The sequence below is a fragment of the Urtica dioica genome, chromosome 5, assembly GCF_054948205.1.
Source record: "Urtica dioica subsp. dioica isolate 48M chromosome 5, U.dioica_male_clone48M_v1_H2, whole genome shotgun sequence".
NCBI lineage: Eukaryota > Viridiplantae > Streptophyta > Magnoliopsida > Rosales > Urticaceae > Urtica > Urtica dioica.
The window spans coordinates 29,251,395-29,395,573 of NC_142760.1; the positions used below are offsets into that span (position 1 = coordinate 29,251,395).

At 42.8% G+C, this 144,179-nt stretch overlaps 3 protein-coding genes and 1 pseudogene across 7 annotated transcripts in view; 3 read left to right on the forward strand and 1 right to left on the reverse strand.

Annotated features, from left to right (window-relative positions):
* LOC149397774 (protein PHOX1-like) overlaps positions 1-566 on the forward strand; it is a 3,470-nt gene extending 2,904 nt beyond the window's left edge. The window contains exon 3 of the mRNA XM_089616026.1: positions 189-566. The gene's annotated coding sequence lies outside the window, so the exon portion shown is untranslated. The remainder of the gene's footprint in view (positions 1-188) is intronic.
* Positions 567-44,411: 43,845 nt separating this feature from the next.
* LOC149397775 (epoxide hydrolase 2-like) lies at positions 44,412-57,053 on the reverse strand. Its single transcript, XM_089616070.1, has 3 exons — positions 56,368-57,053; positions 55,526-55,764; positions 44,412-44,788 (listed from the first exon to the last, which is right to left on the reverse strand). Exons 1-3 carry the CDS (start codon positions 56,830-56,832, stop codon positions 44,542-44,544), a joined length of 951 nt encoding a protein of 316 aa, XP_089472196.1. The 5' UTR covers positions 56,833-57,053; the 3' UTR covers positions 44,412-44,541.
* A 17,168-nt stretch (positions 57,054-74,221) lies between these two features.
* On the forward strand, positions 74,222-77,266 carry LOC149397776 (aspartokinase 2, chloroplastic-like). Of its 5 annotated transcripts, none has more exons than XR_016297007.1 (5): positions 74,222-74,655; positions 74,737-74,819; positions 74,905-75,183; positions 76,361-76,458; positions 76,973-77,266. XR_016297007.1 is itself a non-coding variant. In XM_089614724.1 (5 exons), the coding sequence occupies exons 1-5, from the start codon at positions 74,521-74,523 to the stop codon at positions 76,990-76,992; spliced, it is 360 nt and encodes a 119-aa protein (XP_089470850.1). In that variant the 5' UTR covers positions 74,222-74,520; the 3' UTR covers positions 76,993-77,266. The 5 variants fall into 5 exon arrangements, 1 of the variants encoding a protein (XP_089470850.1); XR_016297006.1 differs by having other exon boundaries at positions 76,378-76,458; XM_089614724.1 differs by having other exon boundaries at positions 74,905-74,945; positions 76,378-76,458.
* Positions 77,267-78,032: 766 nt separating this feature from the next.
* LOC149397777 (putative glucose-6-phosphate 1-epimerase) lies at positions 78,033-107,384 on the forward strand (annotated as a pseudogene).
* Positions 107,385-144,179: the final 36,795 nt, after the last annotated feature.

The following is a 144,179-nucleotide window of genomic DNA, read 5'->3' on the forward strand; positions in this document are numbered from 1 at the left end:
TTTTCCTGGAATTAAATCAGTTAGTCTCGCACTAGTTCGTTTACGTTGAAATAGTTCTGAACAGAATGTTATTCACATGAACAGAAACAATCTTTGGCCGAGCATTTAAAGTTTCATTTGTAGATAGATTCTCGTTTTGATTTCTAAGCGCGGATCATATTCACAATCGTGTTTGGTCTGATGTGCAGGTTCACCGTTGCTGCTAAAATCTTTGTTGTGCCATATGTTTAACTAAACCACATTGTTAGAGTGAAGATAACGATAAATTGAATTCGATATTTATACACAACCAGGGATGAGACGAGTTCGCAGGTTATTTCTTTATTCTGCCTTCTCTCACATTTTTTTCCCTTTTTGTAATGTTTTTATTCTAGCATTATCTTTCCTGATATAGATGATTTTGTGTATCTTAAAATGTTGTTTATATTTATTGATTTTTAGTAAATTCTGCCAGTTTATTTGTAATTAGAATTTTCCTGGTTGTAACTTGTAAAACTTACAAATGATTTTGGTTTGTACTTTGTAGCGTGTGGTTTTTTTGTTTTTATTTATTTACTATTATTATACTTCGTAGCGTGTTTTATTACACAAGTATAGTAGTCTCTTATTATTTGGAGCCGTGTTGCCTTTGCATTAGATCAACATTTTCCAAAATTTCAGGCTTTGTTTGATATTAAGCTGGTAATTTGTTTCAGAAGGGTAAAATATAATTAACATTTTTCAACAACAATTATTCATGCAATCTCAAGGAACGTGCATTTACAATTACAATCCCTCTTAAGAATTGTTTCCAGTTCCAGAGTACAATTCGTACATTTTATTATCGTCTTACAAGAGAGGGCAATTCTGTGGCTCATACTCTCGCGCAATTTAGTTTGAAGGCTTATAACCCTGCTACTTGGATTCATTATCCTTCTGATTGTATTTCAAACATTATTTCGGCGGAGTCCGCTGCCCTCCTCCAGAGGATTTAATAAAGCTGGTGTTTTCCCTAAAAAAAAAAATAAAACACAGAATTTACACATTACAAGATACAAGATTTTCTTTACATTGCTGCCAGGTTCATTTCATGCACTATTTATTTACGTGTTACTGAAAACTGTGAAATCACAAGCTTTGACTTTGCAGTGTTCCAAGCTCAACGATAGCGTGACTAACACAATCAATCCTAGCGAGAGAAAGGAAAATTACGTAAACTAAAATATAAAAGTGCCGAATGAAAAATAGGACCCTGGCAGAGACTTAGACATGAATCCTGTTCTTTTTAATTGAATAATTGAACTATAATTTTAATTGAGGATAGTTATTGGACTATTTATACAATTGCATATATATATATATATATATATATATATATATATATATATATATATATTGCAATAACTGAATAATTCAAATCATAAAATAAAATGAAGTTTATAACATTGTATCATTGACTTACAATATCATGTTGAACAATTCTGAAGTATCGATTATACTTTTACAAAATAGTATCACATAAGCGTCGACATGGAAGGAGGAAACATCTAATGTAGCCAAGTGTACACTAGATGTTTTAAACATATAAGGTAAGAAATATTGATGTATAAATATATAGAGCTACTTAAACTTGAATATAATAACGAGCTAACTAAGCTTAAACCATTTCCTAAATTAAATTAAAAAAACGCTGATATTATTTACTTGCTAAGGCCATCTCCAACCGATCATTCTATTTCTCACTCTATTTTTCAGTAAGCGGTGATTTCTCTCCAACCGAACTCTATTCCCACTCAATTTTTCACTCTATTTTTATCCCCTATAATCTCTTATTTATACTTATACCCCTATTTTTTTTATTATTATTACTAATTAGATAACTTAGAAGAATTATGATAATGAGTAAAATATTAATCTATAAATTAATTATAATTATAAATATAAATACACATTAAATAAAATAAAATTTTATTTAATAAAAATCACAACACAAAAAATAAAATACAACACAACACAATTGAAATAATAAAAATTACAACACAACTCAATTAAAAGTAAAACAAACTATAACACAACAAATAAAAGTAACTTTAACACAAACAATTATGACTCGGAATTAGAATATTCTTTCCGCAAGTGCTCAATCAATGCATTCCGAAGTGCGATGTGTGCATCTTTATCTCTTATTTGTCTTTAACGAGTAACGAATTGCTCAAATCGTGTGTCATCATCCCCCACCATTTCTACAAACGCTGGTGGTGTTTCTCTCACAACTCATATTGGAGCACTAAGATCTCGTTCATCTTCAATTGTCATGTTATGCATGATTATGCATACAGTCATTATATCTTGTAAGACGTATTTTCTCCAAAATCGTGTCGGTCCCGCAACGATTTCAAATCGTTGTTGGAGAACCCCGAATGCACGTTCTACTTCTTTTCTGCACGCTTCTTGCTTCATTGCAAAATACTTTTTTTTCCACGCGGCTCTCGGATATTTTGCATGATGGTTGACCATTTTGGATATATATTATCAGCTAAATAGTAACTCATATTATACTCTATTCCTTGTATGACATAATGAGCAGGAGGAGCGATACCTTGACTAAGATTGGAAAATGAATGGGAATAATCTAGCACATCGATATCATTGTTGCTCCCTGGCATGCCATATCCAAAGATCATAATCTGCTACAGCTTCAAGTATAATAGTAGGCTTTCCACTGCGACCCATGTATTGTCCGGCCTATCCAGTGGGACAATTTTTCCACTTCCAATGCATACAATCTAAACTTCCTAACATTCTTGGAAAACCACATTGTTGACCAACATGCAGAAATCTAGCTATATCATTAGTTGTAGGTGATCTTAAATATTGCTCAGAAAATACCTCAACGATTGCCCGACAAAACTTCTTCATGCTTTCAATCGTCGTTGACTCTCCTATTTTGACGTACTCATCTGTGGCATCTGCCGGAACACCGTATGCCAACATCCGAAATACAGCTGTTATCTTTTGAAGGGGTGACAAACCAAGTTTGCCGCCGCGATCCACCCATTACTCGAAGTAGTTGTCATGACCTTGAACAACATCCTTTATGCAGAGAAATAATGAGCGAGACATCTGATATCTCCGACGGAACATGGCTTCATCATACATCGGGGTATCTGAAAAGTAATCATTGAATAGTCAACGGTCTGCACTCACTCGATCACGGTTGATGAAAACACATCCTGGAACTGAGCCTCCCGCTCCCACGTCTAATTGGTTGGAATGTTGACACATAAGCTATGTGATCAGGATATTGTTATTGATGATAGCACGAGTTATGGCCTCCTGATCTTCATCTAAACTAATAATGAAATCGTCATCCGAGCTTGAAGACGATGATGATGAATTAGTATTCATTTTGAGAGATAAAATGAGAGAATGTGTATTATATTCAGAATAGAATGAGTGTGTGTATTAAAACTCATGATAGAATTGGTATTCTATAGAGAAAAAGTTAATGATAGAGGGATTCTTGTAAGTGAATTGTCAAGTCACATCAGAACGGGTTGAAAAACGTGAGAATCTTGTAGGTGAATTGTCAAATTGCGTCAGAACGGGTCAAAAACATGAGAATCTTGTAAGTGAGTTGTCAAATCAAGTCAGAACAGGTTGAAAAACGTGAGAATCTTGTAAGTGAGTTGTCGAATCGCATCAGAACGGGTTGAAAAACATGAAAATCTTTTAAATAAGTTGTCAAATCGCGTCAAATGGGTTGAAAAACGTGAGAATCTTGCTATAAAAGAAGTCTTCACAAGTTGTAATTTCACCATATCACTCACCTTACTAAAAAGAACAAATGACACTCTTGCCCCTGGAGTTTGCCACGTTTTTCAAGTTGGTGTACGTAGTCTGAAAACGATTTTTTTTTTTCATGTTTAAACTTTGTTTTTTAACGAGTTCAATCCATCCGTCAACAATGCCGTCTAAAAGTCTGTTAGAGTCGCACATTTTCACCAGGTGTGGTCGAAATTGGGTGAAATTATGCAAATGGCCTTATAAAAAGTTTTTTCTTGTATTTAATGTTGTTTGGGTTTATGTGAATGATTGAATCGAATTTCTTATTCTCGAAACCCATCTCACAGACCTAACTCGTGTTTACCCATGGCGAGTGAGAGCTCCGCAACGTCGAATCGGAAGAAATCCAGATTCACAAATCCTGGTCACGACGAGCGAAGATGAGAGTCCTGTCGAGGGACGCCGACGTGCACTTGCGGATTGAGCGGTGTCGAACGAACGTCCTGGACCCCCGATAACCCAGGTAGAAGATTTTTTGGCTGTCCAGAATACAAGGTTAGTTTCTATTTTAGAATTTTTTGTAATGTGTGAAGGTTTGGGTTAACTGGAAATTGTGATATTGTTTCTAAAAAACATTTCCAAAGGTTGTGGCTTTTGGAATGGATCGACCCACTTATGTGTAAGAGATCCGTGCAAATAATTCCCGGGTTGCTTAATAAGATCAATATGTTTGAGGAGGATGTGGTTGGATTGGATGAAGACGAAAAAAATGAAGAAAAGAATGAACTTGGTGGTGATGGGATCGACGCAGTTGATATGCGGTTTCTGATATCTAGTGAATTAAGAAAAATTAAGTTGTTTCTATTTGTTATCATAGTTGTATTATGCCTTTTGTTGTTGAAGTAACAATGTAACGGTTGTGATGTCTATGACACTCTATTTGTGGCTGTTGAACTTGTTATGATTGTGAATGAAAATGTGATGAGAAAGACATGGTTGTTAGAAATCTGTTTATTGATATTGTAATTGTGGTGAATGCTATTTACTTGGTATGTGCAAGTGTGACCAAAATATAACATATAAAAACTTCATATAATCATAGCCGAACTAGTTTCAAAAGAAAGAGTAAATACTCCATGATAAAATTCACTAAAATCAGTAGCCATAATAGTTTCAAAAGAAGGATTACAACTCTTAAAATGTCTATCCTGGAAATTGTTTCTAAAGAAGGAGTACACCTCCTAAAATCAGTAGACATAATAGTTTCTAAAGGAGTACAACTCCTAACATTCACATAATAATAGACAATTGTTCCAAAATAAGGAGTACATACTCCATAACACACGTATGTAATACATAAAAGTTAGCTTCAAAATACATGTAACTTGCTTATCCAAGTGAGTTGTAAATATTTCAAATCACTAGCTTGTAATTACTCATTGAATAAACCTCTGAGGCACATCGCGGGTTCACGCCTGGTGTTGTGGGTCCTAAACCTGGGGCTTCTCTGCATATCCAAGTGGTCATTAACGTTAAATGAAGTTTAATACTGCAAGTTGGATGCAGACACTACGGCACGCAAGTTGCTTACCCTGAGCATGGTTGATTGACTGGGTTGTGCACTTGCCTGTATTGGTTGTGAAGATGTTTGACCTTGTGTTGGCTGTGAAGATGGTTGAGCTTGAGTAGTTTGAGGTCCTTGCGTTGTTTGGCCTCTTCTTGCACGTTGTTGTCTCTATAAAAGTGCACAAGTATACGCAAGTTTAATATACGTAACAAAAGTGCACAAATACTTGACTATAAAACAAAAGAGTAACCTTTTCTTCTTGTTGTCTCTGGAAACAAGTCTTTGCATTGTGCCCAACTTTTCCACACTTTGAGCATTTAATAGACACATATTTCTGTGTCATGTGCGTACCCTTTCGTGGAACAACTTTGTCGTGTTCAAGACGCCTAAGTTTCTTAGGCCTACCAGGCTTAGCTCTATCCGGTGGCATCTCCATGGGAGTGAGTCGTGTTCTTGGCCATTGATTAGTTGGGTTAATCGGGTTTATCATGTTCATGTACGTGTTTGTATAACATTCTTTCTTGTACCACAGAGAAACGTACTTGAGTGGATCATCATGCTTGTGCCAAATACAACTTATTGCGTGAGCGCACGGTATTCCTGCCAAATATAGAGGTTGAAGTTCATTAGTTATTTCAATAAGTTACAGGTAAGTATCACACAATTCTGAAAATATTCAATTTAAATTTAGAACATCCACGTACCCGACAAATCCCATCTTTGGCATGAACAAGTAGAACGTGCGAGATTAACGGCATACATGGAACCATACATATTTGAGACCTGATAATTTGATTCTCCACACCAATATGCAATGTTATCTGCACTGAGAACCTTATTTGTTTCCAGAATTTTGTATATCCTTGGTCCAATTTCGCCTTTCCACTTCTGACCCGCCACCCTTTGTTTACTGAACCTTTGCAGAATGTACATTCTTATTCGTTCCAACAGAGAAAGGATTGGCTTCTGCCTCGCCATGAGTACAACTCTTGTCCCATTGAAGCTCTCGCACAGGTTATTGAGCAAAATTTCGCACTTGGGGCCAGTCCGGAAGTTACATCGTGCCAAGTGTTGCGGTTCTTTTGCAATCAGCCATTCGTAAGCGTTTGGCTCTTCTGCTTTGATCAACTCCATCTGAGCTTCAAAACGTGGTGTGGAGTACGCCATAGCAGCTCCCATCATCGTGGCTTTGAGATATTGTCCTTTAAATACATGTCAATCAATGTGTATACTCAAATATATTTATTACTGCATACCATGTACGTACAATATATTATATACATAATACTGTAATTATTCCATAAAGACTGTGATTATTGTTACCTTGGTGAAGTTACCCCGAAGATGGCGTGCACAGTGACGGTGTTCAGCTTGAACTGAGCCATCCTCCCACATATCACTCAATGCTTCTGCCAATCCTTTTTGCTTGTCAGAGATAAAGGTCCAATGATGACCATTGTTGATGCTCAAATCCTCTTTCAAGAAATTCAAGAACCATGTCCATGACGACTTCCCTTCGGACTCGACAACAGCATATGCAATAGGGAACATTGAGTTGTTGGCATCAATTCCAATGGCCGATAGAAGTTGATTGGTGTGGTGACCCTTAATATGACACCCATCAACGCCAATAACTGGCCTACAATGAGTGAACCCTGCTTTGCATCCGTGAAAGCATATATAAATCCGCTTGAAAATAGGGTGACCATCAGATCCCGCCTCAGTTTCTATTTCAACAATTGATCCAGGATTAGATCTTTTGAGTTCAGCAGTGTAATCCCATAGAGCGGCATACTGTTCTTTGAAAGAGCCTTCAATTGCACGATTAGCAATCTTCTTAGCTCTATACGCCTTTATCCGGTTACATCAAGAACATAATCCTGCTGAACCCGATTCATGAAGTCAGCTGCGGACCACGATTCACTGTCTTTGAAATGTTGTAGATAGGTCTTTGCCAACCACTTGGAGGTAGCAAACCTATTCTTGTTAACTCTTGGACAAGTATGCTCAGCCTTGTATGTCTTTCTGATAAACATACCTGTGTCGGCCATGAGTGACGCATAACACGTCCACGTGCAGTTAGGGTCCTTGCACTCCGCTCGAACTCGGTTTGAGTCGTTCTTCTTGAAGTGTATGTCTTTCCTCGCTCAGATTACGTACTCGCGAATTGCGTCTTTGAATACCTTTGAAGTAGGGAAAACTAAACCTAACTTCAACGTCGGATTTTTCAAGTCCGTGTCTTCTCTGAAAGTCTGAAACCTTGGAAGCTTTTTCTGCACATTCCGACGATCCGTGAATTTATCTGGAATTGAAGCGCTAGCACCCGTGTCAGCTTCAACCTCGTCTTCGCTTGTCGAGTACGCAATACCTCCCATCTCAGCATCTATGTCGTAGTCAGAACCGTTATCTAAGCTGTCGTGGTCGGTAACTACCTTTTTTCCTTTTCTATTCAACCCGCCCAAGCCAATGTCGACAGTGTCACCATCAACCTGTACATCATCTTCACTTACCGCAAAACCAAATTCCTGTTGAATTTCCTCAGTTTCATGGACTGGTTGTGTCTCATTGTCAACACGATTGACTTGTGGTTGTGTCTCATTGTCAATAGGATCATAGACTGGTTGTGTCTCATTGTCAACAGGATCATGGACTGGTTGTGGCTCATTACCGTGTTGTTGCTCCTCATCCACACGTTCAGCAGCTACATTAGATCAAGCCTCTTCAAATAGATCTGCCATGTCTAGATGTATTTGATCCTCTTGCTGTTGTTTTTGTTGTTGCGCCAACTCATCTTGGTATTCTTCTATCATTTCATCCCAAGCTTGCTCAAACATCGCATTGATGTCTACACCCTCTTGATCATGATCACCCTGTTGCCTGTCTTGATCATGCTCACCATGATGCATTTCTTCATCAGGTTGACCACAATCTTGTTGTACTTGTTCTGGCTCTTCTACAGCAGGTTGTGTGTCGTCTTCACCTTGCAGGAATACATTGTGATCTTCCACATCAATTACGTCTTGAGTTGCAACAACCAAGTCTTGGTCAGTCTCATCTACAAGACACGTATTTGGTGATTGTACTGGGTGATCACAAAACATGTTAACCTCCCAAGATGTCTTAAGAACATCATAAATAACTTCTAACAAAATCTCGTCATCGTACACATATTCCAGCTTTCTTTGCCTTTGAGGCTTAATGAAGTACAAAGCACCCGCGCAGTAACCAAGCTGATTCATCAGTATTCCATCCAACAATATAATTGACATCCGGTCTACGTCTGCGTTCTCAAATACTGTTATAGACCCACCAGCGTAAGATGCTGTGCCATTGCCGAATGCTATGGAACCCCCGTGATAAAGATTCAGTTTAAACTTGTTCAACAACTCCTCTGAAAACAATATCGAAAATATTTAAGGTTAAACAATTCAATAGTTACTTCTCAACAACACACAAAACACAATAAATATGAAACCCTAACCGCATGTCCCACAAAAACAAAGACTCAGTGGTCCCCAAATAAAGTAAAAAGGATTCAAAGGAAAAAGACAAAGAATATTTACTCCTTTATAAATTGGTCCCCCCACATAGAACAACATCTTTTCGGCAAAAGAGAAAAACAGTCGAGATTTTGTCGTTTATTACTTACCATAACACCCAGTTTGAAGTGGGGTCCGATTTGATGCACGTGGGGTCCGATTTGATGCACGTGTGGTCCGATTTGCTGCACATTGCGGCGTCGATGATGAATAACTTTCTTCTCTCCCACTTCTTGACTGAGGACTGACCTTCAAAGGCGATTGTTCTTTCTTTTTCCCCCGCGCCGGAGATTTTGACTTCGACGGACTGGTCTTGTCCTTCATCGGCGATTGTTCTTTCTTTTTCCCCCGCGCCGGAGATTTTGACTTCGACGGACTGGTCTTGTCCTTCATCGGCGATTTTCCTTTCTTTTTCCCCCGCGCCGGAGATTTTGACTTCGACGGACTGGTCTTGTCCTTCATCGGCGATTTTCCTTTCTTTTTCCCCCGCGCCGGAGATTTTGACTTCGACGGACTGGTCTTGTGCTTCATCGGCGATTTTTTTTTTCACCATCACGATTTAGGGTTTCTGTCGAATGGGTAACAAATAATTCTTCATATATCCAAAACGTTTGCTATTCTTTTTTTTAATTAATTGTTCTTTTAATTAATTGTTATTTTAAGAAAACGTTTTATTAAACAATTTCCTTAAAACAATTCGAATTCATATGCATCATTACTATATTGCCCCTTGTTTCATTGTCACGTGATTAAAATATGCCTATTTGACTGACAGAGTTATGCAAATATTGACGAAAGGACTAAATCGGTCCAAAAACAAAGTTCAAATATAAATAAGATCGTTTTCAGAATTCGGGGACTAACTTGAAATATCTGCCATAATATATGGGGCAAATATGTCATTTATTCTACTAAAAAAATGTCTAGAGCTTGTAATTACTCTCGAGATGAAGACAAATTGTTGGTGATTAGTTCACCTTAATAACTGTGCGGAAAAAATAATTACGCTACTCGAAAGCTAATTAAGGTGGTTATTAAACAAGAATCTAGATTTACTTGTGTGTACTATAAAAGTATGAGAGCGAGCAAGCAACCAATAAAAAATTAGATTAAGTTCTAGTGACACTTACTCGTTGGGCTCACGAACTGAATCTTCAAGCTTTGACAAATCCGTCTTCAGTCTTTATAAGACTAATCCTTCGTGTTGTTTCTGAAATTTCGGGATCAGCTTCAAGCCATCGTTGATGACACTGCAGTCTTCCGAAACGTAATCTCCGAGACAAATAGGAAATATGAGTGGGTACAATCTTTATCTCACTATGACCTCGAACAATGAATTCAGGTCGCACCTTGTTTATGAGATTGGAATCACGGAGTTCCGAGGGCAAGGGAGAGAGAGAGAGAAATTTTCGTCCACCATGGAGAGGGAATGAACGAAAATTCTAGAGCAATTAGGTACTTCATTTTCTCTCCCTTGAACCCCTATTTATAGTAGTCGAATGGAGATGTTTTAGGAAACCATAGTCTCCAATTAAAGATCAACCGTTAGATCTTTATTTAAATTCATACTTTCTCTCTTAACCCTTAGATCATAATCTAGGATATATTATTCCATAATATCTTCCTTTAAATAAGGAATCTATTTAAAAAGGCAATATCTTATTCCCTTTTAAATAGTGAGATAATATCAAATCTAATATTATCTCCTAGATTTTAGGAATTTAAATATATAGAGAATAAAGACAAATATCTTATTTCCTTTTAAATATTATTCTCTCTTTATTTAAATCATGAAAGAGAAAAGTTGGGCGTTTTCCCAATATACCCAGTATGGGTATTTCGAATTTCATATGCCCATGAGCAAATGATTTCGTTTTTGGGCGTTTTCTCAATATACCCACTGTGGGTATGGACAAATTAATTGCTTCTCCATGGGCCAAAGAATTTCAAATTTTGCAATGTGCATAAGGTCCAATTCAAAATTCAATTAATTATTTACTTGATCCAACAACAAATAATTAATTCCACTATAAATAGTTAATTCGACAAATAAATAATTTTCCAAATGTATGCTGCTAATCATATTACAACATGTGAGATTATAATAAAAACATTATTATTAGAAAGTTCATATTCGTCTTTATCGAAGCTGAATCGGGGACTATGGACCCAGTAGTTGATGCTTAACGAATCCGATAAAAAAGACGAAATAGTCCTTTCTCTTTTTCGATCGATTCGTCTAATCATAGTCAATACACCACCGTGTAAGCTAAGACTGAACTCTCCTTTAATACTGAAATTATATTTACTCATCGTGACGAGTGTCCACTGATATAGTCAGTACGTGATCAAGATCCTCCAGGTTCAACCCGTATAGAGAAGAGGTCAATTATTCCGTTATACATTTCTCATACATATGAGCCCTAAGCATTGTTGCTTCCCCAGCGAAAGATTCTCTTGAACGTTACTTACTTGGAGAGTGCGCGCAATCTATCGGTTCTGGAATCAACCCTTAGGTGAGAGAACGTTTACCTTCTTTCAGGAAGGTTGGATTCCGTATCTGTGAAACACTTCCCTTCTCCGATCAAGTCCCGAGTTCCCAAAACATATGTTTATGCAACCTCAATTGACCTTTGAAGTGATGAATCAGAGAACTAAGTAACAAGATATAGAAGTCCATGAACACTTCAGAATTTAGATCAAGCCTCACTCTGACCATCATAGTGACCCTGGTTGTTTCGTCGTAACGGTCCATAACCAAAGTCTGTCCAGATCGTACACTTACCACAAGTGTAGAATGCTCCCACTAAATGATCAACCTTCACTTGTGTTCCACATATGTGACTTCGGATACAGCTACCCAAACTTGTATCAGTCACCGACCTTGTTTTAGTTCACCGCCCGAACTCAGATGCCCATCACGTCACTCAGTTTAATACGGAGACTAAGGATTGATGAACGTTTGTTGTAACTATTTGAAATAGTGGATAACGCTTTCAATTCAAATAGATTATAAATGTTGAAACTTTATTTTATTAGTATTTCAGCGAAAATTACAAATAAATTTTCTCGTGGGCAAGAATTCCTAACACAAACTCATTTGTCGGGTTTACATGGAGATTTCGCAAGACCCAATAATTGGTATATACCAATCATCTGATCAATTTTGGACTCGTGTTGCGGAAGCTTACAACAACGGAAGATCAATCCATTGTCGTATTCAAGTGATTGATAAATCAACAAGGAAGATGCATGCATAAATTCGACAAATTGAGAATAGACACCCAAGCGGTGCTTCAACTGAAGATATTGTGAGTATTATAGTTTATTGTTTTCTCACGATTAAATTTTTACTTAACCATTGTTTTATCAACTTTCGGATGGATCAACCTAAAGTATTGCTTTCACAAGATGAAAAATTCAAGAAAGGTTGGAAGTTTGATCATGTGTGCATCATTATTAAGAATTTTGAAAAATTCTAAGATTGAGCCTTAAGTGCAAGACAAACATCTCGAGGTTCATCTTGCCCATAAGAATCAGAAAATTCAACTCCTGAATCTGCTAGACATCCATCTCCTCCTGAGCGGCTGATTGGGGTGAAGAAATCCAAATAAAAAAAAATTTGGATGATGGAATAATGTCTAGAATTAGTGGTATTAAGGAAGGAAATAAAGAACTTCTTGAGCAATTGAAGAAGACAAGTGCAATCAGGGAACGCCACTTGGAATTGAAAGAAATCAATGAAGAAAATAAAATATTGTTCCGGTATTTAAGTTCAATATCAGATCCACAGTTTCGTGCATATGTTCAAGCCGAACAAGCGAAAATTATGCAAAAGAGGCTTGAACAACAACAATCACATGCACCGCCTCCGACTTCTGATTCATATTCTCAATATTTTACCGTTCTCGGGGGATCCCACACCAATCTTCCAGAATATTAGTTTCTCTATTGTAATTTTATTTTGTTGTATTGTGTTTTTAATGTCTTTTGAGTTTTCTTGTTCATTTTCTTCCAAATTGCTAATGTAATTGTGTTTGGTATTAGTTTATTATGACCATTTTAATATTATAATTTTCTTGCAATGTTCAAATATCATTGTTGTATTTTAAAATATTGTTGTCTTTTAAATTAGGATAAATTACACTCATGCCCCCTGAACTCAAGGGTCGGTAACGAACTGCCCCCTAAACTCGAAAAAGTCACAAAAAATCACCTGAACTCTCGTTCTGTTAAAGTATTGCCCCTTCTGTCAAAAATATTCCGTTAAAATGAGCACATGACTCTCACGTGATTATTATTTGAAGGGAAAATTAATAATATTGCTTAAATAATTAAATAAACCATTTATTTAAATAAAACCCGAAATTATTAAAAAAAATCTTCATCACAAAGAAAACCGAAAATCCCCATTAAAAAAAAATTGAAAAGCAATGGGCTTCGCTAATGGAAGCTCTTGCTTTGTGCAGCCATATTTCTCTAAACCTCTATTCTCATTCCACAACTATCCTTCTTCTTCTTCTTCTTCTTCTTCTTCTTCTTCTTCTTCTTCTTCTTCTTCTTCAACAAGGAATTCAGAGGCCAAGCAGCGAAGACCTCGCACTCTTACAATGGCGTCTTCGAGTAGAGAAGAGTCGGAGACTCACAGCCGAAGAGCCATCCTCTTTGTGGCTATTTCAGTTCTTCCATTTTTCCAGCAGAAAGCCGGAGCGATTGTTGATCCGCCATTGATGGTTATAAGAAAAAGGGCTAGAGCTTTCGAAGCCATTAGTGAGTGATTCATCACGTTGAAGAGTGAAAAGTTTCGAATTTTATTAATTTGTATGCCTTAGTTTCTTCGACTTCCAATTTTATCTTTATTTTTATTGATGATTTATTTTATTTTATTTTTATAAATCCAATGAGAATTAATTTTTGTCTCTGCTTTGAACTACTAGCGAGTTTTAGGTTTGAAGTGCGAACATTTGTATGTTAATTTGATTTGAGATAAGTGAATTCGTTTACAAGAATGGTTTGAGTGAAGCTATGAAGTTTATTCTATGTACAATGCAGTTGTTTTTATCTTTATTTTTTTTCTTAATTTGTTAAGGAGAAAGAGATGCTGAACCAAAAGCATTACAAGAGAAGCCAAAAGCTGAGGTATCTTCCTTCAATAACTGTATTTTTTTAATGGGGATTTTCGATTTTCCCTGATCGTCGGCGGCGATTCCCAGTCCGGCCAAGGCTTTGGAATCTCCGGCGCGGTGTTTACCTCATGATGTCGATCATCGGAGCGGGAATCATGGCGGCGACGATGAAGGTTCTAAGGTTAGGTTTGGGGTTTTATTAAAATAAATGGTTTATTTAATTATTTAAGCAATTATTAATTTTCCCTTCAAATAATAATCACGTGAGAGTCATGTGCTCATTTTAACGGAATATTTTTGACAGAAGGGGCAATACTTTTAAAGAACGAGAGTTCAGGTGATTTTTTGTGACTTTTTCGAGTTTAGGGGGCAGTTCGTTACCGACCCTTGAATTCAGGGGGTATTCTTGTAATTTATCCTTTAAATTATGGACAACAATAAATTTTAGGGGTAAATATTAAGTAATTATATAAAATTTGGGCATTTGGGCAAATTTTAAAACATTAGAGTCCGAAGACGTGTCTGGTAGAGCCGAGGAGGATGGTCGCTTCAGAGAAGCGCGAGGGACGTTCTCCGGTGGATGACCAATGTCGGGTTTCTCCCGACCGCTTCGCGCGGCAATCCGACAACGGACCGCCGCTAACGACTTCGGATCCCGAGAAGCCTTCGCTAAACGCGCTCGAGCCCTCGCCCTAGCCGAAGAGACTGCAAAAGCGACAAAGTCAAAAACCTAGAGGCATATCATGGCCGTATATAATCCGGAAAGACTCAAAAGTCTGATCCTCAATCGTCAAGCTCGCAAATGCACTAATTGAGCCTAGCATGATAGGGAGGAATTCAGCCATAATGGTTACACTCCTATTCGTCACCCTTTAATAGCTCTAGACTATGAGTCATAAACTGTGATTGACATGGCGATGATGGAAATAACCAAAAGAATTCAATGGTCTGTGATAATATTGGCCCCCATATGGTGTAAAATCTGGTCTTCGAGCTAATGAATATCTCCTAAAAGTTCCCGATCTTGATATTCTTCTTTTTATGTCTGACTTTGATTCCAACTGCTAGCCACTTTTCCATGGCATCAACATCATCTACGAAAGGCGGTTCCTTTGGATTTGAGAGTGAGCACAGTGAGGGTCCTTTATTCCGAAAGCTTTTGAAAAAAAACATATGGTAACGACTGTTGTCAATGGTACCCACAAGAAGAGTAGTAGTCTTTATTTATGTACATTTGATGTAATAAAATCTCACGAAGACTCTTGCTTGTAACTGCTGAATCATTAATAAAAGTTGAAACGTTCATTCATTCTTCCTTGTTTGTTTGAAGCTTTATGATAATCTATAGTCTTTAGTCCTTAAACAAACCTAACAACATATGAAGAGACAAATGTAGATTTGCATGAACAAACACTTCATGGTTTGCTTAAAAAATATATTTGCAATCTAAGGATCAAAGGACTATTGATCTCAGCACGATTGTTAGGAGAATTTATGATGTCTAGTTATGGGGCATAGAGAGTTGGAGACTCTATAGTTTTTCTAGGTATCTTCTAAAGGTACTGAATTGACCAGTGCACTTCTAGAGACAGAATAAGAACAAACCATTTGGCCTTTTATGTCTCGAAGTCACTACGTATGAATTGCATCATGCTTACCTCAATACTGAAATGAGACATGTCATTTCATAGCTTACGTATTCTCATTTCAGAAAGTCAGAGTTCCGACTTACTATGTGATTCTGAACATGACCTATTGGTTAAGTACTAAGTTATGCAGATGTCATGAGTAACTTTGTGAAGATCTCATAGATATGGAATTCATGTACAAGATTGCTGAAATGTAATGTATATCACCTCATGCTTTGTTCCTTGGAATGTGAATAAATGAACTTGCCAGTGTCCAAATTGAGTCATGACTCTTTTAGATGAATCAATCTAACTTGTTAGCTCCTCGTCAATACATTGTTTCTAACTTATTCACAAGCAACAAAGGAGTTGAGGAAATAACAGCTAGAAGGGTAAAATGGTAATTTTGTAAATTCCATCTAGCTGATGATATTCATGAAGGGTAAACATAGATAATATTCTGTGGATCCACTCATCACAATTAAGTTGAATTATTGAGTAGAATATAAATTCATTTGAACCGAGAGATTCTCAGTGTCAACTCTCTACTGGAGTCAGTTGACATTACGCTAAACTTGGAAAAGGTTTGTGAACTTTTGATTCCAAGTACGTTAGCTCAAGCTTTGTTCATTTGGATCCATGAGGTCACTGTCACAAGTCTTTTCGAGTAGGATTAGTTAAAGTAGAAGCTAAGTTAAAACAAAAATTAGATAAGTTTTACGAAAATTGTCTAAAGGGTATTTTTATCTTTTTGGACATAGCATGAAATGAATGTCAATAAATATATTTTTTTGACATTGTCATATGATGACAATGAATTGATCCACACGGCCAACTTTAAGAATTTGGGCCTTGAGGATTAATTTCATTTCATGGAATTTTACTTGAAAATTCTTAATGGGTTTTTCTTATGTTGTAATGAACAAATGAAGAAACATCTAGAAGCTCCTTCTAGAAGCCCTTACAAGTCCAAATAAGAGAGAAATGAGAGTTTACTTTGTGCATTAATGTGTGAAGATACTTTCCAAAAGAAAAAGTGGAAACAAATTTCCTCTATGAGGAAAGGCAATGGGCGGCCAACCAAGAGAGAGCAAGCAAAATAGGAAACAAACTTGCTTCTAGAAGCATGAGGTTGCACGTCCAAAGCTAGAGAAAGAAAGGCAATATTTGCTCATGAATATGTGATATTCTATGGAAAAGAGGAAACTACCTTTTGAAGGTAATCCTTCTCCTATGAATAGAGCCATCATTCTCATTGTTTCTCATCCCAAAATTTTAGAGATTGAAAGCTTCTCTCTCTAAGTTTGGCTGCCCACTTCTCTCTCTCTCTTCCCTTTTCGTTTTTGTTTTGGCACCTTGGTCCACATTTGACCTAGCGTTTTTGTTTTAGCTCTTCGACTCTAAGACTTGTTCTTGAGTCGTTGTGTTTAAAAGTGCCCACACACTAATTTCTTCTTACCTCGAGTGATTTATGTGATAAAAACTTTCGTGGTTACTCGAATTCCCGAAGAAAGTAGAAAGACGAGCTGCGTGGGGAGATGAGCGATTCAACCTCCACAAGCTTCTCAACGATCAAGCTACATAAAGGTTAGTAAACGTGTAATTTCTCCTAGATAGTTTTAATTTAAAAATAACATGTGCTTGCTCTTTGTCTAGGTTAGTAAAAATCGTTTTTACTTGTTTAAAGAAATTTTTTATTTTCCGCCGCTTGCTAGAAGCGTTAAATTTTTTCTTAATCCTAGATCAATTCCAACAACAACTTTGTTGTGGGAGTATATGTTACCGGAGGCCTCCTCGTCCGAGGTTTTTCCGGTGAATCCGAATTGTTTACTCGTTTCGTTTTATGTTTGTTGTTATTTACTTTTATACTATGTTATTACCATGTTATTAAAACACATATAAAAGCTTTAACAACTGTCTAAAACATTTCGTTACACTCGATTCTTTTGCACTCAAATCCGGACTTTAATTATTTACAGTTTTCTTCGAGCTCGAGAAAAACCTACGGTAAAAGTGGCATAACTCTCTGCTCAGAATTCGAAATTTAATGATTCTTGAATCAAATTAAAGGTCTGTTTGTCTTGTTTCCAATACAGTTTGTTTTAGGTCAAAAGGATGTCGGATATGGCGATTTTACTCTGAGGTGCGCGATTTTATTCTTGAATTCCGGATTTCGGACCCCACTCCATGAGTTATAGAACTCTAATGAAAAAATTTCCTTGAGAAAAAATTGGTTTTCATAAGATAATAAACGTAATGTGAAAGATTAAAATGTTTTGATTTTTGAAAAATTTACTTGAATTGAATTTCTTTAAAAACTAGTTTGATTGTTGAAAATCGTTTTGACTTTCAAAACTTAAAAATGTTTTGTCATCCAAATCATATATGTTTTTCAAAATGTTTTCAAAACTATATCTATATCACATATGTTCAAAATCTATATGCTCTTGAAAATTTTGAGTGGGAGGTCTCCTCGAAGACAAGCCGAAAAAATAAAGATGTGTAATCTCAAACTTTCAAGTGTTCGAGTGAGTTGAAGTTCACACTTCCCTCATACACTTTCTCAAATAGAAAATAGGAAAATGTCCGAGTATGTACCTTGTGCTTTTATGCACTAACACTGCTCTTCCTTGAACATGAAGATCTAAGATTCCTTTATAGAAGTTCACTCTATCTCTCTAAGCACTAGGAAAGCATGTTTTCGAAATGTATTAGAGACGATGTGCCAACTCTAAAAACTAAGTGGGAGGGTTATACTTGTTGTTTACAACCCACGATCTCCAACACTAACGAAAAGTGTAATTGTCGCCAGACTAAGAGTCACCCTTGTGGCCCTCTCTTAAATGAGAGTACTCAACGACGCTTTGCTATGATCATTGCTCAATGAGCTACGTCCGAGAGTGAGACAATGAGACAAGGCCTCCCCTCGGTGGATTGTTTTTCAAAGTCGATCTTTTGGACTAAGTGGTTGGTTACACACTTAGACTCCATCCCTAGTAATCCTCCCTTGAGGCCCTACGAAAGGATGTGAGTGATCAAACTTTTTTATAAGGTGGCTAGTAATATATGATGTATTGACATCTTGGCTATGCATTAATGATGAGTCATTTACTTAGGAAAGGAGACTCGTTGCGGCCTTCCCTCGAAGGACTAAAGTGTCATTTCGTTCATAACACCTTTGGATTATTCCTGTCTTGTTCATCCTAAAAACTTAAACAAACTTAAATCCTAAACCAAAAGACTAATCATAAATTTGTTTCAACCTTTTCAGCATAATGTCTCTCAACCATCCTTTCCTCAATAAACTCAAAGGCAAGAATTACGTCGACTGGAAACGTAACCTCGACATAGTCCTTACCGTGGACAAGCAATAATGGGTACTCACCACTCTTTGTACTCAAACGTGTGATGATTCGACACAAGAGGAGAAAGACGCCTTGGCGGCCTGGCTCCGATCCGATGTGATTGCGAGATTCTATATCTTAGCATCAATGAACAATGTGTTGCAACAACAACATCGTGACATTGAGACAGCAAGCAGTCAGACAGTTTATGAACTGTCGCATGAAGGCTGGGACTCCTATTAGAGACCATATGATGCTGATCATTAGTTACCCGAATGAGATGGAAATCCAGGATCTGAGATTGACGAGAAGACCAAAATAGATATGATCTTGGAAACTCTCCCCGAATCCTTCGATACCTTCAAGCGGAACTACTCCATGAACAAGCTAGAGTGCACTGTTACCGAGCTTATGAACGAGCTTCACACTACTGAAGGTCTCACTAAGAAAAAGAGGATTCTAAGGAGATGTACATGCTACTGAGCATAGAGCCTCCACCTCTGGATCTAAGAAGAGACCTCACAAGGCCGAGAAGAAGAACTGTCCTGCCTACCTCAAAGCAAAGGAAAATATTAATGTACTTATTATCGAAGCATGCTTAGTAGCTGATAATGCACTACTACAAATTAACATATTGGGTGCGGAAGGGTATTAGGTGCGACATGTCGCACCTAATAGTCGCACCTAAGCCCATATTAGGTCCGACATGTCGCACCGGATACTCGTCCGGATGATTAAAAATTTCGCTAATGTTTAGTGTTATTCGGTGCGACAATGTCTCACCTAATATGAAATTGTCGCACCTAAAACCTTTAGGTGCGACAAAAGTCGCACCTAATACCTTTAGGTGCGACAAATGTTACACCTAATACCTTTAGGTGCGACAAATGTCGCACCCAATGAGTTTTAAAATTAAATTTGTCAGCGAATCCCGCTGAATTGTTTTTGGATCTGGGATTTCATATTAGGTGCGACATTGTCGCACCCAATATGATTATTAGGGTTTTAAACCCGACTTTTCTCATTTTTTCACACATTCACTCACACTCTCTCTCTCACCGTCTCACAAGGTCTCTCTTTCAGCCAGCCCCCGCCGCCGTCCTTCCCCGCTCCGCCGCTGCCGGCCCATCCTGGTACGTCCCCATCTCTCTCTCTATATCTCACCGGCCATCTCTCACCGTCTCACTCTGTCTCTCTCTCTCAGCCAGTCCCCGCCGCCGTCCCTCTCCGCTCCACCGCTGCCGGCCCTCCCTGGTACGTCCCCCTCTATTTCTCTCTCTCTCTGTCTCACCGGCCATCTCTCACTCTGTCTCTCTCTCCCAGCCTGCCCCGCCGCCACCTGGACCAGCCCCGCCCCGCCGCCTGGACCAGCCCCCTTCCCGCCCGCCCCATCGCCACCTTGATCAGCCCCCCACCCCGCCCCACCGCCGCCTGGACCAGCCCCCTGCCCGCCCGCCCCACCGCCGCCTGGACCAGCCCCCCGCCCCGCCGCCTGGATCGATCAGCATCCCCCTTCTATTTCTGATTTTGTAATTTTTTTTAATTTAAAAAACATATTAGGTGCGACATTGTCGCACCTGATATGTCGCACCTAGAGGTATGCCTATTAGGTGCGACATGTCGCACCTAATGCCTTTTGCTACGGGTTATCCGGTGCGACGCCGTCGCACCTAATAAACTTTTAGGTGCGACATTTGAAGTATTCGGTGCGACATTCATCGCACCGGATAACGTTTTTTGTCCTAGTGATGTATCAACGTGGATTCTTGACTCCGCTGCTACTAACCATATTTGTTGTTCCTTGGCTGGTATCAAGAAAACCAAAATCTTAGAGGAAGGTGATATCTCCTTCAAGTGGGGTGATGGGAGCTTAGTGTCTGCGAAGGCTGTGGGATCCATGACGCTGTCTTTTGAAGACCGCACTTTAAATTTGAATAATGTTTATTATGTTCCTTCCTTTGGGAAAAACTTAATATTTGTTGCTCGACTTTTTGAGCAAGATTATTTTTTAAAGTTTATTAAGAATGGAATTCGTATTTCTTTTTCAATTCTTTTGTCACTGATGCATGTATGAAGAATGCTCTTTTCTACATTTATCCCACACAACCTTCTCTTTTAGACACTGAAATAGATAATGATCTAATTAGGGAGCCAAAGAGGATCAAACTTTCTGATTCCTCCGATCTAATAAAATCAACATATCTCTGGCACTTAAGACTTGGTCATATAAGTCTAGATAGTATTAAGAGACTTGTGACGGACGGTCCACTCCAAGCCTCTGCAATAGGTTCACTACCTACTTGTGAATCTTGTATAGAAGGAAAAATGACTTAACTACCTTTCTCAGCTAAGGGTCGAAGAGCCACTGAGTTGCTCGAACTTGTGCATTCTGATGTATGTGGTCCGCTCAGTACATAAGCGAGGGGAGGATACAAATACCTCGTTACCTTCACCAATGATTACTCAAGATACGGTTTTGTCTATTTGCTCAAACACAAATCCGAGACCTTTAATGTATTTAAGGTCTTTCGGGCTTTAGTGGAAAAGCAAACTGGCAAATAGATCAAAACCCTTCGATCTGATCGAGGTGGTGAGTGTAGGTTTTGAGAGTTTGATGACTTTCTTAGAGAAGAAGGTATCGCTTCTCAGCTTATAGCACCTGGCACACCTCACCAAAACAGAGTGTCAGAGAGAAGGAACCGAACTCTAATGGAGATGGTTAGATCAATGATGAGTTACTAATCACTCCCTCTTTTATTTTGAGGATATGCTCTCGAAACAGCAGCCAACATTCTGAACCTAGTTCCATCTAAAATGGATCCTGGTACTCCTTATGAACGATGGACTGACCTAAAGTAAATCTAGGCGATATCCGATTTTGGGGTTGCCCTGCACATGTGCTGAGGCAAAAGACTAGCAAGTTGGCTAGTAGGTCAGAATAGTGTCTGTTCATTGGATATCAAAAGGAAACCAAAGGTTTCACAGTCTACAGTCCCGAGGACGACAAGACTTTCGTTAGCATGAACGCTCGTTTCCTTGAGGATGACTTCATGAAAGATGTAAAACCTAGAAGCAAAATTGTGCTTGAAGAAAAGTTGGGTGAGGATGCTTCTACCTCATCTGTAAGAACTGTTCTTACCCTAACTGAAACACAACCTAACTCATCAGAACCTTGTAAAGTAGTACTTCGACATAGTGTGAGGGTTTCTCAAGAGCCTGACAGGTACATGTCTTACGGAGATAATCTCGTAGCCATCTCTGATATGGATGACCCTGCTCCCTACAGCCATGCTATGGCTGGTTCTCAATCAAACCTTTGGCTTGACGCCATGAAAATTGAAATGCACTCGATGTATGTCAACAAAGTCTGGATAGTTGTAGACCTTCCCGAAGGGATTAAACTCGTAGGGTGTAAGTGGATATACAAGAAGAAAATGGGTCCGGATGGGATGTCGAGACGTTCAAAGCACGACTAGTGGCAAAGGGTTACACCCAAAAAGAAGGGATTGACTATGAAGAAACCTTCATGCCAGTCGCAATGCTTAAATCCATCTGCATACTTCTATCCATAGATGCAGCTCTCGATTATGACATCTGGCAAATGGATGTCAAGATTGCCTTCCTGAATGGCAATCTTGACGAGCGCACTTATATGGCTCAACCAGACGGTTTCATGGAAAAAGGTCAAGAGACCAAGGTTTATGAGTTGCTTAAGTCCATTTATGGATTAAAGCAAGCGCCTAGGTCATGGAATATTAGATTCAACAAAACTGTGAAGAGCTTCGGTTTTGAGCAGTCAATAGATGAGCCATGTGTTTACAAGTTAATACACGAAGGCAAAGTTATCTGAGGTGAAGATCTGGCTAGCAAAGCAATTCGATATGAAGGATCTAGGAGAAGCCGAGTACATTCCGGGGATCCAAATCTTTCAAGATTGGAAGAACCGGACTTTGTCGCTCTCTCAAGCATCTTATATTGATAAGGTGATGGAGAGCTTCTCGATGCAAGACTCCAAGAAGGGCCAAATACCCTAGGCATGGAGTCTTACTCTCTAAGGACCAGTCTGCCAAGACTCCACAAGAGATTGAGGACATGAGAAAAATTCCATATGCCTCAGCCGTGGGAAGTATGATGTATGTTATGCTTTGTACTAGACCAGATATCTGCTTTGCAGTTGGCGTAGTAAAAGGTCAACTCTTTAGTGGAGTTAGTTGACATTAAGCTAAACTTGTAAAAGGTTTGTGAACTTTTCAGTCCAAGTATGTTAACTCAAGCTTTGTTCATTTGGATCCATGAGGTCACTGTCACAAGTCATTTCGAGTAGGATTAGTTAAACTAGAAGCTAAGTCAAAACAAGAATTAGATAAGTTTTAGGAAAATTGTCTAAATGGTATTTTTATCTTTTCAGACATAGGATGGAATGAATGTCAATAAATATGTTTTTTGAAATTTTCATATGATGACAATGAATTGATCCACACGGCCAACTTAAAGAATTGGGCCTTGAGGATTAATTTCATTTCATGGAATTTTACTTGAAAATTCGTAATGGGCTTTTCTTATGTTTTCATGAACAAATGAAGAAACATCTAGAAGCTCATTCTAGAAGCCCTTACACGTCCAAATAAGAGAGAAAAGAGTGGTTATTTTGTGCATTAATGTATGAAGATACTTGCCAAAAGAAAAAGAGGAAACAAATTTCCTCTATGAGGAAAGGCAATGGACGGCCAACAAAGAGAGAGCAAGCAAAAGATGAAACAAACTTGCTTCTAGAAGCATGAGGTTGCACGTCCAAAGCTAGAGAAAGAAAGGCAATAGTTGCTCATGAATATGTGATATTCTATTTTAAAGAGGAAACTACCTTTTGAAGGTAATCATTCTCCCATAAATAGATCCCTAATTTCGTTGTTTCTCAACCCAAAATTTTAGAGATTGAGAGCTTCTCTCGTTGTTTGGCTGCCCACTTCTCTCTCTCTCTTCCCTTTTCGTTTTTGTTTTGGCGCCTAGGTCCACATTTGACCTAGCGTTTTTGTTTTAGCTCTTCGAATTTAAGACTTGTTCGTGAGTAGTTGTGTTTAAAAGTGCCCAGTCACTAATTCCTTCTTACCTCAAGTGATTTATGTGACGAGCTGCGTGGGAAGATGAGCGATTCAACCTCCACAAGCTTCTCAACGATCAAGCTACATAAAGGTTAGTAAACGTGTAATTGCTCTTAGATAGTTTTAATTTAAAAATAACATGTGCTTGCACTTTGTCTAGGTTAGTAAAAATCGTTTTTACTTGTTTAAAGAAAATTTTTATTTTCCGCCGCTTGATAGAAGCGTTAAATTTTTTCTTAATCCTAGATCAATTCCAACAACGACTTTGTTGTGGGAGTATACACTAGTACAAAATATAGCATCAGGTGCGACTTTTGTCGCACCTGAAAGTGCAAAAGTACCACCTGAAAGTGTCATCAGGTGCGACTTTAGATGCGACAAAGTCGCATCTGAAAGTCCGCACCTGATGATATTAGGTGTGACTTGGCGCACCTGAAAGTCATCACTATCAAGTGCGATACTTTAGGTGCGACTTCTCGCACCAAACGTCGCACCTAAATAGCCTCCAAAATAAGATATTAAAGCGCGAATTAGAATATCCGATGCGACTAGTCGCATCGGATACTTTCGCGGGAAAAGTATCAGATGCGACTAGTCGCATCTGATACTAATTCTCCGCCTAATATTTTTGTAGGTTACAGTACAATCAGATGCGACTAGTCGCATCTGATACGTTTTCCGCGAAAGTATCAGATGTGACTAGTCGCATCTGATTATCTTTAGTTTTTTTTAGAATGTTGATTCTAATAGAATCAGCATATACATATTATTCTATAAGAATCAATATGTTTTTGTTAAATTAATTAAATTATTTTAATAATAAGAATTATATAATATTAATTAGAATAATTATTATATATATGTTGATTCATATAATAATAATATAAATAATTTAATAGAAATTCTAATATTAAATTCATAAAATTTGATAATATACGTTTAGTAAAGTAAAAAAATTACAACCTATTCTTTTTGTTTCCCTTTTTCACTCAGAGGGTTCCAATTCTTGAATGCATGACCTCCTCTTCCGCCAGATCTTCCTCGTGCGCCGTGGCGTCCTGGTGCGTCGCTGGTCGAACAATGTCGCTGAAATTCTACTGAATCTGGCATCTGAGCATTCGGCATTGAAGCGGATGGAGGCGTCTGAACATTCGGCATTGAAGCGAATGGCGGCGTCTGAACATTCGGCATTGAAGCTGATGGCGGCGTCGTCCCAGGGTGCATCATCGCGGGGGATGTCTGCATGGGAGACGGATGCTGCTGTGTGTAGGCAAAGAACTTTCGCTGAAACGCCTCCATCTGAGCTCGTTGCTCACGCCTCATCTCTTCCATTGCGACCTGTTGTGCGGCCAACGCTGATTGTAGCTCGCTAACCACTGGATCTGGAACGCGCCTCGATGAAGAACCTGATGACGAGCTGTCGTCCTGAGCCTGAGCCAAGAGATACGAGGATCTCGGGATCGAGGGACCTATCTCGACGTTGCCCGAGAACAGTATCCATCGCGTACTGCTCCGCCTGGTCTATGTCAAACGTTTGGCCTGACTCCGTTGCTCGTCACTGAATATCCTCGACTTGAGTCATAATTCGCGCATTCAAACATATGTTAAAAAAATTATTAAGATTATCGAATATTGATTATTAAGTAATTAACACAAGTAACTTACAAATGCTTGTTGCGCCCAATGTGTCGTCCAGTTGCCTTGATCATCTTGATGTTTTTTCTCCCACGTGTTTAACGACGAGGCCAAAGTCCCATCTTCCATACTCTGCAGTTCTTATGAAAATATGAGTAATGTATTTATTGCAAAAAAAATATTACAAAGTTACAATAAACTTACGTTCAAATGTCGATGAGCCAAGAAAGAAATCGACCCTTGTGTGGACTTCGTTTTCTTGTTCTTTGAATTGTCCCTATTGCGATTAGACTTGTTCTGCACATATTAAATTGCGTTATAATTTGATTTCATAGAAGATAACATAATTTTTTTGAATTATACATTACCTTCCAATCGTCAGTTGCGAACTCCTCTATCACCTTCTCCCAATCGTCTTTTTGATATCCTTTTGGGATTACTTTCTTGGCGACATTTATTTGCCCGCAATATTTGCCTAAGAAAGTCCCTGATAATCTAGACTTTTGGTTGCGCCTCATTCGCTTTGCATCGCGAATGATAGTCTGGTCAATCTGATGATGAAAGCAATCCGCCGGAAGCAGCTCCTCGGTCTCATCATCCTTGTACACGAAAGTGTACTCGGAATGAAGTGCGCTCAGAATATTACCCAACATCTGGGGCGTCACTTCGTTCCAATCACGAACTGTGACCGGGATATGGACTTTCACCAAAGCGCCGACACGGTTGTTGAATACTCCTACTTTTTTATTATTTTCCTTACATCCCGGTAGAAGGTTTGATTGATTGGGTCATACCTAACAACTTTCGCATCGGGTACCACAAGCGCTGCTTTTGCCGAAGTAGAGCCGGTTGTTGGTCCCCTTGTTTTCTTAGGACCTTGGGAACCCGGTGTCTCTAGCGGAGACTCATCTCCACCTGCTCCTGAACGGTGCAGCGGAGACTCATCTCCACCTACATCTGACATCCTGTAAGATGTGAACAATATTAGTAAATAAATATTAGTTTTCTGTTTAAAAAAAACGTGGACGGCACCACGGATTTTATTATTAACAAACCTCACATATGGCGGAGGAAAACCGTGGTTACATACTATAGTAAATAAACATACAAAAAGATATTACTTATTCATCGTCATCTATGCCACTGCATCAGAAGCGACGTGTGTCGAGACGCGTACAACCGCTTCAATCGATCTTTCAGGGGAAAATATCGCAAAATCTTTTGCGGTATCATTTTCCCAGTTAGCTTCCATCTGCTCTCGTTGCATACTGGGCACACGTCGACTTCCGCGAGATCTTTTCGAAATAGGACACAGTCGTTAATACACGCTGTTGTCAATGGTGCCCACAAGAAGAGTAGTAGTGTCTATTTATGTACATTTGATGTCATATAGTCTTACGAAGACTCTTGCTTGTAATTGCCTATCTATTCATTAATAAAGTTGAAACGTTCATTCATTCTTTCTTTGTTTGAAGCTTTATGATAAAACCTTAGTCTTTTAGTCCATAAACAAACTTAACAACTTACGAAGAGACAAATGTAGATTTGCATGAACAAACTCTTCGTAGTTTGCTTAAAACGATATATTCGCAATCTTAGGGTCAAAGGACTATTGACCTCAGTATGATTGTTAGAAGAATCTATGATGTCTGGTTATGAGGCATTGAGAGTTTGGGACTCTATAGTTCTTCTAGGTATCTTCCGAAGGTACTGAATTGACCAGTGCACTTCTAGAGACAATATAAGAACAAACCATTTAACCTCTTATGTCTCGAAGTCACTATGTATGAATTGCATCATGCTTACCTTAATCCTGAAATGAGACATGCCATTTCACACCTTAGTATTCTCATTTGAGAAAGTCAAAGTTCGGACTCACTATGTGATTCCGAACAAGGCCTATTGGTGAAGTACTAAGTTGTGAGTCTGTCATGAGTAACTTTGTGAAGTTCTCATAGATATGGAATTCATGTACAAGATTGCTGAAATGCAATGTATGTCACCTCATGCTTTGTTCCTTGGAGTGTGAATAAATGAACTGGCCAGTGTCCAAATTGAGTCCTGACTCTTTTGGATGAAACAATGTGACTTGTTAGCTCCTCGTCAATACATTGTTTCTAACTTATTCACAAGCGACAAAGGAGTTGAGGAAATAACAGCTAGAAGGGTAAACTGGTAATTTAGTAAATCCCGACTAGCTGATGACATTCATGAAGGATAAACATAGATAATATTCAGTGGATCCGCTCATCATAATTAGGTCGAATTCTTGAGTAGAAAATAAATTCATTTGAACCGAGAGATTTTCAGTGTCAGCTCTTTAGTGGAGTCAGTTGGCATTAAGCTAAACTTGGAAAAGGTTTGTGAACTTTTGAGTCCAAGTGTTTAGCTCAAGCTTTTTTCATTTGGGTCCATGAGGTCACTGTCACGAATCACATCGATAGGAATAGCTAAACTGGAAGCTAAGTCAAAACAAGAACGAAAATTGTCAAAAGGGTAATTTTGTCTTTTGAGACATATGATGAAATGAATGTCAATAAATTTTTTTTGACAAGTTCATTTGATGACTTAATGTCACTCGGCCATAACTTGATTACTGGGCCTCGTGAATTAATTTCATTTCATAAGAATTTTATTGAAAATTCTTAATGGGTCTTTTTCATGTTGTCATGAACAAGTGGAAAAGCTTCTAGAAGGCCTTTCTAGATAAGTTATAGGCGCCAAAATACCCTAGAAACAAGAGAGAATATTTTGTGCATAAATGTATGAAGATACTTGCCAAAAGAAAAAGAGGAAACAAATTTCCTCTAAGGGAAATAAGAGGTAGGCGCCCAACACAAGTAAGATGCAAGGCAAGGAACAAAAAAGGAAACAAATCCAAGGTTTAATGAAGCCCACCTTGGCCGAGTGCATCATAGAGGAAAAGAGGAAATTGGCTCATGAATATGTGATATTCTATCGAAGAGGAAACTACCTTATTGAAGGTAAGACCTCTCCTATAAATAGGAGCCTCATTCTTCTCATTTTTCTCATTCCACATAAGTTAGAGATTGAGAGCTTCTCTCTCTAGAATATGTGGTTGCCGCCCCTCTTCTCTCTCTCTCTCTAGTTTATTTTCGATTTTTCTTGTCTTGGCACCTAGGTCCTCACTCGACCTAGTGTTTAGCTCTGCGACTTCGAGACTCGTTCTTAAGTCGTAGTGTTTAAAAGTGCCCACTCACTGATTCCTTCTTTTCGAGTGATTTAGTGATAGAAACTTTCGTGGTTGCTCGAGGTGCCGAGGAAAGAAAGAGAGACGTGCTGCGAGGGGAGACGAGCGTTGCAAACTTTCCACAAGCTTCTTCAAAGTTCAAGCTTCAAGAAAGGTTAGTAAACTTCTAGCTCATATTGGTTTTTAATTACATGTACTTGCACTTGTCTAGGTTAGTAAAAACTGTTTTACTTGTAAAAGAAAATTTTTAAAATTCCGCCGCTTATCGAAGCGTTAATTATTTTCTCAAACCCTAGATCGATTCCAACACACGCATCGATCATCTCGTATCCCATGCCAAAACGTTTCAGCTTCGCCTTTGCCTCGTAATGCTTCTCCGGAATTCGATTACCAGCTGGATGAGACTTCTTCAAGAGCTTCAAGGGTTCTGTGAACGACTTGTTCATCCAATGGTTCGTGACTTTGAGGTGCATCAACGAAACCAAGAACGACAAAGAAGAAAATTCTTTACATCCAGGGTACAATTCTGCTTCCAACTCGGCGAAGAGGTCTTCCACTTGCTCCTCTGCACGCACCTCGCTCTGGGTCGGCTCCGTAGCATTGTCGAAATCCTCGTGATCCCTGATATCCTCCACAGCACCGTGCAATCCTCCTATTCCTCTCTGATCTGTTCCTCCGATGGAATCTTCTTCATGAGGAAGGACGACAGGCTCGAGCTCGCCGTGATGATACCATTTTGTGTAGCCTAGGGTAAACCCCTTGTTCAGCAAATGATTCCTGACAACCCCGATGTCGTGCCATCTCACGTTGTTGCAAGGTTTGCAAGGACACCGATATTTGCCATTTTCATTAGGGAATCTTCTTGCAGCGCGAATAAACTCGTTAACACCGGTTTTGTACTGCAATGTCACCCGATTATTCTCCGTAATCCAATCTCTACTTGGATTGGACATTTCGCTGAATGAGAGCGAGAAATGAAAGTTTTGAAGAGTTATTGATAAAGGACGACGGAGAACAAAATGAAAGAGAGATTATGAATTGTATGTATTTTGAGCTCGGATTGAATAAGTTCGCTGTTTTTAGACTAATTGATTTGAAACTCTACCGAAATTTCGGCAGAGTTTCCCCTATTATACTGACAAACCAAAAACCTGCAAAATTATTTAAAAACATATACAAACCATCCAGAACTATCCTACAAATTAGCTCAGCCCTAAACCGAACCTCCGTGGTTCGGTCACAACATTTTATAAATGAAAAAGCCAAATAAACAAAATATCACAAACTATCAAAACACTTCACAAACTATTTTTCTTATTTAAACTTACAATTTCATTTCATGTTAAATCAAATGAAACTAATCACAAATTCATTAACTTCATTTTAACTTAAACTTCATTTTATACTAAACATGTCACAGTACATCAAAACATGTCACAAAACACAAATAAAACTTAGTTTAACCTAAACTAATCAAATTATTAAACATGTGACATTATCAATTACAATTACTAATCAATTTCAAAGTAGCATGTTACAATTACAATTTTAATTTCATTAAATAATTTTAAACTAAACAACCTATTCGTGTAATTACTAGACTAATTACAATTCCTAATTGATAAATTATAATAAATCAAAACTAATTAAAACAAAACAAATTTAAACTAAACACTAACCTAAACACATTACTAAACATTAATATGGTATTGTAATTAATTACAATTTCCTTACAATTACAATTAACATAAACTAATCAAAATTAAATTAAAGAACCTAAACATATTACTAACTATCTAATTAACATTTACAATTATTAACTACAATTATATTAACTAACATTTACATTTACATACTAACACTTAACATTCTAAACAATTAATTACTAACATATCTATTTAATTAACTAACATTTACTTACTAATTAACTAACTAACATTTTATATCAACTAGCCTAATTAACTAAACTAACTAAACTAACAGCCAGCTTATATAACAAACGATAATTTTTTTTTTAAAAAGCTAGACTTACTTGGAATAGAGACTCGGTGCAGCGGAAGAGCGGCTCGGTGAAACGGCGGAGGAGGGATCGAGGCAGCGACGGTTCGGTGCAGCGGGGAGAGAGACTCGTCGAGGACAGGGACTCATCGAAACAGCAGGGACGAGGCAGCTCGGGACAGCAACTTGACGAGGCTAAGCACGGGACAGCGCAGCAGTTCAGTCAAAGGGAAAATAAGAGAGAGAGAGAGAGAGAGAGAGAGAGAGAGAGAGAGAGAGAGAGAGGCAGTGAGAGATAGCTTACCGGGATTGCAGCGACGCCGAGGCTGAGCACGCGTCGAGGCAGCGGGACAGCAGCTTGACGAGGCTGAGCACGAGACAGTGCAGCAGTTTAGTCAAAGGGAAAATAAGAGAGAGAGAGAGAGAGAGAGAGAGAGAGAGAGAGAGGCAGTGAGAGATAGCTTACCGGGATTGCAGCGACGCCGAGGTTGAACATGCGTCGAGGTAGCGGGGCTGTCGGGGCAGAGATGCCGAGGTTGTCGAGGCTGAGCACGTTTGAGAGAATGAGACACTGTGAGTGAGTGAGAGAGAGAGAGAGGCAGTGAGAGATAGCTTACCGGAATCGTAGCGACGCCGAGACTGAGCACACGTCGAGGCAGCGGGGCTGTCGGGGCAGAGACGCCGAGGCTGTTGAGGCTGAGCACGTTTGAGAGAATGAGACAGTGTGAGTGAGTGAGAGAGAGAGAGAGAGAGAGAGAGAGAGAGAGATAGAGAGTGAGGAAGAGATCAGTGATGAGGAGAGTGAGATCGGAGAACTCCACCGCGGCGGTCGGAAGCTCGGCCGGAAGAGTGACCTGATGGAGAGAGTGAGAGTGAGGCAGAGAGAGAGAGAGAGCCGGAGAGTGAGAGTGAGCCGGAGAGTGAGAGGTCGGAGAGAGTGAGCGGCCGGCCGTAGAGAGTGAGAGGTCGGAGAGAATGAGCGGCCGGCCGAAGAGAGTGTGAGGCGGAGATTTTGAGGTGGTTGTGGTGGCTGTAGAGGAGTTGGTGGTTGTGGAGGTGGTTGTGATGGTTTGTGATGGTGGAGAGGTCGGAGCAGAGTAAAAATGAGCGGGATAAGTTTTTTTTTTGGAGAAAATCGGTGCTGGTTATGAAGAATACGAAGTGCAGGCGATTTGGTTTTATATAAAAACCTAGACAACAGGTGCGACATAGTCGCACTTGATGACTCTTTTCGATGCGACATGTCGCACCCAATAAAGCATTGGGTGCGACTAGTCGCACCTGATGATATTTGAAAATAAATTAAATCAGAATGCCATGTCATATAACTGGACGAAAAAATGAGGGGGAGATTTAAATTTCGGAAAAAAATTGAACTATCCAGTGCGACTACGTCGCACCAGATAGTCAAAATCAAACTCAATTTCAGCGAATTTTTTTTGTTTCTCGGCCGACAATCAGGTGCGACTAGTCGCATCTAAAAGTCATTTAGATGTGACTTTTGGATGCGACTTGTCGCACCCGATAGTCATGCGCATCCGAAAACCAAATTTGTAGTAGTGATATGTTACCGGAGGCCTCCTCATCCTAGGTTTTTCGGGTTAATCCGAATTGATAATTGCTGGCTCTTTGACCCGTTCTACAATATCTTGAGTTACAGAAGGTTTGTCATCGTACGTTCTCGCCTCTTCTTCAAGTGCTATATCTCTTAATTTTTGTGATGTATGATTTAAAAATTATTATTCTCCATAAACGACTACCTAGGATTATTATCGAGACTAGTAATCCCCAAAAATAAGAACAATGTCAAGAAATGAAATCGAAACATATGAACAATATAGCCAAAACCATAAATTTTATATGTAGCCTAAGTTTTAAATTGTTAACCTAATACATGCGTGTCACAACCCATAATATAATCCCATTTACACAAATTACCAAACTTTTTTTGTTTCAGTTAGCATGACACAATTTACACACACAGTTACCCATAAATGATTAACCTAGTACACAAATTACTAATCTTTTTTTTTCGAAAGAAGACTTTTTACGAATCTTCTTAACCTCTTGCTTCTAAGTGAAAAAATCATCAATCGAATCAGTTTCAGATTTTCCAAACTCAGTTATGGTCTCTATCTTCACTTGCTTCACTGCAGACTTCGGAGATTTCATTACTTTCGCATTCCTCTCACTCTTCACAGTGGTCAGGTTTGAACCATCAGCGTTGGTATTCAAGACCCGAGGACTTCTACGTACTTGGGATGATTTTTTAGTCGCTGAACCTTTTTTAGGTGGGATTACATTTTTTTTCCTAGCGAGGGTTTGGTTTTATTGGCAACATATTTAACTTTAGGGTTCTATTGGCAACATATTTCTTTGTCATTTTCAGTGGAGAATAACACAAATAAATCAGAAATCATTATGAAGGTCAGAAATTGCGGTGTAGAAGAAGTGAAATCATCGAACCGTGGTGGAGACAAAGTGGAATGCACGAATAAGAAGAAGAGTCACATGTTCAGGGTATCCCGAAAAGAAAAATGATCGAGAGAGTGAAGAGAAACAAAACAAAATAAAATAAATGGGACCGTGTGTGTAAAACATATATTTTTTTTATTATTATCCTGGTATACTAAAATAAAAGAGAAACAAAATATCAAGGATACAAATGCCTAACTTATAGAGTCATACATTTGGATTAATTTGGATATTTTGGATTTTGGTCGAAAATCATCTAAGAAGTCATAGTATTGGTATAACCCCAAAAAATAAATATCTTTCTCCTCTTCTACACACTTTGGCATACACATGGAGACACAAGAGGAAAGTCTTCCTTTTTCTTCTCTCTCCTCCCAAATACACTCAACCTCATCCAGGATAGAACGAGAGAAGAGAAAAATGACTTCTCTCTTTCTCATGGAGAGACACGAGCACAAAAGAAATAACACATTAAGAAAAATAGAGAGGTTTTCGTCTTCTAGCTCCAATGTGGATGCGAGATTCTTGGTTGTGAACATCTGTAGCTAGTTCGATTATGATGAACACCATTGGCCGCTCAACGACGAAGAACGGTCCACGATGGGACCAGTCTCTTAAAGATGTCATCCTTCTTTGCCAGATGATGAGCTTCGGTGAGTTACCGTGACCTGTGCCAAAGACATAGAGACCACCGTTGAGTATCCCAGTGTCAGTAACTAGAAGGATGGCAACCCCCTCTTCGTCGCCGGCTCCTTCAGTGCCGAAGACCCGGAGGCTGGAGACTGCCTCACCACTGTCAACTACCCCGGTGTCGATGACTCAAAGGCTGAAGTCTAAGAGTAATTACACGTTTACTAACCTTTATGTAGCTTGATCGTTGATAAGCTTGTGGAGGTTAAATTGCTCGTCTCCCCACGCAGCTCGTCTTTCTTCGTTCTTCGGGAACTCGAGTAACCACGAAAGTTTCTATCACATAAATCACTCGAGGTAAGAAGGAATAAATGTGTGGGCACTTTTAAACACGACGACTAAAGAACAAGTTTTAGAGTCGAAGAGCTAAAACAAACGCTAGGTGAAATGTGGACCTAGGTGCCAAAACAAAAACGAAAGGAGTTAGAGAGAGAGAGAGGGGGGCGGCCAAGTATTCTAGAGAGAGAAGCTCACAATCTCTAAAAATTTTGGATGAGAAACAATGAGAATGAGGTGGGGTATTTATAGGAGGAGGATTACCTTCAAAAGGTAGTTTCCTCTTTTATATAGAATATCACATATTCATGAGAAAATATTTGCTCTCCTTCCTCATTTCACACGTCCAAGGCCTACCATGTAAGTCTTTGGATTTGTTTCCTTATTTGTCTTGCTTCTCTCTTGCCTTGTGTTGCCGCCAATCTAGTTTCCTTCTAGAGGAAATTTGTTTCCTATTTTTCTTTTGGCAAGTATCTTCATACATCAATGCACAAAATAATCTCTCATTCTCTTGCTATGTTGGACGGCCAAGGGCTTCTAGAAGGACCTTCTAGATGTTTCTTCATTTGTTCATGACAACATAAGAAGAGTCCATTAAGAATTTTCAAGTAAAATTCCATGAAATGAAATTAATGCTCAAGGCCCAATTGACTCATTATGGCTGAGAGAATCAAATTCATTGTCATCATATGACAATGTCAAAAAACCTATTTATTGACATTCATACCATCCCATGTCCAAAAGACAAAATTACCCTCACTACTACAAAACTGAGATCCTACAACGCTTAAAAACAGTTGTAGAATGATTCTACAACGCTTAATAAGCGTTGTAGAATCCAGCGTTGTAGAAGCTTCTACAACGCTTAGACATCCGTTATAGAAGCTTCACGGCTTCTACAACGCTTAAAATCCGTTGTAGAAGCTTGGATTCTACAACGGATATCTAAGCGTTGTAGAAGCTTCTACAACAGTACAATTCCATTGTCGAATTCCCAAAAAGACCAAAATTTCTTGTCGCGGCGACGCATATTTTTCGCCGCGGCGAGACATTCTACAACGGATCAGATATCCGTTGTAGAAAGATCTCGCCGCGGCAAAAAATATATGTCGCCGCGGCGAGAGTTTAGACGTCACTTTTTAATAGAGCGACTTTAAATTGGATTTTTTTTTTACAAATTTAGTTTTCTTTATTTTTAGTCCATTGTTTCCAGAAAAAGTATAGCAATTAACAGAATAAATTTCATTCAAATAAAAAATTAAATCGTACAGATTCATTATAGTAAAAAAAGAAAAATATACTTGTTTATACAATCTATCTACCAACAACACAATCTATCTACCACCAATAGATATTTATCAGATGCTCTAGTTCTCGGAACTGGCCTACTGAGCGCTCGTGGACCTGCTCGAGTGGGCGCTATAATTAGCAAAATCCAAATTGCTGAAGGTCATGTAAAGTCATTTATATAAACAAAGCATTCGTGTCAAAACAAAACAAAATGCTTATCACATCAAAGGTCTATTCTTTGTCTAGATATTATGGAAGTACTCTTAGCTAAGCAATGACAATGTGAGCAAGTCAAATCACACACTAACCCGAGTGCTCTATTAGCTAAAATCTTGGTCGACCAGGTTGGCCTTCTGAAATCTTGGCCGATTTCAGAAGGCGAAGATATGTTCTGCTAAATGCTAAGAGAGTGAAACCCACGAAGCCTTCAATGGTTCATCACACACGCAGTGATAAGCCTAACTTAGACGTTATTCATGCTGTTCAAGATTTGCCTTTGTATCACTAGGTGTTCTGCAAAGAAATCCTCATCTAATCCTATGCTAGATGATCAATGCCTGAAGTTTTCATCTTCAGATGAAGTAGAAGTAGCCGAGGCGGTATATAAATCAAGAGAAAGCAATGTTACGGACCAGAATATATGTTGCTCTTCCGAGGCGGAGCCGGAATTACTACTACTTGAAGAAGAAGATCAACTTAGCTTGTTCTCGTCCTGTTTCGAAAGAGACTCTGAAGCATCCAGGGATAGTAGTTATCTTGATCATGGAAACAGTGTTAGTCCTGGGAAACGATCATCTGTGAATTCAGGTCTCGATTTATGGGAACATAAAGAACCACACATAAAATACACGAAGACATTTACATAATCAACCCATCGGTTGTTCGGTGAAGGTCCGGACCCAGAAATCAAAACCATTTTTAAGAACTCGTGAAAAAAAATTCGTTCAGGAAATTTATCAAACAGTTAGGGGACACAAAACAAAGCTTTTACCATTCAAGCAAATTAAATATGATAAATGAGATTCAGTATTTCTTTGTTCATAACCGAGATTCAAAACTCAAACTAGATTGAAACATACAGATGGATTCAAAATTATCAACCTTCACATAGAACAATCTATGTTATTACCTCGTGGCAGTGCTCCGAGTTCGAGCGTTTTCTCCTCACGACGATTACTTCTTGTCCCACAAAATTAATGGGCTGAAACAAAAGGGCTTCTAGAACCAGAGCCAAAACGAGCCTAGCTTTCTCTAATTTTCGTACGACAAAACATTAGGAACCCTAATTTCAAAACAGAATTGATCGAATACTCTAAAAACGAGCCCTAATTCTGAAAAAAATACAAGAATGAGTGAGAAGTACAAGATAAACCTCTCGGCTCGGAAATTGCGCTTCTCTTTCTCGGAGAGCTGTACGGAGATCCGGAATCGCTCGGCTCTGTGCATCTTCTTCTCCACTTCGGAGGCGACGACGACAAAGGTCCTTTAATCGTCGGAGGAAGGCTCGTCGGCAATCGGGTTTTGGAGGATTGGGATCAGATCGACGATCGGTGTGTGTGTTTCGGTCGCCATTTTCGTAGGAAGGGGGAGAGAGAGAGAGAGAGAGAGAGAGAGAGAGAGAGAGAGAGAGAGAGAGAGAGAGAGAGAGAGAGAGCGATGGAGAATCGATCGAGCAATAATACTGTGTTTCATTTTTTCTTATTATTCCTAAATCCCCTATGTATTATTGCGCGTGTATAGGGAAAACCTAAAAAATCTCGCCGCGGCGAGAATATGTCTTCGCCGCGGCGAGAAGGTCCTACAACGGATTTTATAACCGTTGTAGGATCATCTCGCCGCGGCAGGATTTATTCATCGCTGCGGCGAGGAAGTTTCATAAAAAATTGCTTGGCCACGGTATCCTTCTCGCTGCGGCGGCGAATATTTGTAGCCGCAGCGAGATAATGTCGCCGCGGCGAGAGATGACATTCGTCGCGGAGAATTGATTCTACAACGCTTTTAAGAAGCGTTGTAGAAAGAGTCGCCATGGCGAGGTTGAAATCGTGCCGCGGCGAGGTTCATCCTTCTACAACGCTTTTACCTTGCGTTGTAGAAAGGTTTCGCCGCAGCATAAATCGCGTGGTGCCGCGGCGATGATTCTACAACGGATAGTGTAAACGTTGTGGGAAATTTGAAATTTATGTACTTCTACAATGCTTTACACAAGCGTTGTAGAATCACTAAGTTTCTACAACGCTTAGCTATAAGCGTTGTAGAATCCATCATATTCTACAACGCTTATCCAAAAGCGTTGTAGAAACACCTAGATTCTACAACGCTTAGCCATAGCTCAAGGCGTTGGCAGTCGAGCACTTCGCCTCATCGTCGTTGGACCCTTCCCGGAAAGGAGGCATCGCTGCGTCGAGCTCTCCGCCAATGTGCTCTTAGGTAATCTCTCTATCTCTCTCTCTCTGGTTATATATATATATATATATATATATATATATATATATATATATATATATATATATATATGCTGCTTAAAGATGTATATGGCAGGTGGAGTGTCTCTTTGGTATATAGTTAATGATCTGTTTCAGCCATGAGATATGAGGGCTTTTGTAAAACCAATTGTATGCGATTTAAAAAACTTGTAACGATATTTGAGTGTCTCTTTCAGTTTGCACTTACTGAGATTGTCCACGAGGCCACGAGATCGCTGATTCTCTAAGACCATCGACACTCCTTCCCACGAGTCCATGGAGACCACTGAGCCACGCTCGGAGACCTGCCCAAAAATCCACCTCGTTGCTGTGCTCTGAGACCTGCCCGGTGAACCGCCTCATCGCTACCTAGCTCGCTGTTCCAACAGGTTAGTTAATATTTTTTTTGTTATATTTATTATTTAAGTTTAGGTAATTATAATGATTGTAAATATAATATGATAATTCAATGTTTAATGCTTAATTAGGTGAGTGTAATTGTAAAAGTAAATGGAATGCTTTAGTTTAAGTTGTTTGATTTTGATTAGTTTAGGTTAATTGTAATTGTAAATTTGTTTTGTGTAAATGTTAATATTGTGTAAATATGTTAATATGATTTAATTTGTTAGTATAAAATTAATTATTATGATTTTCTTAGTTTGCTAGTTTTGTTAGTACAAATTGTAAATAGTATATGCATTGGTTAGTAAATTGTAAATGATTTAATTTTGTTAGTTTGTTAGTTTTGTTGGTAAATTCTAAATTGTAATTAAATTGTATATGATTTTGAAATTAAAATTGGAATGAAATATTTATATGATTTAAATAGTTTAGGTTAATAAACTTGTTTAGTTATAGTTAATATATTTGTTTAACTGTAAATTGAGTTGTTATGTTACATGATTGGATTGAAATTCATTAATTGTTTTGTTAGATAAGTTGTTTTGTTAGATAATTGAATTAAATTGTTCTGATCGAGCCATAGAGTCTCGGTTTAGGGTTTAGTTGATTAATAAGATAGTTTTGGATGGTATCTATATGTTTTTAAATGAAAATGCAGGTTTTTGGTTTGTCAATATTCTAGAGAAAACTCTAGCGAAATTTCTGTAGATTTTTTCAAATTATAAAATACTCGTATCTAATCAAAATTGGCACAATCAGACTTCAAAACAAATTCTGTTCTCTCTCTCACTCTCTCTTCAAATTCTCTCATGGTATTTTATTAACAACTCTCTTTGCAAGTTAATTAATATCTTAACTGCCCCTCTCGTTCAGTGAAATGCCAAATCCAAGTAGAGATTGGATTATCGAGAACAATCGGTTGAGCTTACAGTATAAAACAGGGGTTAACGAGTTTATCCGCCTTGCAAGCAGACGAGCGAACGAAAATGACCAATATCATTGTTCTTGCAAGTCTTGCAACAACCTGAGATGGCACGATATCGGGGTTCTAAAGAATCACCTCCTGAACAAGGTGTTTACTCTGGGCTACACTGAATGGTATCACCACGGAGATTGTCTCGTTCTTACTCGTGAAGAAGATGTCATCGAAACTGATCAGAGAGGAGTCGGAGGATTGCACGATGCTCTGCATGATATCATGGATCATGAGGATTTCGACGACTATGCAGATCTAACCCTGATCGAGGTGCGTGCAGAGGAGCAAGTGGAAGACCTATTCGCTGAGTTGGAAGTGGAATTGTACCGAGGGTGCAAAGAGTTTTCATCTTTGTCGTTTTTGGTGTCGTTGATGCACATCAAACTCACAAACCGTTTGACGAACAAGTCGTTCACAGAACTCTTGCTGCTTTTGAGGAAGTCTTATCCAATTGGTAACCGAATTTTGAAAAAGCACTACGAGGCAAAGACAAAGCTGAAGCGTTTCAGCATGGGGTACGAGATGATCGATGCGTGCACCAACGACTGTGTCCTATTTCGAAAAGATCTTGAGAAAGCTGAAGTGTGCCCAGTTTGCAATGAGAGCAGATGGAAGCCAACCATAAAGAAGATACCGCAAAAGATATTGCGATACTTTCCCCTAAAAGTTTGATTGAAGCGATTGTACGCTTCTCGACACACGTCGCTTCAAAAGTTCAATTGTACGCATCAAGGAAGAAGGCGTTTTGCGACATCCTACGGATGGTACGACGTTGAAGAATCTAGACGAGAGATACCCAGATTTTGCAGCAGAGCCTTGGAACGTACGGCTTAGACTAGCTTCTAATGGGTTCAACCCGTTTGGGGAAATGAGTCCAGCGTACAACATGTGGCCCGTGGTACTAACTGCATACAACTTGTCGCCTTGAATGTGCATGAAAAAAGAGTGCCTGATGCTAACGTTTCTGATACCCGGGCCGAGCTCACCTGAAAATGACATGGATGTGTTCTTGTAGTCAGTTGTCGAAGAGCTGAAAGAATTGTGGGATACTGGGTTCCAAGTTCGAGATGGGGCCAACGATGAAGTGTTTCCGTTGTGTGTCGCGCTTCTATGGACAATAAAAGACTTTCTGGCTCGATCGTATTTATCGGAATTGAGTGGCCAAGGGTATCTTGCGTGTCTCACGTGCAACCTCGAGATGCCATCTCCGAAAGTCAAAAACAGGATCGTCTATATGACCATCGTCGATTCTTGCCTACGCCTCACCAATTGAGGAAAAACACTGATCACTACACAAATTGCCACGAGAAATGCCGTAAACCTGTCAAGTTGACTCCGCAAGACATACTCGATCAGTTGGCTAGTGTTTCTTGCATGACAACTGGCAAACACTTCGGAAAACGAAAACGAGCTGAGTGTGAATTGAATTGGGAAAAAAAGAGCATCTTCTACGAGTTGTCGTACTGGTCAAAGTTGTAGTTGAAGCACAACATGGACGTCATGCACATAGAGAAGAACGTGTGCAAGAATCTTCTCGGGACCATGCTCAGCTTGGAAAAGAAGAACTATGATACAGAGAAGGCGAGGTTTGACTTGATGTACTTGAAAATCAAGATCTCTCCACACTTGAGAGAACAAGGGAATGAATGGTACAAAATGCTAGCAACGTACACCTTGACCCTTGAGCAGAGGCAGCGGTTTACCCAGTTCCTCAAATCTGTCAAATTCCCAGACGGCCTCACTGGAAATTTGAAGAAAAACGTGACTGCGGACGGGAAGCTTACATGTTTGAAGTCGCACGATTGTCACGTGATCTTGCAGAGACTGTTGGCTGATGGTATTCTCCCTTTTGTGCCAAAACCTATCAGGAGATGATCTTCGAGCTTTGCAACTTTTCCAAGTTGATAAGTTCTAGAACCCTGAGAGTGGAAGATCTTGAAAAAGCGCAAGATTCCATCATTGAGATCTTGCGTAAGCTTGAAATGATATTCCCGCCTGCTTTATTCACGATCATTGTTCACGTGGCAATTCATCTACCAGATGAAGCGTTGTGTGGTGGTCCGGTGCATATGCGATGGATGTACCCAGTTGAGAGATACCTTGGGACATTAAAACATTTTTTCAAAAACAGAGCTAGGCCAGAAGGCTCTGTTGCGGAAGATTACATTGTAGAAGAAGCTCTGACGTTCGTTGCAAGGTATCTCGAAGACAAGAAAACTGTCGATGAAGTTCAAGTGTGAGAGCTTTACGTTTTTCAGTACGAGAAGTGTGTGCCGTATGGGATGATGAAACCGATAGTTTTAGATGATGACCAAAAAGAGAAGGCAGAGTGGTACATTTATACCAATTGTCCTGAAGTGGATCTGTATTTGATGTAAGTATTCAATTCATTTAAATCTCTAAGTTACATCTAACTGAGTAATGTTAACAGTGAGCATTTAGAACTCATACAAAGGAACTCTCCAGTGGCACTGAAGATGCTAATATCGAAACAATGCATAGAAAAGAATTCAAAATTTGGTGGGCGAAAAAGGTAAAAGCTAATTTCATTTATTCAAACCATACTAAAAATGCTAATGACATTTCATTTACTTTGTTTCGTATCTAGATTTATGGTATGAAAGTTAGTGGTTCCGACGTGTCCGAAGAGCTTTACGCATTGACTGTCGGTTCTTTGCAAATCGCTCATTAGTATCCAAGTTGCTTTGTTAATAGCGTGAAGTTCATCACTCGTCGTCGTGATAATCAACGAATCACTCAAAACAACGGTGTTTGTGTGCCCGTGAATGAGTATAATTTCTACAGTCGAATGAAAGACATCATCGTGCTGAACTATAGACATAATTATCGTGTCGTACTATTCACTTGCATATGTAATGATTTGGTTATGATTACCGTAAGGTCTCATTGATAATCTGCACAGGATAGTGGCGGGATTTTTGTTGAGGGGGGGGGGGGGGGGGGTGAGAAATATACGAATGATCAACTAGGAAAAATGGTCGGAATTGTGCAAAAATAAGGAAAATGGGAGTATGGGTTTTCGAAACATAGAAACCTTCAACAAAGCTCTACTTTGTGAAGAATGTTTGGTTTGCTATTCAGTTTCCCGAGTCGCTGGTCAATCGTGTCCTCCGGTAGTGCTATTTCTCAAACGGAAAAATTCTAAACACCCAGTGCGAATCACATGTGTCGGCGGTATGGAAGGGATTTGTTTGGGGAAAGGAAATGATTACAATGTGTTCGAGGTGGAGTATTGGCAGTGAGGAGTCGGTGGACATTGTGCAAGATGGATGAGTTTTCTGACCAAGACAACTTTCTCTTATCGATCCTCCGCATCTCCTGGAAGACATCAAGATGTGTGATCTCAAACTTGCTTCTAGAGAATGGGATATATAATTGATTGATGTGATGTTCATAAAAGAGGATGCAAAAGCCATATTATATATGTATCCCTTGTTCAGTGAGGGACATGTCAGACATACTTACATGGAACCTCTGGACTGATGGCGAATACTCGGTACCCAGCGGGTACCAGGTGATCATGGATTTTGTAGATCAACCTTCGTCGCCAAGTGCGAATGTATCTAGTGGGCAATGGACAAAATTGTGAAAGTTACATGTGCCGCAAAAGAGTGAAAATGTTCGCTTGTAGAGTATGGTAAGGAATGGATTCCAGCCTGCATGACCCTTGCTATAAGAGTTATGAACCTCCTTACGACCTGTCTCTTAAATCTAACCATTCGGAGAGTCCCTTCCCCGCTATTTGGAGCTGCCCTCGTGCCCGGAGAGCGTGGAAGCTGGCAGTAAATCGTCACCTTGTAATGAGATGATCCCTATGAATTCTGATATGTGCAGGGGAGGCTGAATTCATTGCCACCTTGATTTGGCATGTGTGGAATAATCGGAATGGAGTGCTTTCCGGAAATTAGCCGAGTGGGTGGGAAGTACATGGTTGAGATCACGTTAGCCAACGCCCACATGCTACTAAACCAATATCAAGATCGGCGCTGGCCACCGCCACCCCCGAGATATATTGTTGTGAATGTCGACGTTGCTCTGGACTTGAAAGGTGATCAGATAGGTACAATTGATGTGGCAAGAGATCACACGAGGAAGGTGATATGATCCCAGGCCACAGGTATGCATCGAAGATTCTCGCCCCTACTTTGCTAAAGCCAGTTCTGCACGGAGTCTAGAATGCCACGGATCGAGGCTGAAGAATAATTTGAGTTTAGTCGGATTGCTTGGGAGTTGTCAATGCTCTCAAAGGTAGCACTTCGACCCACTCATACATCAGAACTATAATTGCTAATATTGTTTTTCTTGTTGGTTGTTTTGATGATATTGACTTGACTCGCTAAATCTGACATCGCACAAGGCACTTCCGATGCCTGGATGGGGTCTTTCCCGTTAGGACTTGAGGGGGCTGTTGTTTTGGATTGTACTGATATCAGTTCTTAATTTCAAATAAAAATTAGGAAAAAATAATTAATTTCCTAAGAAGTAGGGTCTGCTAATTAATTAAATCTATCTATTTTTTCATTCAAATCAGTACCGAAAAACAACGTCGGAATCTCGTAAATCAATAGTGATTTTTCAGCAAAAAGGGTATCTTGGGAGGAAATCCCGAGCTTGTGATGATTTTAGCCAAATTACGCTGTTCGAATTTACAAGATGAGCATGAAATGCAAAAACACTTATAAAAATTGAACATGAATCGCAAAATCTCAAAATTAAAAAAAAAAAAGAAACATTACGTCAATATAAATAATCTTACTTCGAACGAGAAAGTATTAATATGAAAATATCGATGTAAATATAATTTTGCTACGATGAACATAATGCCCAAGCACAGAAGATCAAATTGAAAACAAAGTAGAATGCAATTGTTTTATAGAAAGTTCCGAAAACGAACTTCTTGAAAACAAACACCTCTTTTTATGATCACGGTACAACTAGGAGTACAAGCCACACTTATTCGAATTGGTTCCATAATTATTACACACATGCTTGTCAAAGTCACAAGCTTATAAAATATCCAAAGAAGAACAAATTAACTTAGAACTTTTTGATAAAGTCATAAATTTGAGCACTAATCTCGTCCGGCTTCACTTGGTTGATGAAATGAGCGGCACCCTTAATTACAACCACTTCTTCTAGCAACGGCACATCTTTCTTGAAGTCACCACCGTCAATGTAGTCCTTGACTCCGGGAAAATGGTAGACACTTTCCTCATCCCCGGTCACAAACTTTGTCGGAACTTTGATTACGGCTCCGGTCCATGGCGCCATCAGTTCCCATGGCCTATAAGTCACAAGGGTAAATGACAATAGACTATTACATTTTGTTGACTCCAATTTTTGCTGCGATTGCACAAGTCTGTTTTCTTATTTCAACTACTTTTCTATACAAAACTTATGCATTTATTATGCACTTTTAAGTTTAAATTGCCTATAGTGTCCTCAAAATACTTGACCAAAAGCATTAACTAGTAAAATAATCGGGAGTATTATGTGGCAATATTTGCAGTATTTGACATAATTACACATTTGGCTAATATTTTCCTACTAAATTTATGCACAAAAATCAACTACACAATTATTTTCCCATTACTTTTCTTTTAGGTTACTTTAGGAATCCGAGTTTAGGATGAAAATTAAATTAAGAAAGAAAATCTGAGAAAAATAAAATTTTCGACCATGTCTAAAAGTTAAGGAAACTTTTAATGAGAGAGAATGAAATCGGTTCCAAACATACCCTTATTATTGCATTTCTGAGTTCTTGAGAGATGCGAAGAACAAACAGGAAGAAGGAAAAAAAATCTAACAGAATTGATTTGATTGAATTGATACGATAACAAGAAAAAACCAGGAATCAATAGTCTAATCAGCTGATAACAACCACGTAGCCAATCAGCTGATAAAAGCCTAAGTCGTTTTATAACAAAAATGACAATAACAGAAAAGACGCAAGAAAGCTGTCGTACAAGTAAACTAATTTAAACAAAGATAAAGCTGTATAAAACTCTCTATCTACTCTCTATCTCAATACTCCCCCTCAAGATGGAGCATAGACATTACGGAGAGCGATCTTGCCCAAGAGAGATTGAAGACTGGGAGAAGCGAGAGGCTTTGTGAAAATATCAGTAACTTGTAAAGCGGATCTCACAGACATAAGCTTTAAGACACCATTTTTTAGCTGATCCCTGATGAAATGACAATCAATTTCGATATGCTTCGTTCTTTCATGGAACGTTGGGTTGGACGCAATGTGAACTGCCACTTAATTGTCACAGAACAAGAGAGTAGTCTGCGTCTGAGAGAAACTGAGATCACGCAAGAGCTGTTGGAGCCATAGGAGTTCACTGGTGGCTGCTCCCATTGCATGATACTTGGACTCTGCAGAAGAACGAGCCACTGTGGCCTGTTTCTTGGACTTCCACGACACCAAGGAATCATCAACAAAGACACAATAGCCAGTGATTGATCGTCTAGTGTCAAGACAATTTCCCCAATCTGCGTCGGAGAAAGCACGTAGCTGCAATGATGAAGCCGTGGAGTAGAAGAGACCAAGAGCAGGTTGACTCTTCAAATAGCGTATGAGATGGTGACAAGCTTGTTGATGTGGCACACATGGCGCAGAAATGAACTGGCTCAGCTGATGCATGGCAAAAGTGATGTCAGGCCGAGAAAGCACGTAGCTGCAATGATGAAACCGCGGAGTAGAAGAGACCAAGAGCAAGTTGACTCTTCAAATAGCGTAGGAGATGGTGAAAAGCTTGTTGATGTGGCACACGTGGCACAGAAATTAACTGGCTCAGCTGATGCATGGAAAAAGTGATGTCAGGCCGTGTGATGGTCAAGTAGAGCAGCCGTCCCACCAATCGTCTGTAATTGGTGGAATCCTCTAATAAATCCCCATCTGAACTGCTAAGAGTAGTTCTAGGATCCATGGGAGTCTTGGCTAGCTTGCAATGTAAGAAATCCTCATCATTGAGTAGGTTGAGGGCATACTGCCTTTGAGTGACTAGGATTCCTTGCTTTGATCTGGCAATTTCCAATCCTAGGAAGTACCTGAGCACCCCTAGGTCTTTGACCTTGAAATTTTCCTTGAGATGTTCCTTGACTTCATGAATGACCTTGTGACTAGGCCCTGCAATAACTATGTCATCAACATAGAGGACAATGGCCACAAAATCTGCACTAGTTCCACGCGTGAAGAGTGAGTAGTCAGCTTTGGATTGAGTGAAACCAAAAGTGACCAATATTTCTGTGAACTTCAGGTTCCATTGTCTTGAAGCCTGCTTGAGGCCGTAGATGGACTTGTGTAGATGACAGACCAGCTTGCTGGACTCCCTCTGAGTGATGAGGCCAGGTGGCAAGGCCATGTACACTTCTTCCTCCAAATCTTCATTTAAGAACGCATTGTTCACGTCTATTTGTGCCAAGTGCCAGTTTTGTGAGGCAACAACAGCCAAGAGAGTCTTGACTATGACTAGCTTAGAAACTGGAGAGAAGGTCTCGGTATAGTCTAGACCCTCGCATTGAGAGTATCCCTTGGCCACCAAATGTGCCTTCCTCCGAGCTAGACTGCCATCTGAGTGAAACTTGTTCTTCTATAACCATCTGCATCCAATAGCCTTCTTGTCCTTAGGTAATGGTAGCAATGACCAAGTGTTTTTTGCAAGCATGGAATCCAGTTCCTCATCCATGGCAGCTCTCCAATCCTTGTGCTTGACAGCTTGATGGTAAAATTCTGGTTCAAAATGAGAAGAAACAGATAAAAGAAAAGATCTAAAGGAAAGGCTTAAGTTGTCATATGACAAAACATGACTGAGGTGATGAGGGGAAGTGAGTTTAGAAGGAGAAGAGCACTGAGTCATTGTGTCAACAAGACCAAAATGATAGTCCTGGAGGTAGGATGGCATTTTGGACTGTCGAGTAGATCGTCTAAGGTCCATGTCTTTGTTGTCTAACTCATCAGTAGTGATGTCAAAAATGTCAAACTTTTGTGATTGAACTTCTGCATCGTCTAACTCCTCTGTGTGTACCTCTAAATCCAGTGAGTCAGTTATGTTAGCTTCCAAAGGATTGTCAGTTCTGATAGGCATGACATCATCTGATGAAGTGTCAGTAGAGGAACTGAGATTGGGAGAGATAACAGTGTTTAAGAAATCGAGGTTAGAGTTAGTATGGTTGGTATTGCAGTTGTGAAAAGGAAAAACAGCCTCATGAAAAATAAACATCTCTGGAAACAAAAACTTCATGATCATGAAGATCTAGGAGTTTGTAACCTTTAACCCCATTGGGGTAACCAATAAAGGCACACTTTCGAGCTCTAGGCTCAAACTTTTACCTGTGTCCTTTAAGGGTGGAGGCAAAAGCCAAACACCCAAAAACCTTGAAATGACTGTAATCAACCTGCTGATCAAATAAGACAGAATATGGTGCCTTGTTGTTCAAGTTATCAACATGTGTTCTATTGATCAAGTAAGCAACAATGAGAATGCATTCAAACCAATATTCAATGGAGTTTCAACACAAGAGAACTGGTGTATAATGCCTTTAGTGGCAAAGAAGTCAACAAACAACAACTCTCTAGCATTATCAGACCTAAAACATTTAACATGAGTCCTAAATTGTGTTTCAACCATAGTAATGAAATTTGGAATAATCCTGGTAACATCAGATTTAGCTTTCAATAGATAAACCCAAGTAAATCTACTAAGATCATCAACAATAGTAAGAAAGAACCTATGACCATTATGAGAAGTGGTGTGAAAAGGTCCCCATACATCAACATGAATCAAATCGAGAATATTATCACTTTTGTGTTCAGAAATAGGAAAAGGCAATCTATGATGTTTTGCCAAACGACAAATATTACAAGGATTTGATATAAAAGGAAGAGATTTGAATCGGAGAACATCCTTGAGAGAGATGATTTTCTTGAATGATGGATGCCCTAGACGACTGTGCCAGACTTCAGGTGTGACTGCATTGGTGTGTGTAGTGACATTTTGTTGCTCCTTGGTTAGCACGTAAAGGTCCCTCATCTTCTCACCCCCGCCAACCATGGCCATCATGTTGGACTGATCCGCGTGATGAGAATTCAATCCAATGTCACGGTGGTTTTCTTCTTGAGAGATCAGAGAGAAGACCTTATTCATTGGTGGAATCGGATTTGTTGTCGCTCATTTTCGGACAGCTATTTAGGAGCCCAAAGTGGTTAGACCTAAGGCCAGACCAAGTGGTCTTACTCCGGCTCGAGCGTGTCGGACTTGGTATCCCAAGTCGTCCCTTAGCTGTAGATGAAGCTCACCTCGTCTCGATACCTGAAAACCAATAGAGAGTACGTGAACTACAAAGGGGAAATAGAGGGGTTGCCTCTGTTTACCTCTCTGACGCTCAACATTAGTAGGGTTGAGGTAGAATGTAGAGGGTTTAGGTGTTTAGAGGCCGAGACTTGAGAGAAACGAGCGAGGTACGAGTTCGACAGCGTTTCAGTACTCAAATTCGGATTACCTGGGTCAAGGGAGGGACCCTTGTATTTATAGGCGGCCAAGGGGTGTTTGGGGAACCCCTTGGCCGAGTGAACATTTTGGGTCGGCCATTGGCCGGCTGAAAGCTTGGGCCGGCCAATGGCCGGCTGAACTTATGGAGCTGACTCGGCCAATGGCCGAGTGAACAGCCTGGCCGGCTGAAGGTTTCACTCGGCCATTGGCCGATTGAACAGCCTGGCCGGCTGAAGATTTCACTCGGCCATTGGCCGAGTGAACAGCCTGGCCGGCTGAGAGTTTCACTCGCCCATTGGCCGAGTGAACAGCCTGGCCGGCTGAAGATTTCACTCGGCCATTGGCCGAGTGAACAGCTTGGCCGGCTGAAGATTTCACTCGGCCATTAGCCGAGTGAACAGCCTGGCCGGCTGAGAGTTTCACTCGGCCATTGGCCGAGTGAACCTGCCTGGCCGGCTGAAGGTTCACTCGGCCATTGGCCGAGTGAAGGTGCCGAACCTTCGACCGGCCATTGGCCGGTTGACCCTTGGGTCGGCCATGGCCGGCTGAGCCTGACCCTTGGGCCGGCCATTGTCCGGCTGAGCCTTGGGCCGGCTGAGCCTTGGGCCGACCATGGGCTGGTTGAGCCTTGGGCCGGCCATTGGTTTGGGCCGGCCAATGGCCGAGGCAAGGTTTCGCCGTCCGAGGACTCGCGCCAGTCGTGCGGGTCGAAGTGACTCCTTTGTCCTCGTCGGTCCGAGACGGGCCGATAACATTAGCCCCCCGAGTTTTCAGTCGAGCGTAGGTCGAGTGGAAACTCAGTACTTACGCTGACGTGCGGACGTGGGATGAACGCTCTCGGGTTTGTGAGTGTGCCGTAAAAGGGCTTTTAATGCATTGCGAGGGACGACCTTTGTGCGTCGTGAGGGACGGCTTTTGTGCGTCACGAGGGACGGCTTTGGCGCGTCACGAGGGACGGCTTTGGCGCGTCACGAGGGACGGCTCTCGTGCGTCACGAGGGACGGCTTTCGATGTCTTTCGTTTTGCGTGTCTTATGTTCTCGACATACTATCGTAGTCAACTCGCATGGTTTTGTCGGTGAGCGTCTTATTTTCTCGATTTGCCAACGAGGGCGTAATCTATTTGCGCGGTTTGGCAATGCGTGGTTTATTTTCTCGACTTACCAACAAAGGCGTAACCGATTTGCACGGCTTGGGAGTGCGCGGCTTATTTTCTCAACCTACCAATGAAGGCGTGATTGATTTGCACGGCTTGGGCCTCGTGGGGCCTTGGTGCCACATTCGTGCGACCAGGTTTTCCGAGGACGCTGGCTAGACCAGTTTCGTCCGGCGGGCGCAGGCCTTTGAAACCCATTTGTGACTCGATGCCCATTGGCGCACGAGTTGGGCGGCGAGCGTGGTGCCACATTTGTGTGACCAGGTTTTCCGTGGACGCTGGCTAGACTAGTTTCGTCCGGCGAGCGCATGCCTTTGAAACCCATTTGTGACTCGTTGCCCATCGGCGCACGAGTTGGGCGGCGAGCGTGGCGCCACATTTGTGTGACCAGGTTTTCCGTGGACGCTGGCTAGACCAGTTTCGTCCGGCGGACGCAGGCCTTTGAAACCCATTTCTGACTCGTTGCCCATTGGCGCACGAGTTGGGCGGCGAGCGTGGTGTCACATTTGTGTGACCAGGTTTTCCGTGGACGCTGGCTAGACCAGTTTCGTCCGGCGGGCGCATGCCTTTGAAACCCATTTATGGCTCGTTGCCCATTGGCGCACGAGTTGGGCGGCGAGCGTGACCATACCACCTCATGAGCGTGGCACTCTTGGGTGTGCGTGTCATGTGATAGGCGGGGTTAGGTGTAGACTTGATCCCCCGGCGAATGTGGCACCTTAGTGCACTAGTCGCGTTTTCGGGTTGAGTCTCTTGGGTCGAGTTTTGTGCCCTTGTGAACGCGACGCCATGGCGTGCGCGTCACGTTTGGGGACTCAATTGGCCCATTCTTTCTCTCACGAGAGCGTCGTGGAGCGAACTTTGGTTTGCCATTAGGGGCGACTTGAGCACGTCGTTAGGGATGGTTTTTGTGTTGCTTGTATGAGAGCACGCAGATTTGTCATCGAGGCTTGTGAGTCTATCGGTTATTGGTTAGTCCGGAGGTCGTGTATGTTTGACACGAGGGCTTTCAAGTCGACTCGCGGGCTTGTGCTCGACTCGATGAATGAGTTCTACTCGAGGAGGCGTGTGCAGAGTCGCCACGAGGAGTAGTTAGTCGACTCGTGGACCCGGGACTCGACTCGAGGAGCCACCTCAACTCGAGGAGACGTGTATAGATTGTTTCTCTTCGGGACCTCCGGTCTGACCATCGGCTCCTTGAGACTCTGCTATTACTTTTGTTTTTTGTTTCGGGAGTGAGTTTCAGTTTCATTGAGAGTATTGTTCTCCATTAGCCCCCCGAGTTTCTTGCGTACTCGTAGAGGAGACTAGAAATTATAATGCAACAGGATAAAGGTTTTGATGCGAAATGTAATCTGATTACCACGTCAAAATAGTCAAGAATTACATTCCCAGGCCATTGACCTTATTTGAAATTTGAAATTGTCTTAAAATCGGAAATAAAACGACAACAATCAGGCATAAAGAAAACAGGAGCGGGCTTCTATTGGTAGTACCATCTTCCGCATCTTGACCTCGTCTTCGAGCTGGAGGATGGTGCTCACAATCTTTCCCTTTCCTTGTCCGTCCACCCCTTGGATGTAGCACATCCTTGCCATAGACTGGTCTCCCAACATTATGGCAATCCCCTTCTCGATCGGGAATTTCATCATTAGGTGGTAGGTGGACGTTATGGCCTTCAACCGATTGAGAGTCGGGCGGCCGATGATGATGTTGTACGCCGAGGGTTGGTCCACGACTAGGAATGATACGATGCGAGTGACCTCGATCCCCCCCGGTGTCCCGAAGGTGACGGGGAGGTCGATAGTGCCCTCCGTCATGACCCTCTCCGCGGAGAAGCCGAAGAGTGGGGTCGAGATTGGGGTTGGTCTCAGCCCGGTCAGCTTCATCCTGTCCAACGCTGATTTGAAGATGATGTCGGCAGAGCTGCCGTTATCGATCAAGATTCTTCGGACGAGATTGTTGCCGACCGGGGCCGAGACGACTATCGCGTCGTTGTGTGGGTGGACAACTCGCGCCGCCTCTTGGCCGGTGAAGAACATAGACTCGAATGGGGCCGGAGGAGGAGCCTCGTACGTGTGGTTGATGTAGTGCGCTATCTTCCCTTGGGAGACTTCTCGCGCGTACTTCTTCCTTTGCATGCTCGAGTCTCCGAACTCCGGGCCGTCCATGATCGAGCCCACGGCGTGCAGCTGTGAGCTCTCCGGTTCTTCGATCGCTGCTCGGTCCGTAACGGTTACCGTCGTCGGACCTTTTCTTTCTTGCCGCGGGCGTCCTCCGTGTGCCGCGGCCGTCCCGATTGTTCTAAGGACGTACTCTTTCAACTTGCCATCTTGAATGAGGGCTTCGATCTGGCGCTTGAGCTGGTAACACTCGGACGTCAGGTGCCCATGGTCTTGGTGGTATTCGCAGAACTTGCTTCGGTCCCGCTTCGCGGGATCCTTTGTGAGTGGAGCGGGGCCTCCTAGCTCGTCACGATGCAAAGCTAGGATCCGCTCTCGCGAAGTGTTCAGATGGTTAAATGCCGAAAACTTTCAGAAGCTATCGACGTGCGGGGGTCTAGGCCCAGGGAGGGAGTGACCGTTAGGGGTCTGGCCTCCCTTGTTCCTCCTCTTTCAAGGGTCGGGACGATCTTCGTCTTGATCGTCACGGCGGCGACCGCTTTGCCCCCCCGACTTTTGGCCGTCTCGGTCGTCGAAGTAGTCCTCGATTCCCATGTAGGTGAGGGCTCTCGACATTAGCTCCGCCATGTCCCGCGGGACCTTTCCAACAATAGATTTGAGGAAGTCGCTCGTGCGAGCTCCCTCGGTAATCGCCGTGATGGCGTCCTTATCGTCGAATCCTTCGACCTTGTGAGACTCCTCGGTGAAGCAAGCGAGGTATTGTCTCAAGGTCTCGTCTCTCCCATGTCGGATTGACAGGAGGTAGGTCTTCGACTTCTTTTGCGCCACGAGAGTGGCGAAGTGGACAAGGAAGGCCTCTCGCAAGCCCCGGAAGGATTAGACGCTTCCCGGCCTAAGACTTCGAAACCACTCAAATCCCGACCATGTGAGGGTCAGGCTGAAGGATTGACACAGGGTGGCGTCTGACTGTCACTGCATCGTCATCCACGTCTCATAGTGATGGATGTGGAAATTCGGGTCCATCCGTCCGTCATAGGGAGGAATGGACGACAGTTTGAAGTTCCCCACGCAAGGCTGCGCGAGGACTTGAGCGGCGAAGGGATAGTATGATTCCTCGATCCCTCCGTACGGCCTTTGCCTCCCCGATTCCCTCATTTCGATGATTTGGTTTTGGAGGCTTTGAATCATCGTGACCATGTCAAGCCCGTTAGTTGGGCTGACCGCCGGGACCGCGGGAGTCGCCTGTTTGCGCTCGTTGGACGCTTGGTCCCCGGTGTTGGCCTGAGGTCGGCCGAGAGTCATGGCGGGGAGTGTGTCCCTCCGAGATTTGAGCCTTTGGCGGAGATCCTCCCCTCGGGAGTTTCTCTGCGCCGTTAGGCATTCTCTAGGTCCACGCTCGGCGCTTGGCGGGTCAAAGCCGCTCTTTACCGGACTGTTCGGCGGGCGCTCCGGCTATCTGCCCCATCGTCTCCCAAGGTCGCTCTCTCCCCGGCGAGGGGCCGTGTCCGGCCGCCTCTTGAAACCGAGGGGGCGAGTCCTCGGGAGTGTGACCGCGCCTGTTGCCGCGCCGGGTGCGACGGTCCGGCCAAGTCGCCGTTCGTCCTCTCGGACCGTGACGGGGCGAGGATTGGCGTTGCCTCGTCGGTTCTTGACTCCCCCACATAGTCGGGGTCGGAGTCGTCTCGGGCGGACCTATCCTCGACGTCGTAGCCGAGTAGATTGGCAATGAGCGAGCCGTCGACGCCGGGACGGTCTAGGAGCTCCGCGAGCCGCCGAGACGTGTCCTCTCGGAGCGCGGCCTCAGGGTCATTCACCGGGTCTTGGGGCTGGCTCTCGTTATCACGAGGTTGACCTTCAAGACGGTGCGCGAGGTTTCGGAGACCGTACCTCATCTTTCGCTCGAGTACCAACGGAGGTAGTGGGAATGTGACTCATCTTTCGAGAGTCGTAGATGTTGTAAGTGAGAGGAATGGAAGGGAGAGCGTTGCTCGGGAGATCCCCTCCTTCTAGCGCCAAAATGTTGTCGCTCGTTTTCGGACAACTATTTAGGAGCCCAAAGTGGTTAGACCCAAGGCCAGACCAAGTGGTCTCACTCCGGCTCGAGCGTGTCGGACTTGGTATCCCAAGTCGTCCCTTAGCTGTAGATGAAGTTCACCTCGTCTCGATACCTGAAAAGCAATAGTGAGTACGTGAACTACAAAGGGGAAACAAAGGGGTTGCCTTTGTTTACCTCTCCGACGCTCAACATTCGTAGGGTTGAGGTAGAATGTAGAGGGTTTAGGTGTTTAGAGGCCGAGACTTGAGAGAAACGAGCGAGGTACGAGTTCGACAGCGTTTCAGTACTCAAATTCGGATTACCTGGGTCAAGGGAGGGACCCTTGTATTTATAGCCTTGATTCGAGTTTAATGCGATGTCACGAATCTTGAATCTTGTGCGATATTTACCAATTCGTGAAGATTCTTGAAGATCTCGAAGCACTCCCGAAGCGATCTCTTTGGATACAGAGTTGAGGATCCATGAAACCACGATATTGTTGCACCTGTTCCATGAGTTGAACGTCGCATTTTCTAGCGGTGGTTTCTGATGCGTTCCGTCGATGACGCCGAGCTTGTTTTTGACGCTTAGAGCTATCAGCATTGATCTGCTCTAGCCAGGGTAGTTATCGCCGGCGAGAAGTTGAGGAACGAGGATAGCACCTGGATTGTCGCCATGGTGGAGATAAAAAGGATTTTCCACCGGAACGGCGATTGGTTCTGTCCTCGCGACAATCCTTGAAGATTCTTGATTTGACGTCATGGCCGATGTTGATGATGACTCAGATCAAAAAAGAAAAGGATGAGAGTGCGATCAATTTGCGGAAGAGATTCGCTCTGATATCATATCGTATTCCTAAGTTCTTGAGAGATGCGAAGAACAAACATGAAGAAGGAAAAAAAATCTAACAAAATTGATTTGATTGAATTGATACGATAACAAGAAAAAACAAGGAATCAATAGTCTAATCAGCTGATAACAATCATGTAGGCAATCGGCTGATAAAAGCCTAAGTCGTTTTATAACAAAAACGACAATAACATAAAAGATGCAAGAAAGCTTGTCGTACAAGTAAACTAATTTAAACGAAGCTAAAGCTGTATAAAACTCTCTATCTACTCTCTATCTCAATACTTACGGATTTAAACTATTATGATTAGTTATGTCCCACAGCCTTCTATTTCTCAAAATAATTTATGTTGAAATTTGCTTACAGGTTCATGGCTCGATAGTAATTTAATCCTCCAGTGAAGCCAGTTTGGTTGAATTTGGCGACGCAATAGTCGAGGTAATCATTAGAGAGCCATGAGGGCATCGTCTCCGGAACTTCTAGACCTTTCAACGTAACATCTTTCGGTACGAGAAGAGGTGTTAAACCAAATGATGTGTAGAATTTTTTAAGTGCTCTTTCAGTTCCCGCCTCAACAATCTCTTCTTCCATCTTTCCTGGTTCCTACAAAATTAATCCTCATACACAAAATATATTATGAAAAATTTGTTACAACTAGTCAATCGTCAGATTTATTTTAAAATCCTAACCAAAGTTTTATTTTATTAAAAAAAATAGCTTACTAGATCCGTAATAAATTAATTAATTTACTCTCTAATTAATTATTTTACAGCAAAACTAGTGATTATTTTGTTAATAAAATGAAACTTTAACATTTTTAAAAAAAAAATGTGAGTTATTGAGTTATTGATCTAATTGTCATATATTATTCACTAGTGATGTTTAATAATCATTAAATATTACCCATAGAAACAATAATATTATATATATATAAAAAAAAACAGGAATATAAAAATCTATACATAGAAATTTATTTTAATAAAACAAATAACGAACATTAATATGAAACTACGTTTAAACAAAACAAAAAAAAAAAAAAAAAAAAAAAAAAAAAACTTATGTTGGGGATTGGAATGTAGTTTATTGTTGCATTGCATTATTGCATGCAGAATTTCTGACTAGAAAACGTTTTTTTTTTTATATTACATATTTCTTTATATATATATATATATATATATATATATGTAATAAGCTTCGTTGACTTACCTGGAATCTGATCATATAGAAATCATCGCCGAAGAAAGCCCTAAGCCCATCAATAAGACTCATCTGAGCGTTCCTGGAAAAATAGGCAATTCCGAGGCTGACCAAGGCGTTGACTCTGTCAGGCCTGAAGAGGCTGAAGTACCAGGCCATCATAGCCCCCCAATCGTGGCCCACCACGAAGGCCTTGTCGATCCCGAGCCAATCCAGAACTCCGATGAGATCTCCGACAATGTGCATCGGAGTATAGGCCTCTTTCTGCGGCGGCGCGTCGGAGTCGCCGTAGCCGCGGAGGTCCGGTGCGATGCAGCGGTAGCCGAGGGCCGAGAGGGATGCCATCTGGTGGCGCCACGATAACCACACCTCCGGGAAGCCGTGAAGGAACAGAATCGCCGGACCTGAACCACATGACGCCACGTGGATTCTCACGCCGTTTGCTATCACCGTTGAGTGCTCAAACTTGTCCATGATTTATTTGCTCTGCTCCGTGATCGGTGATTAGATAGTCTTTCACACACTCCCAAGAAATATATATATATATATATATATATATATATATATATATATATTATAATTATGGATCTGGTTTTTTATTTTAATATATATATATTTTTTTAAATGGATCTGGTTCTATTTCTAACGAGAGTAAACTACAAAATAAATACTCACTTTTTTTTTTTTTTTTGACATCGATATAAATCAGTGATCAGCGGCTGTACAGGTGAGACCCACCATCTATTTCACATAAGCGGCTGTTGATGTCTTGATGAAAATCATTATCCCTTTTTTTTTCTTTTTTTTTTTTATATTCAAAATAATACTTTTACTTTTGATTTTGCTAAACACACCCCAAATACTTACTTTTATATATATATATATATATATATATATATATATATATATATATATATATATATCTATATAATATAATAAGGCAGAAAGCTTACTTAGTATCCATAGACTATTTCTTTTTGTTTAACCAATCTTAACTCGACACGTCACTAATTATTTTTAAAATTAGAGAAGAGAAAATTAGAGAAGAGAAAGTCTTCGAGTCTTCAATCGTGACAAGAGAAAGCCAAACCTGTTCGATTTCCTCTTTTTCGGTTTTATAGGGTTTCCTTGTTTGTCTAGAGAGATGGTTGGTTGGCTCTGAGAGTCCGGGTAATTCTTCATCAACGAAGCCGGCGGCTGAGACACATGGGATCACAAAGCCGATCTTCTCTCTCTAGTTGAATGGATAATAAGAGGAAAGTTGAGCGAGAACGTTTTGTTACTGTCCATCTCTGCCCGGTAGAGCGGCGACGGCCGCGATAGCGACCGTCCTAGGACTCCCCCGACGCACAGCCGACTCAGAGCCGGCGCCCCGCCACAGCCGTCTCAGGGCCGGCGCCCCGCCACGGCCGACTCAGAGCTGGCGCCCGGCCACGGCCGACCCAGGGCCGGTCTTCGCCTCCATGGCCGACCCAGGGCCGGTCTTCGCCTCCACAGCCGACCCAGGGCCGGCCTTCGCCTCCACGGCCGACCCAGGGCCGGCCTTCGCCTCCATGGACGACCCAGGGCCGGCCTTCGCCCGGCCATGGCCGACCCAGAGCCGGCCTTCGCCCGGCCATGGCCGACCCAGAGCCGGCCTTCGCCTCCACGACCGACCCAGAGCCGGCCTTCGCCTCCATGGCCGACCCAGAGCCTGCCTTCGCCCGGCCATGGCCGACCCAGAGCCGACCTTCGCCTCCACGGCCGACCCAGAGCCGGCCTTCGCCTCCACGGCCGACCCAGAGCCGGCCTTCGCCTCCACGGCCGACCCAGAGCCGGCCCTCGGCCAAGGGGATGCCCAAAACGCCCCTTGGTCGCCTATAAATATCGGGGTCCCTCCTCTGGTCCAGGTAATCCGAATTTGAGTACATAAACGCTGTCGAACTCGTACCCCGCTCGTTTCTCTCAAGTCTCGGCCTCTAAACATCTAAACTCTCTACAATCTATCTCAACCCTACTAATGTTGAGCGTCGGAGAGGTAAACAGAGGCAACCCCTCTGTTTCCCCTTTGTAGTTCACGCACTCTCTGCTGCTTTTCAGGTACCGAGACGAGGTGAGCTTCATCTACAGCTATGGGACGACTTGGGATACCAAGTCCGACACGCTCGAGCCGAAGTGAGACCACTTGGTCTGGCCTTGGGTCTAACCACTTTGGGCTCCTAAATAGTTGTTCGAAAAACAGCGACAACATTTTGGCGCTAGAAGGAGGGCTCGAACCTCTGTCCTTAGCACGCTCTCCCTTCCATTCCTCACCTTCACTACATCTACGACTCTCGAAAAATGAGTCACATTCCCACGACCTCCGTTGGCACCCGAGCGACGAGCTCGAGGTACGGTCTCCGAAGCCTCGCTCACCGTCTTGAAGGGCAACCTCATGATAACGAGAGCCAGCCCCAAGACCCGGCGAACGACCCCGAGGCCGCGCTCCGAGAGGACACGGCCCGGCGGCTCGCGGAGCTTCTAGACCGTCCTAGCGTCGACGGCTCGCTCATCGCCAATCTCCTCGGCTACGACGTCGAGGATAGGTCCGCCCGAGATGACTCCGACCTCGACTATGTGGGGGAGTCAAGGACCGATGAGGCAACGCCAAGCCTCGCCCCGTCGCGATCCGAAAGGGCGAGCGGCGACTTGGCCGGACCGGCGCGGCAACAGGCACGCTCATATTCCCGGGGACTCGCCTCTTCGGTTCCAAGAGGCGGCCGGACACGGCCCCTCCCCGAGGAGAGAGCGACTCTGGTGGACGATGGGGCCGATAGCCGAAGCGCCCGCCGAACGGTCCGACCAAGGGCAACCTCGCCCCGCCACGCGCCGAGCTTGGACCTTAGAGAGCGCCTGACGGCGCAGAGAAACTCCCGAGGGGAGGATCTCCGCCAAAGGCTTAATTCTCGGAGGGACGCTCTCCCCGCCGTGACTCTCGGCCGACCTCAGGCCAACGCCGGAGACCAAGCGTCCAACGAGCGACAACAGGCGACTCACGCGATCCCGGCGGCCAGCCCAACTAGCGGGCTTGACATGGTCACGATGATTCAAAGCCTCCAAAACCAAATCATCGAGATGAGGGAATCAGGGAGGCAAAGGCCTTACGGAGGGATCGAGGAGTCATACTCTCCCTTCGCCGCTCAAATCCTCGTGCAGCCTTGCGTGGGGAACTTCAAACTACCGTCCATCCCTCCCTACGACGGACGGACAGACCCAAACTTCCACATCCAACACTACGAGACGTGGATGACGATGCAAGGACAGACAGACGCCACCCTCTGTCAAGCCTTCAGCCTAACCCTTACGGGGTCAGGCTTTGAGTGGTTCCGAAGTCTGAGACCGGGAAGTATCTCGTCCTTCCGGGCCTTGCGGGAGGCTTTCCTTGCGCGATTCGCCACTCTCGTGGCACAAAAGAAATCAAAGACCCATCTCCTCTCCATCCGACAAGGGAGAGACGAGACGTTGAGACAATACCTCGCTCGCTTCACCGAGGAATCTCACAATGTCGAAGGTTTCGACGATAAGGATGCCATCACGGCAATCACCGAGGGAGTTCGCACGAGCGACTTCCTCAAGTCTATTGTCAGAAAAGTCCCGCGAGACATGGCGGAGCTAATGTCAAGGGCCCGCACGTATATGGGAATCGAGGACTATCTCGATGGTCGAGACGGCCGGAAGTCAGGGGGACAGAGTAGTCGCCGCCGCGACGACCAGGATGGAGATTGTCCTGACCCTCGAAAGAAGAGGAACAAGGGAGGCCAGGCCCCTAACGGTCGCTCCCTCCCCGGGCCGAGACCACCGCATGTTGATAGCTTCCGAAAGTTCTCGACATTCACCCCCCTGAATACCCCGCAAGAGCGGATCCTGGCTCTGCACCGTGACAAGCTAGGAAGTCCAACTCCTCTCACGAAGGATCCCGCAAAGAGGGATCGAAGCAAGTTCTGTGAATACCACCAAGATCACGGGCATCTGAGGTCCGAGTGTTACCAACTCAAGCGTCAGATCGAGGCCCTGATGCAAGATGGGAAATTGAAAGAAAGGAAGAAGTATGTGCGTGAAGTTTTCCAAGGGAAAATAGCGCACTACATCAACCACACGTACGAGGCTCCTCCTCCGACCCCATTCAAGTCCATGTTCTTCACTGGCCAAGAGGCGGCGCGAGTCCTCCACCCACACAACGACGCGATAGTCGTCTCGGCCACGGTCGCCAACAACCTAGTCCGGAGAATCCTAATCGACAATGGAAGCTCTGCCGATATAATCTTCAAGTCGGTGCTGGACAGGATGAAGCTATCCGGAATGAGACCGACCCCGATCTCGACTCCACTCTTCGGCTTCTCCGGGGAAAGGGTCATGACGGAGGGTGTTGTCAATGGTGCCCACAAGAAGAGTTGTAGTCTTTATTTTGTACACTTGATGTAATAAAGTCTCATGAAGACTCTTGCTTGTAATTGCCTATCTATTCATTAATAAAGTTGAAACGTTCATTCATTCTTTCTTTGTTTGAAGCTTTATGATAAAACCTTAGTCTTTTAGTCCATAAACAAACTTAACAACTTACGAAGAGACAAATGTAGATTTGCATGAACAAACTCTTCGTAGTTTGCTTAACACGATATATTCACAATCTTAGGGTCAAAGGACTATTGACCTCAGTATGATTGTTAGAAGAATCTATGATGTCTGGTTATGAGACATTGAGAGTTGGGGACTCTATAGTTCTTCTAGGTATCTTCCGAAGGTACTGAATTGACCAGTGCACTTTTAGAGACAATATAAGAACAAACCATTTAACCTCTTATGTCTCGAAGTCACTATGTATGAATTGCATCATGCTTACCTTAATCCTGAAATGAGACATGCCATTTCACACCTTAGTATTCTCATTTGAGAAAGTCAAAGTTCGGACTCACTATGTGATTCCGAACAAGGCCTATTGGTGAAGTACTAAGTTGTGAGTCTGTCATGAGTAACTTTGTGAAGTTCTCATAGATATGGAATTCATGTACAAGATTGCTGAAATGCAATGTATGTCACCTCATGCTTTGTTCCTTGGAGTGTGAATAAATGAACTGGCCAGTGTCCAAATTGAGTCCTGACTCTTTTGGATGAAACAATGTGACTTGTTAGCTCCTCGTCAATACATTGTTTCTAACTTATTCACAAGCGACAAAGGAGTTGAGGAAATAACAGCTAGAAGGGTAAAATGGTAATTTAGTAAATCCCGACTAGCTGATGACATTCATGAAGGGTAAACATAGATAATATTCAGTGGATCCGCTCATTATAATTAGGTCGAATTCTTGAGTAGAAAACAAATTCATTTGAACCGAGAGATTTTCAGTGTCAGCTCTTTAGTGGAATCAGTTGGCATTAAGCTAAACTTGGAAAAGGTTTGTGAACTTTTGAGTCCAAGTGTTTAGCTCAATCTTTGTTCATTTGGGTCCATGAGGTCACTGTCACGAATCACATCGATAGGAATAGTTAAACTGGAAGCTAAGCCAAAACAAGAACGAAAATAGTAAAATGAATGTCAAGACAGCCTTTCTGAATGGCAATCTTGACGAGCGCATACTCCTATCCATAGCTGCAGCTCTCGACTATGAGATCTGGCAAATGAATGTCAAGACAGCCTTTCTGAATGGCAATCTTGACGAGCGCATTTACATGGCTCAACCAGACGGTTTCGTGGATAAAGGTCAAGAGACCAAGGTTTGTGAGTTGCTTAAATCCATTTATGGACTAAAGCAAGCATCTAGGTCATGGAATATTAGATTCGATGAAACTGTAAAGAGCTTTGGCTTTGAACAGTCAATAGATGAGCCTTGTGTTTACAAGTTAATACACGAAGGTAAAGTTGTGTTTCTGGTACTATATGTCGATGATATACTACTCATTGGTAATGACGTGGGTAAGTTATCTGAGGTTAAGGTCTGGCTAGCAAAGCAATTCGATATGAAGGATCTAGGAGAAGCCGCGTACATTCTGGGGATCCAAATCTTTCGAGATAGGAAAAACCGGACCATGTCGCTCTCTCAAGCATCTTATATTGATAAGGTGATGGATCGCTTCTCGATGCAAGACTGCAAGAGGGGTCAAACACCCTTTAGGCATGGAGTTTCACTCTCTAAGGACCAGTCTCCCAAGACTGCACAAGAGATTGAAGACATGAGGAAGATTCCTTACGCCTCTGCCGTAGGAAGCCTCATGTATGCTATGCTTTGCACTAGACCTGATATATGTTTCGCCGTTGGCGTAGTTAGCCGTTTCCAATCCAACCCTGGACCCGAGCACTGGATTGCTGTTAAGCATGTTCTTAAGTATCTTCGAAGAACTAGGAACTTGATGCTTACATACTCAGGTACTGACCTGACTATGACGGGATATACCGACTCTGATTTTCAAGCGGATAAGGATTCCAGGAAATCCACTTCGGGATATGTGTTCATCCTTAATGGTGGAGCTGTTGTGTGGAGAAGTATTAAGCAATCTTGCATTGCTGACTCCACAATGGAAGCAGAATATGTGGCTGCTTGTGAAGCATCCAAAGAGGCTGTATGGCTTAGAAAATTCCTTAAGTATTTGGAAATTGTTCCAAACGTCGACGAGCCCATGACCCTTTATTGTGATAATAGTGGGGCTGTCGCTAACTCAAAGGAACCTAGAAGCCATAAGCACTCTAAGCATATTGAGAGGAAATACCATTTGATTCGAGAGATCGTGCAGCGCGGAGACGTGGAAGTGAAGAAGATCTCAACGGTGGACAACCTCGCAGAACCATTCACCAAGGCCCTAGCGAACAAGGTCTTCGACCAACATCGTGAGGGATTAGGCATGAAGGACTACACACACCTTCTTTGAGTCAAGTGGGAGTTTGTTGTCAATGGTGCCCACAAGAAGAGTTGTAGTCTTTATTTTGTACACTTGATGTAATAAAGTCTCATGAAGACTCTTGCTTGTAATTGCCTATCTATTCATTAATAAAGTTGAAACGTTCATTCATTCTTTCTTTGTTTGAAGCTTTATGATAAAACCTTAGTCTTTTAGTCCATAAACAAACTTAACAACTTACGAAGAGACAAATGTAGATTTGCATGAACAAACTCTTCGTAGTTTGCTTAAAACGATATATTCGCAATCTTAGGGTCAAAGGACTATTGACCTCAGTATGATTGTTAGAAGAATCTATGATGTCTGGTTATGAGGCATTGAGAGTTGGGGACTCTATAGTTCTTCTAGGTATCTTCCGAAGGTACTGAATTGACCAGTGCACTTCTAGAGACAATATAAGAACAAACCATTTAACCTCTTATGTCTCGAAGTCACTATGTATGAATTGCATCATGCTTACCTTAATCCTGAAATGAGACATGCCATTTCACACCTTAGTATTCTCATTTGAGAAAGTCAAAGTTCGGACTCACTATGTGATTCCGAACAAGGCCTATTGGTGAAGTACTAAGTTGTGAGTCTGTCATGAGTAACTTTGTGAAGTTCTCATAGATATGGAATTCATGTACAAGATTGCTGAAATGCAATGTATGTCACCTCATGCTTTGTTCCTTGGAGTGTGAATAAATGAACTGGCCAGTGTCCAAATTGAGTCCTGACTCTTTTGGATGAAACAATGTGACTTGTTAGCTCCTCGTCAATACATTGTTTCTAACTTATTCACAAGCGACAAAGGAGTTGAGGAAATAACAGCTAGAAGGGTAAAATGGTAATTTAGTAAATCCCGACTAGCTGATGACATTCATGAAGGGTAAACATAGATAATATTCAGTGGATCCGCTAATTATAATTAGGTCGAATTCTTGAGTAGAAAACAAATTCATTTGAACCGAGAGATTTTCAGTGTCAGCTCTTTAGTGGAGTCAGTTGGCATTAAGCTAAACTTGGAAAAGGTTTGTGAACTTTTGAGTCCAAGTGTTTAGCTCAAGCTTTGTTCATTTGGGTCCATGAGGTCACTGTCACGAATCACATCGATAGGAATAGTTAAACTGGAAGCTAAGCCAAAACAAGAACGAAAATAGTAAAAAGGGTATTTTTGTCTTTTGAGACATAGGATGAAATGAATGTCAATAAATTTATGGTCATTTGATGACAAGTTTCACTCGGCCAAAATAAGATTTATTGGGCCTTATGGATTAATTTCATTTCATAAGAATTTTATTGAAAATTCTTAATGGGCCTTTTTCATGTTGTCATGAACAAGTGGAAAAGCTTCTAGAAGGCCTTTCTAGCATTAGAATAGGCGCCCACCACCCAAGAGGAAAGAGAGATTATTTTGTGCATAAATGTATCAAGATACTTGCCAAAAGAAAAAGAGGAAACAAATTTGCATATGAGATGCATAGGGGAATCGGCCAAGTGAGGAAAAGGCAAGCCAAGGAACAAAAAAGGAAACAAATCCAAGCCTCAAGGAGGCTGCCTTGGGCGCCCAACATGGAATGGGAAATAAGAGATTTTTGCTCATGAATACGTGATATTCTATAGAAGAGGAAACTACCTTATTGAAGGTAAAACATCTCCTATAAATAGGAGCCCCATTCCTTACTTTTCATTCATCCAAGTTAGAGATTGAGAGACTCTCTCTCTAGACATTGTGGCCGAAATCCTCTCTCTCTCTCTTTCTAGTTTATTTTCGATTTTTCTTGTTTTGGCACCTAGGTCCTCACTCGACCTAGTGTTTAGCTCTGCGACTTCGAGACTCGTTCTTAAGTCGTAGCGTTTAAAAGTGCCCACTCACTGATTCCTTCTTTTCGAGTGATTTAGTGATAGAAACTTTCGTGGTTGCTCGAGGTGCCGAGGAAAGGAAGAGAGACGTGCTGCGAGGGGAGACGAGCGTTGCAAACTTTCCAAAAGCTTCTTCAAAGTTCAAGCTTCAAGAAAGGTTAGTAGACTCTTAGCTCATATTGGTTTTTAATTACATGTACTTGCTTCTTTGTCTAGGTTAGTAAAAACTGTTTTTACTTGAAAATAAATTTTTTAAAATTCCGCCGCTTCCCGAAGCGTTTAATCTTTTTCTTAAACCCTAGATCAATTCCAACAGAGGGAACCATCGACCTCCCGGTAACCTTCGGGACACCGGGAGGGGCTCGAGGTCACCCACATCGTGTCGTTCCTGGTCGTGGACCAGCCCTCAGCTTACAACATCATAATCGGCCGCCCGACCCTCAACCGATTGAAGGCCATTACGTCCACTTACCACCTGATGATGAAATTCCCGACTGACAAGGGAATAGCCATGATGTTGGGAGACCAATCGATGGCAAGAATGTGCTAAATTCAAGGCATGGACGAGAAAGAAAAGGGAAAGATGGTAAGCACCGTCTTCCAGCTCGGGGACAAGCTCCCATGCAAGATAGAGGAAGGAGGCACCTTCGGAGAACTGGACCAAAGGGACGATGTCAACGTCGAAAGGTGGAGACACCGGACGACCTCGTTCCCGTCGTGTTGGACGACGCCAAGCCTGACCAAGTAGTCAAGGTAGGCGCCCGACTCCCGTCCGAGGTCCGAACCCGGCTCGACGCCTTCCTCCGCGAGTTCAAAGATGTCTTTACGTGGACACACGCCGACATGCCGGGGATCGACCCCGAGATAATGGTTCATCGTCTCAATGACGACAAGAGAGTGGCTGAGCACGTTCAACCGCGATGGGCGTTCAGCGGAGAGAGGTACCAAGCCATTGGTGAAGAGGTTGACAAACTTCTCGCCGCCGACTTCATCAGGGAGGCGGAGCACCCCAAGTGGGTGTCCAACGTGGTAATGGTCAAGAAGCCAAACGAGAAGTGGCGGATCTGTATCGACTACAAAGATCTCAACAAAGGCTGCCCGAAAGATAGCTTCCCTCTCCCTAGGATCGAGCAACTTGTGGACGCTACGGCAGGCCACGAGTTGTTGAGCTTCATGGACGCCTACTCAGGCTACAATCAGATCCGCATGCACGAGCCGGATAAGATCACGACCACCTTTGTTACGAACCGCGGACTCTACTGGTACAAGGTCATGCCCTTTGGCCTCAAAAATGCGGGAGCAACGTATCAAAGGTTGGTGAACCGAATGTTCGCCAATCAAATTGGCAAAACTATGGAGGTCTACGTGGACGATATGCTTGTCAAAAGCCTCAAGGCCCACGACCACGTTCGAGACCTTAGAGAGATGTTCACGATCCTGCGACGCTATAAGATGAAGCTCAACCCTAACAAGTGCGCCTTTGGGGTTGAGTCCGGAAAATTCTTGGGCTACATGGTTAGCCGCCGCGGGATCGAGGCTAACCCTGAGAAGATTAGGGCGATCTTAGAGATGAGGTCGCCGCAAAAAGTGAAAGAAGTTCAGAGTTTGACGGGGAGAATCGCCGCCCTGACGCGATTCGTCTCCAAAGCAACCGATAAGTGCCAACCGTTTTTCAAGGCACTGAAGAAGAACGACGGATTTGTGTGGACCGAGGAGTGCGAGGAGGCGTTCCGCGAAATGAAGGCCTACTTCAGCTCCCCCCGTTCCTCGCAAAACCGAAGGACGGCGAGACCTTGTATGTCTACCTCGCGGTTTCCGATAGGGCCGTGAGCGCAGTTCTCATACGCGAAGAAGACAGGGTGCAATGGCCGGTCTATTACGCTAGCAAGGCGCTCCTCGACGCCGAGACCCGATACCCGGAAATCGAGAGATTGTCCCTCGCCCTTGTCATGAGCGCGAGGAAACTTCGGCCCTACTTCCAAGCGCACCCCATCGTGGTACGCACGGGACATCTTATCGAGAAGGCCCTGCAAAAAGGGACCTCCTCTCGAATGGCCATATGGTCCCAGGAGTTGGGCGAGTACGGGGTCGAGTTCCAACCGAGAACCGCCATCAAGGGCCAAGCCCTCGCCGACTTGATAGCCGAATTCACAAGAGCACCCTCAACTGACGAGGGAGACAGAGGTAACGAGAACAAGGAAGACAAGGAGAACGACCACAACGAGTCGTCAAAGAAGAGGACCAACAGCCCGATAGGGCCGGTCTGGGACTTGCACGTAGATGGCGTGTCAAACGCCCGGGGGGCTGGCGCCGGCGTTGTGCTCACAAATCCCGATAGGGAAAAACTGAGATACGCCCTGCGGTTCGAGTTCAAGGCTTCCAACAACGAGGCAGAGTACGAGGCTCTGATCGTTGGCTTGGAGCTGGCGAACAAGCTAGGCGTCCAAAACCTGCGCATCCATTGCGACTCGCAGTTGATCGTGAACCAAGTTAAGGGCGACTACGCCGCTAAAGAGCCGAACATGATCGCGTACCTGTCAAAGACCCAAAAGAATCTAGAGGCCCTGGCACGAGATCGTCCAAGTTCCCCGAGAGGCGAACATCGACGTTGACGCCCTGGCACGCCTTGCGTCCGGAATAGACAAGGAGGGAGAGGGCAGCGTCCCGATAGAAGTGTTGACCCGACCCTACGTCTCGAGAAGCGACGTAGGGGTAGTTGACGGGACTCCGCCCCCCTCGTGGATGACGCCGCTCGTGGAATTCCTTAAGCGAGGAGTCATCCCCGAAGACAAAGAAGAGGCCAGAAAGCTGGAAAGCTTGGCGCCGAAATACATGATGAGGGAAGACAACTTGTTCAAGAGAGGCTACTCCATGCCCCTCCTCCGTTGCTTGACCGAAGTCGAGGCGAAGAAAGCGCTCCGCGAATTGCACGAAGGGGTGTGCGGAAACCACGCCGCTGGACAATTGTTGGCATTGAAGCTCCTAAGGCTCGGATATTTTTGGCCTACCTTGAAAAAGGACTCCCAAGAGTGGGCCAAAAAGTGCGACAAATGTCAAAGGTTCGCCCACATCCCGCGCCAAGCGCCGGCCCCGTTATGCCCGATCGTCGTGCCGTGACCCTTCGCGAAGTGGGGAATCGACCTCATCGGTGAGCTACACATGGCCCCGAGGCAATACAAGCATGCAATCGTGGCGATCGACTATTTCACGAAATGCGACCGGCGAAACTCCTTTCGCTCTCGCGTTCGGCGTCGAGGCCGTGGTACCTGTCGAGGCCAAGCTGCCAACCTTGCGCATCGAGGAGTACGAAGAAGCCGCCAACGACGACGCAATCAGGCTCGAGCTAGACCTTATAGACGAGAAGAGGGCGGACGCACTCACCCTCCTTGCTGCACAAAAGAGGAAGGTCGAGAAGTACTACAACTCCAAGGTCAAGCTACGGAAGTTCGCTGACGGAAGCCTCGTCCTTAGAAGGGTGTTCCAAAACACCAAAGTGCAAGGGGCGGGAGTCTTGGGCCCCACCTGGGAAGGTCCGTACCGCGTGCGCCGAGCCATCCACAACGGCACGTACGAGCTCGAGAACTTGGAGGGAGACTCGTGTTCACACATCCGTGGAACGCGGAGCACCTGCGACAATACTACCAATAGAGGCACCGCTTCCCCGACGTTCAATTATTTTCGTCTTGTTTTCAATTTTAGCAACAAACAATTTTCAGTTTCAAGTAAAGCCAATGGCTTGAGAATGTAATTTTGAAATATTCGACGTGATAATTGAATTGCATTTTCATCTTAAAGCCTTTGTCCTACAATGTTATAATTTCCAGTCTCCTCTACGAGTACACAAGAAACTCGGGGGGCTAATAAGGATAACAGATACACGTTTCTCGTGCAACGCACTCGCGCGATCCCGCGTTTAACGCACCGAGAGGTAGCGAAATGTCGGCAAGTCGGATCTGCGCACCGGACCTCCGATCCCACACATCCCTCGTGCGACGCCCTCGCACCGCTCCACAATTCGCGCACCAAGAAGTAGCGAAAGGTCGACAAGTCGGATCCGCGCACCGGACCTCCGACCCTGCATGCACGAACCGACGTTTCACGCACCAAGAGGTAGCGAAATGTCGACAAGTCGGATCCGCGCTCTGCATGTATCCCGCGCAGCGCTCCCGCGCGATTCCACGTCTTTCACACCGGCAATTGGGCGCGATAGTCGTTCAGCTCGCACACGCCAAGAGGCAGCGAGTCACAGATGAACGGCGAAGACTCGCATCCGCGGAAAACCTCGCTGCCAGGTGTGGCAGTAAGCCGTGCAAACCGGTTACACTAGATATAGTAAGCCGGGTTCGTAAGACACGCACTAAACGGATTGCGCAAATCGATTACGCTAAGCATAGCAAGTCGAGAAAATGAGGCGCATAATAGATAAGAAAAGCTTTAACAAAAGCAAACAATGTTGTACGAACAACCCACCGAGGAAAGCACGAGAGTACGACAAATGTCAGACAAAAGGAAAACATAACAAATATCCAAAAGAAAACATAAAGCGAGCGCTAAACAAGTGCGCGGAAGACAAAATAAAATTGGCTATTCCGAGCCGAAGTCAATCTGCTCCTCATCATCCTCGAGGCGGGGGGCGCCGGACCCGCCGATAGCTTCTCCGTCAAACTGTCGGTTCGTCGACTGGGCGGCCTCTGCTGGGACTTGAGGACGCGGGTCGTCCTCCGGCGGCTCGTCATCCAAAGGAGGGAACATGGCGTCGAAGAAGGAAAAGGTGGTTCCGCGAGACGCGTTCTCCTTCGCGGTCGCGTCTCGGACCCGTATGGGCGCCTCGTAACGAGCCACCTCCAACGCGAGGTCCCAGTCGTCCTCCAAGTCCGTCTTGGATCGCACGGCGTCGTCCTTCTCCTCGACGAGGGTCTGCACCTCCGCCCGCAAAGTGTCCCTCTCCCTCTCGGCCTGGACCCGGGAGATCTCGCTCGCCGACAGTCGAGCGTGGACGATGCTCAACTCCTCGTCCCGGCTCGAAAGCGCCGCCTGGAGCTTCTTCGTCTCCCCTAAGAAGGTGTCGGCCGCATGCTCCGCCCTCTCCCGGGACGCCTGCTCTGCCATGCGAAGCGATTTCTCGGCCGCCGACTCCTCGCGAGCTCGCTTCAGCTCCTCCTCGAGTGCTTGAAACTCTCGGGCGGTGCGGACCCCCGCTAGAGCGGCAGCATGGGCGGCCGCCGTGCTCTCCTTGTCCTTCTCCATGATCTGCATGCGCCGCAACAGGTCCCGGAGAATGCGGTCACTTCGCTCTTGGCGTGCGAGCATCTGTGGAAACAAGTGATATACGCATAATCGGAATAAACATAATGATTACACATAAGACGAGCAAACGAATCGTACCTTTCGGGCGTCGCCGATCCCATTTTGGAAATGCTCAAGATCGTTTGACGTCAGCAGACCCTTGAAATCCCGCAGAGAGGTTTCAAAGATCCCTCGGGAGCACTGATCCCTCAGCTCCGCCGCCTCCGCTAGGAGCATCGAATCCATGCTATCCGGCACCGCCGATGTGTGGGCACGCTTGTGGCCGGAGGGTGATCCGAAGGAGGTCGGCGACAAAGGTCGCTTGTTGGAAGAGATCGCCTCGTTCCTCGCCCGCGATGGTGACCCCTCGCGGCGAGCCTCAGCTCGGGGACGAGCCGCGGTCGTAGCTTGGGCGGTAGGTGCCACTCTCGGCTCTCGTGCGCGCGATCGATGTCGGGTCATGGTATCTGCAAAAGAGAAAGGACGTCAGTCAATTAGAACACAACAATAAGCATAATACAGCGAAACGTGAGATAACGGAAAGCATATGCATGACTAGTACCCCCCGCATCGGGGGGAGGGGCGGACGAACCCCCCGCCTCTGATTCTGGATCCTCCGCAACCTCCGCGCCGAGACCAGAGCATGGAGGAGCCTCGTCGCCGGGCACGAACCACCCAGTCCTCGCCATTAGGTCCGGAGACTCGAAAAGTGATCCCTGCCGTCTCGACTCCGGGACCGCCCTGATCACCGAGTCGAGCTCGGAGTCCTCGACGTCGCCTACTGTTGGAAAATCGGCCGCGGGACCAAAGGTGAGGGGCGCGACCCCGAAGGCTGACTCAGACACCCACACCCAGGGATATCGGTGCTTCGATTTGACTCTGGTGATGATAGCGATGCGCTTCCGATGTGATACTAGGTAGGAGCCCGGCCTCCCGGGGACCCCTCGCACCGTTATGAGGTCCTGAATGTCGTCCGCGGTGACGGCCCTCTTCTTTGCTCAATAGAGCATCATGTGGCACGCCGCAACCACTCGATTAAAGAACGGGGACATCTGCGAAGCGTGTACCCACAATCGAACCAACAACTCCTGGATAACCTGTTGGAAGGGCAACCTCAGTCCTCCGCGGAGACTCGCCTCGTGGACCGTGGCGTACCCCTTTCGCGGGCGAGTCGGAAGATCATCGGGCAATGGTCTTAGGATCGACACGAACTCCGGGATGCTGTAGCGTTTCCTCAAGCTCATGAAGCTGATAATCGAAAGCGAACTCGGGACGTCAACACCTGAGCAGTCAAGGTCGCCCCGTATGGCCGATTCTCCAATCAGGAAGGTTAAGGCCCGCGTTTCTTCCCGCGCGGTTGAGGAAAGTGTCGCCGCAGGTGTGACGTGACGACTCGACGAATCACTCGAGTGCTCGGCGTCTGGAGCGTTGCTCGGGCAGGGGGTGACCCCCTCACGGCCGCCCACTCGAGCCGGGCGGCTCCCCTCGACCCCGGCATGGTTGCCCGAACGCGCGACCGGCTGCTGGCCGGTCGAGCCGCCGTCGTCAGGCCGGCCCAGCCCGTGGCCGGCAGTGCTCCCTCCTGTGCGCGCGTCCAGTCCAAGGACCCAGCCCATCTCCTGGCTGGGTGGCTCCTCCACACGCAGGCCCGACCCAGGCGGCCCCCGGCCTTCAGCGCACGCGTCCGGCCCATCAGGTCGGCCCAGCTCTCGGCCAGATGGGTCTCCGGCCCGTGAGCCCTGCCCGGGCGTCCTAGCACTCACCCCAAGCGCGTCCGGCCCAACGGCCCGGCCCTGCTCCCGGCCGGCTGGGCCCTCTTCATGCGCGCCCAGCCCAGCGGCCCCATCCGGCCCCTGGCCGGTTAGGCCCTCCTCGCGCGCGCCTGAACCAGCAGCCCAGCCCGGTTCCTAGCCGGCTGGGTCCTCACCGCACAGGCCCGGCCCAAGTGGGCCTAGGGTTTGCCCAGGGGCTCGGCAGGCCGCCGCCCCCTGGCCGGCGCCACCTGGCCGAGCCGCCTCCTGCCCGACGTCGGCCTCTCCCTGGGCGGTGTCGCTCGGCGTCGGCGGTCCTCCAGCGGTGCGCGTCATCGCCGGCGCGGCCAGGCTCGAAGCGCTCCCCTCCTGGGCGCGATCTGCAGGCCACCCGGCGGCCTCACCTGGCCGAGCGAAGGTCTCCCTCGCGACGGGACCGGTCCAGAAGCCATCGACGCCGGTCGGCGGGCCCCTCCCGGCGCCGGCCTCGCCGGGCGCGGCAGCCCCGGGCTCGCTCGCTCCGCCCGGGCGTTCCTCCTCACCGGCGCGCCTGGTGGCCATCCAGACGGGCCTACCCAGTCGAGTGGGGGTTCCCTCGACGCCGGGGTCGACCCAGATCGCGCCGCCCCTGGACAAGGCGTCCTCCCCGGCGTCGTCCCCCTCCGGTGCGTCTCCTCCAGCACCGGCCGCTCCCGGCGCGGCCTCCCCCGACACACGCGCACCGCCCAGGCCACCTGTGGGTGGTTGGGCGTCGTTCCCCGGCCTGGGTGGGTCTTCCCCGACGCCTCCTGCACCGCCGGCGCCGCCCTGGGCCAAGGCGCCTCCTCCGGCGCGTGGGCCGTCCCTAGCGTCCACCTGCCGGCGCTGGCCGTCTCCGGCACGCGCGCCCTCTCCCTCACCGGCCAGCCACGCCTCCACCAAAGAGAGATCTTCCCCGGTCATCTCAATTGCGTTGGTTGAATTCGACGAATGCCGTATGTCGGAGATCGTTGAAGGGGGCGAAAATTGGGCCCAAAAATTATCCAAGTGTACGTGGTTGTCCCCGAACAAGTGAAGCAAGTCATCTTCAATGGTCCCACACACCGAAAGGCGGTCAATGGGGTCCATGGGCGCGAATAACAAGACAAAAGTGATCGACAAAAAAAATAATAATATTAAAAGACGTCGGAACATACCTCTTGGCGACGGGCTACTCCGATGGGCCGACGTCAGACTCTGAGTTTACCACGCGACTTACATTCGGTGATAAACTCGGGGGGCTAATGTTACCGGTCCATCTCGGCCCGGTAGAGCGGCGACGGCCGCGATAGCGGCCGTCCTAGGACTCCCCCGACGCACGGCCGACTCAGAGCCGGCGCTCGGCCACGGCCGACCCAGGGCCGGTCTTCGCCTCCACGGCCGACCCAGGGCCGGCCTTCGCCTCCACGGCCGACCCAGGGCCGGCCTTCGCCTCCACGGCCGACCCAGAGCCGGCCTTCGCCCGGCCATGGCCGACCCAGAGCTGGCCTTCGCCTCCACGGTCGACCCAGAGCTGGCCTTCGCCTCCATGGCCGACCCAGAGCCGGCCTTCGCCTCCACGGCCGACCCAGAGCCGGCCCTCGGCCAAGGGGATGCCCAAAACGCCCCTTGGTCGCCTATAAATACCGGGGTTCCTCTCATGGTCCAGGTAATCCGAATTTGAGTACTGAAACGCTGTCGAACTCGTACCTCGCTCGTTTCTCTCAAGTCTCGGCCTCTAAACGCCTAAACTCTCTACAATTTACCTCAACCCTACTAATGTTGAGCGTCGGAGAGGTAAACAGAGGCAATCCATCTGTTTCCCTTTTGTAGTTCACGCACTCTCTGCTGCTTTTCAGGTACCGAGACGAGGTGAGCTTCATCTACAGCTAAAGGACGACTTGGGATACCAAGTCCGACACGCTCGAGCCGAAGTGAGACCACTTGGTCTGGCCTTTGGTCTGACCACTCCGGGCTCCTAAATAATCGTTCGAAAAACAGCCACAGCACGTTTTATTTCCTCTTTTTAGTATCGTTGGATTTCCTCTTTTTTCTATCGTTGTATTCCAATCGAGCCTCGTTATCTGCACAGAACGACTATCAATTTGTCAAAAATCCAGATCCATTGATGGAGATTGCATTGCGATTCTGCGGTGGGGCCAAAACCCCCTCCCATGTGCCCTCGCGATTCCACGGCCTCCGTTTCGCGAATTCGGTGTCGTGTAGCGCCGCCGCGTTCCGGTGCGCCGGAGAGAGAGTGTCGTTTTGCAGGCGGAGTAGAGTTTCGAGCGTTAGCTGCGAGGCGCTAGTAGTTGAGGTCGTGCAGTCGGAGAATCCGAGCCTCGCCGACAAGGACAGATAGTTCTCGTGCGTTATGAACTTCGGCGGGTCCTCCGTCGCGTCGGCGGAGAGGATGAGAGAGGTGGCGGAGCACATCCTCAGTTTTCCGGACGAGTGTCCGATTGTGGTTCTCTCTGCCATGGGCAAGACCACAAACAAGCTTCTAAATGTACATTTCCATTACCTTTCTCTTTGCTGTATTCTATTCCAAACTATGTAATTTTGTTTTTATTTGGGTTTCATTTTCCAGGCCGGAGAAAAAGCTGTGAGTTGTGGCGTCACTATCACCTCAAGCATTGACGAGCTGAGTTTCAGCAAAGAACTCCATCTTAGGCAAGCAAAAAAAAAAAAAAAAAGTCAAATTTGAATCTTAGAAATGTTTAGCTGGCTCATTTGTTTACTCTGTGTATCGGTGCAGGACCGTGGACGAGCTTGATATAGACAAATCTATCATCACACGTGAGTTTGCTTTGCATTTCCACTCTGTAATTTTTTCTCTCCAACTCATTGTCGTGAATTTTATGCGGAGCCATGCTCGGCGGCATTCCTCAATGAACTAGAGCAACTCCTGAAAGGGATTGCGATGATGAAAGAGCTCACTCTGCGCACCAAAGATTATCTGGTCTCGTTTGGCGAGTGCATGTCCACCAGAATCTTCGCAGCTTATCTGAGTAGGATTGGCGTTAAAGCTCGCCAAGTACGTTCTCACTCAACTTTCCTCTATTATCCATTCACATTACAATCAGAAGTAATTCTTCCATTTTCTCTAATTCTGTCGATCTTCTCTCTCTCTCTCTCTCTCTCTCTCTCTCTCTCTCTCTCCATAATTCAATCTCCACTCCATTTTTTATTTCCTCTTTTTGCTTCAAAACTCTTCAGCGTTAACCTAGCTACGGTGTCCGAGCAATCACGTAAGAATGTGGATCTTAGCTTCTCTTGCACTGATGTTTTCATTTTTATTTCTGGGTTCTTAAATCGTTGGATTTCAGTGGCAAAAATTGTGCGATCAGTGGTTTTTCTCTGATCCTGTTTCTATAATTTCGTTTCTATTCTCGCTGTTATATCTAAACTATTTCCAAAATTGAGCGATCAGTGATTTCATGGGTTCTTCGTTTCATGGATTTCACTTCGACACTCGTGACTAATATTGTGTGTTTTTTCTGGAATATATTGGTGAAAAAAACATTAGTTTTAGCCGGATTTATGTAACACAATTTGGCATTAGAAGATAAAATCACATCAATAATTGAATATGGAGGACGTAATTTATTTTATTTTTATTTTTTTCATCAATTGTCCTTCCATTCCTTCTCTACCAATTATGTGTCCCCATTAATTTTTTTGTGCTCTGTGTTTTAGACAAAGTATCTGTACTTTTATATGGCTGTTGTGACTGTTTAAGAATATCTCTGTAATTTAGTCCAAGCTTCTCTTGCACTGATGTTTTCCCTTTTATGCGAATTCTTTTGAAGTTCGATTCGAGTACTTTGCAGTATAGGATCTTAGTTTTTTGTTCAAGCGTTTTTAAGGTTTGTATAGTGTAATGTATCTTGACACAATTCTGGAGCATGTATATCAAAATAGTTTTTAATTTTATTTTTTACTTGGGGTCTGGATAAACATGTTAAGAATAGAGAAAGTAAGATAGATTGACACATTAACGTTTGGGTTCAAATGTCTTGGAAGTTTTAGGGTGATAAATTGGAACATGAAGGATTGGTACATGTATATATGTAACTCTTCTTGTTTTTTTTCCCGGCTTTTCTTTCTCAGATTCAAAAATGGTGTGATTGGCCCACCAAGTGCTCGATAATAATTCCCTGAAAAAAATGATGCTGATTGGCGGATATGTATGCTTACTCACTCTGGTTTAGATTTGCATCTTTTGTAGCTTCAAACAAGAAAAATATGTGGATGCTGATGCGGACACGGATGGTAGAATCAACACAGATGAGTGGGAGGATTTTGCTAGGTAATATTTGTCTCGTCTCAATATGAATTTTTCTTTCAAATATAAGTTTTCTTATCAAACAAACGACGAGATTTTACTAGGTAATCTTTGTCTTGTCTTAGTTTAGCAGGATGTCCGAGAAACCACTTTGTATCTATTTTCTAGCTTTGAAGGTAAACATGGATAAACATCCTGCTAAACTATCTAGCAAACATTTTGGAGTGAGTGCTAGATATTATACTCATGAGTATTTTGCTAGGCAGTGAGAGAGCCTGGTGTTTAATATTTTGCTAGCAAACACCAGGCAGTGCTAGGCAAATAATGAAAGCCTGGTGTTTGCTAGCAAAGTATTTTGTGTGCTAGGCAGTGAGAGAGAGAGATATTAAACGCAAATAATGTTTTAGGTTCTATGATGCTTCTTACTTTTGTATCTTTTGCCATTGTGTTTATTATATTCAATAAGATATCTGTGGTTTAGTTCTTTAATCCCCTTCGTGTCACACAAGCCCTGCTAGAAAAACTGATGTGCATGCAGATTGTCAAAAGATTGGGTAAAGCTGCTTACTCGGCAAAGAGGCTACACAGATCAGATGGTTGAAGATGCTAATGCAGCCATATTAACATTTGGGTCCTATAGACTAGGGGTAACTAACTTGTGAGATTCTATTTGAAGATTTAAGAGGAAGCAATTTCCTTTTGAGTTGTTTTATCTTTTCTCTTGTTATGTTACATGGTATGGTAGCAAATTGTGAATTACTTCCATGATGAATGCTATTAACAAAATGGAATGCTATTAAACGTCAAAATGGAAAGCTGACATTTATAAGTATTAATTTTCCATAAATCTCATTTATTGTACGGTTTTTTTTTTTAATTTTTTTATTTTTAAAAGCCGTCATTCATATAACTCAAAAGCGCATACGAACTATAACCCTAAAGTTGTCATTGATTAAGCTATCATTAAATAGTACCTATTACGGTTTTTTTTTCAAATCTGCGCATGTTTTGGCCGTTCAGGATGGCAAGCGTTATAGATACTATCAGTTATAATTTTCTCTTCATTCATGTCGTGTTTATTGAATTGAATTAAAAACCCAAAAAACGTAAATCCAAACCCATCTGACTCTCTTTCTCCCTCTCTCTCTCTCTCTGTGCGGTAGCTCCAATCGATCTCGGTTTTCCCCTCTCTCTCATTGCCTCCGTCTTTCTCCGCGGGAGAGCTTTCCTCTGCCGAGAACCGACGCCGTAGTTCTAAATTCTCTCTCTCTCTCTCTCACTGCCTTCATCTTTCTCCGTCGGAGAGCTTTCCTCTGCCGTGAACCGACGTTGTAGTTCTAAATTCTCCCTTGAGAAAAGTGCGAGTTAATTCCTGTTTGCAGGTACTAAGTTTTTTTACACCACCACCGAATGGTTCATGTCTCTTTTTCCAAATTTCAAATTATTTAATATAAAAATGTTTATTTGCTTCGTCCCAAACTCCTGTCATATAGAGTATAGGCTGATTTCTGTGTTCATGGATTAAATTTTCATAACAATTTCTCACATATTAACCATATGCACACATGTTGAGTACTTTGAATAATGATTGATTTTATATGAAACTGAATCAACATGCAATTTGAAAACCCCCAAAAGCCATCATAGGAGGAATTCCTGTTTGCTTTCCACTGGTAATTTGACAGACACTGACACGTTAAAATGAATTCAATTTTTATTTGTTATAATAGCTGGTCAGATATTTTGCAGTTTGGGAATATCTGTTCTCTGGAACAACACGACTTCGCGAGGAACAGGCTTTGGTGGATCGACGACGACCCGCTGTCTCTTCCTCCGGGCCACGTCCAGACATCGGTTTACTCGAGAATCAAGTCAACCGACGAGGATTTCAAGACCTAGCCTCGCGGGTAAGGTATTCGATCATTTGTCCCAATGTGAGCACTGTTTTTTAATTCATTAACCGTCATTTTCTTTTTTGTTTTATGTAGCTTCAAGTTGAGGCTCCGAGTATGTGTCAGGCCCGGGAAGGTCACACTGATACCCAGAGTGAGGAACACAGACAACAAAGCGTTCACTTTCACTTTCGCTCTCCGAAACTACTTGCCCGTATCAGATATCAGGTTCGATACAAACTTTTTTTTATAATTATCTTATTTTACTCTAACGGTCTTTCGTTTTCTGAATCACTTGATTATAGTGAAGTGAGTGTCGAGGGCTTGGACACGCTTGATTACTTTGAAAACCTGGTTCGAAGAGAGAGGTTCACTTAGCAAGCCGATACGATCACTTTCGACGGCCAGGTAAACAAATGTCTGTATTCCAAGTTTCCTTTATATCTGACACCGGATCATAATCATGATCATGATCGCCGTCTGGGTTATAGAACGATAGAGGTTATCTGAGCACGCCGACGAAGATCGCGAAAAGACAATCGATTGATTCTATCAATTGATTATGACAACATAAGAATTCTTTAAGTAAAATTCAATGAAATGAAATTAATCCTCAAGGCCCAAATTCTTTAAGTTGGCCGTGTGGTTTAAATTGTTTGTCATCGTATGACAATGTCAAAAAACTTATTTATTGACATTCATTTCATCCCATGTCCAAAAAGACAAAAATACATTTTAGACAATTTTCGTAAAACTTGTCTAGTTCTTGTTTTAACTTAGCTTCTAGTTTAACTATTCCTACTCGATATGACTTGTGACAGTGATCTCATAGATCTAATTGAACAAAGCTTGAGCTAACATACTTGGACTCAAAAGTTCACAAACATTTTCCAAGTTTAGCTTAATGCCAACTGACTCCACTAAAGAGTTGACTCTGAGAATCTCTCGGTTCAAATGAATTTATTTTCTACTCAAGAATTCAACTTAATTGTGATGAGTGCATCCACTGAATATTATCTATGTTTACAATTCATGAAGATCATCAGCTAGTCGAGATTTACAAAATTACCATTTCACCATTCTAGATGTTATTTCCTCAACTCCTTTGTCGCTTGTGAATAAGTTAGAAACAATGTATTGACGAGGAGATAACAAGTCACTTTGATTCATCTAAAAGAGTCGTGATTCAATTTGGACACTGGCCAGTTCATTTATTCACATTCTAAGGAACAAAGCATGAAGTGATATATATATTGCATTTTAGCAATCTTGTACATAAGAATTCTTTAAGTAAAATTATATGAAATGAAATTAATCCTCAAGGCTCAAATTCTTTAAGTTGGCCGTGTGGTTTAAATTTTTTGTCATCGTATGACAATGTCAAAAAACTTATTTATTGACATTCATTTCATCCCATGTCCAAAAAGACAAAAATACCTTTTAGACAATTTTCGTAAAACTTGTCTAGTTCTTGTTTTGACTTAGCTTCTAGTTTAACTATTCATACTCGATATGACTTGTGACAGTGATCTCATGGATCTAATTGAACAAAGCTTGAGCTAACATACTTGGACTCAAAAGTTCTCAAACCTTTTCCAAGTTTAGCTTAATGCCAACTGACTCCACTAAAGAGTTGACATTGAGAATCTCTCGGTTCAAATGAATTTATTTTATACTCAAGAATTCAACTTAATTGTGATTAGTGCATCCACTGAATATTATCTATGTTTACAATTCATGAAGATCATCAGCTAGTCGAGATTTACAAAATTACCATTTTACCATTCTAGATGTTATATCCTCAACTCCTTTGTCGCTTGTGAATAAGGTAGAAACAATGTATTGACGAGGATCTAACAAGTCACTTTGATTCATTCAAAAAAGTCATGAATCAATTTCGACACTGGCCAGTTCATTTATTCACATTCCAAGGAACAAAGCATGAAGTGATATATATATATTGCATTTCGGCAATCTTGTACGTAAGAATTCTTTAAGTAAAATTATATGAAATGAAACTAATCCTCAAGGCTCAAATTCTTTAAGTTGGCCGTGTGTTTTAAATTGTTTGTCATCGTATGAAAATGTCAAAAAACTTATTTATTGACATTCATTTCATCCCATGTCCAAAAAGACAAAAATACCTTTTAGACAATTTTCGTAAAACTTGTCTAGTTCTTGTTTTGACTTAGCTTCTAGTTTAACTATTCCTACTCGATATGACTTGTGACAGTGATCTCATGGATCTAATTGAACAAAGCTTGAGCTAACATACTTGGACTCAAAAGTTCTCAAACCTTTCCCAAGTTTAGCTTAATGCCAACTGACTCCACTAAAGAGTTGACATTGAGAATCTCTCGGTTCAAATGAATTTATTTTCAACTCAAGAATTCAACTTAATTGTGATGAGTGCATCCACTGAATATTATCTATGTTTACAATTCATGAAGATCATCAGCTAGTCGAGATTTACAAAATTACCATCTTACCATTCTAGATGTTATATCCTCAACTCCTTTGTGGCTTGTGAATAAGGTAGAAACAATGTATTGACGAGGATCTAACAAGTCACTTTGATTCATTCAAAAAAGTCATGAATCAATTTTGACACTGGCCAGTTCATTTATTCACATTCCAAGGAACAAAGCATGAAGTGATATATATATATATATATATATATATATATATTGCATTTCGGCAATCTTGTACGTAAGAATTCTTTAAGTAAAATTATATGAAATGAAATTAATCCTCAAGGCTCAAATTCTTTGAGTTGGCCGTGTGGTTTAAATTGTTTGTCATCGTATGACAATGTCAAAAAACTTATTTATTGACATTCATTTAATCCCATGTCCAAAAACACAAAAATACCTTTTAGACAATTTTCGTAAAACTTGTCTAGTTTTTGTTTTGACTTAGCTTCTAGTTTAACTATTCCTACTCGATATGACTTGTGACAGAGATCTTATGGATCTAATTGAACAAAGCTTGAGCTAACATACTTGGACTCAAAAGTTCTCAAACCTTTCCCAAGTTTAGCTTAATGCCAACTGACTCCACTAAAGAGTTGACATTGAGAATCTCTCGGTTCAAATGAATTTATTTTATACTCAAGAATTCAACTTAATTGTGATTAGTGCATCCACTGAATATTATCTATGTTTACAATTCATGAAGATCATCAGCTAGTCGAGATTTACAAAATTATCATTTTACCATTCTAGATGTTATATCCTCAACTCCTTTGTGGCTTGTGAATAAGGTAGAAACAATGTATTGACGAGGATCTAACAAGTCACTTTGATTCATTCAAAAAAGTCATGAATCAATTTCGACACTGGCCAGTTCATTTATTCACATTCCAAGGAACAAAGCATGAAGTGATATATATATATATTGCATTTCGGCAATCTTGTACGTAAGAATTCTTTAAGTAAAATTATATGAAATGAAATTAATCCTCAAGGCTCAAATTCATTAAGTTGGCCGTGTGTTTTAAATTGTTTGTCATCGTATGACAATGTCAAAAAACTTATTTATTGACATTCATTTAATCCCATGTCCAAAAACACAAAAATACCTTTTAGACAATTTTCGTAAAACTTGTCTAGTTCTTGTTTTGACTTAGCTTCTAGTTTAACTATTCCTACTCGATATGACTTGTGACAGAGATCTTTTGGATCTAATTGAACAAAGCTTGAGCTAACATACTTGGACTCAAAAGTTCTCAAACCTTTCCCAAGTTTAGCTTAATGCCAACTGACTCCACTAAAGAGTTGACATTGAGAATCTCTCGGTTCAAATGAATTTATTTTCAACTCAAGAATTCAACTTAATTGTGATTAGTGCATCCACTGAATATTATCTATGTTTACAATTCATGAAGATCATCAGCTAGTCGAGATTTACAAAATTATCATTTTACCATTCTAGATGTTATATCCTCAACTCCTTTGTGGCTTGTGAATAAGGTAGAAACAATGTATTGACGAGGATCTAACAAGTCACTTTGATTCATTCAAAAAAGTCATGAATCAATTTCGACACTGGCCAGTTCATTTATTCACATTCCTGTTGGAATCGATCTAGGGTTTGAGAAAAAGTTTAACGCTTCGTTAAGCGGCGGAATTTTAAAAATTTTCTTTTAAAGTAAAACTAGTTTTTACTAACCTAGACAAGAGCATGTGCATGTAAATAAAAACTAATATGAGCTATAAAAGTTACTAACCTTTTTGATGCTTGAACGTTGATGAGCCTTTGGAAGGTTGGCAACGTTCGTCTCCCCTCGCAGCACGTCTCTCTTTTCTTTCCTCGGGAACTCGAGCAACCACGATAGTTTCTATCACTAAATCACTCGAAAAGAAGGAATCAGTGAGTGGGCACTTTTAAACACTACGACTTGAGAACGAGTCTCGAAGTCGCAGAGCTAAACACTAGGTCGAGTGAGGACCTAGGTGCCAAGACAAGAAAAAAATCGAAAATAAACTAGAGAGAGAGAGAGGAAGGGGCGGCCAAGTCTAGAGAGAGAAGCTCTCAATCTCTAAAACTTTGCCTGAATGAAAAGTGAGGAATGAGGCTCCTATTTATAGGAGAGGTCTCACCTTCAATAAGGTAGTTTCCTCTTCTATAGAATATCACATATTCATGAGCCAATTTCCCTTTTCCTTCAAAGAGTCACACGGCCAAGACTAAGCAAGTAAGTCCTTGGATTTGTTTCCTCTTTTATTTGCTTCTCTCTTGATCCTTTTGGGCGCCTACCATGCTTTCCCCTTAGGGGAAATTTGTTTCCTCTTTTTCTTTTGGCAAGTATCTTAATACATTTATGCACAAAATAAACTCTCTTTCCTCTTGGGTAATATGGGCGCCTACACCATCTAGAAAGGGCTTCTAGAAGCTTTTCCATTTTGTTCATGACAACATGAAAAAGGCCCATTAAGAATTTTCAATAAAATTCTTATGAAATGAAATTAATTCACAAGGCCCAATTAATCATATTATGGCCGAGTGACATTAAGTCATCAAATGAACTTGTCAAAATTTATTGACATCCATTTCATCCTTATGTCTCAAAAGACAAAAATACCCTTTTAACTATTTTCGTTCTTGTTTTGACTTAGCTTCCAGTTTAACTATTCCTATCGATGTGATTCGTGACAGTGACCTCATGGACCCAAATGAACAAAGCTTTAGCTAAACACTTGGACTCAAAAGTTCACAAACCTTTTCCAAGTTTAGCTTAATGCCAACTGACTCCACTAAAGAGCTGACACTGAAAATCTCTCGGTTCAAATGAATTTGTTTTCTACTCAAGAATTCGACCTAATTATAATGAGCGGATCCACTGAATATTATCTATGCTACCCTTCATGAATGTCATCAGCTAGTCGGGATTTACTAAATTACCATTTTACCCTTCTAGCTGTTATTTCCTCAACTCCTTTGTCGCTTGTGAATAAGTTAGAAACAATGTATTGACGAGGAGCTAACAAGTCACATTGTTTCATCCAAAAGAGTCAGGACTCAATTTGGACACTGGCCAGTTCATTTATTCACACTCCAAGGAACAAAGCATGAGGTGACATACATTGCATTTCAGCAATCTTGTACATGAATTCCATATCTATGAGAACTTCACAAAGTTACTCATGACATACTCACAACTTAGTATTTCACCAATAGGCCCTGTTCGGAATGACATAGTGAGTCCGAACTCTGACTTTCTCAAATGAGAATACTAAGGTGTGAAATGGCATGTCTCATTTCAGGATTAAGGTAAGCATGATGCAATTCATACATAGTGACTTCGAGACATAAGAGGTTAAATGGTTTGTTCTTATATTGTCTCTAGAAGTGCACTGGTCAATTCAGTACCTTCGGAAGATACCTAGAAGAACTATAGAGTTCCTAACTCTCAATGCCTCATAACCAGACATCATATATTCTTCTAACAATCATACTGAGGTCAATAGTCCTTTGACCCTAAGATTGCGAATATATCGTTTTAAGCAAACTACGAAGAGTTTGTTCATGCAAATCTACATTTGTCTCTTCGTAAGTTGTTAAGTTTGTTTATGGACTAAAAGACTATGGTTTTATCATAAAGCTTCAGACAAGGAAGATTGAATGAACGTTTCAACTTTTTATTAATGAATAAGCAATTACAAGCAAGAGTCTTCGTAAGACTATATTACATCAAATGTACACAAATAGACACTACTACTCTTCTTGTGGGCACCATTGACAACAAACTCCCACTTGACTCAAAGAAGATGTGAGTAGTCCTACATGCCTAATCCCTCTCGAAGTTGGTCGAAGACCATGTTCGCTAGGGCCTTGGTGAATGGATCTTCCAGAGATCTACTTCACCTCCACGTCTCCGCGTTGCGCGATCTCTCGAATCAAATGGTATTTCCTCTCAATATGTTTAGAGTGCTTATGGCTTCTAGGTTCCTTTGAGTTAGCGACAGCCCCACTATTATCATAATAAAGGGTCATGGGCTCGTCGACGTTTGGAACAACTTCCAAATACTTAAGGAACTTTCTAAGCCATACAGCCTCTTTGGATGCTTCACAAGCAGCCACATATTCTGCTTCCATTGTGGAGTCAGCAATGCAAGATTGCTTAATACTTCTCCACACAACAGCTCCACCATTAAGGATGAACACAGATCCCGAAGTGGATTTCCTGGAATCCTTATCCGCTTGAAAATCGGAGTCGGTATATCCCGTCATAGTCAGGTCAGTACCTGAGTATGTAAGCATCAAGTTCCTAGTTCTTCGAAGATACTTAAGAACATGCTTAACAGCAATCCAATGCTCGGGTCCAGGGTTGGATTGGAAACGACTAACTACGCCAACAGCGAAACATATATCAGGTCGGGTGCAAAGCATAGCATACATGAGGCTTCCTACGGCAGAGGCGTAAGGAAGTTTCCTCATGTCTTCAATCTCTTGTGCAGTCTTGGGAGACTGGTCCTTAGAGAGTGAAACTCCATGCCTAAAGGGTGTTTGACCCCTCTTGCAGTCTTGCATCGAGAAGCGATCCATCACCTTATCAATATAAGATGCTTGAGAGAGCGACAGGGTCTGGTTTTTCCTATCTCGAAAGATTTGGATCCCCAGAATGTACGCGGCTTCTCCTAGATCCTTCATATCGAATTGCTTTGCTAGCCAGACCTTAACCTCAGATAACTTACCCACGTCATTACCAATGAGTAGTATATCATCGACATATAGTACCAGAAACACAACTTTGCCTTCGTGTATTAACTTGTAAACACAAGGCTCATCTATTGACTGTTCAAAGCCGAAGCTCTTTACAGTTTCATCGAATCTAATATTCCATGACCTAGATGCTTGCTTCAGTCCATAAATGGATTTAAGCAACTCACAAACCTTGGTCTCTTGACCTTTATCCACGAAACCGTCTGGTTGAGCCATGTAAATGCGCTCGTCAAGATTGCCATTCAGAAAGGCTGTCTTGACATCCATTTGCCAGATCTCATAGTCGAGAGCTGCAGCTATGGATAGGAGTATGCGGATGGATTTAAGCATCGCGACTGGCGAGAAGGTTTCTTCATAGTCAATCCCTTCTTGTTGGGTATAACCCTTCGCCACAAGTCGTGCTTTGAACGTCTCGACGTTCCCATCAGGACCCCTTTTCTTCTTGTATATCCACTTATACCCTACGGGTTTAATCCCTTCAGGAAGGTCTACAAGTTTCCAGACTTTGTTGACATACATCGAGTGCATTTCAACTTTCATGGCGTCAAGCCAAAGGTTTGATTCAGAACAAGCCATCGCTTGGCTATAGGAAACAGGGTCATCCATGTTGGAGACGGCTACAAGAGAGTCTCCATAAGACATGTACCTGTCAGGCTTTTGAGTAGCCCTCCCACTACGTCTAAGTACTACTTGACGAGATTCTGATGAGTTAGGTTGTGTTTCAGTTGGGGTAAGAATAGTTCTTACAGATGAGGTAGAAGCTTCCTCACCCAACTTTTCTTCAAGCACAATTTTGCTTCTAGGTTTCGCATCCTTCATAAAGTCCTCCTCAAGGAAACGAGCATTCGTGCTAACGAAAGTCTTATCGTCCTCGGGACTATAGAAAGTAAAACCTTTGGTTTCCTTCGGATATCCTACAAACAGGCACAATTCTGACCTACTAGCCAACTTGCTAGTCTTTTGCCTCAGCACGTGTGCAGGGCAACCCCAAATTCGGATGCGGCCAAGATTCACTTTACGGCCAGTCCATCGTTCATAAGGAGTACCAGGAACCGTTTTGGACGGAACTTGGTTCAGAATATAGGCGGCTGTTTCAAGGGCATATCCCTAAAAGGAAAGCGGGAGTGATGAGTAACTCATCATTGATCTAACCATCTCCATAAGAGTTCGGTTTCTTCTCTCTGACACTCCATTTTGTTGAGGTGTGCCAGGTGCGGTAAGCTGAGAAGCGATACCTTCTTCTTTAAGAAAGTCATCGAACTCTCCAGACATATACTCACCACCTCGATCAGATCGAAGGGTTTTGATCACTTTGCCAGTTTGCTTTTCCACTAAAGCCCTAAAGACCTTAAATACGTTAAAGGTCTCGGATTTGTGTTTAAGCAAATAGACAAACCCATATCTTGAGTAATCATCAGTGAAGGTAACGAAGTATTCGTATCCTCCACGTGCCTGTTGGTTGAGCGGACCACATACATCAGAATGTATTAGTTCCAGCAACTCAGTGGCTCTTCGACCCTTATCGGAGAAAGGTCGCTTAGTCATTTTTCCTTCTATGCAGGATTCACAAGTAGGTAGTGAACCTATTGCAGAGGCTTGGAGTGGACCATCCCTCACAAGTCTCTTAATCCTATCTAGACTGATATGACCAAGTCTTAAGTGCCAGAGGTATGTTGATTTTGTTAGATCGGAGGATTCAGAAAGTTTGATCCTCTTTGGCTCCCTAATTAGATCATTATCTATTTCGGTGTCTAAAAGAGAAGGTTTAGTGGGATAGATGTAGAAAAGAGCATTCTTCATACATGCATCAGTGACAAAAGAATTATCAGGAAACGAAATACGAATTCCATTCTTAATGAACTTTAAACAATAATCTTGCTCACGAAGACGAGCAACGGATATTAAGTTCTTCCCAAAGGTAGGAACAAAATAAACATTATTCAAGTTTAAAGTGCGGTCTTCAAAAGACAGCGTCACGGATCCCACAGCCTTAGTAGACACCAGGCTCCCATCACCCCATTTGAAACAGAACTCGCCTTCCTCTAAGCTTTTGGTTTTCTTGAAACCTTTCAAGGAACAACAAATATGGTTAGTAGCAGCGGAGTCAAGAATCCACGTTGATACATTATCAGCTACTAAGCATGCTTCGGTAACTAGTACAATACTATGTTCCTTTGCTTTGAGATAGGCGGGACAGTTCTCTTTATCGGCCTTGTGAGGTCTCTTCTTAGTTCCAGAGGCGGAGGCCTTTTGCTCAGTAGCATGTGCCTCTCCTTGATTCCTCTTTCTCTTATTGAGACCTACAGCAGTGTGAAGCTCCTTTATAAGCTCGGTAACAGTGTACTTTAGCTTTGTAATGGAGTAGTTCAGCATGAAGGTATCAAGAGACTCGGGGAGAGTTTCTAAGATCATATCTATGATATTCTTCCCATTAATCTCAGATCCTAGGATTTCCATTTCATTTAGGTAACTAATGATCAGCATCATATGGTCCCTAACAGGAGTCCTAGCCTTCATGCGACAGTTCATAAACTGTCGGACTGCTTGTAGCCTTGTCTGACGCCTTTGCCCTCCAAACATCTCAAGGAGATTGTAGAGCATGTCAGCGGCAGTCTCGAAGTCACGATGTTGCTCTTTCAGCATATTGTTCATAGATGCCAAGATATAGCACCTCACAATCTCATCGGATCGAAGCCAGGCCGCTAAGGCGTCATTGTCCTCTTGAGTTGAATCATCATTCGTCAGAGGAGGACACGGGGTGGTGAGTACCCATTTGTGCTTGTTAACGGTAGGTATTATGTCGAGGTTACGTTTCGAATCTACGTAGTTTTCGTTTTCGAGTTTATTCGAGGAAAGAAAGATTGAGAGAAGTTTGAGAGACATATTGCCTATATAAGTTGAAACAAGTTTATGATTAGTCTTTGGTTTAGGATTTAAGTTTTATTAAGACTTTTTATAAAACCCAAAGGTGTTATAAACCAAACGATAATTTACTCCCTCAAGAGAAGGCCGCAAAAAATCTCCATTTATAAGTAAATGACACATCATTAATGCTAAGCCAAGATGTCAATACATCTATTTTGACTAGCCACCTTGTAAATTGGTTTGATCACTCACATCCTTTCGCAGAGCCTTAAGGAAGGATACTAGGGATTGAGCCTAAGTGTGCAACCAACCACTTAGTCCAAAAGATTAGCTTTGAAAAACAATCCCCCAAGGGGAGGCCTTGCCATCATTGCATCACTCTCGGACGTAGCTCATTGAGCAATGATCGAAGCAATAACGCCTTGGAGTACTCACATTTAAGTGAGGGTCGCAAGAGCGGCTCTTAGTCCCACGTTATTGCATCTTTCACTAGTGTTGGGGATCGCGGGTTACAAACAACGAGTATAACCCTCCCACTTAGTTTTTGGAGTTGGTTCATCGACTCTTTTAAGTTCGGAAACAAATTTCCTAGTTAGAGAGCGATAGAGCGGACAACTAGAAGAGAATCCTAGATCGACATGTTCAGAGCAGTATTAGTGCATAAAGGCACAAGGTACATACTCGATCTTTTCCTATTTTCTATTTCGGGAAAGTGCGTGAGGGAAGTGTGAACTTCAACTCACTCGAACACTTGAAAGTTTGAGATTACACATCTTTTTATTTTTCGGTTTTGTCTACAAAGAGACCTCCCACTCAAAATTTCAAGAGCATATAGATTTTGAACATATGTGATATAGATATAGTTTTGAAAACATTTTGAAAACTTATTTGATTTGGATGACAAAATATTTTCAAGTTTGAAAGTGAAAACGGTTTTTCAAAATTCAAACTAGTTTTGTAAAAATTCAATTTCAATTAAACTTTCAAAAATCAAAACATTTTAATCTTACACATCATGTTTATAATCATATGAAAAACATTTTTGCTCAAGAAAGTTTTCTCATTAGAGTTCTATAACTCATGGTAGTGGGGTTTGAAAATCCGGATTTCTAAAAAACTGGAGTTTCAGACAGCCGCGCACCTCGGAGTAAAATCGCCATATCTGGCGGCTCCGATGTCCTTTTGAGCCGAAACCGGTGGTATTGGACAGAGGACAGACAGAGCTTTAATTTGATTCAAGAATCATTAAATTTCGATATCTGAGCAGAGAGTTATGCCGCTTTTAATGCGGGTTTACATTCCAGCTCGAAGAAAAAGAAATAAATTAAAGCTTCGTCCTTTTAGGTGCGAAAAAGAATCGAGTGTAACGGAACGTTTTAAGATGTTGTTTAAAGCTTTTATTTGTGTTTTATTAGCAGGGTAATAACATAGAATAAAAGAAATAACAACATGCATAAAACGATTCAAGTAAATAAACGAAACTAGCAAGAAAATAAAACTAGTCACAAAATTTACTCGAAAAATCTCAAACCTTTAAAACACGTTTTTCAATATAAAAAATTAAAAACTTTTAGAACTGATTCTAATGTGTTTTAACATCATCCCAAACTCATAGAAAATCAACATGGTTTTTAATTTAAAGGCATGAGCAATAAATTAAAAAAAATCTAAGATTACAATTCTAACTTGTCACAAAATTAGTAAACTTTCGAAAACGATTTTCAAGCTCATAATTTAAAAACATGCACATGCATTCCTTTGACCATAGCTCTGATACCATTTGTTGGAATCGATCTAGGGTTTGAGAAAAAGTTTAACGCTTCGTTAAGCGGCGGAATTTTAAAAATTTTCTTTTAAAGTAAAACTAGTTTTTACTAACCTAGACAAGAGCATGTGCATGTAAATAAAAACTAATATGAGCTATAAAAGTTACTAACCTTTTTGATGCTTGAACGTTGATGAGCCTTTGGAAGGTTGGCAACGTTCGTCTCCCCTCGCAGCACGTCTCTCTTTTCTTTCCTCGGGAACTCGAGCAACCACGATAGTTTCTATCACTAAATCACTCGAAAAGAAGGAATCAGTGAGTGGGCACTTTTAAACACTACGACTTGAGAACGAGTCTCGAAGTCGCAGAGCTAAACACTAGGTCGAGTGAGGACCTAGGTGCCAAGACAAGAAAAAAATCGAAAATAAACTAGAGAGAGAGAGAGGAAGGGGCGGCCAAGTCTAGAGAGAGAAGCTCTCAATCTCTAAAACTTTGCCTGAATGAAAAGTGAGGAATGAGGCTCCTATTTATAGGAGAGGTCTCACCTTCAATAAGGTAGTTTCCTCTTCTATAGAATATCACATATTCATGAGCCAATTTCCCTTTTCCTTCAAAGAGTCACACGGCCAAGACTAAGCAAGTAAGTCCTTGGATTTGTTTCCTCTTTTATTTGCTTCTCTCTTGATCCTTTTGGGCGCCTACCATGCTTTCCCCTTAGGGGAAATTTGTTTCCTCTTTTTCTTTTGGCAAGTATCTTAATACATTTATGCACAAAATAAACTCTCTTTCCTCTTGGGTAATATGGGCGCCTACACCATCTAGAAAGGGCTTCTAGAAGCTTTTCCATTTTGTTCATGACAACATGAAAAAGGCCCATTAAGAATTTTCAATAAAATTCTTATGAAATGAAATTAATTCACAAGGCCCAATTAATCATATTATGGTCGAGTGACATTAAGTCATCAAATGAACTTGTCAAAATTTATTGACATCCATTTCATCCTTATGTCTCAAAAGACAAAAATACCCTTTTAACTATTTTCGTTCTTGTTTTGACTTAGCTTCCAGTTTAACTATTCCTATCGATGTGATTCGTGACAGTGACCTCATGGACCCAAATGAACAAAGCTTTAGCTAAACACTTGGACTCAAAAGTTCACAAACCTTTTCCAAGTTTAGCTTAATGCCAACTGACTCCACTAAAGAGCTGACACTGAAAATCTCTCGGTTCAAATGAATTTGTTTTCTACTCAAGAATTCGACCTAATTATAATGAGCGGATCCACTGAATATTATCTATGCTACCCTTCATGAATGTCATCAGCTAGTCGGGATTTACTAAATTACCATTTTACCCTTCTAGCTGTTATTTCCTCAACTCCTTTGTCGCTTGTGAATAAGTTAGAAACAATGTATTGACGAGGAGCTAACAAGTCACATTGTTTCATCCAAAAGAGTCAGGACTCAATTTGGACACTGGCCAGTTCATTTATTCACACTCCAAGGAACAAAGCATGAGGTGACATACATTGCATTTCAGCAATCTTGTACATGAATTCCATATCTATGAGAACTTCACAAAGTTACTCATGACATACTCACAACTTAGTATTTCACCAATAGGCCCTGTTCGGAATGACATAGTGAGTCCGAACTCTGACTTTCTCAAATGAGAATACTAAGGTGTGAAATGGCATGTCTCATTTCAGGATTAAGGTAAGCATGATGCAATTCATACATAGTGACTTCGAGACATAAGAGGTTAAATGGTTTGTTCTTATATTGTCTCTAGAAGTGCACTGGTCAATTCAGTACCTTCGGAAGATACCTAGAAGAACTATAGAGTTCCTAACTCTCAATGCCTCATAACCAGACATCATATATTCTTCTAACAATCATACTGAGGTCAATAGTCCTTTGACCCTAAGATTGCGAATATATCGTTTTAAGCAAACTACGAAGAGTTTGTTCATGCAAATCTACATTTGTCTCTTCATAAGTTGTTAAGTTTGTTTATGGACTAAAAGACTATGGTTTTATCATAAAGCTTCAGACAAGGAAGATTGAATGAACGTTTCAACTTTTTATTAATGAATAAGCAATTACAAGCAAGAGTCTTCGTAAGACTATATTACATCAAATGTACACAAATAGACACTACTACTCTTCTTGTGGGCACCATTGACAATAATTCCAAGGAACAAAGCATGAAGTGATATATATATATATATATATATATATATATTGCATTTCGGCAATCTTGTACGTAAGAATTCTTTAAGTAAAATTATATGAAATGAAATTAATCCTCAAGGCTCAAATTCTTTAAGTTGACCGTGTGTTTTAAATTGTTTGTCATCGTATGAAAATGTCAAAAAACTTATTTATTGACATTCATTTCATCCCATGTCCAAAAAGACAAAAATACCTTTTAGACAATTTTCGTAAAACTTGTCTAGTTCTTGTTTTGACTTAGCTTGTAGTTTAACTATTCCTACTCGATATGACTTGTGACAGTGATCTCATGGATCTAATTGAACAAAGCTTGAGCTAACATACTTGGACTCAAAAGTTCTCAAACCTTTCCCAAGTTTAGCTTAATGCCAACTGACTCCACTAAAGAGTTGACATTGAGAATCTCTCGGTTCAAATGAATTTATTTTCATCTCAAGAATTCAACTTAATTGTGATTAGTGCATCCACTGAATATTATCTATGTTTACAATTCATGAAGATCATCAGCTAGTCGAGATTTACAAAATTACCATTTTACCATTCTAGATGTTATATCCTCAACTCTTTTGTCGCTTGTGAATAAGGTAGAAACAATGTATTGACGAGGATCTAACAAGTCACTTTGATTCATTCAAAAAAGTCATGACTCAATTTGGACACTGGCCAGTTCATTTATTCACATTCCAAGGAACAAAGCATGAAGTGATATATATATATTGCATTTCGGCAATCTTGTACGTAAGAATTCTTTAAGTAAAATTATATGAAATGAAATTAATCCTCAAGGCTCAAATTCTTTAAGTTGGCCGTGTGGTTTAAATTGTTTGTCATCGTATGACAATGTCAAAAAACTTATTTATTGACATTCATTTCATCCCATGTCCAAAAAGACAAAAATACCTTTTAGACAATTTTCGTAAAACTTGTCTAGTTCTTGTTTTGACTTAGCTTCTAGTTTAACTATTCCTACTCGATATGACTTGTGACAGTGATCTCATGGATCTAATTGAACAAAGCTTGAGCTAACATACTTGGACTCAAAAGTTCTCAAACCTTTTCCAAGTTTAGCTTAATGCCAACTGACTCCACTAAAGAGTTGACATTGAGAATCTCTCGGTTCAAATGAATTTATTTTCAACTCAAGAATTCAACTTAATTGTGATTAGTGCATCCACTGAATATTATCTATGTTTACAATTCATGAAGATCATCAGCTAGTCGAGATTTACAAAATTACCATTTTACCATTCTAGATGTTATATCCTCAACTCCTTTGTCGCTTGTGAATAAGGTAGAAACAATGTATTGACGAGGATCTAACAAGTCACTTTGATTCATTCAAAAAAGTCATGAATCAATTTCAACACTGGCCAGTTCATTTATTCACATTCCAAGGAACAAAGCATGAAGTGATATATATATATTGCATTTCGGCAATCTTGTATGTAAGAATTCTTTAAGTAAAATTATATGAAATGAAACTAAACGTCAAGGCTCAAATTCTTTAAGTTGGCCGTGTGTTTTAAATTGTTTGTCATCGTATGACAATGTCAAAAAACTTATTTATTGACATTCATTTCATCCCATGTCCAAAAAGACAAAAATACCTTTTAGACAATTTTCGTAAAACTTGTCTAGTTCTTATTTTGACTTAGGTTCTAGTTTAACTATTCCTACTCGATATGACTTGTGACAGTGATCTCATGGATCTAATTGAACAAAGCTTGAGCTAACATACTTGGACTCAAAAGTTCTCAAACCTTTCCCAAGTTTAGCTTAATGCCAACTGACTCCACTAAAGAGTTGACATTGAGAATCTCTCGGTTCAAATGAATTTATTTTATACTCAAGAATTCAACTTAATTGTGATGAGTGCATCCACTGAATATTATCTATGTTTACAATTCATGAAGATCATCACCTAGTCGAGATTTACAAAATTACCATTTTACCATTCTAGATGTTATATCCTCAACTCCTTTGTCGCTTGTGAATAAGGTAGAAACAATGTATTGACGAGGATCTAACAAGTCACTTTGATTCATTCAAAAAAGTCATTACTCAATTTGGACACTGGCCAGTTCATTTATTCACATTCCAAGGAACAAAGCATGAAGTGATATATATATTGCATTTCGGCAATCTTGTACGTAAGAATTCTTTAAGTAAAATTATATGAAATGAAATTAATCCTCAAGGCTCAAATTCTTTAAGTTGGCCGTGTGGTTTAAATTGTTTGTCATCGTATGACAATGTCAAAAAACTTATTTATTGACATTCATTTCATCCCATGTCCAAAAAGACAAAAATACCTTTTAGACAATTTTCGTAAAACTTGTCTAGTTCTTGTTTTGACTTAGCTTCTAGTTTAACTATTCCTACTCGATATGACTTGTGACAGTGATCTCATGGATCTAATTGAACAAAGCTTGAGCTAACATACTTGGACTCAAAAGTTCTCAAACCTTTTCCAAGTTTAGCTTAATGCCAACTGACTCCACTAAAGAGTTGACATTGAGAATCTCTCGGTTCAAATGAATTTATTTTCAACTCAAGAATTCAACTTAATTGTGATGAGTGCATCCACTGAATATTATCTATGTTTACAATTCATGAAGATCATCAGCTAGTCGAGATTTACAAAATTACCATTTTACCATTCTAGATGTTATATCCTCAACTCCTTTGTCGCTTGTGAATAAGGTAGAAACAATGTATTGACGAGGATCTAACAAGTCACTTTGATTCATTCAAAAAAGTCATGAATCAATTTCGACACTGGCCAGTTCATTTATTCACATTCCAAGGAACAAAGCATGAAGTGATATATATATTGCATTTCGGCAATCTTGTACGTAAGAATTCTTTAAGTAAAATTATATGAAATGAAATTAATCCTCAAGGCTCAAATTCTTTAAGTTGGCCGTGTGGTTTAAATTGTTTGTCATCGTATGACAATGTCAAAAAACTTATTTATTAACAGTCATTTCATCCCATGTCCAAAAAGACAAAAATACCTTTTAGACGATTTTCGTAAAACTTGTCTAGTTCTTGTTTTGACTTAGCTTCTAGTTTAACTATTCCTACTCGATATGACTTGTGACAGTGATCTCATGGATCTAATTGAACAAAGCTTGAGCTAACATACTTGGACTCAAAAGTTCTCAAACCTTTTCCAAGTTTAGCTTAATGCCAACTGACTCCACTAAAGAGTTGACATTGAGAATCTCTCGGTTCAAATGAATTTATTTTCAACTCAAGAATTCAACTTAATTGTGATTAGTGCATCCACTAAATATTATCTATGTTTACAATTCATGAAGATCATCAGCTAGTCGAGATTTACAAAATTACCATTTTACCATTCTAGATGTTATATCCTCAACTCCTTTGTCGCTTGTGAATAAGGTAGAAACAATGTATTGACGAGGATCTAACAAGTCACTTTGATTCATTCAAAAAAGTCATGAATCAATTTCGACACTGGCCAGTTCATTTATTCACATTCCAAGGAACAAAGCATGAAGTGATATATATATTGCATTTCGGCAATCTTGTACGTAAGAATTCTTTAAGTAAAATTATATGAAATGAAATTAATCCTCAAGGCTCAAATTCTTTAAGTTGGCCGTGTGGTTTAAATTGTTTGTCATCGTATGACAATGTCAAAAAACTTATTTATTGACATTCATTTCATCCCATGTCCAAAAAGACAAAAATACCTTTTAGACGATTTTCGTAAAACTTGTCTAGTTCTTGTTTTGACTTAGCTTCTAGTTTAACTATTCCGACTCGATATGACTTGTGACAGTGATCTCATGGATCTAATTGAACAAAGCTTGAGCTAACATACTTGGACTCAAAAGTTCTCAAACCTTTTCCAAGTTTAGCTTAATGCCAACTGACTCCATTAAAGAGTTGACATTGAGAATCTCTCGGTTCAAATGAATTTATTTTCTACTCAAGAATTCAACTTAATTGTGATGAGTGCATCCACTGAATATTATCTATTTTTACAATTCATGAAGATCATCAGCTAGTCGAGATTTACAAAATTACCATTTTACCATTCTAGATGTTATATCCTCAACTCCTTTGTCGCTTGTGAATAAGGTAGAAACAATGTATTGACGAGGATCTAACAAGTCACTTTGATTCATTCAAAAAAGTCATGAATCAATTTCGACATTGGCCAGTTCATTTATTCACATTCCAAGGAACAAAGCATGAAGTGATATATATATTGCATTTCGGCAATCTTGTATGTAAGAATTCTTTAAGTAAAATTATATGAAATGAAACTAATCCTCAAGGCTCAAATTCTTTAAGTTGGCCGTGTGGTTTAAATTGTTTGTCATCGTATGACAATGTCAAAAAACTTATCTATTGACATTCATTTCATCCCATGTCCAAAAAGACAAAAATACCTTTTAGACAATTTTCGTAAAACTTGTATAGTTCTTGTTTTGACTTAGCTTCTAGTTTGATTATTCCTACTCGATATGACTTGTGACAGTGACCTCATGGATCTAATTGAACAAAGCTTGAGCTAACATACTTGTACTCAAAATTTCACAAACCTTTTGCAAGTTTAGCTTAATGACAATTAACTCCACTAAAGAGTTGATTCTGAGAATCTCTTGGTTCAAATGAATTTATTTTCTACTCAAGAATTCAACTTAATTGTGATGAGTGCATCCACTGAATATTATCTATGTTTACAATTCATGAATATCATCAGCTAGTCGAGATTTACAAAATTACCATTTTACCATTCTAGATATTATTTCCTCAACTCCTTTGTCGCTTGTGAATAAGTTAGAAACAATGTATTGACGAGGAATAAAGCATGAAGTGATATACATTGCATTTTAGCAATCTTGTACATGAATTCCATATCAATGAGATCTTCACAAAGTTACTCATGACATCTTCATAACTTAGTACTTCACCAATTGTTCCTGTTCAAAATCACATATTGAATCCGAACTCTGACTTTCTCAAATGAGAATACCTAAGCTATGAAATGACATGTCTCATTTCAGGATTGAGGTAAGAGTGATACAATTCATACGTAGTAACTCTGAGATATAAGAGGTTAAATGGTTTGTTCTTATTCTGTATCTAGAAGTGCACTGGTCAATTCAGTACCTTCAGAAGATACCTAGAAGAACTATAGAGTCTCCAACTCTCAATGTCCAATAACCAGACATCATAGATTCTCCTAAAAATCGTACTCAGATCATTAGTCATTTGATCCTTAGATTGCGAATATAAAGTTTTAAGCAAACCATGCAGAGCTTGTTCATGCAAATCTCTATTTGTCTCTTCATATGTTGTTTGGTTTGTTTAAGGATTAAAGACTATAGATTATCATAAAGCTTTAAACAGACAAGGAAGAATGAATAAACGTTTCAACTTTTAGTAATAATTCAGCAGTTATAAGCAAGAGTCTTTGTGAGACTATATTACATCAAATGTACATAAATAGACACTACTGTTGTCAATGGTGCCCACAAGAAGAGTTGTAGTGTGTATTTATGTACATATGATGTCATATAGTCTTACGAAGACTCTTGCTTGTAATTGCTTATTCATTAATAAAAAGTTGAAACGTTCATACATTCCTCCTTGTCTGTTTGAAGCTTTATGATAAAACATTAGTCTTTAGTCCATAAACAAACTAAACAACTTACGAAGAGATAAATGTAGATTTGCATGAACAAACTCTTCGTAGTTTGCTTAAAACGATATATTCGCAATCTATGGGTCAAAGGACTATTGACCCCAGTATGATTGTTAGAAGAATCTATGATGTCTGGTTATGAGGCATTGAGAGTTGGAGACTCTATAGTTCTTCTAGGTATCTTCCGAAGGTACTGAATTGACCAGTGCACTTCTAGAGACAAGATAAGAACAAACCATTTAACCTCTTATGTCTTGAAGTCACTATGTATGAATTGCATCGTGCTTACCTTAATCCTGAAACGAGACATGTCATTTCACACCTTAGTATTCTCATTTGAGAAAGTCAGAGCTCGGACTCACTATGTGATTCCGAACAAGGCCTATTGGTGAAGTACTAAGTTGTGAGTATGTCATGAGTAACTTTATGAAGTTCTCATAGATATGGAATTCATGTACAAGATTGCTGAAATGCAATATATATCACCCCATGCTTTGTTCCTTGGAGTGTGAATAAATGAATTGGCCAGTGTCCAAATTGAGTCCTGACTCTTTTGGATGAAACAATGTGATTTGTTAGCTCATCGTCAATACATTGTTTCTAACTTATTTACAAGCGACAAAGGAGTTGAGGAAATAACAGCTAGAAGGGTAAAATGGTAATTTTGTAAATCCCGACTAGCTGATGATATTCATGAAGGGTAAACACTGATAATATTCTGTGGATCCACTCATTACAATTAGGTTGAATTCTTGAGTAGAAAATAAATTCATTTGAACCGAGAGATTTTCAGTGTCAACTCTTTAGTGGAGTCAGTTGACATTAAGCTAAACTTGGAAAAGGTTTGTGAACTTTTGAGTCCAAGTATATTAGCTCAAGCTTTATTCATTTGGATCCATGAGGTCACTGTCACGAATCACATCGATTAGAAATAGTTAAACTGGAAGCTAAGTCAAAATAAGAACGAAAATTATCAAAAGGGTATTTTTGTCTTTTGAGACATAGCATGAAATGAATGTCAATAAATTTTTTGACAAGTTCATTTGATGACTTAATGTCACTCGGCCATATTGAAATAATTGGGCCTTGTGGATTAATTTCATTTCATAAGAATTTTACTGAAAATTCTTAATGGGCCTCTCTCATGTTGTCATGAACAAATGAAGAAGCTTCTAGAAGCTCCTTCTAGAATGAGTTTGGGCGCCTACCCTATAGAAAAATAGGAGAGATTATTTTGTGCATAAATGTATCAAGATACTTTCCAAAAGAAAAAGAGGAAACAAATTTGCATATGGATGCATAAGGGATTCGGCCAAGAGAGAGACAAGGCAAGGCAAGGAACGAAAAAGGAAACAAATCCAAGGCTTAATGAAGCCTATGTTGGCCGAGCATCTCAAGAAAAAAAAGGGGAAATTGGCTCATGAATATGTGATATTCTATAGAAGAGGAAACTATCTTATTGAAGGTGAGACCTCTCCTATAAATAGGAGCCCCTTTCTTCACATTTCATTCATTCCAAAGTTTTAGAGATTTGAGAGCTTCTCTCTCTAGACTTGGCCGATCCTCTCTCTCTCTCTCTCTCTTCAATTTCGTTTTATTGTTTTGGCACCTAGGTCCTCATTTGACCTAGAGTTTAGCTCTGCGACTTTAAGACTCGTTCTTAAGTCGTAGTGTTTAAAAGTGCCCACTCATTGATTCCTTTTATTTCGAGTGATTTAGTGATAGAAACCATTGTGGTTGCTCGAGTTGCCGAGGAAAGAAAGAGAGATGTGCTGCGAGGAGACGAGCGTTGCAAACTTTCCAAAAGCTTCTCAAAGTTCAAGCTTCAAGAAAGGTTAGTAAACTTCTATGCTCATTATAGTTTTTATTTATATGTACTTGCTCTTTGTCTAGGTTAGTAAAAAAAACCGTTTTTACTTTAAAAGAAAATTTTTAAAATTCCGTCGCTTTTCGAAGCGTTAAACTTTTTCTTAAACCCTAGATCAATTCCAACATCTACTATTCTTCTTGTGGGCACCATTGACAACAATGACAATGTAAATTGATCTACACGGTCATAAATGAGATTTGGGCCTTGATGATTGAATTTCATTTTATATGAAAATTCTACATGGGCTTTTCTTGTTTTGTCATGAACAAATAGAGAAACATCTAGAAGCTTATTCTAGATGAGAATTTCGTGCACACCATCAAGAGAAAGAGGGAATTATTTTGTGCATTGATGTATGAAGATACTTGCCAAAAGAAAAAGAGGAAACAAGTTTGTAACATGAAGCTACAGACATGAACGGCCAACATAGGAGGAAAAAGGGAAATTTGCAACCTTGGTATTATGATAGGAATGAGAAATAAAGATTGTGCTCATAAATATGTGATATTCAATCGAAAAGAGGAAACTACCTCTTCAACGCAACCCCTCCTCCTATAAATACCACACCTCATTCACAATATTGAACACACAAGTTTTTGAGATTGAGTGCTTCTCTCTCTAGACTTGGTCGACCCCCTCTCCCTTCATCTCTTCTTCTTGCTCTTTTCCTCATTAGACCTAGCATTTTGTATTAGCTCTTTGGCTCTAAGACTAGTTCTTGAGTCGTTGTGTTTAATAGTGCCCACACACTAAATCCTTTATAAACTCGAAGACTCTAGTGGTAGAAACTATCGTGGTTACTCGGATTCAAGAAGAGACGAAGGAAGCTAAGTGGGGAGACGAATAATTCAACCTTTCCAAAGGCTTCTCAACTCTCAAGCTTCTAACGAGGTTGGTACCGAGTGAAAACTCTTTATAGTTATTAATTTTAAATTATATGTTCATGCACATTGTCTAGGTAGTAAAATCGTTTTACGTGTTTTAAAGAATTTTTTATATTCCGCCGCTTGCTAAGAGCGATAAATTATTTTTAATCCTAGATCTATTCCAACAAATGGTATCAGAGCTATGGTCAAAGTTTAAGCATGTGCATGTAATATAAACTATGAGTTTTAAAATTGTTTTCTTAATTTTACCCAGGTAATGAAGTTGCTAGAATTGTTTTTTAGATTTTTTTTAATTTATTGCTCGGGCCTTTAAATTAAACTTCATGTTGATTTTCTACACTATTGGGATGATATTAAAACATATCAGAATCAATTCTAAAAGTTTTTAATCTTTTCATATACAAAATCGTGTTTTGAGAAGTTTGAGAATTTTCGGTAATTTTACGAAGTAGTAATATTATCTCGCTTTTTTATTTATTTACTCGCTTGTTTTATATTTGTTCTTACTTTCTTTTTTTCTATACTATTACCTTGTTAATAAAACACATCAATAAGACTTAACAACTCAATAAAACATTCCGTTACACTTAATTATTTTACATTTTTGTCATCGGCCGAATTTCTGTCTAAAACTCATTGAGCTTAAGAATGCCTCTCGGTAAAACGAGTGCATCTATCTGCTTAGAACTCGGATTTGAATGGTTCTTGAACCAAATTAGGTAACCCTGAAACCTCCTTTCCCTCTGATGAAAATCCTAGCGGCAGTGAAACTTTGAACTCTCTCCTAATGACTGTGAGTCTACTTTCCAAATCATTTAAAATTAGATCAATTAGAGACCGGAGCTGCCGTCTACGGATATTCTACTCTGAGGTGCTTGCAATCCGGGATTCCAGTATTTCAGAAAATTTTGGATTTCGTATCCTGGATCCCATTCAGAGAGTTCCAGAACTCGAATGGAAAAATTTCCTTGAGCAAAAATGTTTTTTCAAGTATAATAAACATAATGTGTAAGATTGAAAATGTTTTACTTTTTTAAATATTTACTTGAAATTGAGATTTTATAAGAACTAGTTTGAATTTTGAAAAATTGTTTTCACTTTTAAACTTGAAAATGTTTTGTCATCCAAATCAAATATATTTTCAAAAAAATTTCAAAACTATATCTATATCACTTATATTCAAAATTTATTGCTCTTGAAAATTTAAGTGAGAGTTCTTCTCGAAGAGCAGTTGGCAAGAAGATGCAAGAAGATGTGTAGTCTCAAACATCAAATGTTCAAGTGTGTTAGAAGTTCACACTTCTCTCATGGACTTTCCCTAGTAGAAAATAGGAAATGTCTGAGTATGTACCTTGTGCCTTTATGCACTAACACTGCACTTCCTTGAAACATGTCGATATAGGAATCAATTTCTAGAATTGCACTCTATCTCTCTATACACTAGGAAATGTGTTTCCAAACATATAAGAGACGATGTGCCTATTGTCAATGGTGCCCATAAGAAGAGTAGTAGTGTCTATTTATGTACATTTGATGTAATATAGTCTCACGAAGACTTTTGCTTATAATTGCTTATTCATTAATAAAAAGTTGAAACGTTCATTCATTCTTCCTTGTCTGTTTGAAGCTTTATGATAAAACCTTAGTCTTTAGTCCATAAACAAACTTAACAACTTATGAAGAGACACATGTAGATTTGTATGAACAAACTCTTCGTAGTTTGCTTAAAATGATATATTCGCAATCTAAGGGTCAAAGGACTATTGACCTCAGTATGATTGTTAGGAGAATATATGATGTCTGGTTATGGGGCATTGAGAGTTGAAGACTCTATAGTTCTTCTAGGTATCTTCTGAATGTACTAAATTGACAAGTGCACTTCTAGAGACAAAATAAGAACAAACCATTTAGCCTCTTATGTCTCGAAGTCACTACGTATGAATTGCATCGTGCTTACCTTAATCATGAAATGAGACATGCCGTTTCACAGCTTACGTATTCTCATTTGAGAAAGTCAGAGTTCGGACTCACTATGTGATTCTGAACAGGACCTATTGGTGAAGTACTAAGTTGTGAAGATGTCATGAGTAACTTTGTGAAGTTCTCATAGGTATGGAATTCATGTACAAGATTGCTGAAATGCAATGTATATCACCTCATGCTTTGTTCCTTTGAATGTGAATAAATGAACTGGCCAGTATCCAAATTGAGTCTTGACTCTTTTGGATGAAACAATGGGACTTGTTAGCTCCTCGTCAATACATTGTTTCTAACTTATTCACAAGCGACAAAGGATTTGAGGAAATAACAGCTAGAAAGGTGAAATGGTAATTTTGTAAATCCCAACTAGCTGATGATATTCATGAAGGGTAAACATAGATAATATTCAGTGGATCTACTCATTACAATTAGGTTGAATTCTTGAGTAGAAAATAAATTAATTTGAACCGAGAGATTTTCAGTGTCAACTCTTTAGTGGAGTCAGTTGACATTAAGCTAAACTTGGAAAAAGTTTGTGAACTGTTGAGTCCAAGTATTTGGCTCAAGCTTTTTTCATTTTGATCCATGAGGTCACTGTCACAAATCATATTGAGTAGGAATAGTTAAACTAGAAGCTAAGTCAAAACAAGAACGAGACAAGTTTTACGAAAATTGTCGAAAGGGTAATTTTGTGTTTTTGGACATGGCATGAAATGAATGTCAATAAATTTTTTGACATGGTCATATGATGACTTAAATCACTCGGCCATGAGGTGTTCATTGGGCCTTGTGAATTAATTTCATTTCATAGAATTTTACTTGAAAATTCTTAGTGGGCTTTTCTTATGTTGTCATGAACAAGTAAAGAAAAATCTAGAAAGGCTTTCTAGAAGCCTCTTGGCCGTCCAACCCAAGGGAATGGGAGATAAAATTTCGTGCAGCCCTAGTGTGAAAGAGATTTTATTTTGTCCATTAATGTATGAAGATACTTGCCAAAAGAAAAAGAGGAAACAAATTTCCTCTATGAGGAAGAAGGGCAATCGGCCAAGCAAGGCAAGGGAGGAAAAGAGGAAACAAATCGAAGCCTTCTAGAAGCCCCCTTGGCCGCCCAAATGAGAAAGGGAAATAAGGCAATTTTGCTCATGAATATGTGATATTCTATAGAAGAGGCCTTATTCTTCTCATTTCATTCATCCCATGTTTTAGAGATTGAGAGCTTCTCTCTCTAGCTTGGCCGCCCATCCTCTCTCTCTCTCTAAGTTCTTTTCGTTTTTGTTTTGGCACCTAGGTCCTCATTTGACCTAGTGTTTTTAGCTCTTCGACTTTGAGACTTGTTCTCGAGCCGACGTGTTTAAAAGTGCCCACTCACTAATTCCTTTTCTCTCGAGTGATTCTTGTGATAGAAACTCTCGTGGTTGCTCGTGTTGCCGAGGAAAGAAGAGAGACGTGCTGCGAGGGGAGACAAATGTTGCAACTTTCCAAAAGCTTCTCAACGTTCAAGCTTCTAAAAAAGTTAGTAAATTTATAATGCTCATAATAGTTTTTATTTACGTGTACTTGCTCTTTGTCTAGGTTAGTAAAATCATTTTACTTGTAAATAGAAAATTTTTAAAATTCTGCCGCTTACCCGAAGCGTTAAACTTTTTCTTAAACCCTAGATCAATTCCAACAGTGCCAATTCTGAAAACGAAGTGAGAGAGTTATACTTGTTGTTTGCAACCCACGATCCCCAACCATAATGAAAAGTGCAATTGTCACCAGACTAAGAGACACACTCGTGGCCCTCTTTTAAATGAGAGTACTCAACGGTTCTTTGCTCTGATCATTGCTATAAGGGCTATGTCCAAGAGTGAAACGATGAGACAAGGCCTACCCTCGATGGATTTTTTTTCAAAGTACATCTCATGGACTAAGTAGTTGGTTACATACTTAGACTCAATCCCTAGTAATCCTCCCTCGAGGCCCTGTGAAAAGATATGAGTGATCAAAGTTTTTTACAAGGTGGCTAGTCAAAATTTATGTATTGACATCTTGGCTATGCATTAATGATGAGGCATGCACTTATAAAGGAGATTCTTTTCGGCCTTCCCTCGAAGGAGTTGTCAATGGTGCCCACAAGAAAAGTAGTAGTCATTTCTTATGTACATTTGATGTAATAAAGTCTCACGAAGACTCTTGCTTGTAACTGCTGAATAATTAATAAAAGCTGAAACGTTCAGTCATTCTTCCTTGTCTATTTGAAGTTTTATGATAAATTATAGTCTTTAGTCCTTAAACAAACCTAACAACAAATGAAGAGTCAAATATAGATTTGCATAAACAAACTCTTCATGGTTTGCTTAAAATAGTATATTCACAATCTAAAGATCAAAGGGCTATTGACCTCAGTATAATTGTTAGGAGAATCTATGATGCCTGGTTATGAGGCATTGAGAGTTGGAGACTCTATAGTTCTTCCTAGGTATCTTCTGAAGGTACGGAATTGACTAGTGCACTTCTAGAGACACTATAAGAACAAACCATTTAACCTGTTCTATCTCAAAGTCACTATGTATAAATTGCATCATGCTTACCTCAATCCTGAAATGAGACATGTCATTTCATAGCTTACCTACTATCATTTGATAAAGTCAGAGTTCTAGATTCACTATGTGATATAAACAAGACCTATAGATGAAGTACTAAGTTATGAAGATGTCATGAACAACTTTGTGAAGATCTCATAGATATGGAATTCATGTACAAGATTGCTGAAATGCAATGTATATCACCTCAACTTTGTTTCTTGGAATGTGAATAAATGAGCTGGTCAGTGTTCAAATTGAGTCATGACTCTTTTGGATGAATCAATGTGACTTGTTAGCTCCTCGTCAATACATTGTTTCTAACTTATTGACAAGTGACAAAGGAGTCGAGGAAATAACAACTAGATTGGTAAAATGGTAATTTTATAAATCCCATCTAGTTGATGATATTCATGAAGGGTAAACATAGATAATATTCAATGGATCCATTCATCACAATGAAATAGAATTTTGAGTAGAAAACATATTCATTTGAACCGAGAGACTTTCAGTGTCAACTCTTTAGTGGAGTCAGTTGACATGAAGCCAGAACTTGGAAAAGGTTTGTGAACTTTTGTATCCAAGCATGCTAGCTGAAGCTTTGTTCATTTCGATCCATGAGGTCACTACCATAAGTCATTAGAGTAGGATTTGTTAAACTAGTAGCTAAGTCAAAACAAGTTCAAGTGTTGAACTAGACGAATTTTACGAAAATTGTCTAAAGGTTAATTTTGTCTATAAGGCAATAAGATGGTATAAATGTCAAAATAAGATTTTGGACACTGTCATATGATGAAAATGTAAATTGATCCACACGGCCATAAATGAGAGTTGGGCCTTGAGGATTGAATTCATTTTATGGAATTTTATGTGAAAATTCTACATGGGCTTTTCTTGTTTTGTCATGAACAAAAAAAGAAACATCTAGAAGCTTGTTCTAGATGAGAATTTCGTGACCATCAAGAGAAAGCGGGAATTATTTTTTGCATTGATGTATGAAGATATTTGCCAAAAGAAAAAAAAGAGGAAACAAATTTGTAGCATGATGCTACACACATGGACGGCCAACATAAGAGGAAAAAGGGAAATTTCCAACCTTAGTATTATGATAGGAATGAGAAATAAAGATTGTGCTCATGAATACGTGATATTCAATAGAAAAGAGGAAACTAACTCTTCAAGGCAATAGTGGTAGAAACTATCGTGGTTACTCAGATTCAAGAAGACACAAATGATATAAGCTAAGTGGGGAGACGAACGATTCAACCTTTCCAAAGGCTTCTCGACGCTCAAGCTTCTAACGAGGTTGGTACCGAGTGAAAAATATTTATAGTTATTAATTTTAAATTATATGTTCATGCACTTTGTCAAGGTAGTAAAATTGTCTTACGTGTTTTATAGAGTTTTTTATATTTCGCCGCTTGCTAGAAGCGATAAATTATTCTTAATCCTAGATCTATTCCAACAAGTATGTAGGAAAAAGGTTTCGTTCCATCTGAGCATAGACATTGTGTAGGCCACCTTCAAAGTAATTTTACAATGGTATGTAAATTGTGTTAACGATATAACTGTTTTGAGACAAAATTGTCTTCACTATATAACTATTCTGGATATTAAACTGTTTTGGACTCTATGACATGCCAGGAATTGATATCAATGTTGCATTACATCAACTCATAGTTTATCTGAATTTCAAACCTGTTAAACAAAAAAGGCGCAAGCTCGGCCCCAAGCGAGCTAAAGTCATTAACGACAAAGTCAAAGGGATTCTCAGCGCTTGCTCCATCCACGAGATGAAATACTCCGACTGGCTGACCAACGTCGTCGTTGTTAAAAAGAAGAATGGAAAGTTGAGAGTTTGCACCAACTTCACCGACCTTAACAAACCTTGCCTGAAAGACACCTTTCCCTTGCATCACATCGATCATCTCGTCGAGGCAACAACGGGACACAAAATGCTCTCGTTTATGGACACCTTCTAAGGATATAACCAAATCTTGATGTACCTTGATGATCAAGAAAAGACTGCGTTCATAACAAATCGATGGACGCACTGCTATAAAGCAATGCCCTACGGACTAAAGAATGTAGGAGCAACCTATCAGCGTCTAGTGAACAAGATGTTCATGGAAAGAATGGGAAAAACTATAGAGAATTACATCGATAAAGTTCGTCCCCATATGGCATTTGAAGGAATGCTTTGCGATATTTAGTAAGTATCAAATGAAGCTTAATACCGCGAAATGCTCGTTCGGCGTGTCTTCTAGGAAATTCCTAGGGTACTTAGTGACCCAAAGGGAGATTGAAGCAAACTCGGATCAATTACATGCTTTGCGAGAAATGTCATCCCCAAGAAATAGACGCGATTTGCAAAGATTAACCGGCATAATAGCCTCGCTTAATCGATTTATCTCATGCTCGACGGACAAACGCATTACATTCTACCGACTCCTTAAAGGAAATAAGAAGTCAAAATGGAACGAAAAATGTGAAAATGCATCCCAAGAATTAAAAATTTACCTAGCCACCCCACCAATACATACGATACAAGTTGAGGGAGAACCGCTCTTCTCTACATCGTTGTGTCTCACACGATAGTAAGTCGAGTTCTAGTAAGGGAACACCGCAGCAACCAGTGACCTGTATTTTACGTAAGCAGATCGCTTGTTAACGCAGAAACACGCTACCCCGCTATGGAAAAGATGGCATTGACAATGGTCATGGAAGCTCGTAAACTACGACCTTATTTTCAATCCCACACTATAGTCGTGACGACAACACAACAAGTCATAATATTCCTTCACAGTCTTAACTAGTCGGGAAGATTGACAAAATGGGACGTCAAACTTAGCGAGTACGATATCAAATATCGGACTAGGACCTTTGCCAAATCCCAATTTTTTGGCCGACTTCCTACGCGAAATACACTCAAGACTTTGTGATCAATGCCAACGACACGTCCCCAACATCAAACGGCCCGTCGAAGAGCTATCCTTGATAACAACCCGTATCCATTTATGAAATGGTCAATGGACAGAGTGGGACCTATGCCCGCCGCCCCAAGCGCGATACAGTTCCTCTTGGTCTTCACTAACTACTTTTCCAAATGGATTGAAGCAGACAGCTTTATCCTAGTAAAAGACCCCGACGTGGAGTCTTTTTATGGAAAAACATCATCTGTCACCATGGAATGCCATGAGAAATTATGGCGGACAGCATGGCGTAGTTCATCTCTAAAAAAATTAGACAATTCTACTTTGATCGGGGGATCGACCGTCAACTCCTCGATACCCACAGGAAAATGGACACGCCGAAGCAGCAAATAAGACCATAGTAAGGTCGATCAAAAAGAGGCTCACTTACAAGAAAGGAAGATGGGAGATGAACGGCCCAGTGTACTCTGGTCATACCGAGTCAGCCCACGACGACCAACCGGAGAAATCCTTTTCTCTATAGTGCATGGCATCAAGTCCGTAATCCCAATCGAGCACATCGTGCAGACTCTAAGGACAATGTGCACTCACAAAAATGACCAGTCACTCTACGACTGTCATGACTCGTAGAAGAAAAGATAGAGCAGGAATCGGTCAGACTGTCGCAGTACTGATTGTCCGTCGCAAAATTCTATAATAAAAATATTCATTCACAGAGATTTGACATCGGGGACTTAGTGTTGCAAAAATTATTTCAAAACACCGCGGAAGAAAATGCTGGAAAACTGGGCGCAATCTTGGAGGGTCTGTAACGGGTAACCCAGGTCGTCCATCGGGGTGTCTACGAGCTCGAAAGACATGGTGGCACACCGGTTTTGAGAACTTGGAGCTTGATCAACTTAAAAAATATTACTGCTAACCCAGTAAAAATAGAACTACGACTGTCTTGATCCCTACATAAGGGTACGTAAGCAGCCTAAATCTAGGCACATCCCCCATCTAAAACAATTATCTTTTTATGGGCCGAAGTCTAATTCTGGACCGCTAAGGGCTTCGAAGCTTATATAATGTGAAAAAATGGAGAACCGTATCTTAGATTGATACAGTTTGCAAATATCAAACAATGACTAGGAGAATCGAACTTCTAGCTCATCTAAAATTTGATCATCTCACATTTTCATGAGGAATAAGGGGTACACTGATCTACAATCCGGATCATGTCGAGACCGACATATAAATCACCTCGACTACAATCTTTAGCTTGGAAATTTGGGGACGTCCCACAAATGCCATTATAAAAAGTTCCCTAAAATGTTCGCAAAGTCTCACTCGAGGAAAAGGCTTAGCATATTTTTAGCTAAAAAACCGAATTCACACATATTTTTTTTTTGTTTCGTTGAAAACACTTCAATTTTCTTAAGAACATAAAATAACCTTTAGGATCGTTTCTTAAATAAGGCTAGAAATGAAAACAAGAGTAAACACCCATTCAAAAGCATAGAAGCATTATAAAAATCAAAGCAGAAATAAATAAGACATGCATAGATATTAAAAGGACCACCGAGGTCCTACAAAAAATAACAACAAGGTTACAAAGCCTTGAGGCTACCAAACAAATGGGACCAAAATATAAAAAGAAAATATTTAGAGTCGGAATAACTTACTTAAAAGACTTATAATTAGGGGTGTTCATGAAAACCGACAAAGCAAACAACTTGATCATCCAAACCAAACCGCACTCTTTTCTAACCCACCCCATTACAACCCGAAAATATTTGGGTTGAAACAAACCCAACCCGCAAGTGTTCCAGGTTGTTTGAGTTTTTATTGTCGTGAGACTGGGTCGAACCAAACCAACCCGATACTGTTAAAGTAAAAACTTTTTTTTCTAAAAAATAAAAAATATTATCAAAGTAAAATAAAAAATACACCATATTCTTTATGGTTTTAAAATGAAAATATAAATGTATTTTTAAATTAGTGAATTATTTTGTAGGTGTATATTTATGCTCACGACAGTTGACAAACAGATAATACAAGTCGACTCGATATGATTGTAAAGACTTACTTATATTAGTTTCTACAACTATTTTTTTGGGATCATTTTACAGATTTTTCATGAGGTCTAGAATTATATGGAGTATGAAATTTGAGATGAGACATAGTTTATTTATTCTTAGTATTTGCATGGTTTTTTTTATGAATTTGATTCAGAAATCCTATTTTGTACTTTTAATGTTTACAAATTAACCCGAACAAACCGATTGAAGCCACCCCAAATAAATCAAGCCAAACCAACCCGACTAATATCGATTCGGGTTAGTTTGGTTTCAATACCATAAACGGTTTGGGAGGGTTTTAAAAATTCAATTAGTTTTAGGTCAATAGAACGTCGGAGCCGCCTGTTATGACGATTTTACTCTGAGGTGCGCGGCTGTTCAAAATGTCCAGTTTTTTTAGAATTATTGAATTCCGAATTTAGGACCCCACTCCATGAGTTATAGAACTCTAATGTGAAATTTTTTTTGAGAAAAATTGCTTTTTTTATAAGATAATAAACATAATGTGAAAGATTAAAATGTTCTGATTTTTGAAAGTTTAATTGAAATTGAATTTTTACAAAACTAGTTTGAATTTTGAAAAACCGTTTTCACTTTCAAACTTGAAAATATTTTGTCATCCAAATCAAATGAGTTTTCAAAAAAATTTCAAAACTACATCTATATCACATATGTTTGAAAATATTTTGTCATCCAAATCAAATGAGTTTTCAAAATGTTTTCAAAACTATATCTATACACATATGTTCAAAATCTATATGCTCTTGAAAATTTGAGGGGGAGGTCTCCTCGTAGACGAGCCGAAAAATAAAAGATGTGTAATCTCAAACTTTCAAGTGTTCGAGTGAGTTGAAGTTCACACTTCCCTCATGCACTTTCCCGAGTAGAAAATAGGAAAATGTCCGAGTCTGTACTTTGTGCCTTTATGCACTAACACTGCTCTTCCTTGAACATGAAGATCTAGGATTCCTTTCTAGAAGTCCACTCTATCGCTCTATAAATATGAAATATGTTTCCGAACTTATAAGAGACGATGTGCCAACTCTAAAAACTAAGTGGGAGGGTTATACTTGTTATTTGTAACCCACGATCTCCAACACTAATGAAAGAAGCAATTAAACATGAGACTAAGAGTCACTCTTGTGGCCCTCTCTTCAATAAGAGTACTCTATGACGTTTTTTGCTCAATGAGCTACGTCCGAGAGTGAACACTTAGACTAAAACCCTAGTAATCCTCCCTTGAGGCTCTGCGAAAGTATATGAGTGATCAAACCAATTTAAAAGTTGGCTAGTCAAAATTGTTGTATTGACATCTTGGCTAAGCATTAATGATGTGTCATTTACTTATAAAAGGAGATTTTTTGCGGACTTCTCTTGAGGGTGTAGATTATAATTTCGTTTATTACACCTTTGGATTTTATCAAATCTTAAAAACTTAAATCCTAAACCAAAAGACTAATCATAAACTTGTTTCAACTCTTATAGGCAAAATGTCTCTCAACCCTCTCTCAACCATTCTTTCCTCGAATAAACTCAAAGGCGAAAATTACGTCGACTGGAAACGTAACCTTGACATAGTCCTAACTGTCAACAAGCACAAATGGGTACTCACCACCCTCTATCCTCAAACGAATGATGATTCGACACATTAGGAAAAAGACGCCCTGGCGGCCTGACTTCGATCCGATGAGATTGCGAGGTGCTATATTCTGGCATCTATGAACAATGTGTTGCAATAATAACATCGTGACATTGAGACTGCCGCCGATATGCTCTGCAATCTCCATGAGATGTTTGGAGGGCAAGGACGTCAAGCAAGGAGCGATCCGACAGTTTATGAACTGTCCCATGAAGGCTGGAACTCCTGTTAGAGATCATATGATGCTGATCATTAGCTATCTAAATGAAATGGAGATCCTTGGATCTGAGATTGATGGGGAGACTAAAATAGACATGATCTTGGAAACTCTCCCCGAGTCTTTTGATACCTTTAAGCTGAACTACTCCATGAACAAGCTAGAGTACACTGTTAACGAGCTTATGAAATAGCTTCACACCGCTGAGGGACTCACTAAGAGAAAGAGGACTCAAGGAGAGGTACATGCTACTGCCTTCACCTCTGAAGAGACCTCGGAAGGCCGAGAAGAAGAACCAACCTAAGGTTCAAAAGAAGAAGAAGACGCCAAAGACTCCTAAGGTGGACATGTCTAACGACAAGTGCCACCACTGCAATGGGCCTGGTCACTGGCGTAGGAACTGTCATGCTTGCCTCAAAACCAAGGAAAAAGGTATTGTACTTGTTACCGAAGCTTGCTTAGTAGCTGATAATGTATCATCGTGGAATATTGACTCCGCTGCTACTAATCATATTTGGTGCTCCTTGACTGGTTTTAGGAAAAGAAAAAGCTTAGAGGATGGCGACTTCTGCTTCAAGTGGGGTGGTGAGAGGTTAGTGTCTGCGAGGGCTATGGGATCCGTGACGCTGTCTTTTGAAGTTGATAAAGAATGGAATTCGTATTTCTTTTTCAAATTCTTTTGTCACTGATGCATGTATGAAGAATGCTCTTTTCTACATCTATCCCACTCAACCTTCTCTATTAGACATTGAAATAGATAATAATCTAGTTAGAGAGCCAAAGAGTATTAAACTTTCTGAATCCTCCGATCTAATAAAATCAACATATGTCTGGCACTTAAGACTTGGTCATATCAGTCTAGACAGGATTAAGATGTTGGAATTGATCTAGGGTTAAGAAAAGATTTAACGCTTCGAGCAAGCGGCGGAATTTAAAAATTTTCTTTAAAACAAGTAAAACGTTTTTACTAACCTAGACAAAGAGCAAGTACGTATAAATTAAAACTATTAATGAGCATTATATGTTTACTAACATTTGAGAGGCTTGAACGTTGAGAAGCCTTAGGATGGTTGAAACGTTTGTCTCCCCTCGTAGCACGTCTCTCTTCTTTCCTCGAGAACTCGAGGAACTACGAAAGTTTCTATCACAATAATCACTCGAGAAAGAAAGGAATTAGTGTGTGGGCACTTTTAAACACGACAACTCAAGAACAAGTCTCAAAGTCGAAGAGCTAAAACACTAGGTCAAATGTGGACCTAGGTGCCAAAACAAAAACGAAAGAAAACTTAGAGAGAGAGGAAGAGAGAGGGGCGGCCAAGTCTAGAGAGAGAAGCTCTCAATCTCTAAAACTTTGGAATGAATAAACAATGAGAGTGAGGCCTCTATTTATAGGGGAGATATTACCTTCAATAAGGTAGTTTCCTCTTCTATAGAATATCACATATTCATGAGCAAAATTTGCTCTTTACCCTATAGAGTCACACGGCCAAACATAGTCCTAGCAAGTCATTGGATTTGTTTCCTCTTTTATTTTGCTCTCTCCTTGCCTTAGTTGGACTCCCATTTGGTTTCCTTGTAGGGGAAATTTGTTTCCTCTTTTTCTTTTGGCAAGTATCTTGATACATCAATGCACAAAATATTCTCTCTTTTTCTTTGGGTTGGACGGCCAAGCCTTCTAGAAGGTGCTTCTAGATTTTTCTTCATTTGTACATGACAACATAAGAAAGGCCCATTAAGAATTTTCAAGTAAAATTCCATGAAATGAAATTAATCCTCAAGGCTCAATAATCTCTTCATGGCCGAATGGTTTCAGTTTCATTTGTCATCATATGACAATGTCAAAAAATTTATTGACATTCATTTCATCCTATGTCCAAAAGGACAAAAATACCCTTTAGACAATTTTCGTAAAACTTGTCTCGTTCTTGTTTTGACTAAGCTTTAGCTTAACTATTCCTACTCGATATGATTTGTGACAGTGACCTCATGGATATACATTGCATTTCCGCAATCTTGTACATGTATTCCATATCTATGAGATCTTCACAAAGTTACTCATGACATCTTCATATATTAACTTAATTAATCTAATCTATCATATTACACATTATTAAAAAAAATTGACTATTACTATATGCTACTATTTTCATCAAAGTTCTATTATCATTTAATCTAACATGTTACTATTTTCATATATATTACTAATTAATCTATACGAAATAATCTAAAAATATTAAATAATCTATAAATATTAATAATTACAAATACCTAACGTTTTTCCGAGGCGACGACGAGGCACTGAGACGACGGGGCTACGAGTGACCAAGCTGCGGCGATGGCTGGGCCGAGGGTGGGCCGGGAGCTGGTCTATAGCCCTTCAAGAAGTTCTCTGCAAAAAAAGAAAAGAAGAAAAGGAAAAAAAAAAGATTAGTTGTGTGACCGATTGACAAGGCATTGAAATATCTAACGTGTTTTACGTACGTCCGATAATTCCGATCTCTTCTTCACCTGGTTGCACTGCCAAACAGAATCCCACTTGTACTCCCTGCACCGAAGAGAGAGTGAGACAGAGAGAGAGAGAGAGAGTGAGACAGAGAGAGAGAGAGACAGAGAGAGAGAGAGAGAGTGTGAGGCTTACCTGGAGGACGGCGCCGGGAATGGAGGCGGGGCTGGTCCGCTGGAGACGAGCGTCGGGCTGGAGGCGGGGCTGGTGGCGCCGGGGACGAGCGTCGGGCGCTGGAGGCGGGGCTGGTGGCGCCGGGGACGAGCGTCGGGCTGGAGGCGGGGCTGGTGGCGCCGGGGACGAGCGTCGGAGAGAGAGAGAGAGAAGAGAGAGTTAGAGAGAGAGAGAGAGAGAGAGAGAGTGTGAGGCTTACCTGGAGGACGGCGCCGGGAATGGAGGCGGGACTGGTCCGCCGGAGACGAGCGTCGGGCTGGAGGCGGGGCTGGTGGCGCCGGGGACGAGCGTCGGGCGCTGGAGGCGGGGCTGGTGGCGCCGGGGACGAGCGTCGGTCGGGCTGGAGGCGGGGCTGGTGGCGCCGGGGACGAGCGTCGGAGAGAGAGAGAGAGAAGAGAGAGTTAGAGAGTGAGAGAGTGAGGTTGGGCGAAGAAGAAGACGCTCGGGTATATAAATACCCTAAAACTATTAGGTGCGACATTGTCGCACCTAATAGTCATAAGTGTCGCACCTAATATGACTTTTAGGTGCGACACTGTCGCACCCAATGTGAAATTCCAGAACCCAAAACATTCGGGGGGAACTTCTGACCGTTTTAAATTTTTTAACCCATTAGGTGCGACACCTGTCGCACCCAATGATATTAGGTGCGACATATGTCGCACCTAATAGTATCCGGTGCGACAATTTCATATCAGGTGCGACAAAGTCGCACCGGATAGCCATAAACATCAGCGAAATTTTTAGGCGCATGGAAGACTATTAGGTGCGACATGTCGCACCTAATATGTTCTTAGGTGCGACATTTAGGTGCGACATGTCGCACCTAATACCCTTCCGCACCCAATATGTTAATTTGTAGTAGTGATAACTTAGTACTTCACCAATAGGTCCTGTCCAAAATCACATAGGACCTATTGGTTTAGAGCGCTGCACGATCTCTCAAATCAAATGGTATTTCCTCTCAATATGTTTAGAGTGCTTATGGCTTCGAGGTTCCTTTGAGTTAGCGACATGCCCACTATTATCACAATAAATGGTCATGGGCTCGTCGACGTTTGGAACAACTTCTAAATACTTAAGGAATTTTCTAAGCCATACAGCCTCTTTGGATGCTTCACAAGCAGCCACATATTCTGCTTCCATGGTGGAGTCAGCAATGCAAGATTGCTTAATACTCCTCCACACAACAGCTCCACCATTAAGGATAAACACAGATCCCAAAGTGGATTTCCTGGAATCCTTATCCGCTTGAAAATCGGAGTCGGTATATCCCGTCATAGTCAGGTCAGTACCTGAGTATGTAAGCATCAAGTTCCTAGTTCTTCGAAGATACTTGAGAACATGCTTAACAACAATCCAGTGCTCGGGTCCAGGGTTGGATTGAAAACGGATAACTACGCCAACTGCGAAGCAGATATCAGGTCTAGTGCAAAGCATAGCAGACATGAGGCTTCCTAGGGCTGAGGCGTAAGGAATTTTCCTCATATCTTCAATCTCTTGTGCAGTCTTGGGAGACTGGTCATTAGAGAGTGAGACTCCATGCCTAATGGGTGTTTGGCTCTTCTTGGAGCCTTGCATCGAGAAGCGATCCATCACCTTATCAATATAAGATGCTTAAGAGAGCGACAAAGTCCGGTTTTTCCTATCTCGAAAGATTTGGATCCCCAGAATGTACGCGGCTTCTCCTAGATCCTTCATATCTAATTGCTTCGCCAACAAGACCTTAACCTCATATAATTTACCCACATCATTACATATGCGTAATATATCATCGACATATAGAACCAGAAACACACGGCTCATCTATTGACTGCTCAAAGACGAAGTTCTTCACAGTTTCATCGAATCTAATATTCCACGACATAGATGCTTGCTTTAATCCATAAATGGACATAAGCATCTCACAAACCTTGGTCTCTTGACCTTCTTCCATGAAACCGTCTGGTTGAGCCATATAAATGTGTTGTCGGTCGTTTTCGGAAAACCCGAAATGCCGAGAAGACACGCTGTTCAAAGGGCCGATGGTCAGGCCGGAGGTCCTGAAGAGCGGCAAGCCTTCCGTCACGAGTCGACTGGCAAGTCCTTGTGCCAAACTTTCAGCTTCTCAAGTCGAGTAATACTCCTCGAGTCGAGCCTCTCTCCTCGAGTCGAGCCTTGCTCCTCGAGTCGAGTCATAACTCCTCGAGTCGAGATAAGTCCTCAAGTTGACTCACTCTCCTCGAGTCGAGCCTTGCTCCTCGAGGCGAGTCATAACTCCTCGAGTTGAGATAACTCCTCAAGTTGAGTTACTCTCCTCGAGTCGAGTCATGCGTCCATGAGTCGATTAGCAAATCCTTGTGTCGACCTTTATTCCTCGAGTAAAGACTTTCATGCTTCATGTGATTTGCGTGACATCCCGAATCCCGAAGGCCCAACGGGCCGAGTCCTCAAGGAGCTCTAAAGGCCCAAAAAAGATCCACGAGGTGAGCCATATGCCTCTCGAAAAAGAAACACGCGCACTCCTTAAAAAAGGATGCGCGCAAACAAACTACACAACACGAAGGGAAGGTGCGCGCCGCGCCAAGGGGCTGAGCATAGCGCCGGGAGGGCTGCACGCCGTGCGACTAGGTCAGCGCGCGCGCCGTCTGGAAAGCACACCCCGCACGCCGCACACCCCGTGCCGCGCAAGCCTCTGCGCGCCGCGCCGGGGATCTTGCGCGCTGCGCCCCCCGCACCGCACCTCCTTTCGAGGAGAGCGCGCTCCTCCTTGAAGGGAGTACGCCCCCCAATCAAACATGGACGACAAACACACCTCTTAAGGCCCTCCAAACACTATAAATACCTCCTCCCATTAAGGGGAAGCCATCCTATTCAATCCGATTCATTCTCAAGAAACTTGAGACTTCTCCCTACTTCACTACCAGAAATATGGGATACAACTACAGTTTTTTTTTAACTCCAGTTTATCCTTTTAACGGAGTCTTTGAATACAGACTACGGTCACCTTTTTTTATTCTTATATTAGACTCTAGTCGAATATAAAGCTGTAGAGAATGGTCTATTTTTCTCTACAGCTAATATAAAAAGTAGTGGTAATACCCAAAAAATAAAAAATGATCAAAATTTCACCATTTTTAGATGGAGGGAAATTTCCCACAAAATTTTGGCACATTTACACTACAGTCAAAGGTAAAGAAGGAGTTGTAATACTTAAAATATAAAAAATTAGCAAAATTTTACTATTTGATTTCGGGAGGGAAATTTCACACTACCAAAATTGTTTCCCACCCATATATGAATATGAAAAGTAAGAAAAAATTACTAAGTATACTTGTACACAACACGAGGAACTAAAACAACTGAAACATTTATTATACCATATCTAATATTGCTCCAAAAAAAACATTCGAACAAGAACTTGACTCTCGTTGACCACCATCACTGACACCACCCAACATTGACCACCGTCGCAGCTTTGCCGGCGACACATCACAACCCTAAAAACCTTGTTCTAGGTCTTCCAGTCATAATCCTAACGTCGTTGTCTTCGATCGGTATGAGCTTTTTTTCCGTTCTTCATCAGATTTGTTGCTCGATTTGGGGTTATTTACTTACGGATTTGAGAAATTTAGGGTTAATGTCTTAGAAATTTGTGGTTTATTTGAGGTCTCATTGCTTTGTTGCTCGATTTGGGGTTATTTGGGGTCTCATTGCCTGTTCTTACCTATTTATAGATTAAGAATGCAAATTATCTAGTTTATTCAGTTTTGTGTATGTTTTCTTATGTACAGAGATTAAACTCAGTCAACAATGGTTCGCGTGAGTAAGTAAACTGAACTCTATGTGTGTGCTTGTGATTGCTAATTGAACTCTGTGTGTGTGCTTGTGGTTGCTAATTGAACTCTGTGTGTTTGGTTTATTATGTTTTAGAGGTTGGTCATGCTCATCCAAAGGTCTCAGGAGTGACAAAACGGATATTAGAAGCCGTTAAAAAGACTTCGAGATCTTCTGGTCGTGGGGATAGTTCCCGAGAAGCACACGTTGGTGATCCTAGTACAAAGTAAGTACTTTTATGCTTCATATGTCATTTACACATTTACAAAGTACAAAGTAAGTTCTTGTTGATCTGGTTGTAGAAATATTAGACTATTAGGTCATTTAATAAATTGATTTAAATAACACATTTTCACAGAATTGACAAGTCATGGTTAAATTCCGATAGACGCTCAAAAGAATTTGAAGATGGTGTTGAATCTTTCTTACAGTTTTGTAAAATTAACTTACCCAATTTGGAGTCCTTACGATGTCCATGTAAAAGGTGTGGAAATATGGGATCGCATTCTTTTGAAATCATCAGAGATCATCTTTTCTGTAATGGTATGGACCAAACATACGTTATTTGGACATGGCATGGTGAAAACATGGTCTGTAGTACAGACAAAAAGCTCATCCACCAACCAAAAGCACATACTTTTGGTGACTGCGATGATGCTTTTAATACCGTCGAAATGGTTAAGGCCGCTAATAATCTGTTAGAATTGATCTAGGGTTTAAGAAAAAGTCTAACGCTTCGTTAAGCGGCGGAATTTTAAAAAATTTCTTTTACAAGTAAAAACAGTTTTTTACTCACCTAGACAAAGAGCAAGTACATGTAATTAAAAACTATTATGAGCTAAGAAGTTTACTAACCTTTCTTGAAGCTTGATCTTTGAGAAGCTCTTAGAAAGTTGCAACGCTCGTCTCTCCTCGCAGCACGTCCCTCTTTCTTTCCTCGGCACCTTGAGCAACCACGAAAGTTTCTATCACTAAATCACTCGAGAGAAAAGGAATTAGTGAGTGGGCACTTTTAAACACTACGACTTAAGAACGAGTCTTGAAGTCGCAGAGCTAAACACTAGGTCGGAGGACCTAAGTGCCAAAACAAAAATCGAAAATAAACTAGAGAGAGAGAGAGGAAGGGGCAGCCAAAGTTCTAGAGAGAGAGTCTCTCAAATCTCTTAAACTTGGATGAATGAAAAGTGTGGAATGAGGCTCCTATTTATAGGAGAGGTCTTACCTTCAATAAGGTAGTTTCCTCTTCTATAGAATATCACATATTAATGAGCCAATTTCCCCTTTTCTTCTATGAGGCACACGGCCAAGACTTGCCAAGCAAGTCCTTGGATTTGTTTCCTCTTTTATTTGCTTCTCTCTTGACCTTATTTGGGCGCCCACATGTTTCCTCTTAGGGGAAATTTGTTTCCTCTTTTTCTTTTGGCAAGTATCTTCAAAAATTCATGCACAAAATATTATCTCTTTTCCTTGGGTATTTGGGCGCCTATCCTAATCTAGAAGGAGCTTCTAGAAGCTTCTTCATTTGTTCATAACAACATGAGAAAAGCCCATTAAGAATTTTCAATAAAATTCTTATGAAATGAAATTAATTCACAAGGCCCAATAATCAAGTTATGGCCGAGTGACATTAAGTCATCAAATGAACTTGTCAAAAAATTTATTGACATTCATTTCATCATATGTCTCAAAAGACAAAAATACCCTTTTGACAATTTTCGTTCTTGTTTTGACTTAGCTTCCAGTTTAACTATTCCTACTCGATGTGATTCGTGACAGTGACCTCATGGACCCAAATGAACAAAGCTTGAGCTAAACACTTGGACTCAAAAGTTCACAAACCTTTTCCAAGTTTAGCTTAAAGCCAACTGACTCCACTAAAGAGTTGACACTGAAAATCTCTCGGTTCAAATGAATTTATTTTCTACTCAAGAATTCAACCTAATTATGATGAGCGGATCCACTGAATGTTATCTATGTTTACCCTTCATGAATGTCATCAGCTAGTCGGGATTTACTAAATTACCATTTTACCCTTCTAGCTGTTATTTCCTCAACTCCTTTGTCGCTTGTGAATAAGTTAGAAACAATGTATTGACGAGGAGCTAACAAGTCACATTGTTTCATCCAAAAGATTCAGGACTCAATTTGGACACTGGCCAGTTCATTTATTCACACTCCAAGGAACAAAGCATGAGGTGACATACATTGCATTTCAGCAATCTTGTACATGAATTCCATATCTATGAGAACTTCACAAAGTTACTCATGACATTCTCACAACTTAGTACTTCACCAATAGGCCCTGTTCGGAATCACATAGTGATTCCGAACTCTGACTTTCTCAAATGAGAATTGTTGTCGCTGATTTTTGGACAACTATTTAGGAGCCCAAAGTGGTTAGACCCAAGGCCAGACCAAGTGGTCTCACTTCGGCTCGAGCGTGTCGGGCTTGGTATCCCAAGCCGTCCCTTAGCTGTTGATGGTGTCAATCTCGTCCAGGCACCTGAAAAGCAAGCAGAAAGAGGTGTGAACTACAAAGGAAAACAAAGGGGGTGCCTCTGTTTACCTATCCGACGCTCAACATTAGTAGGGTTGAGGTGGATATAGAGGGTTTAAGTGTTTAGAGGCCGAGACTTGAGAGAAACGAGCGAGGTACGAGTTCGACAGCGTTTCAGTACTCAAGAATGGATTACCTGGATTAGGGGAGAGACCCCTATATTTATAGGCGACCAAGGAGCGTCATGAACAACCCCTTGGCCGAGGGCTGCCTCTGACCCGGCCATGGCCGGCTCTGACCCGGCCATGGACGGCTCTGACCCGTCCATGGCCGGCTCTGACCCGTCCATGGACGGCTCTGACCCGTCCATGGACGGCTCTGACCCGTCCATGGAGGCCATGGCCGGCTCTGACTCGGCCATGGACGGCTTTGACTGGGCCATGGAGGCCATGGCCGGCTCTGACTCGGCCATGGAGGCCATGGCCGGCTCTGACTCGGCCGTGGAGGTCATGGCCGGCTCTGACTCGGCCATGGACGGCTCTGACTCGGCCATGGACGGCTCTGACTCGGCCATGGAGGCCATGGCCGGCTCTGACCCAGCCATGGATGGCTCTGACTCGGCCGTGGAGGTCATGGCCGGCTCTGACTCGGCCATGGAGGCCATGGCCGGCTCTGACTCAGCCGTGGAGGCCATGGCCGGCTCTGACTCGCCCATGGACGGCTCTGACTCGGCCGTGGGGGCCATGGCCGGCTCTGAGGTGGCCGTGCGCCGGGAAAGACTCGAGGAAGCCGTCATATGTTGTCATTGCCGTACCGGGCCGGGACGGACCGGTAACATTAGCCCCCCGAGTTTCCGGTCGAGCGTAGGTCGAGTGGAAACTCAAAATCTACGCTTTCATGCGGATGCAGGATGAATGCTCTCGGGTTCGTGTCACGGGGGACGGTCTTTGCGCGTCGCGAGGGGCGGCCCTTGTACGTCACGAGGGACGGCCTTATGTGCGTCATGGGGGACGGCTTTGGTGCGTCGCGAGGGATGACTTATTGTGCGTCACGAGGGACAACCTTTGTGAGTCGCAAGGGACGGATTTTGGGCGTCGCGAGGGACGACTTATTGTTTCGAGTTGATCGTGCGTAACTTATTTTCTCGACCTACCAATAGAGGCGTGATCGGTCTGCACGACCTGGGCATCGGGGGGCCTTAGTGCCACGTTTGTGTGACCGGGTTTCCTGCGGACGCTGGCTAGACCAGATACGCCCGGGCGGACGCAAGCCTTTGAAACCCATTTGTAACTCGCTGCCTTTCGGCTCACGAGCTGGGCGGCGAGCGCGGTGCCACATTCGTGTGGCGAGGTTTCCCGTGGACGCTGGCTAGACCAGATACATCCTCGCGGACGCAAGCCTTTGAAACAAATTTGTAACTCGCAGCCTATCGGCTCACGAGCTGGGCGGCGAGCGCGATGCCACATTTGTGTGGCCAGGTTTCCCATGGACGCTGGCTAGACCAGATACGCCCAGCGGACGCAAACCTGGAACCCATTTGTAACTCGTTGCCTATCGGCTCACGAGCTGGGCGGCGAGCGCGATGCCACATTTGTGTGGCCGGGTTTCCCGCGGACGCTGGCTAGACCAGATACGCCCAGCGGACGTAAGCCTTTGAAACCCATTTGTAACTCGCTGCCTTTCGGCTCACGAGCTGGGTGGCGAGCGCGGTGCCACATTTGCGTGGCGAGGTTTCCCGTGGACGCTGGCTAGACTAGATACGCCCAGCGGACGCAAACCTTGAACCCATTTGTAACTCGTTGCCTATCGGCTCACGAGCTGGGCGGCGAGCGCGATGCCACATTTGTGTGGCCAGGTTTCCCGTGGACGCTGGCTAGACGAGATACGCCCAGCGGACGCAAACCTTGAACCCATTTGTAACTCGTTGCCTATCGGCTCACGAGCTGGGCGGCGAGCGCGATGCCATATTTGTGTGGCCAGGTTTCCCGTGGACGCTGGCTAGACCAGATACGCCCACCGGACGCAAGCCTTGAACCCATTTGTAACTCGTTGCCTATCGGCTCACGAGCTGGGCGGCGAGCGCGATGCCACATTTGTGTGGCCGGGTTTCCCGCGGACGCTGGCTAGACTAGATACGCCCGGGCGGACGCAAGGCTTTGAAACCCATTTGTAACTCGCTGCCTTTCGGCTCACGAGCTGGGCGGCGAGCGCGGTGCCACATTTGCGTGGCGAGGTTTCCCGTGGACGCTGGCTAGACCAGATACGCCCAGCGGACGCAAACCTTGAACCCATTTGTAACTCGTTGCCTATCGGCTCACGAGCTGGGCGGCCAGCGCGATGCCACATTTGTCTGGCCAGGTTTCCCGTGGACGCTAGCTAGACCAGATACGCCTAGCGGACGCAAACCTTGAACCCATTTGTAACTCGTTGCCTATCGGCTCACGAGCTGGGCGGCGAGCACGATGGCATATTTGTGTGGCCAGGTTTCCCGTGAACGCTGGCTAGACCGGATACGCCTAGCGGACGCAAGCCTTAAACCCATTTGTAACTCGTTGCCTATCGGCTCAGGAGCTGGGCGGCGAGCGCGATGCCACATTTGTGTCCAGGTTTCCCGTGGAGGCTGGCTAGACTAGATACGCCCAGCGGAGGTAAACCTTGAACCCATTTGTAATTCGTTGCCTATCGGCTCACGAGCTGGGCGGCGAGCGCGATGCCATATTTATGTGGCCAGGTTTCCCGTGGACGCTGGCTAGACCAGATACGCCCAGCGAACGCAAACCTTGAACCCATTTGTAACTCGTTGCCTATCGGCTCACGAGCTGGGCGGCGAGCGCGATGCCACATTTGTGTGGCCGGGTTTCCCGCGGACGCTAGCTAGACTAGATACGCCCGGGCGGACTCAAGCCTTTGTAACCCATTTGTAACTCGCTGCCTTTCGGCTCACGAGCTGGGCGGCGAGCGCGGTGCCACATTTTCGTGGCGAGGTTTCCCGTGGACGCTGGCTAGACTAGATACGCCTAGCGGACGCAAACCTTGAACCCATTTGTAACTCGTTGCCTATCGGCTCACGAGTTGGGCGGCGAGTGCGATGCCACATTTGTGTGGCCAGGTTTCCCGTGGACGCTGGCTAGACCAGATACGCCCAGCGGACGCAAGCCTTGAACCCATTTGTAACTCGTTGCCTATCGGCTCACGAGCTGGACGGCGAGCGCGATGCCACATTTGTGTGGCCAGGTTTCCCGTGGACGCTGGCTAGACCAGATACGCCCAGCGGACGCAAACCTTGAACCCATTTGTAACTCGTTGCCTATCGGCTCACGAGCTGGGCGGCGAGCGCGATGGCACATTTGTGTGGCCAGGTTTCCCGTGGACGCTGGCTAGACCAGATACGCCCAGCGGACGCAAGCCTTGAACCCATTTGTAACTCGTTGCCTATCGGCTCACGAGCTGGGCGGCGAGCGCGATGCCACATTTGTTTGGCCGGGTTTCCCGCGGACGCTGGCTAGACTAGATACGCCCGGGCGGACGCAAGCCTTTGAAACACATTTGTAACTCGCTGCCTTTCGGCTCACGAGCTGGGCGGCGAGCGCGGTGCCACATTTGTGTGGCCAGGTTTCCCGTGGGCGCTGGCTAGACCAGATACGCCCAGCGGACGCAAACCTTGAACCCATTTGTAACTCGTTGCCTATCGGCTCACGAGCTGGGCGGCGAGCGCGATGCCACATTTGTGTGGCCGGGTTTCCCGCGGACGCTGGCTAGACTAGATACGCCCGGGTGGACGCAAGCCTTTGAAACCCATTTGTAACTCGCTGCCTTTCGGCTCACGAGCTGGGCGGCGAGCGCGGTGCCACATTTGCGTGGCGAGGTTTCCCGTGGATGCTGGCTAGACCAGATACGCCCAGCGGATGCAAACCTTGAACCCATTTGTAACTCGTTGCCTATCGGCTCACGAGCTGGGTGGCGAAGGAGATTACGCATCTTTTTATTTTTCGGCTTGTCTATAAGGAGACCTCCCACTCAAATTTTCAAGAGCATATAGATTTTGAACATATGTGATATAGATATAGTTTTGAAAACATTTTGAAAATTTATTTGATTTGGATGACAAAATATTTTTCAAGTTTGAAAGTGAAAACGGTTTTTCAAAATTCAAACTAGTTTTGTAAAAATTCAATTTCAATTAACCTTTCAAAAATCAAAACATTTTAATCTTACACATCATGTTTATAATCATATGAAAAACATTTTTGCACAAGAAAATTTTCTCATTAGAGTTCTATAACTCATGGTAGTGGGGTTTGAAAATCCGGATTTCTAAAAAACTGGAGTTTCAGACAGCCGCGCACCTCGGAGTAAAATCGCCATATCTGGCGTCTCCGATGTCCTTTTGAGCCGAAACCGGTGGCATTGGACAGAGGACAGACAGAGCTTTAATTTGAAGAATCATTAAATTTCGATTTCTGAGCAGAGAGTTATGCCACTTTTAATGTGGGTTTACTCCAGCTCGAAGAAAAAGAAATAAATTAAAACTTGGTCCTTTTTAGGTGCGAAAAAGAATCAAGTGTAACGGAACGTTTTAAGATGTTGTTTAAAGCTTTTATTTGTGTTTTATTAGCAGGGTAATAACATAGAATAAAAAAAATAACAACAAGCATAAAACGATTCAAGTAAAAATAAGAAACTAGCAAGATATCAAAACTAGTCACAAAATTTTACTCGAAATTTCTCAAACCTTTAAAACACGTTTTTCAATATAAAAAATTAAAAAGTTTTAGAACTGATTCTAATGTGTTTTAAAAACATCCCAAACTCATAGAAAAACAACATGCTTTTTAATTCAAAGACAAGAGCATTAAATTAAAAAAAATCTAAGATTACAATTCTAACTTGTCACAAAATTAGTAAACTTTCGAAAACGATTTTCAAGCTCATAATTTTAAAAACATGTACATGCATCTCTTTGACCATAGCTCTGATATCATTTTTTGGAATTGATCTAGGGTTTAAGAAAAAGATTAAACGCTTCGGGAAGCGGCGGAATTTTAAAAAATTTCTTTTCAAGTAAAAACAGTTTTTACTAACCTAGACAAAGAAGCAAGTACATGTAATTAAAAAACAATATGAGCTAAGAGTTTACTAACCTTTCTTGAAGCTTGAACTTTGAAGAAGCTTTTGGAAAGTTTGCAATGCTCGTCTCCCCTCGCAGCACGTCTCTCTTTCTTTCTTCGGCACCTCGAGCAACCACGAAAGTTTCTATCACTAAATCACTCGAAAAGAAGGAATCAGTGAGTGGGCACTTTTAAACGCTACGACTTAAGAACAAGTCTTGAAGTCGCAGAGCTAAACACTAGGTCGACTGAGGACCTAGGTGCCAAGACAAGAAAAAATCGAAAATAAACTAGAGAGAGAGAGAGAGGATTTTCGGCCACAATGTCTAGAGAGAGAGTCTCTCAATCTCTAACTTGTGGGGTATGAGCAAACAATGAGAATGAGAGCCCTATTTATAGGAGAAGGGTTGGCCTTAGAAAAAGAAGTTTCCTCTTTTTTCCAAGCATTCATGAGCAATCCCTTATTGCCCTTTTCTCCTATATGCGCCCAAGTCTCAATTCCTTTAAGGGATTTGTTTCCTAATTTGTTTACTCTCTTTGGCCGAATTCCCTTAAGCATCATTATGCAAATTTGTTTCCTCTTTTTCTTTTGGCAAGTATCTTGATACATTTATGCACAAAATATTCTCTCTTTCTCTTGGGTATTTGGGCGCCCAACACTTCTAGAAAGGCTTCTAGAATTTTCTTCACTTGTTCATGACAACATAAGAAAAGGCCCATTAAGAATTTTCAATAAAATTCTTATGAAATGAAATTAATTCACAAGGCCCAATGATCAAGTCATGGCCGAGTGACATTAAGTCATCAAATGAACTTGTCAAAAAATTTATTGACATTCATTTCATCCTTTGTCTCAAAAGACAAAAATACCCTTTTGACTATTTTCGTTCTTGTTTTGACTTAGCTTCCAGTTTAACTATTCCTATCGATGTGATTCGTGACAGTGACCTCATGGACCCAAATGAACAAAGCTTTAGCTAAACACTTGGACTCAAAAGTTCACAAACCTTTTCCAAGTTTAGCTTAATGCCAACTGACTCCACTAAAGAGCTGACACTGAAAATCTCTCGGTTCAAATGAATTTGTTTTGTACTCAAGAATTCGACCTAATTATAATGAGCGGATCCACTGAATATTATCTATGCTACCCTTCATGAATGTCATCAGCTAGTCGAGATTTACTAAATTACCATTTTACCCTTCTAGCTGTTATTTCCTCAACTCCTTTGTCGCTTGTGAATAAGTTAGAAACAATGTATGACGAGGAGCTAACAAGTCACATTGTTTCATCCAAAAGAGTCAGGACTCAATTTGGACACTGGCCAGTTCATTTATTCACACTCCAAGGAACAAAGCATGAGGTGACATACATTGCATTTCAGCAATCTTGTACATGAATTCCATATCTATGAGAACTTCACAAAGTTACTCATGACAGACTCACAACTTAGTACTTCACCAATAGGCCTTGTTCGGAATCACATACTGCGTCCGAAATTTGACTTTCTCAAATGAGAATCCTAAGGTGTGAAATGGCATGTCTCATTTCAGGATTAAGGTAAGCATGATGCAATTCATACATAGTGACTTCGAGACATAAGAGGTTAAATGGTTTGTTCTTATCTTGTCTCTAGAAGTGCACTGGTCAATTCAGTACCTTCGGAAGATACCTAGAAGAACTATAGAGTCTCCAACTCTCAATGCCTCATAACCAGACATCATAGATTCTTCTAACAATCATACTGAGGTCAATAGTCCTTTGACCCTAAGATTGCGAATATATCGTTTTAAGCAAACTACGAAGAGTTTGTTCATGCAAATCTACATTTGTCTCTTCGTAAGTGTTTAAATTTGTTTATGGACTAAAAGACTAAGGTTTATCATAAAGCTTCAAACAAAGAAAGAATGAACGAACGTTTCAACTTTATTAATGAATAGATAGGCAATTACAAGCAAGAGTTTTTGTAAGACTATATGACATCAAATGTACATAAATAGACACTACTACTCTTCTTGTGGGCACCATTGACAACACAGGTTTCCCGTGGACGCTGGCTAGACCAGATACGCCCAGCGGACGCAAGCCTTGAACCCATTTGTAACTCGTTGCCTATCGGCTCACGAGCTGGGCGGCGAGCGCGATGCCACATTTGCGTGGCGAGGTTTCCTGTGGACGCTGGCTAGACCAGATACGCCCAGCGGACGCAAACCTTGAACCCATTTGTAACTCATTGCCTATCGGCTCACGAGCTGGGCGGCGAGCGCGATGCCACATTTGTGTGGCCAGGTTTCCCGTAGACGCTGGCTAGACCAGATTCGCCCAGCGGATGCAAGCCTTGAACCCATTTGTAACTCGTTGCCTATCGGCTCACGAGCTGGGCGGCGAGCGCGATGCCACATTTGCGTGGCGAGGTTTCCCGTGGACGCTGGCTAGACCAGATACGCCCAACGGACGCAAACCTTGAACCCATTTGTAACTCGTTGCCTATCGGCTCACGAGCTGGGCGGCGAGCGCGATGCCACATTTGTGTGGCCAGGTTTCCCGTGGACGCTAGCTAGACCAGATACGCACAGCGGACGCAAACCTTGAACCTATTTGTAACTCGTTGCCTATCGGCTCACGAGCTGGGCGGCGAGCGCGATGCCACATTTGTGTGGCCAGGTTTCCCGTGGACGCAGGCTAGACCAGATACGCCCAGCGGACGCAAGCCTTGAACCCATTTGTAACTCGTTGCCTATCGGCTCACGAGCTGGGCGGCGAGCGCGATGCCACATTTGTGTGGCCAGGTTTCCCGTGGACGCTGGCTAGACCAGATACGCCCAGCGGACGCAAACCTTGAACCCATTTGTAACTCGTTGCCTATCGGCTCACGAGCTGGGCGGCGAGCGCGATGCCACATTTGTGTGGCCAGGTTTCCCGTGGACGCTGGCTAGACCAGATACGCCCAGCGGACGCAAGCCTTGAACCCATTTGTAACTCGTTGCCTATCGGCTCACGAGCTGGGCGGCGAGCGCGATGCCACATTTGCGTGGCGAGGTTTCCCGTGGACGCTGGCTAGACCAGATACGCCCAGCGGACGCAAACCTTGAACCCATTTGTAACTCGTTGCCTATCGGCTCACGAGCTGGGCGGCGAGCGCGATGCCACATTTGTGTGGCCAGGTTTCCCGTGGAAGCTGGCTAGACCAGATACGCCCAGCGGACGCAAACCTTGAACCCATTTGTAACTCGTTGCCTATCGGCTCACGAGCTGGGCGGCGAGCGCGATGCCACATTTGTGTGGCCAGGTTTCCCGTGGACGCTGGCTAGACCAGATACGCCCAGCGGACGCAAGCCTTGAACCCATTTGTAACTCGTTGCCTATCGGCTCACGAGCTGGGCGGCGAGCGCGATGCCACATTTGCGTGGCGAGGTTTCCCGTGGACGCTGGCTAGACCAGATACGCCCAGCGGACGCAAACCTTGAACCCATTTGTAACTCGTTGCCTATCGGCTCACGAGCTGGGCGGCGAGCGCGATGCCACATTTGTGTGGCCAGGTTTCCCGTGGAAGCTGGCTAGACCAGATATGCCCAGCGGACGCAAGCCTTGAACCCATTTGTAACTCGTTGCCTATCGGCTCACGAGCTGGGCGGCGAGCGCGGTGCCACATTTGTGTGGCCAGGTTTCCCGTGGACGCTGGCTAGACCAGATACGCCCAGCGGACGCAAACCTTGAAGCCATTTGTAACTCGTTGCCTATCGGCTCAGGAGCTGGGCGGCGAGCGCGATGCCACATTTGTGTGGCCAGGTTTCCCGTGGACGCTGGCTAGACTAGATACGCCCAACGGACGCAAGCCTTAAACCCATCGTTGCCTTTTGGCTAACGAGTTAGGCGGCGAGCACGGACTCGGGACTCAACTCGAGGACTCACGTAGAGCCTGCACAAGGAGTAGTTAGTTAACTTGTGGACTCGGGACACAACTCGAGGGCTCATGTAGAGCCTGCACGAGGAGTGGTTAATTGGCTTGTGGGCTCGATACTCAATTCGAGGGCTTATGTAGAGCCTGCACGAGGAGTGGTTAGTTGGCTTGTGGGCTCGATACTCAACTTGAGGAATGAACTCGTCTCGGGGAGGCATGTGAAGTCGGCACGAGGAGTATCGGTCGACTCGTGAACTCGAATTCGACTCGAGGAATGAGCTCGTCTCTAGGAGATGTGTGAAGAGTCGGCACGAGGAGTATTAGTCGACTCGAGGACTCGAACTCGACTCGAGGAATGAAATCATCTCGAGGAGCCATGTGGAGTCGGCACGAGAAGTAGCTTGTCGACTCGTGGACTCGAACTCGACTCGAGGAATGAACTCATCTCGAGGAGACATGTAGAGTTGGCACAAGGAGTAGGTTGTCGACTCGTGGACTCGAACTCGACTCGAGGAATGAACTTATCTCGAGGAGACATGTGGAGTCGGCACGAGGAGTAGCTCATCGACTCGTGGACTTGAACTCGACTCGAGGACTCACGTAGAGCCTGCACGAGGAGTTTCGTGAAGAATCGGTACGAGGAGTATCGGTCGACTCGTGGATTCGAACTCGACTCGAGGAATGAACTCATCTCGAGGAGGCATGTAGAGTTGGCACGAGGAGTAGCTTGTCAACTCGTGGACTCGAATTCGACTCGAGGAATGAACTCATCTCGAGGAGACATGTGGAGTCGGCACGAGGAGTAGCTCGTCGACTCGTGGACTCGAACTCGACTCGAGGACTCTCGTAGAGCCTGCACGAGGAGTTTTGTGAAGAATCGGTACGAGGATTATCGGTCGACTCGTGGATTCGAACTCGACTCGTGGATTCGAACTCGACTCGAGGGCTTATGTAGCCTGCACGGGGAGTTTCGTGAAGAGTCGGCGCGAGGAGTATCGGTCGACTCGCGGACTCGGAGCTCGACTCGAGGAATGAGCTCATCTCGAGGAGACATGTGAAGAGTCGGAACGAGGAGTATCAGTCGACTCGTGGACTCGAACTCGGCTCGAGGGCTTATGTAGCCTGCACGAGGAGTTATGTGAAGAGTCTTTCTTTGGGACCTCCGGCCTAACCATCGGCCCCTTGAGACTTTATTATTATTTTTTTTTGAGTTGTTGTTGAGTTGTTTTTGATTGAGCATTGATCCCTGTTAGCCCCCCGAGTTTCTTGCGTTTGTGAGACGAAGGCCAAGAAACTCTTGTGTTGGAGGTATACAATAGTGCGTGTCAAAAAGTTGTCATGTGTAGAATAACTCTTTATTGCAATAAAGGGGTCGTTACAAGTAGTCATGGCACTTGGCCTTCTTTGAAAACAGGAAATTGCATAATTGAATTGAAGCGATTACAAAGTCGAGTGAGTTCGGGCATGGGTTTAAGGGTCGAAGTCGCGACAGTCATGGCTTGCTAGCAGATGCGACGAATTCCTTGAAGTCCCCACCTTGAATTAGGGATTCAATTCGCTTCTTAAGCTGGTAGCATTCGATCGTCACGTGCCCGTGATCTTGGTGGTATTCGCAGAACTTACTTTGATCTCGCTTCGCGGGGTCCTTTGTGAGTGGAGCAGGGCTTCCTAGCTCATCGCGGCGTAAGCTCAGGATCCGGTCGGGCGTTGTGTTGAGCGGGACGAAGGATCGCTTTGGGGCTGGAGAAGGGTGGTCATTAGGGAGTTGACCCTTCCGGCGCCTTTTCCTTCGTGACTCGGGACCAACGGCCGGTATCACAAACGCGGCCGCGCGCTTCTGGTTGGGTGCTCGATCAATGTTGGGTGGTTGCTGCCCCAAGACGACCGCGGTCTCGCGTCGGGCGTTGAGTTTTTCTCTCAAGTCGAACCCGTGATTCTCTCTTTGAGAACTGAGGCGGTCTCTCAAGTCTCCGGAGGCCGTCCCTATCACCCTTGTTAAGGGCGTGTCATTCAGGCGACGCCCTTGACGGAGGCCGGGACCACCGACGTTGCCACCTTGACAAGGGTTTTGGACGCGGATGGTGAGCTTGGAGCGTCCCTTTCGGGACCTCGAGACTGAGCGTTCTCGGGTATTGCGTGAGCTTTGGAGCCTTGACGTGGTCGCCCGAGGGTGTCCCCTCGAGGGCGCGTGCGCGTGCTCATCAGGAAGTTGACGTCTTGACGCGGTCGCCCTAGGGTGTCCCCTTGGAAGCGTGCGCGTGCGTCCACTTTCGTGAACAGCGTGGTCGAGGTTGGTCTCGTGGTTGACGTCGTCGACGTTGTTGGAGTCGAAGAGGTCGGCGATGAGTGCGCCGGTGACGCCGGGGCGGTCTAGGAGCTCGGCGAGCCTTCGAGCTGTGTCCTCTCGGACTGCGGCCTCGGGGTCATTCGTCAGGTCTCGGGGCTGGCTCTCATTATCATGAGGTTGCCCTTCGAGAGCGCGCGCAGAGCTTTGGAGGTCGTGACTCGAGCTAGTCGCTCGGGCGCCCACGGAGGTGGCAGGCACATGACTCATCTCTCGAGAGTCGTAGGTGTAGTGATGGAGGAATGGAAGGGAGAGCGTCGAGGTACCCTCCTTCTAGCGCCAAAATGTTGTCGCTGATTTTTGGACAACTATTTAGGAGCCCAAAGTGGTTAGACCCAAGGCCAGACCAAGTGGTCTCACTTCGGCTCGAGCGTGTCGGGCTTGGTATCCCAAGCCGTCCCTTAGCTGTTGATGGTGTCAATCTAGTCCAGGCACCTGAAAAGCAAGCAGAAAGAGGTGTGAACTACAAAGGGGAAACAGAGAGGGTGCCTCTGTTTACCTCTCCGACGCTCAACATTAGTAGGGTTGAGGTGGATATAGAGGGTTTAAGTGTTTAGACGCCGAGACTTGAGAGAAACGAGCGAGGTACGAGTTCGACAGCGTTTTAGTACTCAAGAATGGATTACCTGGATTAGGGGAGAGACCCCTATATTTATAGGCGACCAAGGAGCGTCATGAACAACCCCTTGGCCGAGGGCTGCCTCTGACCCGGCCATGGACGGCTCTGACCCGTCCATGGAGGCCATGGCCGGCTCTGACTCGGCCATGGACGGCTTTGACTCGGCCATGGAGGCCATGGCCGGCTCTGACTCGGCCGTGGAGGCCATGGCCGGCTCTGACTCGGCCGTGGAGGCCATGGCCGGCTCTGACTCGGCCATGGACGGCTCTGACTCGGCCATGGAGGCCATGGCCGGCTCTGACCCAGCCATGGATGGCTCTGACTCGGCCGTGGAGGTCATGGCCGGCTCTGACTCGGCCATGGAGGCCATGGCCGGCTCTGACTCGGCCGTGGAGGCCATGGCCGGCTCTGACTCGGCCATGGACGGCTCTGACTCGGCCGTGGGGGCCATGGCCGGCTCTGAGGTGGCCGTGCGCCGGGAAAGACTCGGGGAAGCCGCCGTATGTTGTCGTTGCCGTACCGGGCCGGGACGGACCGGTAAGAAGAATACTAAGGTGTGAAATGGCATGTCTCATTTCAGGATTAAGGTATGCATGATGCAATTCATACATAGTGACTTCGAGACATAAGAGGTTAAATGGTTTGTTCTTATTTTGTCTCTAGAAGTGCACTGGTCAATTCAGTACCTTCGGAAGATACCTAGAAGAACTATAGAGTCTCCAACTCTCAATGCCTCATAACCAGACATCATAGATTCTTCTAACAATCGTACTGAGGTCAATAGTCCTTTGACCCTTAGATTGCGAATATATCGTTTTAAGCAAACTACGAAGAGTTTGTTCATGCAAATCTACATTTGTCTCTTCGTAAGTTGTTAAGTTTGTTTATGGACTAAAAGACTAAGGTTTTATCATAAAGTTTCAAACAAAGAAAGAATGAATGAACGTTTCAACTTTATTAATGAATGAATAGGCAATTACAAGCAAGAGTCTTCATGAGACTATATTACATCAAATGTACACAAATAGACACTACTACTCTTCTTGTGGGCACCATTGACAACATAATCTTCTGGAAAAAGATTCTGACATGTTTGTTGAATACGTAGAAGATGCGAAAAGGCCACTCTACGACTGTTGTCTGAAATTTACTAAGTTATCAGCTTTAGTAAGATTGGACAATCTGAAAGTCAAACACGGGTGGAGCGATACAAGTTTTGACGAGCTGTTGATGCTGTTGGGTGACATGTTTCCGAAAGGAAGTCAATTGCCAAAGTCTATCTACGAGGCCAAGAAGACGGTTTGTACCTTAGGTATGGAATATGAAAAAATCCATGCTTGTCCTAATGACTGTATTCTGTATAGGAAGGACAAGGTTGATTTCGATGTTTGTCCTGTTTGTTATTCATCTCGGTGGAAAATTCCAAAAGGGTCCATGAAACCTACAGTAGGTGTTCCAGCAAAAGTCTTGTGGTATTTCCCCCCAATACCCAGATTTAAAAGAATGTACGGTACACCGTAAATAGCGAAGAATCTGACTTGGCATGCCAACGATAGAGAAGTCGACGGGTATTGGAGACATCCAGCCGATGCAACTTCGTGGAAATCGATAGATAAGAAGTGGCCTGCTTTTTCTGATGAATCAAGGAATCTTCGATTGGCTGTAGCGGCTGATGGGATTAATCCGTATCGTTCTTTCAGTAGTCGGCATAGTACGTGGCCTGTTACATTGATAACATATAATCTTCCTCCGTGGCTGTGCATGAAGAGGAAGTATATCATGTTAACGTTACTGATATCGGGTCCCAAGCAACCGGGAAATGACATCGACGTCTACTTGGAACCCCTCGTGGACGACTTGAAACTGTTATGGAGCACATGTATCGAAGTTTTTGATGCTCATTTAAAAGAGACATTCACTCTTAGAGCCATTCTGCTATGGACAATAAACGATTTGCCAACGTATGGAAATATGAGCGGTTGTGTCGTAAAAGGCTACAATGGTTGTCCTGTATGTGGTAAAGACACACATGGCTTGTATCTTCGTCATAGCAGGAAGGTCGTATACCTAGGTCATCGCAGGTTTTTGAATCGGCATCATCCTTTCAGAAAAGCAAAGAAGGCATTTAATGGGTCCCAAGAACTCGGTGATGCTCCTACATGCTTGTTGTTGTCGGCCCGTCTAGGGCCGACGAGGACAAAGGCATCTCTTCAACCCACGTGGCTGGTGCGAGGTCTCGGGCGGTGAAACCCCGACCCAACCAGGGGCCGGCCCAAACCAATGGCCAAGTCAATGGCTCACTCGGCCATTGGGCAGTTCACTCGGCCATTGGCCGAGTGAACCCTCCAGCCACCATGGCAGTTCACTCGGCCAATGGCCGAGTGAACCCTCCAGCCGCCAAGGCAGTTCACTCGGCCATTGGCCGAGTGAACCTTCCAGCAGTTCACTCGGCCAATGGCCGAGTGAACCTTCCAGCTGCCCCTGCAGTTCACTCGGCCATTGGCCGAGTGAACCTTCTAGCAGTTCACTCGGCCAATGGCCGAGTGAACCTCAGCCGGCCCAAGCTTTTCACTCGGCCAATGGCCAAGTGAACCTCACCACCATGTTCACTCGGCCATTGGCTGAGCCAGCCACTCAATGGCCGAACCAAGCAAGTTCACTCGGCCAAGGGGTCTTCAAACCACCCCTTGGCTGCCTATAAATAGAGGGGCCGCTCCCCTACTCCAGGTAATCCATTCTTGAGTACTGAAACGCTGTCGAACTCGTACCTCGCTCGTTTCTCTCAAGTCTCGGCCTCTAAACACCCCTAAAACCTCTATACTCCACCTCAATCCCACTAATGTTGAGCGTCGAAGAGGTAAACAGGGGCACCCCCCCTGTTTCCCCTTTATAGTTCACAATCTCTTGTTTGCTTTTCAGGTATCGAGACGAGGTTAGCTTCACCCACAGCTAAGGGATGACTTGGGATACCAAGTCCGACACGCTCGAGCCGGAGTGAGACCACTTGGTCCGGCCTTTGGTCTAACCGTCTTTGGCTCCTAAATAGTTGTCCGAAAAACAGCGACAACATTTTGGCGCTAGAAGGAGGGGATCTCTCGACCTTGACGACGCATTCCCTCTACCAGTTTTCTCCCTTTGTTCTCACGACTCTCGAGAGATGAGTCAAGTACCCACTACCTCCGCGGGTACACGAGCGACGAGCTCGAGGTACGGTCTCCGACTCCTCGCACACCGTCTTGAAGGGCAACCTCGCGATAGCGAGAGCCAGCCCCAAGACCCGGTGAACGACCCCGAGGCCGAGCTCCGAGAGGACACGGCCCGGCGGCTCGCGGAGCTCCTTGACCGTCCCGGCGTTGACGGCTCCCTCATCGCCGATCTCCTCGGCTACGACGTCGAGGATCGATCTGCTCAGGATGACTCCGACCCCGAATATGTGGAGGAGTCAAGGACCAACGAGGCCACCCCTAGCCTCGCTCAAGCACGACCCGAGAAGGCCAATGGTGCGTTGGCCGATCCTTTGTACCCGGCGCGACAACAGGCACGGTCACAGTCCCGGGGACTCGCCCCCTCGGTTTCAAGAGGTGGCCGGACACGGCCCCTCGCCGAGGAGAGAGCGACTCTGGTCGACGATGGAGCCGATAGCCGAAGCGCTCGCTGGACGACCCGACCAAGGGCGACCTCGCCTCGTCACGCACCAAGCGTGGACCTTAGAGAGCGCTTGACGGCGCAGAGAAACTCCCGAGGGGAGGATCTCCGCCAAAGGCTAAATTCTCGAAGGGACGCGCTCTCCGCCGCAACTCTCGGCCGGCCTCAGGCCAATGTCGTGGACCAAGCATCCAACGAACGCCAACCGGTGACTCCCGTGGCCCCGACGGTCGGCCCTGCTAACGGGCTTGACATGGTCACGATGATTCAGAGCCTCCAAAATCAAATCATCGAGATGAGGGAGTCAGGGAGGCAAAGGCCGTACGGAGGGATCGAGGAATCATACTCTCCCTTCACCGCACAAGTCCTCGCGCAGCCATGCGTGGGAAACTTCAAGTTACCGTCCATTCCCCCCTATGATGGACGTACGGACCCCAACTTCCACGTCCAACACTATGAGACGTGGATGACGATGCAAGGGCAGACGGATGCCACCCTCTGCCAAGCCTTCAGCCTGACCCTCACAGGTTCGGGCTTTGAGTGGTTCCGGAGTTTGAGGCCTGGAAGAATCCCGTCCTTCCGGGCCTTGCGAGAGGCTTTCCTCGCTCGCTTTGCCACGCTTGTGGCACAAAAGAAGTCGAAGACCCACCTCCTCTCCATTCGACAAGGGAGAGACGAGACATTGAGACAATATCTTGCTCGCTTCACTGAGGAGTCTCACAAAGTCGAGGGCTTCGACGACAAGGACGCCATCACAGCGATCACCGAGGGAGTTCGCACGAGCGACTTCCTCAAGTCCATTGTCGGGCAAGTCCCGCGAGACATGGCGGAGCTGATGACGAGAGCCCGCACACATATGGGAATCGAGGACTATCTCGATGGCCGCGATGGCCGAAAGTCAGGAGGACAAGGTAGTCACCACCGCGAAGAACAAGACGAAGATCGTCCCGACCCTCAGAGGAAGAGGAGCAAGGGAGGCCGGGCCCCTAACGGTCGCCCCCTCTCCGGTCCAAGATCGTCGCACGTTGATAGCTTCCGAGCAATATCGACGTACACCCCTCTGAACACTCCGCAAGAGCGGATCCTAGCTCTACACCGCGACAAGCTAGGAAGTCCGGCTCCTCTTGCGAAGGATCCCGCGAAGAGGGATCGAAACAAGTTCTGTGAGTACCACCAGGATCACGGGCATCTGACGTCCGAGTGCTATCATCTCAGGCGTCAGATCGAGGCCCTAATTCAAGACGGGAAATTAAAAGAGTATGTCCTCAGAACGGTCGGGACGGCCGCGATGCACGAAGACCGTCCACGGCAAGGGAGGAAGGGTCCGGCGACGGTGACTGTCACGGACCGGGCAGCGATTGAAGAACCGGAGAGCTCACAGCTGCATGTCGTGGGCTCGATCATGGGTGACCCGGAGTTTGGGGACTCGTCCACGCAAAGGAAGAAGTACGTGCGCGAGGTTTCCCGAGGAAAAGTTGCGCACTACATCAACCATACGTACGAAGCCCCCCCTCCGGCCCCGTTCGAGTCCATGTTCTTCACCGGCCAAGAGGCGACACGAGTTCTCCACCCGCACAATGACGCAATAGTCGTCTCGGCCCCGGTCGCCAACAATCTCGTCCGAAGAATCCTGATTGATAACGGCAGCTCGGTCGACATCATCTTCAAATCAGCGTTGGACAGGATGAAGCTGACCGGACTGAAACCGACCCCAATCTCGACCCCACTCTTCGGCTTCTCCGGGGAGAGGGTCATGACGGAAGGAACCATCGACCTCCCGGTCACCTTCGGAACACCGGGGGGGCTCGAGGTCACTCGCATCGTATCCTTCCTAGTTGTGGACCAGCCCTCGGCATACAACATCATCATCGGCCGCCCGACTCTCAACCGGCTGAAGGCCATAACGTCCACCTATCACCTGATGATGAAGTTCCCAACTGAGAAGGGGATTGCCATCATGTTGGGAGACCAATCGATGGCGAGGATGTGCTACATCCAAGGCGTGGACGGGAAAGGGAAGGAAAAGATGGTGAGCGCCATCCTCTAGCTCGGTCAAGCTGCAGAAGTTGGCACGGCAGTGGAAGCCCGCTCCCGTTTCTCATTATGTCATTTTATTTCCAGTTTTAAGACAATCTCGAATTTCAATAAGGCCAATGGCCTAGGGATGTAATTTTTGACTATTTCTACATGGTAATTAGATTACATTTCACCTCGGAGTCTTTATCTTGTTGCATTATAATTTCTAGTCTCCTCTACGAGTACACGAGAAACTCAGGGGGCTAATGGGAAACAATGCTCAACGAAACTAGAGCTCGCTCGCTCAACAAAAAAAAAAACAACTAAAAAACAAAAACAAAAGAACAACAAAGACGTGCAAATCGATTATGCCTTCGTTGGCAAGTCGAGAAAATAAGACGCGCACAATACAAAAAAGACGTGCAAATCGATTATGCCTTCGTTGGCAAGTCGAGAAAATAAGACGCACACAATACAAAAAAGACGTGCAAATCGATTATGCCTTCGTTGGCAGGTCGAGAAAATAAGCCACGCACAATAAAGACGTGCAAATCGATTATGCCTTCGTTGGCAGGTCGAGAAAATAAGACGCGCACAATACAAAAAAGACGTGCAAATCGATTATGCCTTCGTTGGCAGGTCGAGAAAATAAGACGCGCACAACACAACGAAGACGTGCAAATCGATTATGCCTTCGTTGGCAGGTCGAGAAAATAAGACGCGCACAATACAACAAAGACGTGCAAATCGATTATGCCTTCGTTGGCAAGTCGAGAAAATAAGACGCGCACAATACAAAAAAGACGTGCAAATCGATTATGCCTTCGTTGGCAAGTCGAGAAAATAAGACGCGCACAATACAAAAAAGATGTGCAAATCGATTATGCCTTCGTTGGCAAGTCGAGAAAATAAGCCACGCACAATAAAGACGTGCAAATCGATTATGCCTTCGTTGGCAGGTCGAGAAAATAAGACGCGCAAAATACAACAAAGACGTGCAAATCAATTATGCCTTTGTTGGCAAGTCGAGAAAATAAGACGCGCACAATACAAAAAAGACGTGCAAATCGATTATGTCTTCATTGGCAAGTCGAGAAAGCAAGACGCGCACAACACAATAAAGCCGTGCTAATCGATCACGCCCTCACTGGTAGATCGAGAAAATAAGCCGCGCACGATCAACCCGAAACAATAAGTCGTCCCTCGCGACACGCGAAGACCATTCCTCATGACGCAAACCCGAGAGCGTTCATCCCGCATCCGTATAAAAGCGCAGATTTTGAGTTTCCACTCGATCTACACTCGACCGGAAACTCGGGGGGCTAATGTTGTCGGCCCGTCTAGGGCCGACGAGGACAAAGGCATCTCTTCAACCCACGTGGCTGGTGCGAGGTCTCGGGCGGCGAAACCCCGACCCAACCAAGGGCCGGCCCAAACCAATGGCCAAGTCAATGGCTCACTCGGCCATTGGGCAGTTCACTCGGCCATTGGCCGAGTGAACCCTCCAGCCACCAAGGCAGTTCACTCGGCCATTGGCCGAGTGAACCTTCCAGCAGTTCACTCGGCCAATGGCCGAGTGAACCCTCCAGCCGCCAAGGCAGTTCACTCGGCCATTGGCCGAGTGAACCTTCCAGCAGTTCACTCGGCCAATGGCCGAGTGAACCTTCCAGCTGCCCCTGCAGTTCACTCGGCCAATGGCCGAGTGAACCTCAGCCGGCCCAAGCTTTTCACTCTGCCAATGGCCGAGTGAACCTCACCACCATGTTCACTCGGCCATTGGCCGACCCAGCGACTCAATGGCCGAACCAAGCAAGTTCACTCGGCCAAGGGGTCTTCAAACCACCCCTTGGCTGCCTATAAATAGAGGGGCCGCTCCCCTACTCCAGGTAATCCATTCTTGAGTACTGAAACGTTGTCGAACTCGTACCTCGCTCGTTTCTCTCAAGTCTCGGCCTCTAAACACCCCTAAAACCTCTATACTCCACCTCAATCCCACTAATGTTGAGCGTCGAAGAGGTAAACAGGGGCACCCCCCCTGTTTCCCCTTTATAGTTCACAATCTCTTGTTTGCTTTTCAGGTATCGAGACGAGGTGAGCTTCACCCACAGCTAAGGGACGACTTGGGATACCAAGTCCGACACGCTCGAGCCGGAGTGAGACCACTTGGTCCGGCCTTGGGTCTAACCGTCTTTGGCTCCTAAATAGTTGTCCAAAAAACAGCGACAACACTTGTCTGGAACAGAAGTCTTACAGAAGGTGACTCGTAGTGGATATGTATACGGGAAATGTTCGAAGAAGAAGAAGGGTGAAGAAAAGGCAGATCCGATACTCCCTTGGAAAAAAAGGTCAATCTTCTTTGATCTTGAATATTGGGAGTTTCTTCCTGTGCGTCGTATTTTGGACGTAATGCATGTCGAGAAGAATGTGTGTGAAAGTATTATAGGAACATTGCTTGATGTCTCGCACAAGTCAAAGGATGGTCTTAAAAGTCGCTTAGATCTTCAGGATATGGGCATCCGGACCAAGCTTCATCCAAAGGTTGGTGACAAGAAAACATATTTGCCTCAATCAACCTACACATTGACGAAGGAAGAGAAGAAAAGGTTCTGCAATCTGTTGTCAGCGCTCAAAGTGCCCGATGGCTACGGTTCGAACCTTAGAAACTGTGTGTCGATGGAGGAGTTAAAACTATTTGGATTGAAATAACACGATTATCATACGCTTATGCAACAGATTCTTCCAGTCGCATTACGAGGATTGCTGGATAAGAAGGTCCGAACCACAATAACAAGAGTCTCTCGCTTCTTCAATGCGATATGCAGCAAAGTTGTCGATGCTTCCAAACTGGCAAGCCTTCAAGAAGAATTTACAACTACTATGTGCCTCTTGGAAAAGTATTTTCCACCATCTTTTTTTGACATAACGGTTCATCTAATGATACATCTAGTACGAGAAGTTCAATTTTGTGGACCGGTTCGTCTAACTTGGATGTATCCACATGAACGGAACATGAAAGTTATGAAAGGTTACGTGCGCAATCGCAGCCGACCAGAAGGTTGTATTGCAGAATGTTACATAGTTGAAGAAGGTATGGAGTATTGCTCGGAGTACTTGACTTCTGTAGAATCTGTTGGTGTTCCGTCCACGAGAAATGAATCGGGTGTAGATGTTGGCAAACCAATCTCTTCTGGAAGAGTGCATACACCTAAACAGATAGAATTGGAGCAAGCACATCTTTTTGTGGTGGAGAACACTACTGAAATCAGTCCGTATATCAAGTAAGTAAATAATTTTTTTTTACTTCATATGATATATGTTTTAAGACAAATGGTGACTTGTTGATATGCTACTTAGGAAGCATATGGAGTACTTGCTTGAATGTAATCCAAGTAAAGTGAAGGACCAGAAATGGCTTCAAGATGAGCACAATCGATCATTTACCAATTGGCTCCGTGACAAAGTATATGTTCATTATACAAGAACTAGTAACACAAAATCAATAAGTGTGTTATTTTTTTTTAAATTTCTATAGGTTGCTCTTGATTTGGAAGAGTCTAGAGTTTCGGTATCACAGACATTAAGGTGGATGTCACATGGACCGAAAGCACACGTTCTTTCCTACAGTGGATATATCATCAACGGATTTCATTTTTTCACAAAGGACCGTGATGACACAAGTTCTGTTCAAAATAGCGGTGTCGCAGTAATGGCTGAGACAATGCAAGTGTGCAGCTCAAAGGACAAGAAACCAATTGTTTCAGACATGACATTCTTTGGGACTATTCAACAAATATGGGAGTTAGACTATGTCGTATCCAAAGTGGTGGTCTTCAAATGTAAATGGGTTGACAGTTCAAGGGGTGTTAAGGTAGATGATGGATTCACATTGGTTGATCTTTCAAAGACTGGTCACAAGTCAGATCCATTCATTTTGGCAGACCAAGTCAAACAAGTTTTCTATGTAGAAGACGGAATGGATACGTCGTGGTCAATTGTGGTACCAAATTTGAAAAATGACTTTGCTAGTCCAATACCAGAGGATGATGTTGATTATGAAGCTCCTGCCACCGAACTATTCTCTGATGCAGAGTCTTCAGATTCGACAGATGACGAAACATGTTTGCAAATAGATGAAGAGGGTACTTGGATCGATAATGACTAGTGCGAGGAAGAAGTGAGAAAACTTAATTAACATGTTTATGTGTGTGTGTGTGTGTGTGTGTGGGACTGTTTCATAATTAATACTGATGTATATTGTTTGTGTCTGTACGTGTATAATTCTGATTCATAACCTTATTGTGTATAGGTGTAGTGTACCTGTGGTTGATGCAAAAGATTAAGACAAATCATAGACATCTCCAGCAAAAAAAAGGACAAGAAGGGCATGTATAGTTGAGGAAAAAAACACTGGCAAATCAGAGGCACTGAGACGTTTAGAGGAGGAAAAGAATGATGACACAGCAGTGGCACCGCAACCAAAAAAGAAGAAAAAATCTGGACCTGTAGTTCAGGAAAAGGAAAAACAAACATCAGTGCCAAATGACTGTACAACAGTGGAACCAAAAGCAAAAAAAAAGGACATCAAGGGGACCTACTCTTCTTACCAAGGTTGCTATAGCTAGAGCAAATGGTGTGGTGAAGCCAATAACTTACAATGACCTTGGACAAAGCATCGGTGACACAAACTCAGAAATGCAAAGCTATGTAGGTGTTGTTGTGCGATCAACTCTACCCATTGAGATCGAAAATTGGCGTTCGGTATCAACTGAGCTCAAGGAGAAAGTGTGGGATCAAATCAAGGTAAAGCCATGTTCTGATTCCATTTAAAACCTATGGTGTCGTATTCCATATGTAATACCCGTGCTTTTTTTTTATGCAGACATCGTATGACGTGCCTTTCGAGGGTAAGAAAGCTATATTAGCATCTGCGTGTACAAAGTGGAGACATGTCAAGTACAAGCTGGCAACCGATTACATCAACAACTATGTTGACAAGCCACTCATGTTTGCAAAACCGCCACCGGCGTATCCTTTTATTACGCAGAAATCTTGGAAGATTTTTGTTGCGAAACGTCTCTCCGATGACTTTAGAACTTTGAGTACAGAACAGTCTAACAAGTCAAAGAAGATCAAGTATCGGCACCACCTTTCTAGGCGTGGATTCGCAAACGTAGCAGCTGACTTGGTGAGTATTGAAGTTGATATATGTGCATCAGACTGTTTTTTATATTGATATTGTGAAGTTGTTTTAGTATGTGGATTGTTTCATTTCCTGCTCTATTATAGTCTAAGGAAAGGGGTGGCACT

What these genes read in the sequence shown, in the direction of transcription:
- LOC149397775 (XM_089616070.1), bottom strand. Translation starts at nt 56,832, where the DNA reads ATGGACAAGTTTGAGCACTCAACGGTGATAGCAAACGGCGTGAGAATC. An exon ending in TCTATATGATCAGATTCCAG is followed by an intron (nt 55,765 to 56,367) that starts GTAAGTCAACGA and finishes TTAATTTTGTAG; the next exon opens with GAACCAGGAAAGATGGAAGA. An exon ending in TACTATCGAGCCATGAACCT is followed by an intron (nt 44,789 to 55,525) that starts GTAAGCAAATTT and finishes TGTGACTTATAG; the next exon opens with GCCATGGGAACTGATGGCGC.
- LOC149397776 (XM_089614724.1), top strand. Translation starts at nt 74,521, where the DNA reads ATGAACTTCGGCGGGTCCTCCGTCGCGTCGGCGGAGAGGATGAGAGAG. An exon ending in CCACAAACAAGCTTCTAAAT is followed by an intron (nt 74,656 to 74,736) that starts GTACATTTCCAT and finishes TTCATTTTCCAG; the next exon opens with GCCGGAGAAAAAGCTGTGAG. An exon ending in AGACAAATCTATCATCACAC is followed by an intron (nt 74,946 to 76,377) that starts GTGAGTTTGCTT and finishes CATCTTTTGTAG; the next exon opens with CTTCAAACAAGAAAAATATG.